Source organism: Xiphophorus couchianus, chromosome 23, assembly GCF_001444195.1.
Source record: "Xiphophorus couchianus chromosome 23, X_couchianus-1.0, whole genome shotgun sequence".
Lineage (NCBI taxonomy): Eukaryota > Metazoa > Chordata > Actinopteri > Cyprinodontiformes > Poeciliidae > Xiphophorus > Xiphophorus couchianus.
The window spans coordinates 14918775-15040670 of NC_040250.1; the positions used below are offsets into that span (position 1 = coordinate 14918775).

The 121896-nt window shown below is 37.2% G+C and overlaps 7 protein-coding genes and 1 long non-coding RNA gene across 9 annotated transcripts; 3 read left to right on the forward strand and 5 right to left on the reverse strand.

Annotated features, from left to right (window-relative positions):
* Positions 1-9231: 9231 nt before the first annotated feature.
* Positions 9232-16173, reverse strand: eef1g (eukaryotic translation elongation factor 1 gamma). The gene is made up of 10 exons (XM_028008668.1): positions 16074-16173; positions 15084-15242; positions 14748-14811; positions 14176-14318; positions 13920-14063; positions 13683-13812; positions 13221-13425; positions 12157-12329; positions 10911-11035; positions 9232-9582 (listed from the first exon to the last, which is right to left on the reverse strand). The coding sequence occupies exons 1-10, from the start codon at positions 16083-16085 to the stop codon at positions 9424-9426; spliced, it is 1314 nt and encodes a 437-aa protein (XP_027864469.1). The 5' UTR covers positions 16086-16173; the 3' UTR covers positions 9232-9423.
* A 153-nt stretch (positions 16174-16326) lies between these two features.
* polr2g (RNA polymerase II subunit G) lies at positions 16327-19970 on the reverse strand. Its single transcript, XM_028008670.1, has 8 exons — positions 19823-19970; positions 19558-19667; positions 18653-18812; positions 17797-17847; positions 17628-17693; positions 17370-17441; positions 16870-16903; positions 16327-16658 (listed from the first exon to the last, which is right to left on the reverse strand). Exons 1-8 carry the CDS (start codon positions 19832-19834, stop codon positions 16645-16647), a joined length of 519 nt encoding a protein of 172 aa, XP_027864471.1. The 5' UTR covers positions 19835-19970; the 3' UTR covers positions 16327-16644.
* Positions 19971-20097: 127 nt separating this feature from the next.
* Positions 20098-23525, forward strand: LOC114139049 (uncharacterized). Its single transcript, XM_028008669.1, has 5 exons — positions 20098-20360; positions 20429-20602; positions 20680-20779; positions 21674-21804; positions 22506-23525. Exons 1-5 carry the CDS (start codon positions 20307-20309, stop codon positions 22782-22784), a joined length of 738 nt encoding a protein of 245 aa, XP_027864470.1. The 5' UTR covers positions 20098-20306; the 3' UTR covers positions 22785-23525.
* Positions 23526-33081: 9556 nt separating this feature from the next.
* LOC114139682 (neuronal acetylcholine receptor subunit alpha-7-like) lies at positions 33082-66954 on the reverse strand. The gene is made up of 9 exons (XM_028009734.1): positions 66637-66954; positions 54193-54332; positions 53430-53474; positions 53079-53188; positions 41509-41756; positions 38143-38337; positions 37471-37557; positions 36385-36494; positions 33082-36295 (listed from the first exon to the last, which is right to left on the reverse strand). The coding sequence occupies exons 1-9, from the start codon at positions 66704-66706 to the stop codon at positions 35693-35695; spliced, it is 1608 nt and encodes a 535-aa protein (XP_027865535.1). The 5' UTR covers positions 66707-66954; the 3' UTR covers positions 33082-35692.
* On the forward strand, positions 60731-65708 carry LOC114139685 (uncharacterized). Its single transcript, XR_003594484.1, has 3 exons — positions 60731-60743; positions 64139-64145; positions 65497-65708. It is a non-coding gene; the product is annotated as an uncharacterized LOC114139685 (long non-coding RNA).
* Positions 66955-77855: 10901 nt separating the features above from the next.
* LOC114139684 (uncharacterized protein C3orf85) lies at positions 77856-81189 on the forward strand. The gene is made up of 5 exons (XM_028009737.1): positions 77856-78138; positions 78253-78288; positions 80263-80387; positions 80561-80646; positions 80868-81189. The coding sequence occupies exons 2-5, from the start codon at positions 78255-78257 to the stop codon at positions 80944-80946; spliced, it is 324 nt and encodes a 107-aa protein (XP_027865538.1). The 5' UTR covers positions 77856-78138; positions 78253-78254; the 3' UTR covers positions 80947-81189.
* Positions 81190-81987: 798 nt separating this feature from the next.
* On the reverse strand, positions 81988-89664 carry LOC114139683 (neuronal acetylcholine receptor subunit non-alpha-2-like). 2 transcript variants are annotated; one of them, XM_028009735.1, is made up of 6 exons: positions 89336-89664; positions 87970-88127; positions 84319-84363; positions 84087-84196; positions 82579-83494; positions 81988-82505 (listed from the first exon to the last, which is right to left on the reverse strand). In XM_028009735.1, exons 1-6 carry the CDS (start codon positions 89397-89399, stop codon positions 82338-82340), a joined length of 1461 nt encoding a protein of 486 aa, XP_027865536.1. In that variant the 5' UTR covers positions 89400-89664; the 3' UTR covers positions 81988-82337. The 2 variants fall into 2 exon arrangements, with proteins under 2 accessions (XP_027865536.1, XP_027865537.1); XM_028009736.1 differs by lacking the exons at positions 87970-88127; positions 89336-89664 and adding an exon at positions 85119-86058.
* Positions 89665-96842: 7178 nt separating this feature from the next.
* Positions 96843-120586, reverse strand: LOC114138646 (neuronal acetylcholine receptor subunit alpha-3-like). The gene is made up of 7 exons (XM_028008030.1): positions 120331-120586; positions 106581-106720; positions 106456-106500; positions 105725-105834; positions 105252-105459; positions 101995-102996; positions 96843-100913 (listed from the first exon to the last, which is right to left on the reverse strand). Exons 1-7 carry the CDS (start codon positions 120386-120388, stop codon positions 100788-100790), a joined length of 1689 nt encoding a protein of 562 aa, XP_027863831.1. The 5' UTR covers positions 120389-120586; the 3' UTR covers positions 96843-100787.
* Positions 120587-121896: the final 1310 nt, after the last annotated feature.

The following is a 121896-nucleotide window of genomic DNA, read 5'->3' on the forward strand; positions in this document are numbered from 1 at the left end:
GTGGTAATGTCTCATGATCACCACATTAAAAAAAAAAAAAAATCCTGAAACATTTTTAACATTTTATCCCACATCATTTACAAGACTTCACACAACTCATGTCTCTGATTTTGTCAGAGTCCAGCACTGGAAGCTAGTGAGTAAGCAGACCACAAGCTGGAACTTGTCAAAACAAAGTGGACCTAAAGTAACCACCCAGAGCAGAGGGTATCCATGGTGAGATTACAACTCCAAAGCAACCCCAGGCTGTTAATGACAGCATGCAGTACTCAAGATACACTATCTCGCAACACACGGGTCACACTGCCTCATATTTGCCATCCCCATAGTAACTCGAATTTGTTTATCTGTGGAATTCCCCAGAGAACACGCTCCCTCGCATACTCATACACATGTATACAGAGTATGCGTGAACATATGCTTATGATTCAGAGAGGCAGGCTGTTCCTTTGGTACTTGAAAGAATGTGAGCGAAAAAAACGGGAATGAGAGGCAGATTGCATTGTGGTTTCCCCTTCAACTTGTGAGTCAAGCACACGAGGAAGGAACAGAAAAAGAGACTATTCTGGGATGGCTGCTATAGTAACATAATAAGCAAGAGGGCATGAATGTTTCCATAGCAAAGGGTTGCGTGCGTATGGATAAATATCACATGCCTCAAAGCAGTTTATAATAATGTAAAGAACCCTGCTCTGCTTTGTAGAGTTTGTAACTGTTTCAGGAAAGGATGGTCTTCTCTTCTTACCGTGTTTTTATTCCCCCGTTATATCTGATCAGTCATTTTGTGTCAGCACATAGCGATGGATGCTGGAACACCTTGCACAGGTTAGATCTTGTCATCAATACCACACTGTGTAGTCAGACTACTTTACTTATGGTTTTGTTAGACAATCAGTATTGGATGTCATATAACAGTGTAATGATAACACATCATGTTTTAACTTGTGTTTTAGTAGCTTGTTTTGTCTTGCTCTCTTGCATGTAGTTTTTATTTTAATAATTAAAGATCAACACCATAATCAGATTTCTTTTTGGTTGCTAAACAACTGTGCTCCCAGGGACAATATTCCTGAGCTGCTATTCTCCATTTGTAATTTGCCCTGCAAACATCTAACAATAACTTAAGCTTTTTCCCATTTTGTCACGTTTCAACCACAAAAACGTTCTGTTTTGCTTTATTAAGATTTTGCGTGACAGACCAACACAAACTATAACATATTAATATCGTGGGAAGATATACTGTAGACGTATGGTTTTCAAATTGTTTAACAAAATACATGCATGTATGTATTAATGGATGTGTGAATGCATACATGTATGTAAACATACAGTATGTGACTCATTGAGATTAAAAAGCTCTTTCAGGAGAGACCTGACCAAAAATAAAAACCTCAAAAAGTGATGTGTGTTTGTATTTAACTTTTTCTTCTCAGACCCCTATATAAAACCTAGCACAATTAACTGTAGCCATTAACTGTATCAACTTAATTAGTAAATAGAGTCCATTAGTATGTGATTGGTGTGTGATTTAATTACAGGACAAATAGTTTTTCTGTGAAAGATTCAGAGACTTATTGGAAAATATTAGTGACCATCGTGAATAATACAAGCAATACATAATACAAGTCAGGGACAGGACTTGTATTACACGTTTAAACGTGTAAAACAGGGTTAGGTTGCAAAATAGCAGCTTACAAAGCAGTGTTCAATTTGTCATCTGAAAGAAAAGGAAGATTGTAAATCTAGTAAGAGAGAAATTGAAAGTTCAGGCAAGGACAGCATTAATCAGAGAAGCAGCCCAGAGATTCACGGTAACTCTGGAGGAGCTGCAAAAACCTAAGAACAGGTGGGAGAATCTTTTGAAAGCAAAACTGTTAGGTGTGGACTCTGGCTAAGGGGAAGAAGTTGCAAAAAGAAAACAGTTATTGAAAGTAAAATGTAAAAATGTTGCTTGCCAGTGTAGGAGACACAGCAAAGAAGATAATTTAACCAGATTCAGTCGAACACCTTGGTTTCTGTGGTAGAGCCTGATGAAAAGACCAATTGAGAATTTGTGTAAAGAATGTCGTATTTCTGCTCATAGACCCTCCTTACCCAATCTGAATGAGACTGTGCTATTTTGCAAAAAGAATACAGGCAAACCCAAAAGTAATTGCAGATGTCATTGTGGCTAGATAAATTAACAAAGCATCAATATGAAAGTTGAATAAAAGTACACACATAATTTTTCAATTAATGCTTTTCCTTCTCAATCACAGTAGTTTGAGTTAGTTTGTCTCAAAAAAACCAACCGGCATTTTTGTTGCAATTTGATAAAGTGTGAAAAAGTTTGAGGAGTATGAATACTTTTGCAAGGCACAGTTTAAATTTGACATGTTTTCCTTCAGGAAAAAATTCTACTGATCTGACAAGTAACAGATATAGATGTGTTTATGTTAGGGATTTCCTCACAGTCCATAGTTGTACTAAACTATTGATCAAAATGGGGGCGCTCATTCTTCTTGTGACCTTTCATCTGCTACACTTTGACTTAGGCAACTGTGTTCCTCAATTGCACATTCCAGTCATATTTAAAAATGTCTCAACACTGCCATTCTCTTGATGGGTGGGATGTAAAAGAGCAGCAAGTCAACACATGAAGTCAGGCTGGGGTACCTGTTTGCTCAGAAATGTCCTCCAGGTCTAAACTGCTTTTTCTCTGGAGCGATGCAGTGAGACATGGGTTTAAAGTCTAGCAGGGAAGGGAACCACCCCAGGTTTACCTGCGCTGCTTATGCTTTATAAAAAACAAAGGATTAACTTGTGTTGTAAAAGATATTTTAGATCAGACCACACCCAAACCACAACTGTGGACATTTAGGGATTCTTCGTTTAGTGTTTACCAATCCCACACTCGTGCATGCACATGTTGATGAATCATTTTTCTAATATATACGTTCACAGTTTTTCGGACAATCATCAACATTTCTTTTCTTTGGGTACGTCAGTGCATTTCTACAGTTTTGCTTTAGTTTGACAACATGCCCCACCTCTGGATTGTGGTAACATGAGCCAAATTCAACTCTGGGGTTTCAAGCCCAGCAGTGCAGGGGCTGTCTGTTTTCCCTCTGTGTTCCTCTCTTCCCTCATGTCACGCACCTTCCCCTCCACTCTTACAGTTGCAGTACTCTTCCAGCTGCAGGGAAATGGGAACTCTCAAGTAAATAACTTTTCAAGAAACAATTTTGATCGCAAAGACTGCCTCAGCTGATGCGCTTCACTTTTAGGTGTTATTGTAAAGCCGCTTGCTTTAAAGTTGCTTGTTGATAGTGCGCCATCCTCCTTTTCCCTGCCTTCTTCAGCTATTTCCCCTCTGTGGACTCACCTCTGACCTCCTTCATTCCATTCCAGTACCAAATTACTGTGCTATGTTTCTGAGCCATAGAAATATGAGCGCTCACACCCTTTAAATACACGGGAGGGAAGAAGCAGTCAAGGTCATTTTTCTTACAGTGCACGCAATGATGCGTTTGTACTGACATTAATGTAGCATTCAAGTGAATGGCTTTATCTAGAATTCAATAAACTATGTAAAGTTTACATTATAAACATCTGTTCTGCTTATGGTTGTATCCTAGACATACTTTATGGATTCCCATAAAGGCCTAGGTTGGGACTGTAAATGGGTTTCATGCTGTCTGATAGAGCAGGGGTAACCCAAGGTGCAGCCCAGGATACCCCTTCTTACAATAAAAATTGTAAGGTAAAACACAACGTACATCAATTTAGCTTTTAACAGAAACATTTTTTAATTTTTCTTTACTTTCATATTAAACACATCTATCCAGTGACATTTGCTCAGAAGTAGACTTTGGCACACCCAAATCTGCATTTCATTACTTTATTAAACTTTGCTAAAACAGCAAGCAAGAAAGAGTGACCTAAATCCTGTTCTTATTAGACTTTTTTATTGAGCCCAAAAAACTTTGCAAGCTGGATGTCTTTCTTTTAATGAGTCAAACGTGCAAGATGCTAAGTTTTGTATATTAGGCAATTTAATCAACCTTTTCCCATAAAAAACGGACTGTTTTATTTGTTTAATTAAAATATTGCTTACTTTGTTGTTGAGCAAGTAAAAAAAAACAACAGATTTTTTATTTCAATTATTTTTACTTTTTCAGCAAATTTCAACCAAAACACAGATAGTGTCTCATACTCTCCTTTGCGCCTACTTTTTAAAGAGCTCCGTCTCCAGTGGTTAATCTGCAATCCTGTCATTCCTATCAGGAAGATGCCCTGCGTTTTTGAAATAATTTAGCGTATGTTGAACTTTTGCAAAACATGTCAGAGTATGATTAAGCGGACTAGACTAGAACCGAGACTGGAAAACATAGTGGACTAACCCAGCTTGATATCCATGTTATAGCATTGAACTGTGCCTTCCAATCCCTTTCATGCCTCGTACATTTTCTCTTTTTACTGTTGCGACTCATACACTTCAGTAGATTACTGGGATTTTATAGACCAGCACAAAATTATGTTTAATTGATCATTTGAATACACAGAATTGCAACCCCCTTTGCTCAGACACCCTTAAATAAAATCTACTGCAACTTCTAATTGTCTTCAGACATCACCTAATAGTCAGTCTAGCTGTATCACTGTAAACATTTAAATCCAGCTTTTCTTTGAGGTTTGTTAGAGGAAACATAGGGAATAAACAGGACGGCCATAAAGACAAAAGGAACACATCAGACATGTAATGGGTAAAGCAGTGGAGAAGTTTAAAGCAGGTTTAAATGTTAAAACAATATTCTATCTTTGGGAATCCCATCAAGTACTGTTTAGTATGTCATCTGAAAATGGAAAGGGTATGGCACATCTGCAAATCTATCAAGACATTGCTGTCCACCTAAGTGAATAGGCCGGGTAGGGAGAGCATTAATTAGATAAGCAGCCAGAAGGCCTGTGGCAACTCTGGACAACCTGCAGAGGCCCACAGCTCAGTTTGTCAACAACGATTACCTGTGCATCTCAAAACTAGGTGAGAGGGAAAAACAAAGCCAGAAGAAATCCCCTTTGTTAATTACCACATGCCATGCAGGGTGAACAGCACAACAGAACCAAGATTGCACATTTTGGTCTACATGCAAAATGTGATTTATTGAGGAAAACAAATATTAGCTATGACCCAGAGCACACCACCCTACCAGTCAAAGATTTCGACTTCCAGCAAATGTGCAGTCAGTGCTACTAACAAATGACAACAGGTAGTCATGTGTTTGCCAAAGCTCAGACCAAAATGTCACTGGGAATCTATGGCACGACTCAAAATAATTTTCACACATTCAGTTTTATTTATCTCACTGTGATTGAGCAATTTTGCAAGACAGACCAGGCAAACATGTTCAAAGAGGCCTTCCACAAAAGACCTGCAGCTGTGCAGTGAAAGAAGGCTGTGAAGACTATTGACTCAGGGGGGCTGAATACAAAGGCTTGCTATACTTTTCAATTTATTTTTATTACTGTTTAAAAGTCATGTGCTTTTCTTTCCACCTCATATTATATATTACTTTGTTTTGGTGTATTGCTAAAAGGTCTCAATATGAGAAAAAGGAACATGAGAACTTTCTGGTTCTGTATTTGATGACTGGCTAGACAAGAGTCTAATTGGCACATTCAACTCTTCATACATGTTAAGTTACAAAATGTAGAACACCTTTTGTAGTTTTACCAAACTACAGGGTTCTTCTGGACTGTTAGATTTCATCATCTGACAACCCAGTATTTCACCTCCCTGTCCCATCGGCTTCCTCCCCCTTTTCCAGATGCGTTTTTTACTAGCAGATGCTCAGCACATGCATACCATGCCTAAAGCTCCTACTGAGGACCGACAACCACACAGGGTCCTTGTGTGGTAAAACAATACAGCCTCTCTCTGTGTTCAGCACTCCTCACTGCTTCAACTACTTTTAAGAGCCCCCCCTTCCCTCCACCGTCTCTCCCATCTCTCCCTTCTTCAAGAAAGAACGCAAAAAAGAAAAAAAAAAGTCCAGATCATAGTGGCAGGGTGTGCGGCTAGGAGAGAAACAAGCTCAGGGAAGGACGGCTGGCAGGAGTGGAAGAGAAAATGTTGCTGTTGGCAAAGGATTGTTTTATTGTTCTCGTGTTAGGCTTTCGTTCAGCCTTTTTACCTCCGAAGATCCTAAGTGCAAACAACCGCTGTAATCTCGAATGGACTTTATGTCTAGATTTAAAGCGAAGCTTTAAAGTACATTGTTTCAGCTTTCATCAATTTCAAATCTAATTCACAATAAAAATGTTTCATAACAAAGACCCACGAGCAGATGAAGGGTTACCCAGCTCCATTGTTGTAACTGCTGCAATACTCTGCTTCAAGACAAAGTTATTTGCTCAAGTTACAGCCCTGCTTCATTCTGATCCACAGGATGGGTGAGTCATGTGTTCAAGGACTTGGGCGCTTCACTGTTGTGGGAACATTTCCATTTTCTGATTTCCATGAAGCCACAGAACAAACTAAAATGGCCTCCCTGACTCAATATTGCAGAGGGAGATGGTTGCGCTGCTAAAATACGCTTAGTAAGTTGGAAAAAATGACATCTGACTCACTCGAAGATGAGAGTCCTCCCTTGGGCATCTGGGGTGTGTGTGTGTGTGTGTGTGTGTGGATAATGTGAATCAGGCTGAAAGCCCCCAAACCCACCCAAAGGTTTAAAAGCTTTGTAATTTAACGCATGATAGACTAAATTACTACTGGTTGTCTTCTGTTTCAAAGAACATTTCAAAACAGTCGTTGCAAATATCAAATGGCCTCTAAAGTGAAGTTCATTGTTTATCTTCTTCCAGGTGCTCCATTTTACCTGCGGCTATGTACGACAAACAAAGAGGCACCATACAGAAGTACACAGCAGGTGTGGGAACGGAAACCGGCACATTATCAAAACTTTTATTTGTTTCTTGGGTGTGTCTAATGAAGCCAAGTACTTTTCGTGACCAGTAATAACTGACTGACAACATTCATATGCATCTGGAAGCTTTACAAAAGATAAAAAACAACTTATGGTTTAAGTTTTGCATTCATGCTCTGAAACAAACTGTATTTATGGAAAACGAATTGGGCATGGTCTTACCCCCTTTAGAGGTAGTGCCTCTTCCTCTTATGAGGCCCCAGCTTGCAGAAGTAGGTTCTGAAACAATATATTTCAACATTTTAATAAGGGTGTGGTCAATGTTTTTTTGTTTTTTTTCATATTTGACTTTCAAATAAAAAAAACTTTCTAAAACAAGCTATTGAATTTACTTACCTACTTTTAAAGATACTGTAAAGTGGAACCTTTACTACAATGTCTCAGACGTCTTTGTTTAGGGCTACTAGACGCTTATTGACTAGAGATGGTTTTAATTTACTCCTACTTTTACTGTTACACCATGTACAAATGTCTTGTGCAAAAATAATTGTGGGCATCTGACTAAACTAGTGTAAAATTGTGGTCCCAGTAAGTCCTTAACTTGTTTATAACTTCTAAAACCTAATAAAGAACTGGTTTAAAGTAGAAGAATACGTGACCTCATTACAAACATTTTCTGTTGATCTCATTCGAACAGGTTCTAAATTTCAGCCTTTGTCTGCCCTCTAGAGGCGTGAAAAAAATTTACAGTACAAAAAGCAAAATTTTTAAAAAGGTCTGTTATACTTATTACAGATTTGATTTAAAATGGACCACAGTTGTGATTCTTTTGTTCTTAATTTAATTTTGTATGCGTTTGTGTGGCATCTTTGGGATACAGAAGTTTAAAAATAAACGTTTCATAAAGCCCTGAGGCTTTTTTGAGAAATACTGGAATGTGGTGTAATCAGACTTTTTCAACTCTACCTACATTTGGATAAGAATTGTCCAACACCACAAAAAAAAACAACAAAAAAACCCCACAAAGTGCTTAATTTTGCCAGAAACAAGCTAGAAGAACGCATAATGACTTCTTGCATCGCTGGGACAGTGAATACATTTTCTGTTCTTGCAAAGCATTATATCAGTGAGTAAAACATTACCAGACACCTAAATATCTGCTAAAAATAAAAACATAAAATGAGTTTCAAATGAAGCCATAATATGCAGGTTAAATGTTGACACACATTATGAATGACAACTAAATACAAACTGCTACAGCAATTTATTTCTGCTTAACTGTCAGCACAGGTGACCAACTCTATAGGTCATAACAAATTCAGTTTCTGAATTAATGAGTAAAAAAAAAATACCTTCCCACCCTAAGTTTCTTGGCACCATGATGCTTTTCTTTGAAGAAACTTTGCTGCTCCAAGTTCCTGATTCTGTAAATACCTTGAAGTGGCAAAATTATACATATATCTGCATTTTTGTAGACATGTCTTATTTCCTTTGCAAATTCATGCATGCAAGTTTACCACATAGTGCAAGAAGCAAGTTGACTCAAAGGGTCAATCAACATGAGTGAAAACCAGAGAGCAAGAATGGTTCAAGGAGGTGCCAGTTTATATTATTGTGTTTCTATGCATCAAGTTTTCCGTCACTGACAGGGGCCGAGTTTATCCCCTTTGTTCTTTTCTTTCCTGGATTTGTGTGTGTGGTTAACTGTGAAGCATATAAAGGATTATGTACAACTTCATTCCAGGGCTCTGCTTCTCTGATTTCCAGAGTCAGAGCCTTCAAACAAAGCCTTTTATAAGACAAAGATTGATCTTTCATTTCTTAAGTTTCTCTACCCTTTGTTAAAGAAGTTTTCCACGACAGGTTTATGTGGGCTCAACCTTGACTAACAGCAGTCAAGTAGGATTTAAGAAAAAATAAAAAAATGTTTGTCCTGTTAAGGAAAGATTGGTTAAAATACAGGCCTGAAGTATGCTCTGCACCCCAGAGCTAAAACTGCAAAAATGTTCAGATAATTACACAATAACTGCATTTTTTAAATCCCTCTTCATAGAGGCCAATACTCAATATAAATTGCCACAAACAAAAGCTAACGCAATAGTGTTACTGAAAAAGTTTTATCGTTTGGGCTTGAAAGCTCTAAATATTTCCTAATCAGTGAAGTAATATCCAATTATTTTTTTAACATGGGTAACAGATCACTGCACAGGTATGTTTATGGATTAATTAAACACTCCTCTGAAATGTATCAAAATGTAAACACCAAACCAAAAATCCAAATTTTAGTAGTGAAGTTGTAAATCACAGAAGTCAAATTCTCCACGACATTGAGGAAAATGCTTTATTTTGCAAGTCAAAACAACAGAAAAACCAGTTTGGGGGCCATTGAGAATTCACTCGTCTTCAAACACTGTCATTTTGCAGCAAAGTAAGCACATGTGGCTGAAAGTCCATTATTTTTAAGTGTTGAGAGCAGGAGCACAAAGTGCTTCAGTTCCACTGCCTCCATGTCCTTTTACTTGAAGATCTTGCCCTGGTTGAAAGCTTTACCCACATGCTTGAAATCTCCTTCCCAGGCAAAGTACTCCTTAACCATGGTCTTACACTCCTCACTTTCTGGATCCAACTTCCTCCAGTCGTATGATTCATAGTCAATTTGCCAGTCTGGACACAGCTAAGAGGAAAAGGAAAAAAAGTTAAAGTAGGAACTCTTGGGTTGTACAAGATAAGCCTTTCTGAAAAAAGAAAAGCAAAACCACTTTATATTCACGTATGAAACATTTAAAACAAAAACGGGTTTTTGCAGTCCAACACAATTGGTACACAGCATAGGCAAAAACTCTGCTGCGGTGGCACAAGAGACGCAATGATCAGGCTTTTAGCCAAACCATTAAAATTTGGACAGATTAAATTATTTTGAGCAAGACTATATTATGTTATACATTATAAATAAAAAAATCACGAAGGCTAGTACTGTTGAATCTTTGTGTAATAAAATTTGGTGCATCAATGAGTTTATTAGTGACAATAAGGAAGATGGCAAAGAATAATTAGGTATGAAGAGCAACGCTCTCAAAACTGTTGAAAGGGCTTTTAAACTAAAGTGATGACATTTTATTAACTAAAGTCCATTTCTAAACTGTTTAAAACTTTAAACTTCAGTCAAGCTGGTCCAGAAGCTGGCTAAGATAAAAGCATATCTACACTCAGGGGTCAAACAACCTTTACAATTCAAACCATTTCTACCCAGGATATAACCATTTCCATAATAGCACTTTTTAAAAAGCTAAAATTTCACTCCTATTGTTTGTAAAAAGAAATTTGACTTTTGGAAAGAATTAATTTCTTTTTAAATGGAAGATCCCGTATTGATAGAAAATGGCCTGCAATCAAATAAGGTCTTCTATCATTGATGTCAATTCTATGACGATTTAACACGAAAAACTCTCCTATTGATTAGAGGATGTGACCACAGCATGAACCAGCCTTTCACTCACTGATCAGAGTCGACTGGGATGAATATGGTCTTTATTTTATTTTCCCCTGTCAGATTAAGACTTGGTGCCATGACAGGACACTGCCTTGCCCATTGGCAGGGGAATTTTTAAAAAAAACTAAATGTGACATTTACAGGGAAGCACAGTAGAGAATAGGAGTATTTTATTACATTAAGTATGAGCTTATAACATGCCTTTGAGTGTTTATTCAAGTTACTTTTGAAAAGTCTGATTTCACCAAAGATCAGTGGTATTTCCTCTGTTCATAAGCTTCTGTGGTTACCAAGCATTTTTGTTTTGTTTTTCTGTTTACACGCATTTGGAAAATGTCCATTCCAAGCAGGCTCAACATTGCGTTACCAAGTTAAGCATTAAAACTAAAGAGCAACAAAAATCAGTAGCCAAGACGAGATTGATATGCTGAGATAAATTATAAAAAGTTAAGTTTTTGTTGAAACTCTAACTGAAGCATTAAGAAATGAAAGTTTATGTTTATTATACTTACAGTGAAGGCCAGTTCTTGGCCTCTGAAGACCCAGATGCCAGAGATACTGCTGTCGTCGTTGGTGCCGAACAAAATAACGCTGGCAAAGGCATTCTTTCTCAGTTTGTCCAGGCGTTGGAACATGCCTGGAAAAGCCAGAGAGGCATTTGTAACATGCAAGGTGTTTTATCACAACATTGTTTCCCAGTCTTTGCTACAAAGAGATGAAATCTGTCCATCTGCCTGATTAAAGACCATAAGGAACAAGACTGACTACTTGTCGGAAAATACAATCCAGTTAAACTTCTGCCAGCCTAGATTTGGTTACAACTAAAGCGTCTTTGTTAATCCCAATAGAACGCAGTGTAAGGTGTGGTTCGCTGTGACCACAGCATGAACCAGCCTTTCACTCACTGATCAGAGTAGACTGGGATGAATATGGTCTTTGCTTTATATTCCCCTGTCAGATTAAGACTTGATGCCATGACAGGGCACTGCCTTGCCCAATGACAGGGGTGGGGAAACTTTTAGCTCCCGTTACAGAAGTTTCTGTTCATTTCGCATCTGAATTCCTACAACTATTTATCCTTGTCCTGTTTGTTTCAGATATCTAGGCCATGCAAAATCTCAAAACCACCTCGGATGAACTGCACAATCTAACATTCCATCATGGGAATTTTCTTTATAAACTTTCTTCATAAAGCCATTATACTAAATTTCAGGTTTTCTTTATCATGGTTGATCACTGTAAAACAACCAATCTGGACGCATGTAGAAAGCTGCAGTCTAGAACTTGTTGCACAGCATGCTGAAGGTGGGGAATGGGCATTTTACATTTAAAAACTAAATGGGGAAAAAAAAACCTACATCACTTAGCTCCATGGTTTTTCAGCAACGTCTCAAAAAATTATATTGTACTTCTAATTCAATGACACCAGTAGAAAAAAAAACAATCCAGTGGTTTAACAGGACTTTGCTGCAAAGTGTTGACAGTCTTAACTATAGACATTTTTCAGAGTCCAACATTCTTCCACTTGATCGGCAAGTCAAACCATAACATGCAATGACATTCAGTCATTGCTAAAACTACATTTAAAAATTAAGGATATGAGAAAAACGTGAAATAAAATAAAATCCAATATCTATAACTTCTAGACTCTTACATTCACAGCAGTTATTTACAAAGTCAACAAAAGCGTTCTTCCAAACGAGATGGCAAACATTCAAAAACAATCCTTTGAAATGAGCCACTCCTGCTGAGTCTCACCTGTGATAAGATTGCAGCTCTTGAAGGTAAGTGTCAGCTCCTCGGGGTATTTGTACTGAGCATGCCAGATTGAGTAGCCCTCTCTGTCAAAGTTCTCCCAGAAGTGAGGAAGCGCTACCGTCATGGTGTCCTCGTTGGAATACTTCCTCTTGAATTCGTCCATGACAAATGCGCTGCAAGAAAGACGACAGAAATTAGGTGTGCTTTCAGTGAACACAGCTGGAGAAAATAATGTTTTTTTTTAATCAACAGTAGCAGAAAACAGTTCAGTCAGAACTAGAAAACACATTTAGGTATGAATGTATAAAAGCTGCTGTTTTCCCACTCCAAGATCTAAGCTTAAGTCAAGATGACTTCTCTGGGACGGTGGAACATTCTGAAACTAAACATTTTAAATCTACTGAAGACATTTTTATAGACTGGCTTTTAGTGCATGTTGACCTAAACATTTTTGGCTCAACAGCCTTAGTCACTTCAGCCATTTTATTGTCTTTTCTAAATCATCTTGTATTTTATTGCATCAGCAAGCACTATTCAAATAAACTTGCTTAACACAGAGGCTTTTGTTGTAAATGTATTCCGTAACTAAATACATTTATGTTTGACAGATATGGAAAATGTTTGCTGGCTGTAACAAACAACATAAGAGTATAAGTCCATAAGAGTAAACATGGGCTATTATTGTCTTGATTGTATATGTTTACAATCAAGTTGAAATTGAGATTCAAGGTCATTGTGACCACAGCATGAACCAGCCTTTCACTCACTGATCAGAGATGACTGGGATGAATATGGTCTTTACTTTATCTCCCCCTGTCAGATTAAGACTTGGTGCCATGGCAGGACACTGACTTGCCCAATGACAGGGGAGCAGGCATTTTCCCCATCTGGATTAATTACTCTTACTTCCATGAACCACTACAACTTCTTTCCAAAATCCTGACTTCACTTTATACGTTAAACACCGTGATTAAACCTTCAGTTTGCCAGCAAACATTCAGTTTGTCAGCTGTAACAAAATCCCCATTTTACGTGTCAACTGAGTCATTCCTCTGGATATCTACCTCTTTGGCAGGTGTGCGAAGGGGTCCTTGGCTTTGGGTTCGGCAGCCAAAACAGCATCACAGTCGTCCATTTCTTCTTCTGGAGCAGGCTTCTTCTCCTCCTTTTTCTTTTCTTTCTTCTCCTGGGGTTTGGCTGCCTCTTTTCCAGCCTTTTCTTTTTTGGCTGGGGTTTCTTTCTTGGGCTGCATCTCAGAAAACTTCTTGGCTAGAAGAAGAGAAAAATAGCTCCCAAGTCACATAAAAAAAAACAAAAAAAAAACAATTCTCTGGCTGAATGTAGATGAACCTTGAAATGTTTATGAAAGTATTCATGCATTTCCCAGAGTGCTTGTGTTTGCAGATGTGTTTGATTTACATGGAGCATAAATCAAAATCTCCAGACAGTTAAACAAATGATGAATTTAACAAATGATATCTCATTGCTTTTTCTTAGGATCCCCTCTTGTCTCTTTGCTAACTCACCATCAAACTGGGCCATCTTTTCACACAGCTTGACTTCTCCGAGAACAGCCTTGAACTGAGGCTGGTTGACGCAGGTGACAAACCAGCGGGTCACGTTGGGATAAGGCTGACGGAAGGACGGCTCCAACACCTGCAGAGCACATGTAAAATTAAATTGGATCAATCAGGGTAGTAAGAAATGGCAACGACCCTAGTGTGTACTTATGGAAATCCGTGACAGGCTTGTGTATAGCAAACCTGCTTGAAGAGCCAAACCATGGAGCAGGCCACAGTAATGTCCGCCAGGCTCACTCTCTCTCCCACGAGGAAAGTGCGAGTGGTCAGGTGTTGGTTCAGCACCGTGAGGATCTTCTTCACGTCCTCCTTGGCCTGCTCTGTGGCCTGAACACACGTACAAAACATTTACTGTGCATGATCACAAGGTTCTATACCTACTAGGTACCAACAAACAACTAGGTCACTTCTTTGACCAATTTAATGTTGAGCTGCGCACCTGCTTGTTGAACTGCATGATTCCTAGAGTGGGGAAGACCCATGCACTGGCTGGAGGGATGATCTCTGAATCAGCAAAGCTCACCCACTGCAGAACCTGGGCAGCAGCCTGAGGAGTGGCGCCACGCAGGGCATCATTGCTCACTGCAATGACACGGCAAAACAATCATGTTCAAATTAAAGAGGCTCATGAATTATTTTAAATATTACTTTGTCTATTCTGGTCTTTCAACACATGAGCTCCTTAATGTAGGGCTGGTAAAGCTTAAACATATACAATACACAACTTGATTTAGTGGCAAAGTAAAGCTTGGTGTGGAGTGATAAAAGACATGATCATAAAAAGTAAAAGTTGTGGTTAATAATATCTACAAATGGTCAATTTCATGTCTTCCCAATATTGTGGAGCCACGTTTGTTGTATTTCTTCCTTTACTCTACTTTAGCTGCTAAGTGAATACTGTTTCAAATTTTATTAATGCAAACTAGAAATACTTAAGAAATTCTTTTTGCAATGTTTCAGTGCAACATCATATAACAATATTTAAATCCAAGTTAAAAGCATGACACTTACAGTAGTGAGCAATGGCATTACTCTCAAACAGACAGAAGCCGTCATCACCCTGGAAGGCAGGTACCTAAAGACAGAGACAATTTATTTTTGAAAATTAAATGGTTTTTAACATGTTATACATCACAACTGTAGTCAAGATTATTACAGCTACATTGCCTTTATGGGGACAGCATGCCTCACCCAATTTCAATGATTTAATCAGCAAAAGTATGACCATGCAGTTAATGAAATGTCAAGAAGACATTGTGTGTGACATGTTTGAACACCAGAGGTCACGCCGACATAAAAGATGAAAAGGCATCAGCGAAATTCTTTCTACTAACCGGTTTTACTCACCTTGCCTAAAGGGAAGTTGTTGATGAAAGCAGGGGAACGGTTTGTCTGCCCAAAGGTGAAGGCAGGAGGGTTGCTGGCCACCTTGAGGCGAGCGCCACTGTACTGGGCAGCAATCTGGGCCTTGAATGCCCTCCAGTTGTCTGGGTATGTGTACAGAGTCTAAAAAAAGACCAGGATACAAGAACATTTATTTATACACAGAATTTAAAAGAAACATTTACAAAAGTAATCCATTAACATTTATTTCTCCTAGAAAACAATTTAGCTTTGTATCATTTTCATTGAAAGCAATATATGGTCGGGCTCTATTATGCTTTAACATTTAAAGTTCACTGATTAGAAGCTTTAGCAAAGAAGCTCAAATTGTCAACCAAAAACCAAGTGGTGAGCAGAAACCAAGCTGTTGGTGCCTTCACTCAATGAATGAAGGCATCCACTCTGTGAGCTCATCATTCATTTAAAGATGACAATGCAAAGAAACGCAGTTCAAATAGGAAACAGATTTTTAGGTGCTAAAATGAAAACCGGGAGTGAGTGTATTAAAAACTATAGATCAACTATCCATATTCAAGAGGCTTATAGCATAATTTAAACATTATCAACCTATACATTCCCCCATAAAAGCTAAACTCCCAGTTCACAAAATTCACGGGCCAAACATAGCACTGAATACAGCTTTTGTACCAAACTTAAAGTAATTATCTGGAAACCCACAAACGCGATTCAAATGATCTCGAGCAGTTAAGGTAACGTGGCACAACCCAGGGCCAGCACTTTCAGTGCTTCGTTGGGGTAGCAAAAGCTAGCCACATACAGAAAACTGTATTAAATTCTTTGGAAATAAAACACTCATCACCAAGCAAACAGCGGCGTAACGTTGTTATCTTAAAAACATGCGCTGTAAACGCGACGATGGCTCCGATTTTGGTCTGATTGTGACAGTGAATTTTAAAGCCAGCTCCATTGCTAACAGCTCTCCATCTTACTCACCCCTGCCGCCATCTTCAGGACGAGAGAAAGAAAGAACGCCGGCGCGCTCCACCCACGTATTTACGGACACGAGACGTGCGCGCCCCTGAAAATTCCGCGTTCACACATCGAGCCATGTCACAGCATTGATTGAAAATCCTATCTTTAAAGTTTGCCACGTTTACAAACGTTATCTTAACATGGGATACCTCCATCAAAATAGTTATTTTAAGAAGAGCTAATATAGTGAGATGCAGACAATTATACAAAGATATAAGAATGAATAAAATACTTTATTGCAGTCCACATACAAAAAAACAAAATAAAACAATTTCTACATGAACTAAAGTAATCGTTTCCTGTGGGCTACTCTAACATTAATTAACAAGATGTGTTCATCTTGACAGCAGTATCCGTTTGAGTTCTTACATGACTTATAATAAACAGCATATACAGAATGCAAAGAGAAAACAAAAAACTGATTAGGGTGCTTCAACAGCTGTCACCATACATACAAGAGTAAAAATAAATATATACAAAAGAAGATTGATGCAGAAAAATATCCATATGACACACCACTCTGAAGCTGTAATCAGCTCACAAGACCTGAGAAGGAAGAAAAAATGTTACCTTACTGTCTAAATGCAAAAAAAAAAACAATTTCAAGTACAGAACTTTTCTTAAAATAATGGTTTGAAAACCAAATTAGCTTGAAAAAAATCTACATATACAAAATAAGACATATGTTTAATTCAAATGCTTTTATTATGTGCACACTAATGAGCACACCGACAACTGGTCTGATCAAAACACTCACCCAGATAGTCATCCATGAGAGATCCAATTGCGAACTGAAAAACAAATGTAAAATGTAAAATAAGACTGAAGGAGGACCGCATGACATTTCTTGTTTGATTTTTCATAAATGCCAAAAAACTAAATATGTCTAATAATGCGTAATGACGGGGCGGCAGCTTGTTAAAATAAAACAGTTTAATTGGCTGTGCAGAATAACAACCAAGTCACTTTGGTAAGATAATGAGCTATATGCAAATTTCTGAACAGAGGCTGATCTAATATTTCCCTCATTCAACCTAAATAGGCCTTTAACAAACTTCTTGCACAGAATAATATTAACTATATGGATCACAACAAATTGACCTTGTACTACAGCAGCCAAACTTAGCTGTAAAAATTAAAAGTTAAAGAATACATGAATAAATTGTTAATACAAATGTTGCTTTATTACGAAATAAAAAGGTAACGTTCTCAAATCCAACCACAGTTTCATAAAAAAAAAAAAAAAAACACACTTACAATGTCATTCTTGTCAACCCTTGTGCCCACAATTTTCAGCCGGATCTCATCATCTTGCTGAATTACAATGTCCTTTGAAAAAAGAAATTACAGTAGCTGTGTCAAAGAACAAAACAACACCAGATATTTGAAAGCAGAATTATTTTTTTTCTACTTAATTTTATTACTTTTTATGTAATTGCTAAAAAAAACAAGAAAACTTTTTTTAAATAATGGCAGGGATTGAGAAAAAGCAATAAAATTTAAAAATATTCCCACCTCATCAACAGTCTTATAGCAAGGAGGATTAGAATTGGGGTCAAACTCCATTTCCGAAGGAATGGACTGCAAAAGAGAAATTTATATTACATACATCTACCAAACAATACAAACTCTAAATTAGCATGTAAAGCAATAAATTAAGTACAGCAGGTTAAAACTGACTTACATGGCGAGAGATGAAGCAAGACATGGGACCAATTTCTGTGAATAGCCCAACCTGCAATAAACAGTAACACTCATCATTTAAAGGAAGGCTAATAAGAGTAAACAACAAAAGTAGTGATGGAGAAGTAATAGTAACATCTGACATTGACTTAGAAGCTCATCTTACAGATAAAAATAATTACCAACCATTATTTTTATCTTAAATTAGCAAATAGAAAAAAGGTGGATTTAAAGATGCCACTGATATTTCAGTGGGAATCACTGTTTTGAGATACTTGGTACTGTTTAAGAGTTCAAAATGTGTCTACAAGCTACTACAGGAAACTTTTCTGTGGTTTCTGTGTGGTTGCAGCCAGACAAAAAAAGGGCATTTCCTTTTAAAATAGCTTTAATCTGTTGCTTCATATATGCACAGCATCTCAAGTTCAAATTTGTCCCAAGGATTTCAGTCAAAGGCGTGTGGGTTCCTAGAATAAAGAATAAACTATACATGTCCTGCCAAGCGTCACATGACTTCTAAATAGAGACAAATCTGACAAAAATATAAAGATCATGAATCACAAAATGTTCCAAAAATAAATTGTTACAGGTACAGAGTAATACATTCTCCACTTGGATAAAAGTCTAACATTAACAAATTAAATGTGTTATGGCTTTATGGTGATTAATTCTCTAACTATTATTTTTGTGCCATCTGGATGAGGTCGATCTTTTCGTTTTTCTGTTTTTTTTTCTTCTAGTTTTTGAACATTGACTCGCACATATTATAGTTTTGCCCAACTCCTACTGTATTATATTTATTTAATATTTTAACTAAAAACAATAAAATCGGGACATAAACCTACACTAAACCTCACCTTGTTAACCTGAGTGACCACAGCATCCACCACTTCTCCCTTGAATGGACGGAAGACAATGGCCTTGTACTTCACGGGATACAGAACGAAGCCTCTGCTTGGCTGGATTACACCAGCCCCGATGTTGTCAATAGTGGTGACTGCAATGACAAAGCCATACCTGGAAGACACAACGAGGAAAAAAAAACAAAACAGATGTACAGCTTGTAAATGTAATCACAACTTGTCAATATTATCAACATTATTTCTGTCAGCAACATAATACATCAATCGTCTATACCTGCTTATGTGTCTGCACTATGTAGTCAGAAACATTGTCTCTATGCTGTTTTACATTGAATAAATATTTTAAGAAAGATTTACACCCACATTTTGTTGAGTCATTTTGTGCCTGTGTATATGCAAACTTGCAGTTGATCAAAAAAATTTACATTAAACCTGTTTAATATCCAAATTGAGTTCCACTAATGACAATGACTGAACAATTTAATATTCATTCTTGTTTATTTCTAAATACATAAATACAATAATAATCTTTATTCACTTATCTTTCAGGAGATAGCACTTTTTATACATAATTCATACCATAAAGTGATTATATTTGTTTACATTTTATTTTGAGATAAGGAATAAGTGACCATAAAAAGTTCAAAATTTGTTGGTGAATTAGAAAATGTATCGACAGATTAACCATAATAAAACTCATTATAAGGAAAAATACGCTACTACTTAGTAAAATATCTAAATAAAAAGGTGGGAAAAAAAATCAAAAACAAATAAATATGTAATTTTGTTGTACATTAAAAAGACCAACACAAAGCCACACATGAATGCAGGATAATAGCCAGAGATACCTTAATAAAATTAGGCGGTTAAATGTTACGGACAGATCTGAATTCACTCACTTGCCAGTACATGTTCCCTCCACTTCAGTAAAAAGTTTCTGCTTCACAGTGTTCAGCAGGTTGGGTCCAAAATACCTCGGGTGTAGTAAGATTTCATGTTCCAAAGAAATCTGTAAGCACCAATACAAACGTGAGTCACGACCAGAAAAAAAAAGTTGAAGTTTGAGGATGCAAACCGTCATGGCCACGTTCGTAAAACGATGCAAAACAAAACACTAATAAACCAGTCCAACCTACATCCTAAGAATAACATAGACATACTTACATGGTAAAACATGTCTGTATTAATGTCTGCCTTAATACAGACAATACCTTTTATTGGCCGAACCGCTTCTCCTGAACAGTACTGAATGGAGCGGAAAATCTCCACAGTAAAGTCACTTCCGGGTCAATGACAAACGAGTCATGAGCGCCGCAGTAGTAATGTCAGTTCGGGCCATAGCCTGCCACCTGGGGGTGAGAAGGAATTAGTGCAAGAGGCGTTAAAAACAGCAGGCGTGACTCAGTGCTGTGCGTTGATTGGTTGGTCTGACTGGACTCGCAAGATCTGATATAGAAACGAAGCAAAAACAACGCATTTAGAAAAAAAAGGCATAGTTATTTTCACCGCCACAGATGTTCTGTATAACATTATCTTTAACCCACACTGAGACATAAGTTTAAGTCTAAGCTGGGATTCCTTTTAACCAAACTGAGTTTTTACCTAAAGGAAGTAATAACCCATCTAGTCATCTTTTCAGCTGACCGACATGGCTAAGAACATCTTCTCGAAGTTGCTTCGTGTTCCTACGTCCATGCAACTTGTAAGTAGTTGAATACATTTTTGACTCTTGAGTGGTTTTGTGTTGCTGAGCTGCCTCTCTCCACACAGGCGTGTCTCCGAACGGGAAGCTTGTTGCAGGAAAAGGCAGCTGCTGTTAAGGTTCCAGGCAGCAGACGGTCCAGCAGTAACTCTCCTCCGGACAAAATCAGCCGCTATCCTATTCCCTACAAGAAGGACTTACCTTATGATATAGTGGAGCTAATGGAAGAAGTGAAGTCGAAGGTAAATACAAGAAAGTAAAAGTTTTTGGTAGGCGTTTTACTTCCATTTGACTTTTTAACCTTTGACATTTTTTGCAGGGAGGCTTTTTACCCAATGTCTTCAAAGTACTTTCTCACAGGCCTGAAGAGTTCAGAGCTTTCTTCTCATACTACAATGAATTGATGAACAAGGAAACAGGTTGGTGTTTATTTTCTACATGAGGGGAAGTTATATTTCATTTGAATTCAACAAGTAACACTCACTTTTGCCTGCTAGGATTTTATGTTATAGATTTTTTTAAAAAGTAGAGCATAAATATGAAGTAAAAGGAAAAATTTAAGCGTGGCGTCAGTATGTGTTCGGCCCCTTTTAATCAGATACCACTAGATAAAACCCAGTGTATCCATATACTTTGTCAAGGTTCTGTAGGAAAGACGGAAGAAGTCAGAAAATGGGAATTAGTGAAAATTAAGGTTAGCTTGAGCAGCAATTTCCTGTTTTGTTTGTAATTTGCATATAAGCACTGGACTTCATAGCCATTTGAAAGCACAACTTGGAAATGGTGTCTTACTACATCATTCAATCCTGTTAGTTTTGGTCAGATCACAGAATGTTGTGCAAGAAACCAACACCATAATATCTTGCATAAAATGGGGAGGGAGTTAGAGTAATAGAATTAATGGCATCAATTCTTGTTTTTCTTGAAGTCTCTTCATTTTACGAGTTATATTGCTACTTGTAAGTCTTAGCTGGGGCTACAATGTGTTCACAGTAGTGAACACTGCAAAATCACATTTTGGGGACAAATATTTAAACCTTTAAAAGAAGAAGGATTTTGAAACTGTTGTTTTTCCTCAACAAAATTCCTGAAACTCTCCCTCAGGGGGACTTTTAGTGATATCCCCAAAAATACAATAACGCAACGCAAGGCAACTTGTCTAAACCTAAAGTTGGATGTCCATTAAGTTCACCTTTTCAGACACCCAGTATCTAAAATTAAATGTTTAACAGCTACTGTTTGTGCTGCATAGCTCCAGATAATGCCTGACTGTTTATTCACATACATTTTGTCCCTGTTTTTTCTTTTTCCAGGCAGGTTAACCAAGGCAGACCGTGAGCTAATCGTGGTTGCCACCAGCAGTCATAACAAATGTCTTTACTGTGTGGTGTCCCATAGTGCTCTGCACCGCATCTACTCGAAGAACCCTACTCTTTCTGATCAGGTATCATCATTTTTTGTGCTGTACTTTATGAAAGTACAGTCAGAGCAGTCAAAAGGCAGGTGTTAGTTTTGAATTCAACCACACCATTTGTCATTGTTTCTTGTAAAAAGATAAAAATCTCAGTTTTTTTTTTTTTTTGAATTTTCATAAAATATTTTGCTGGGATTGAACGAAACAAGGTTTTCTCCACCGATAATATATTTTCAGAAGAAAGATTTACAGGCTTAGAAGGTATAAAATTAAAAAACTGGGTCAGGAGTCAAGGACAAAAAGTGAAGGAAATGACTGAATTCTGCCAGTGACTCAAGAACTTAGCAGAGCTCTAAAAATATTGGTATACTTTGATTTCTTCCCATCTTGTCATGTCACAATAATAAACTTAATAGTATTTTATTAGAATTTTGGATAAATTAACAAAGTAGTAAGTAATTGTGATGCATGGTTTTCAAAGATTGGCTTAAACTAAAATCTGTGTAAATACACTCGATCCACATTTTTTAAATTCATAAAAAATGCAAGTCATTTATCTGTTTCTTTCCTCTTCACCATATATTGCGTTATGCTATGTTGGTCTAACATAGAAGTCCTAGTAAAATACTGTGAAGTTTCTCTTTGTTAGTTAAGAAGATCTGAAAAGTCTACATTAATTTTTAGTTTCGGAAAACACTTTTTTTTAAAAAAAGCTTTTTATCCCGTTTCAGGTAGTTGCTAATTACAAACTTGCGGAGCTCACACCTCGGGAGCATGCCATGCTGGACTTTGCGATGGCCGTGTGTCGCTGTGACACCATCACAGATGAGCACTTTCGGTCTTTGGAGGAAGTCGGCTTTGACCGCGAGGACGCCTGGGATATTGCGGCCATCGCTGCTTTCTTTGCCATGTCCAACCGACTCGCCCATCTTACAGACATGAGGCCCAACAAGGAGTTTTTTAACATGGCCCGTGTTCCCCGGGACAAGAACAAGGCAGAAGATAACTAGCGGAGAAGGAAAGTTGTGTTACATGCAGTCTTTTCTAAAGCAAAAGTTATGTGTGATGCAACACATTCATAATACAGCCAGAAATCTCTCAGATCTATTTTTGGTTTCTTGTCTCTCTTATGTTTTTTGTTCAGTGTTGTGTAAGGAGAGAAACTACCTAAAGTGAAGACAACATGAGAGAAGTTAAAGGAATGTTGACTTTCAATTGTCATTGATTGGATTTAAATCTTTAATGTCTGTAAAAAAAACTTTATCTGCAATGTGTTTTCATGAAATCACAGATATTTTCATAAGGAAGCTCCATGTTGGAACTACCTTAAGCACAAAAAGAAAGAGGGTAATCAGAAATATCCTGCATATGTGAATTTTATTTACCTCTAAAACCTTTCAGCACTAAGAAGACAAAGAAGCACAAATATAAGGTAATGTGTGATTCGTGTTTGTATTTTGTTGGGAGAGTTTTCACTTAAATTTAAATATTTTTCTGCTGTATGCTTGTAGTGGGTAGGTTCTTTATATTAGGAGTTTTACTTGCTTTATTTTCCTGTTAAGAGGTTCTGTTTGCACATGATTAGAATATCAGAATAAAAGATGGAGGTCTGTTGCCAATGAATTGTATCTCTTTATGTTTAAAGTCTGGGATGCAAAATGACTGAAAGCTCTGAAAATACTTTTATTGAATACACTGCCTGTTTTTTTTTTTTTAGTATTTGTCACCTGGTCAATAAAAGTACAAAAATGTTACTGTTGTTGACAAACTTCTTAGAGCCCTCTTTTGATTTGATTTGATTTTTAATGAACTGGAAACCATCCTTGATATGAAAAGATAGAAAATTAGCTTCAGCTCTTTGTACATGTAAAATGACAAAAACAAAAATGTTAAAAGTTTGTTTTTCTTCCCCACAGATTGCACAGCTACAATCCTGTTATGTAGTTTGTCACCTCCAGAGGGCAGTATATTCCTGCATATATTAGGATGTGCTGCTAAAATGTGAATATATTCATATATTTAAATAGGATAATTAATGAAACGCAGTGTAACATACCATTACAAAAAGATGAGAAAGCGCTTTCTGTCTTTTATTCCTGATCTTGGTTCTATGTTACATTTTGTTTTTCCCAAATCTTTAAAAATCAACACAGAATTTACCTCATCGCTGTGGTGAATGTTAGTTTGTGAATATGTAGGAACTAGATGTGATCTCTTGAGAATAACTGCAAACATTCCACAGGATCACACATTATAAATGTTTTCTAACCAATCTGAGTGTCATTCCGAGTTTAAAACGAGTCTAAATTATATGTTTTTCCACACAGACAGGATGATATATATCCCTGAAATTTATTTTAATATTTCACAAATAACTCTCTTCTTATACAGCTGTCCTGTACTTGTTGTTTTGATGTTTAAATGCATTACAGATGCATCAGTCACTCACAACCTCCACGTCTCCTCACACTGCAAAAACAAGACAACAGGCTCCTGGAGAGCAGCTGATGACCTGCAGCTGTTCTGCATCTCTCTCGTAACTCTGCATAGAATAGAATATGCAAATTACTTACATTAATAGACAAATCAATGTGGTTTTATATCCATGCTTACCTGAGAAGTGGAGGCAGGGGGGGGATGCAGTGTCGTTATTCTCCTCAGGGTATTAAAACAAGTCATGAAACATGAAACTAATGGTGCATGACAAAGAGCAGAAAGATAGAGCCAGAGCGAGAAATGATACCCCCGCTATAAAATCTAGTTTCCTTATCAGATGATTTCTAATTAGAGTGGCTGTGTTGGTCCATGTTTCAGGCATGAAGAAACCACAAAAAGTTATAGATTTAAATATAACATGGCAGACCTCTAGTCTCAGATTAGACAAGAAAGTAATAGAATAATATGTACAGTTACTGATTGTGTCAAAATGCTGATATAATTTTCTTTTAGACTTTCCTGTTACAATACATGAATCTTGTACAGTTATGCGACTTGACTACATCGATGGATCACGATTTGCACTTGCAGTGTCCCTTTTATTAGAAAAATCTTTAACATTTTATCAGAAGCACTTAAAAATATGTGATCTTTATGCACAGAGAGGAAGACAGATCGTGCCGCAGAGCATCTTCCTCAACGATACATCAGAGGAGACCCTCACAGCTTGGAGAGAGGTTTCCTGTGGGTGTTCATGAAAACATTTTTGCTTTCATTTAGCACAACTTTGAATCCTGTCAGACAAGTCATTTATATTTTACACAACCAGAGGAGACAGGAGGGATGTCCAAATAAAAAAAGTACTAAAATTTAATAAGAATAAACCAGAAGGGGGAAAGTCTTGTTCATGTTGCTAGAATTTTCTGGTGTCCTTGAAGGCAGAGATTCCTTGAAATTTAAAGTCCTCAACTGGTGCAAATCTGTGCTCCATATCTGCAAAGGTGCATGGGATTACTGGTGGAGTGTGTGCAGTGATAAGATATCATGTTAACAAAAATAATATTTATGCACAGCCTTGCTGCAGCAGGACGAAATTATGTTCATATCAAGGGAAACATGCAAAACAATGGCATTAAGTTGCCAAGAAGGTGACATGATTGCCTTTTATGCAGCTATTGTCTTACAGTGATATATTTACTAACAGTGTATATTTGTTCATTAATGTGGACAATCCCTGTTTTGAAATAAAATTAAACATATCTGTGAAAGTTGGTAGGGTATGAATATCAGCGAGGTACCATGTTATACTGGATTTATAAAAAAGGCACATATTTTCTGGCAGTGCATGAATTTTGAGCTGTGTATCCTTTTACTGTATTAAAATGACTTGTCAAAGGTAACAGCTTGGGTGTACTTTGTTTACATTAGATGACACGCAGCCAGACTGTGAATGTTCTGTTAAAGACAGTGATGGACTTCTAAGCTGATGAACCATAAGCCAAATATCAGTGGAAATGCGAGGAAAAAACATAAGCTCTTTAAGATGGAGTGATGTTCAGATAAATTGTAACAAAGTACAGTCAGTTTTGTAGTTTGTTTTATTGCACAACTGTGTGAGGTATGTGGTTTGTTAATAGCATCAGGGCGAAGACACATGTAATGAAGGAACTGATAAATGCATGAAACACAAGGAAAGACACACAGAAACCAGGGCTGTGCATCATGACAAACTGAGTTTCTTCTGGTGATTAGTTTTTACAATCTGGTCGTCCGACTCTGACTACATCAGCAACATAAATATCTGGATGATTGTCAAGTGTGACAATTTTCTTGAGCAAAAATATTTTGTCACCAACCAGGTGACTCCTCTACAGCTAGCATTCACAAACTCCTTATGGCTGTACCTCCCAGGGATAAGTTGAAATGTTTCAGATTAGACTGTTTCAAACTCATAATCCAAATGGACTTTTACTCAGATTACTTTGTGTTTGGGGATTATGCACCAGGCTTTGCCATGTGTCGACTGGGTGAAGAGAGATTGCTGCTCACAGTTTCCGTTTGTACAATTTGTATCTGTGTTTCATGATGGGAACTAAACTGCTGATTAGTGCAAACAGTTTGCGTTTGACCTGAAGCTTTTTCTTTGAGCACACCAAAAATGTGCCATCCTTCCCAGTTTTCTCAGCCTCCAGGCGTCGGAATATGGTTTAATCTGAGCGTTTTCTTTTAAATCTGCTTTCTGTGGAGTCGTCCTTGAAACTTGGCAAGATAGTCACTTGGCAGCTGAGCTCATTTGTTGGGGTGTGACTTGAATATGAACATAAATATTAGCTGTTATATTTTTGAAAGGGGATTCACATTGTCTCACATGTAAAACTTTCAAACTGCAGATGGAGCTGTGTAAAGAATTATCTGCACTGTCAGGACAGCCAGAAGGCGAACAGAAGGAGAAAAGATTGACAAATTGCGAGGATTATTTTAAACCTAAGCCAGCGCTGCGCTCTCTCATTTTGAGGTTCATTCTTACAGGCTGCTTCATTTTTAACCCAAAAAAATTAATCACGGCTTACTATAATAACAAAAGTGACATGAAATTAATAAGTTGATAGCTTTAATGCTCAGAGCACTTGTTTCTCAAATCGTACAGTAAAATTCGGCTTGCAACATCTCCATAACTTTGAACCAAGAGAGAATCACGACAATGGTTCATTGAATGCATAATATTCAGTGTCCTATATTGATGTCATTAGGCCAGCAGTACAGTAAAAACCTTTATCCATTACTTTATGATCACAAAATAGCAAAGTATATGTTAAAGATCTGATGTCGCAAGTTCACAATACCATATGGAGTCCCTTGACAAAATATTTGTCACCTTGATGTCTCAAAATCATCAAACGCATTTTAAGGTGAGAAAAGATAGGACAAAAAAACTGAAAAAGGAGTTTAGTAGATTTAATTTAATTAGTCACCCTGGGCAATATGTCATCACTGCAAGAGAGCTTGTTTCAAAGTTTAGATTAGATAAATCATTAGTGCACTAGAAGGTTAATTGAAGGTAATTATTCATGACAGTGATTATATTTTTTAAATAAGGAAGGGATGTTTTTGGGTCAGTAACAGTTTCATCCCAAAACTAGTCATTTTTATGATTGATGACTTTAAAAACAGGGCAATGATCAGTTTTATAATGATTGAACACAGCATTAATAGTTCAGACAGCCAGAATACAAAAACAGTATTTTCCTTTCTACCAAGCCACGTAGAAATGGTGGAAAATAACAAGCAGAATGTGCAGAATCAGCTTCTGGAGTTAATGTCCCAAAAATGGATATAAGAGACCGCACAAATGTTCAAACTGAACTGCTAGATGAATCACTTTGATCTACTTTATGCAGAAAATTCTGGAAAGATGTGATTTAAACTGCAGATTGAATCAAAGAGTTTAGCAACTGCTTTTTTAATTTACATGGATTTAAGGTTGAATTTTGCTTTGCATCAGGTCAGTTTAATTTACAAAAATATTTTTCATTTTTCACCAGTAGGTGTCATTACGTCAACCTACTTCTATCGTCCAAGTTCCTTTGTTACGCTTTGTGTCCTGTGTTTCTCTTTTATTTCACTCCGCTCTTCTTTTGGCTCAGACTTCTTTATTGTGGCTAATTTCCATTTGGCTCTTCCACAGTACCTGTTCCAGTTTATAGAAAGTAGAGCAAAGAGACTGATATGAAATCACTTTAACATGCAAACACAAACTGTTTTGGCCAAACTAAAAAAAAAAAAAAATCTAAACAACACGATTCATGCAAGAGTTTCTCTGTCACAACATACGAGGAATGAATGCTGCAAGTCATTGACTCAATGAAATCTGTTGGACGTCTTTAGGTCAAAAACTTTTTAACCAATTAGAATAACAAACTGAACTTGATCAGACTGAATTTCCTTTTTTTGTAAAGTTCCTCGAGGCAACATTTATTTTGAAAATGTGCTATATAGATAAACTGAACTTAACTGAATTAATTTGAACTGCTAACGTCATGATCTTGCTCTGATGCAGCATCTGTGAAATTATGATCTACACACATCAGTTGTTGTGAGGGCACGCTGGTAATTAAGCAGATGTGCACTGATATTACCAACTGGGGTAAAAACAAAAAGACTCACCCAAACATCTTTATGTACTTGCCAAACAGCTAACACATTGCTTAAGAGAGTTAAAAAAATAAAATAAAATAAAAATTTAGCAAAGAAAGTATGTACACTATAGGGGTAGATGACTTCACCACAGTGAGTAACTGGTTTAATCCAAGGTCACAGCCAGGAAATGCTGGTGTTTTTGTCCTTATTCCATCTGTATTGTTTTTTCAAATTTCTACTATTTTCCCTGAGAGATACTCTGCAGAACAATATTACTGGCTTCCAGTTCATGCTTGCTTAAATCTGAAAAACAAAAAACAAACCAAAGAAACATTTCGCTGCTACTGAGCGAAAGGTTTTTCGAGGTTATTATGGCTTAGAGACCATTATTTACTTCTTTTGTTAAGACTCAGTTACATAAAGGGAAATAAATATTTGATCCTCTGGTGATGCTTATTTAGTTTTCTCCTTTACAAAGAAAATATTAGATGTAAATTATTCATTGTAGCCTTTTATGTAGAGAAACAAGATATTCAGAAAATAATCCTTGACATGAACGTTAAAAACTGAGTCGCATGCCACTGTGGGAAACCAGAATTTGATCCTGAAGCATGGGAATCTCTGTTTGTAAAATCTCTATTTGCAGACACGGCACAAAGACATTTCTGTATTTGAGTTTGCCCAGGTTTTCCTACATCTCAGAAGGAATTTTGGCCCAGTCTTCTTGATAAAAACTCAACAAAGTTTTATATTTCCTGGTAATCATATTCCAAAGCTTCACCTCCCTTCACAGATTTCCTGCAGATCTGAAGTCTGGAGACGATATAATGTTACCCTCCTGTTATGTCCGTTTCTAGGGTACAGCAAAAATGTTCGTGGGTCAATTTGACCCGGGCAGTGTTTAATCATACAATAGTGTCAGAAACCAAAACATTTTTTTATCTGATTATTAACTCCAATAATAACAATTTCAATCAATATTTGTGCAATGATGTTTTATTATTTCTCAGAAATTAAGGATCAATGATGACAACCTACTCATTTACTCATTTGGACATTAAAAATGGAATTTATATTTTTAATGTCCACTGAAAAAAACCTAGACAAAAAAAAACTATAATTGATCTTTGGTAAATTTTTTTATATTACACTTTTTTTTTCAATGGGTGATCTTTATAATTGAACTTGAGACACACATACTGTTCAGGGTCAAATTGACCCGCTGATTAAAATCAAGATAAATGAGTCATGCAGAGAGTATTTATGTTTTCCCCACTTCTGCTGAGTGTCACTCAGTGTGGGTGGAGTTTGTCAATGGGAACAGAAAAGACTCCCGTCTAAAGTTGTATGAACACCTGCTTTCTCGCAGTTTCCTAGTGAAGTAAAGAGAGTAGTGAGAAAGTGGGCTTGTGTGTGTCGGCGTGTGCATGTAGGTGTGTGGTGTGTTGTGTTTGTGTGTGTGTGGTGAAATATGGTTCATAGCTGCAAGGAAACATACAGAATTGGACATTTTTAAATCTTTTTTTGCACTTTAACCTGACTGCCGGGTCAAATTGACCCAAACAGTATCTATGTAAAAAGTAGACCTAGGGGTTGGTGCAAATTAGTAAATGAATACATTTTCAATTTATATGTAGAATGCACCTATTAAAACAAATAGAAAAAGTTTCATTCAAAAAAAATAATTTCAACTATTTTTTTTTTTACAATTTTTAAACTTTAAAACGGGTCAATTTGACCTAGAACATAACAGGAGGGTTAATGCAATTTTACTTCATTAACTTGGTGGTAAATATTGATGTCTTTGTCTTGATGGAAGAAATGATTCTTGTCTGCGATTTTATGGCACATTTTCTTCTCTTGGTCTCTCAATGCAGTTAAGTCCTTCTTTGCCTCTAGCAGAAAACCAGCCCCAAAGAGTAATGTTTCTTTAATTCTTAAGTTTCACAATCAGCATTCCTCCTCCACCAAACATGGTGGGTGAAGACAAAGGGTTCAATTTTTCTCTCATCTGACCACAGCACTTTTCTCCAAGCGTCTCTGACTCATTTAGATGTCTAATAAAAAGCTGGCATGCCAGTGCTTTTGTCTTGCTCATGATATTGGAATGAAATAAATTATTCTAGGACAAGTATGCTTTCTATACACACACACACGCACGCAATTTAAAGAATTTGTACTAATCCAAATTCTGGTCTGTTCTGGTCACTGAAATACTTTTCGACTTATTGGTGTAAAAAGCTTATGATTTAAAAGAAAAAGTGACAAAAGGACAGAAAGTTGCTAACGTTTCTGTTTTCTTTTAGACCAGACAGGTGGCCAGAGCACCTTTCAGAGTTGTTTCTTCTCTCCATCCTCAGGGAATAGTCAGACTGCTGGACTGATTGGGGTTGGAATGAGAAAATGTGAAGTGGGAGCAAGAGAGGTTGTAATGACCTCAGGTGACATGCAGCATCTCTGTTTTGGGAATGCAATAAGATTTAGCTGCCAAATCCCTCCCTCCCACCAACAATAAGCACATGCAGTTTCGGTCTCCTATAGAATACCTGCCACTCACAAACATATACGAACGGAGAGCTTTATTTTTCTTTTGAAAATAACGCTGGGCCAGCAGTTCTGCAGACAGAGGTCAATGCTATTTTGAGCTTCATTTTGAACTTTTAAACAGATTTTTATACTTTCTTGCCTTTTCCTTGTTTTCTCCTGCCACGTCAGTCACCCACCTACGTGGTTTGCATATAAGCAGTATTCACCTACATCAATCATGAACCTTCACAAATAATATTTTAATCAGAATTGCTTGAAAAAAAGGTCATGTTTGTTTTGGCTTATAACTTTTTGATCCACAAGAAGGAATATTTCATCTGCGTGCTGAGCTCAGCAGTTTGCCAAATAAAATCTGGTGTCACTCAAAACCCTACTGTGCCTTGTTAATGTGTGAAAATGGCTATGTTGGCAGTGTAAAAGTACTTTTCATTAACCTTTAAACATAAGGCACTCTGACACTTAGATTTAAACTCAGTACTGTCTGGCTCCATTTCCTAATGAGATAGAACTGCAAAAACAAACACAGCCATGGCTTCATCGTCAGGTGAGATGTTTTCATTAATGGTCTCTTGGTTGGAAAATTTAAAGCAGCCTCACCTAGTAGCATGAGTTCTTGCTTCCTGCTGGGAGTTTTTAAATGAATACTACAATATGTCAAACTGGTGATACTCATGTGTACTTATTTGTTTTTGTCAGTGATTTATTCATCCACCACCAGCAAGTATTTTTAATGATGTACAGTGGAAAAAAATAAGTATTTGATACAATACTGGTTTTTCATGGTTCCCTACTAATAAAAAATGAAGAAGTCTGTAATACTTCTTATGGAGCCACTCCTAAGTTGCTCTGGAAGTGTTTCACATCATTTTCATGCCAGAAGCTCCACAACCCATCTTCAAAACTCTTACTGAGGAAAGAAGGTTGTGGCCTGTAACCCAAAATGTAGCGATGGCCCATCTATCCTCTCCTCAATATGGTGCAGTTGTTCTGTCCACTCTGCAGCAATGAGGTTCAGCAAGTTGTTACTCATAATGTGGCCAATGTTTGCATAATTGGATTTTAATGGACTTGAGAAGTTTCTGTGTCAACTCTTGCATTATTTCTTGGTATTTTGCATAATATAAATGCAAATCAACCCCTTGTAATTGTAAGTGTGCGGAAACATGTGCCTTTAATGTATTTCTCTGAATAAACAGTACCAAAGGTTAATTGTTTTTGATACTTGTTTATGCAAGACAGGGATTCTCCTCATTTGTTTTAGAGTATATATACAGTATGTGTGGCTGAGGTACTACTAATGCTGTGGTACGTTGTTTTTCATATTTCAAATGTGGAGACAGACTTTCTTTATTTGGGAAAAGAACAAAGTCCATAATTTAACTCGAGCAATTTGGACTATTTTTCTACACATTGTGTGATCAAAAACAAAAGCTGTTACTAAACAAAATATATTTATTAACAATTTATTTATTTTATGTAAAACAACTTCAAGCTATACCGAATATTGTATCTCTAACCTTTGCAGTTGATGTCTAGTTTTCAGTTGTATTTGAATTAGTTTCAAAATTGAAGATTAGTGTCATGAGGGAATGGGCTATGTTTAGAAGAACATGGTTGTGCTCCACAAAAAAATGTTGGCTTGTAAAAAAGTAATTTTTAAGACGTTGTATTGCCTGAAGTCTGGGTCTTTCTGATAGAGGCTCATCCACTGTTGTGAAGATGTTTTTCTTGGTTATGTAAGAAACAAATCAAACCATATTTCCTAGAACAAAACTGGAGAAAATGATGGCCTACATTAATGTTCTTTTGGTTTTTGTTTAGTTGTTTGGGCCTTCTTAACCTCTCCCTATCCTGAGCCACTATTTCACTTTCCTGACTGCAGAGTAGTTGTCAAATTTCTTCTTCTCTTCCAAATTCCCTTTTGTCAGTGATGAAACAATCCAGTTTCTTTCGGCTGTTGCAATCAGCATGTCTCTGAATATTGGCTAAAATTGTCTAATGTTACTAGCAAAGTTCATACCATTAATACTACTTTAAATACAATGATGACATGATTTTAATACTTGCAGTAGGGGAGCAATCCATCTATTGACTCTCTTTATGTATTAGTATTTATCATATTGTATATGTAGCACACATTCACCCAGAGCCTGTTATAGACAGAATAAATACCCTTTATTACCGCAGTGATGAATCCATGGTTAGAATGACAGAGATGAACAGAACAAGGATTGCAACCACAACTGAAACTACAGGGTGGAGATGGATGCAAGCACATTTACAAACTTCACTCATTTTTACTTTCTCAGCTGAATTTGCAAAACAGATAAATCATTGAAACTCCAGAAAGTTCTTTCTGTATGTACAATATGGTACAATATGAGAGTGGTTAGTTTTCTGTCTACTGTTAAGCCCTAAGCTATACTGTGTGTTGGATTTAATGTTCAAAAGTTAGATTGCTCTTCATGTCCAGAGACCATTTAAAAGGCTTGGTAAGTCATGTGTATCATAACGTTACAAATTAATCACACTCAGAGAAACATTGAAAGGGATAAATGCACACTGCTCTGCTAAGCAAAACAGTAGTTTTATAAAAATTACTCTGAAACCCTGAGAGCCACATTTATTGGCACCCTGTTAAAAATGTGTAAAAAACACATTAAAAAGACATATTTTTAATTCCTGTAGCCTAATCTCACATTGAATAAATGTAGAAAAATACAAGCTCTAATTTGTTTAAGAAATTGCCTACAATTGTCTACATCCATGATTGTCTAAAATCCAAAACCCTTTGAAATTAAATGTAAGTGACACATTTTTGTATTCACAAGTTACTTTTTCTGTTAATTTGAACTTCTAGGAACTTCTCATTATTAATCCATGACTTTTTGCCTCTCTTGATATGACATGACAGGCGGTCATTTCTTTTAGCCACTGTCCACGACGCTGGATAATGAGGCATATTTATGTTGCCTCCATGCACAATGAGTAGGATGATGAGGGAAGTAAAAAAATCCACAGCTCAGTGCTGCAGCAAAGAGATACATTTATGTTGTCAACCACACTGCAACCATCAAACCATATCTGCTGTATGTGCTAACAGATTGTTTGGGGTTCAGAAAAAGCTTTTTCTATACGACCAACACAAACATGAAGATGTAGGGATTGTTAAGCTAAGCTAGGGTTAAAATTAAGAAAAGTCCTGGGAACATTGCTTAGAACTCATAGTATCATAAAAGAAAAATTTATTTAAGGCTTTTTACACATAATAATTCACCATGGGTGCCAATAAATGTGAAGGCCCTGAATGCAACTCTCAATTATTTCTAATTGCAGAAATAAACCAAACAAAAAACTTTACTTAGGACTTTTACTTTAAAAGCCAAAAGAGTCCCATTAGATACCAGTATATTGTTTGTGTTTTAAATACCATTTTCCATTGGATATCTTTTAAAGCAAATTTATCAACCAAGTTGGATTAAGATCGTCATTATGCATCCTTTCAATAATTTAATTGTATTTATAGATGCTTTTTTTTCTGCACAGATATGATGATTTCTGTTTTGAACACAATATAAATATCATTCTGAAGTGAAATTATTAGATTCCACTACTTATTTATGAAAATGCATTATCACAGTTAGTTTCAGTGGTTAAATTAAAAACTTGCTGAATTGACTGATTTTATATTGTGCCTTTCAAGTCAAGACCACAAATGTATATAGAGTACAGACACATTCATCAATTCAAACTCACACATTTATACACCAATACATGGATCAGGAGGCAACTTAGGGTTAAGTACCTTGCCCTAGAGCACATCAACATTATGACAAGAGGAATCTGAAATCAAACATGCAACCTTTCGATTAAAAGATGACTGCTCTACCACTGAGCCACAGTCACACTAATGTGCTCACTTGTCATGATACATTACTTTGGGAAACAATTGTATAACTTTACTAGATTTAAGACAAATGTTTGTGCATCCTGTGTAACGGCTAAACATTTGTATTACTAATGAACATTGTCAGAGTGGTCTTATGATATAATATCTATGTTTTGGCATTGTCTGTTGAGGGAGCTAAGTCTGACGCAAAACCCAAAGTGGAAAAGTCTACAGCTATTTGATTGCCCAAATTAAAACAATACAACATTCACAGTGATCTGATTTGGGTAGTTTCCTTTGTTTCCACTCAATTTCTTTGGTCTTCTTTTCTATCCTGTTATAGCCTTGTAAAACTCTGCCCATCATTCTACACTGAATCCTCTGATATGGACAAATTGCTTTAAAGAGGGAGTAGGAATGCCAATTCATCTGATTAGCAAGGCAATATATCGATATATTGAAGATATAGCTTCAATATATTTGAAGCTACTCCCATCTTTCTGTAAGTTGTTGATATTAAAATCGAGAACGCAAAAATTGCTTAAAAATAATATTTCTATGTATCAACATTGCATTTAAGATTTACATAATTTGCAAACAGCTGAATTGTTTGTCTTAATCTTACATACATATTAAGTTTTTAATTACAGGCTTGTAATTAGTTTATATCTTCTCATAAGTTTAAGTGTTTACATTATTTAACAATTGCTTATTATGATATGATTTATTTACAAAGTTGCTGAAGAAAATATTTTTCTAATGAGACACTACAAGCCCATCTCAAAACAAATGGCTGCCAAGTAGGTGGGTCGGGGAATACACTTCTCCCTGTCTCTGATTTCCTTTCCAAATCTCTCTTTAAAGTCTGATTATTTACACCTCCTTCCTTCTCTGTCTTTCAGCAGCTGGTTATGTGAAGTCCTTGGAAACAGCCTCAATGAAGTTAGGAGCTGACATGAGGATGGTGAAAGTGCAAATGATGGAGAAGAGAGAGAAGGCCACCAGACACAGTCGGTCCACTACGGCAGCTGCAAACTTCCACTCACTGCAGATTGCCTCAGCTTTGTCCTGGTCCCGAAACCTCTGTGCAATGTACGACACCTCCTCCAAGATGCGCAAGATCTCAGGTGGGGGGATGCCAACTCCCATTCCAAGACTTCCAACACCACAAACTCCCCCTGGCGGCTCAGTCTCGTCACCCATAGATCCATGAGTGCGTCCGCCCAACGTGACTCCAGAGTCGCTGGAAGGTGGGCAGTGTGGACTCTCCATGGGATGGTAACTCCCAAAGTAGAGACTCATGGAACCATTGGAAGTGCCTGTTGTGCAGGGTGGGCATGATGCCTGTGACAGAGGCACTGTGAGGCTTGGCATTGTGCCCATCTCAATGGAGCTGGTGCTGGAGTGATGCTGGGAGGTATGGCGATACTTGTACTGTGGCCTCTTGCGCTCCTCACCAGGTTGTTTCATACGGAGGAACCAGGCACACCAGTTCAACAGAACCACACGAACCTGAGAAGAGACAGACTGTATCAGCATTTTTTATGTCATTGATATTCTAGTGCATGATTTAGCAGATATGGTTTGCTCCACTCACTCACCCACTTGGGCATCTTGCCCCCATGAGGGTCATGATGATGAAACTGCAGGACTATGACAGTCACCACCACAGACATTCCCACAATCATCATTGTGCTGGCAAAGTACTGAGCTGTTGGGTAGAAAAACAGTGCGACTAACTTTTACTGCAAACTGTATAGTAAAGTATTTCCCAATTCTGGCTCGCTCTTGTAACATACCACTCTGGAGAGTTCAGATACTTTATTCTTCAACACACGAGTTAAGTGTTACATTTTAAAAGAAGCTTTTGCAGATCTTGATACCAGACGGCTGAATAGATTTACTCCACTGAATTAATTACTGAATTTGGTGATGACGTTACAGTTCACCTTAAACAAAAATTAAGGTGAAATTTTACATTATAGATAAAAGATGTACATAACCCTAACCACAACATTGCCTGAATGCATTTGTCAGTCTAGACTTAAACATTTTACTGTAGAAAGTTGTGTATTTTCTGAGCCAGAACTGAAGTGCAGAGTTTCTTTTACCAGAACCCAAGGGCATTATGTACTTGGGCAGCAGTCCTGAATTAGAAGCAGACCTGTCCATAATAATTATTTAATCTAGGCTTAAATTTAAGTTTCAGGCCAACCTTTACTTTAGTAAACTAAATAAATGTTATGGAAAGGTCATGCTGTTTCCATTGTTGACAACAACAAATATTGAATGCATGAGGCACATTTCTTTTTTTACCCAAAAGGAGACTCCCATGATATATTAACTGGAAATTTGACATTTAACATATGATCAACTAAAGGATAGGTCTTCTCGAACATCCTGAGTCAGTCACACTGACTCTGCTTTTACATATTTGTTTTATGACTACAACTTCTTATTCTTACCTCTAGCTCATGCTTACAGTCAAATTCTTGCCACGTTGAAACAAAGTATAATGAAGAGGTGAATAGTTTAAAAACTTTGGACAGAACTACAGAAATATACCAAAAAATACCAAAGACAAAATTTTTCTCTTTTCCTTAAATTTTGCATGATTCTTTTCATTCTGTATTTACGCAGATATAAAAACGTTGTATGCACACGCGAATACATAAAATGAAACCCACCGATAAGCGGTACAGAGTCAGATGTGGCAGGCATAATCTCTGCTACCAGAAGCATGAAGACAGTGAGCGAAAGCAGCACAGTGATGCCTGTGTGACAAAGACAGAGACACAAGGGAAGAGAACAAGATCACAGCAGCTAAATATGTGATCGGGGTCACCGGTGTGTGAAAGTCTTCCTGTAATTACATATTAATGTAATCGATTTTCATGACAACAGTCATTTGTCAGTTTGTGGCTGCTTGATGTGCCCAAGGTTGCTTAAAAAACCCCAGAAACACTAACATTATGTTTATGCTGAAGGCTTTCAGAGAAATAATTTTACAGAGAAATGACCACCATTACTTATAATAACAATAATAATAATAATAATAATAATAATAATAATGATACTAGTAATTGTTATTGTAATTATAATAGAAGCTTTTATTATTATTATTTCTTATAATAATAATAATAATAATCTTTATGACTTTATGCTGGACATATGTTCACAATGTTTACACTGTGAACATATGCCTTTGCCTTTATCCAATCTTGGATAAAGGCAAAGCAACTTTATCCAAAGTTGCTTTGGATAAAAATGTCTGCCAAATGCACCAACATAAACATTAGCTGATATGTTCACTGCATCTAAAATATGGTTCATTTGTTATTCCAGTAGTCTCCTCTCACCCAGAGAAATCTTTTCTCCAGAATCTGCTGGCAACAGGAAGACCAGTAAAGCCAAACCAGAGATCAGCACACAGGGAATGAGCAGATTTAGTCCATAATAAAGAGTCCTGCGGCGCATGGTGACTGTGAAGGTCACATCAGGATAGGGCTCCTTACAGCACTCGTAATACAGCTCATTACGCTTGGCTGGCACACCTGTGGGAGAAGCACATCCACAGAGATATCGGTGTCTTTTACAGCTATAATAAAGTCATTTAGGTTAAAGATTTTGAAAATAAAAAGTTAATCTAAATGTGGTAGAAAGACCAGCAGAAACTTAGAAACGGAGATCTAAACTAAAATGCATAACTTGTCACTTTTGCAGAAGCCTAAGTAGGTAGTACCGTTATGTTTAATGTAATGTACCAGTTTAAATTGGTGGAAAAAAAATATAACAGACATATATGAAAGTGCAGCTAACCATTAACCTCAACATACATGACTTTGGTACATGCGATAAAACACGAGAGTTTGGATTAAATTAAAAAGCAGGCAGAGAGCATGTATTTTAGTAGGTCTAGTGTTATGGATTGAACCAATCTGAAGGTTCAAATGCCAATGATCCGCCTGCTATCCAGCATTTTCCACACTAGAAGTTAATCCTTTCTATTGATCTACACCTTAAGGTTATTATTGATACAGTAATGGATGTCTACCCAGAGATAATGTTATATTCCTATAAATAATGACCCTCCGTAATGACCTACAGCTCAAATTCTCACCTAATTGGATCATTTTTAAGGACACACTGAGATATTGGCTGGTGAAAGGAATCTTCTGAATTATTGCTGTCCTAATTGGTGAGCAAACAGTCTGAAACGAAATATTTTATGTTTACTCTCATCAGTGAAAGCAACTCAAGCTATGTATTAGCTAGATGCATCAGCAAAACCATGCTTTAGTGGGAAAGACTCAAAATTAGCTTTTCCAGTATCAGTGAGGTATTTAAAAAATTGAGCCAGAGAAAGAACAGAAGCTGTGCAATACTGGCTGCTCTGTGCATGAAACAGCTTATTCATCCATCCATCCATCCATTTTCTGTTCACCCTTGTCCCTAATGGGGTCGGGAGGGTTGCTGGTGCCCATCTCCAGCTACGTTCCGGGCGAGAGGCGGGGTACACCCCGGACAGGTCGCCAGTCTGTCGCAGGGCAACACAGAGACATACAGGACAAACAACCATGCACACACACACTCACACCTAGGGAGAATTTAGAGAAACCAATTGACCTGACAGTCATGTTTTTGGACTGTGGGAGGAAGCCGGAGTACCCGGAGAGAACCCACGCATGCACAGGGAGAACATGCAAACTCCATGCAGAAAGACCCCGGCCGGGAATCGAACCCAGGACCTTCTCGCTGCAAGGCAACAGTGCTACCAACTGCGCCACTGTGCAGCCTACAGCTTATTCAAATATAAATAAATAATGATCAATCACAGACAGGCATCCTTCAGACATCAGTATAGATACAAGTTAGTTATTTAAAAATTCAACATTTCTCCCAGTAAATCTGAGATTTTTCCTTTCAAATGTTGTATTCAGTGCAGCTCTAAGTTATTTTTGAATGGATCATGTAAAAAGAAATCTATTATTGGTAAACGTATTATTAAGTGTGCAGAAAAGTTTAAAACCCATAATCTGTCATGTAAAGGAGCTATGTAGGTGTTTCCTTTGCAAAAACACCTTTGTTCAATTTTACTGTAACAGTAAGTATTCAGTGAAGCACAATAGCGTTTAACCTGGCCATGTTACTAAATTCTTGTTTTATTATATGTAAACAATTAATTTTGAACCTAGTTAAATGTGCAGTTTACCCAGGAAGAATGAAAATTATGTTCTTATTTACAGTTCATAAAACTAAATCTGAACAAGCTTATATTCTATTATATCAATTTTGTCAAAATGAGAAACAAATATTTTTTTTACATTGACACTCTTTTTGCCCCTTTGGATAAAAAAACTGAAACTTTATATGTCAGTATAAGAATACAGGCTGTGCACTTGTGAAAAGAGAAGGAAGAAACTATATAATTTATGGTCAATATGGAAAACCCCTCCCTCAGATCACTGAGCTGAATCTTATTTCCTTGACCCTGAAAACTTTCAAGTGAAGAACTCTGAGTCTGTCAGTGATGTAAACTTTACCCTGTCCTTATTTCAACTTTGTATTAAAAAGTTATAGACAGAAAAAAAGAAGTGGCTGAACCATTTCATTTTTGATGGAAGAACTCTCTCACCTTCAGCGCAAACTCTTGAGATGGGCAGTGCAGAGCTCACATATGGTGTTGTTACATGCCTGCCTGAGTGTCACAAAATCCCATTGCATACCATCTGGCCCCGTCTGACACCCATTTCCTGCTAATTGTTACAACAGGGGGTCTTGACACAAGGACCATCTTCTGAATTGTCCAGGGTGGGAAAAAAAACATCATGGAAAAAAACCAAACAGTCCTAAACCCCCAGCACTAACACATTTTTGTGATGAATACTAGATATGTGTTATTTTGATTTTGAATAAAATAGCTCTCCACAGTCCACACTCTCCTAAGTGTGGGCTTAGATTTGGAAACTTTGAAAAGTGTCCAAATCTTCCAACTATTTCTCCTTCTTCATTGCATTATGTTGAATGATCTCCGCTTCCCTCGCCGCCTCTCTACATACTGAGAACGTGATGCAGTTTTTTCTCCTTTTAAGTATGTCCTGGTAGAAGTCTGTTGTTCTTCTTGAGCAGTGAGGCTATAGTAACGTGCTTCTTAATTTCGGAATTTCAACAAAGGATGTACCAAATGTGTTTTAGTTAAAAAATTTTAAAGATCCAGTTTTTTATGTTAAGTGACAAAATTATTCAATCAAATGCTATAAATTTTATTTTATATGTTACTTTTATTTCAGTAGGCAGTAGGTAAACACATTATGTAATCACACACAGATATCATATCTGTTAGCTATGATAATTTTCCACTTAGAACAACATTTATTGTTTTTATTTATATCAGACAAATAACAAAAAAACCACTTTTAATACAGAAATGTAAACCTGATCAAAAATATGATTAATATTTGAATAAAGGTTGTTGTTTTCAAAACATACTTTTAAGCTGAAGAACGATCCTCACTGGAATGCATATTCTAATTTACAGACTGTGGCTGTGCAGTGGGACTGATCTACATTTATTCTTTTTGAAGTCTTTCACGTAGCATTTTGATTGCTGTTGATTTTTATTTAATTACAAGGCTTTGACCTTTGTAAGAGTTTAGACAATTTTTAAAATTATATCTTCCCACTGCTCAGCTCCAGTGATGTAGCAAACATCGATGCCCACTTACCCACGAGGTCCCACTCTCCGTTGGGTATGTAAGTGGATGTGTCCACATCAAGCATCTGCAAGTCCAGTAGCCAGCCGTTGTGAGTCCATGAGCCGAACTTCAAGTCACACTTCTGCACGTCAAAGGGGAACCAACGCACATCGATGTAACAAGTGCTCTTCAAGATGCCCGGGGGAATGTACTGACAGTGACCAGAAGCATTCACCAGGACATTGGTGTGAAATGTGGCATCGAAGCGCTCATCCGCACTGGAAAGAGGACAGAAGGGACCTTTGTAAATTTCCTGTTAGCTTATGTTCAAGGTGAAGTTCAACATATTTATCCCTGCAAAAACAAGACATGCCAGTCATCCGTTATAAATAACAGATGTTTGTGCTTTGGAACAGATATTTGAAAACTCCAAAGTAATTTCTGTTCAAATTAAACAAAAATATCATTATTTGCTCAGTGAAATCCCCTGTAGTCAAATCAGCAAAACCAGATGCAGAAAAGTTCCCCAAACAGCTGCTGAAACAGTAAAGGTTTAAAACGGATCTGGTCTCATTTGCATAATTTTAAAACATGAGTCAAAATGAATTATTTACCAGAACATCTAAAGCGTCTAAATTGTATTGATCTTAAATTAGCAAGTAAACATTCTGGCATATGCAGTCACATTGGGAAAAAGCCTTCACGTACCCTCTGCTCTGGTACTCTGGTTAAACTCTAATTTAGCTTTAATGAGTTGTTCTGCTGCTGCTGGTGAGAGTTTGAACCCTGAAGAACCAAAGAAAAACTCTGAACTCCACAGTCCACAGACTAGAAAACACTTGCAAATATTTCTAAATTAATTCACATTTCTACTTTAAGACAATAATGTCACAAGGAAAAAAAGCAGTGCTGGAGTATTTTATTCCATATTAATAATTTTCATATATTTGGGTATACTACTATGCTGAAAATAAATATTCCAACTCACTGTTAATTCCCTATCAAGCAACTTTTAAAAATAGCATTATGAATAAAGAATGCTTTGAATGGGCAAAATAAAAAGGGCAAATGTCTATATTAAGACAGTAAAACTATAACGGTAAACAATATTATTCAAAATTAGTAACAATATTGATTTGGATACTATCATTAAAAACTGCTGCATATTTGCCAATGGCTGTATGAAGACATTCAAATCTGACACTATTTTCTTTTGTGTTTTAAAAGTCTAAACTCTGCTTCTCTTGTCATTCACATTGATTAGACGTATCTTTTTTTATCTGCAGTGACACCTTGTGTTCATAAAGAGACTGCAGTTAATGGGATTCTCATGCGGAAACAATATAAAATGTCAATTTCAGTTTCTCAGATGACTGACGAGAAACATTGAACTTTTACACAACATTTTAATTTTTGAGATTTTTTTATTTCCGTTCAAGACCCTTGGGTTTTGGCACAAAGTGCTTTTATGCAATGTACACATAACAGGTGTTAGAAATGCAAATGGACAAGTGATATCCCTGAGAGAGTGGGGAGCCACAAACCCCCCACAGACACAGTCACTGGAGAAAGAGCACTGTGAAAACCTCAGCGTGGAGCAAGAGGGAACCAGAAGCTGATCCACAGTGACAATGGTGGTAGTGATGGTATCCTGCACTGTGGGACATGAGTCACCAAACTCCTCTCTCACTCACTCAACACTTGCTGCTATCCACACACACAAGCACATGCACACACACATGGTAGGACGTCTGGAAAACCAGAAAGGTAAAATCATAACAGCCTTTTAAATTGAAAACACACTTTCCAACATTTCTGTGATCCAGTGCGGCTCAGATGGTTTTACAGAGACCATAAAGTGTCTTAATTCAGTATAAAGACTGAATTACATTACTGACCAGTTAATAATAATAATAATAATAATAATAATAATAATAATAATATTAATAGCTTTTTAAATGAGCTTTCTAAGCATATTTTATCATATATATAGGCGTGTATATTAGGGCTGTAATGATTCCCCGAATGATTCAAGTACTTTGATTATTAAATTTCTCGAGGAAAATTTATTTGCCTTCATTGATTTATGTTTTATATTTAGCGCACCTTGCTCCGGCAGGGGCAGCGCTCTCAGGTCCACCTGAGTTGTTGATGAAAGCTAAGTGTTAGCAGCATAACATCCAATTTTCAAGTTTGGCCAATGGGGATTTTATTGATTGATAATAATGTTTGGGTTTTTATCGTTTTTCGAGGGATCTATAAGAATGATGATGCTCCGGATATCTTTAAAAGTTGCCTCTTCTGTCATATTTCTTAATCATATAAGCCCTAAAATGGTGGGTTTTATTTCGCAGATGAATTGAAATAAATACGGTTTTGACACCTTTATTGAGACATATGAGTCGAACTTTTTACAGTCAGTGTCTGATGCAATTCCCCGCTTTTTCCTTTAACACCATAATAGCTTAACACATTACAAAACAGAGGCCCATTATGTAGAAAATGTTATATCACCCTTAACTGTCCAGTCTGTTAACATAGGAGAGGATGCATTATAATTTCTGAGCCTGCCAATATCTGCATGCTCTGTCTATTTCCCCCAAATATTGTCCTATTGGTATGAAACTTATACCAGAAGCTCAGAGAATACATGTGTTATGAAGAAAAGATCATTTCACCCTTAACTCTATTTCTCCATGTTAGAAGGGGATGCATTTTTGGCAAAGCACATTATTAGCCTGCCGATATCTGCATGCCCTGTTTATTTCCTCCAAATATTATCCTATTGATATGAAACTCATAGGGAATGCACATATTGGCAGGCTAATAATTTGCTTTGCCAAAAAATGCATCTCAGAGTTAACATGTTACATTGTTACAGGTTAATTTTATAAACTACAGAAAAGTAACTGTCAGGGATTCTCAAATATGACAAATTGGGCTGATGTTGATATCCAATAGTGACACTGCTGTTATGTTAGATTTATCAATATTTTATTTGATCAATTTTTAATCCGATTATTCAATTAATCGTAAGAATACTTGATAGAATACTCGATTACAAAAATATTTGTTTACAGAGTTTAAAAACGTTACACGTGGGGCAGATTACCAAACTAATTTATTTTACATAATTTCTATTATAGTAATACATACTAAAATAAACCTTCCTATTTAATGATGTATCTGTTTGAAAAAAAAAAATCTGTGACAGTTATTTTCTTATTAAGGTTATTTATCTTTTATGTTTTGAAAATGTTTAGTTTTTTAATTAAAAATGTCAAAAAGAGACAAAAAAAGAGGGTTTATTTCTCCCTGGAAGCTTTCAGCTTTTCATAGTTGAGAGCCCCTTGAGGTCAGTGCCTCCAATTCAAGGCTGCGGCGTTGTCAGAACCATCCATCCATACATGTTACGTCATAACCCAAAAACTAAACGGTCCTCTGGGAAACATGATGTCAGGCATTCTGTCTGACAGCCTTAAAGTGGCAAAGTTCACTAGCTGCAAGAACAAACTGCATAAACAATGAGCAAAATGTTTCCAACTTAAAGTAGGATATTTTTAATCCTGTAGATACAGATCCGTAGAGCTGAACGGTTTAGTTTTATCTTAGAATCACAGAGAAAGAACAGGAAGGGGGGAAAAAAATGATTAGTCAGGGTAAAGATCTGTAAAGGTAAATGACCCACTTTGTTCTTACAGAAATCCAGGAGTGCTCATGCTATGATTAAAACATGAGCATCAACTTGTGTATGTATCACAACTTCTTGTGTCTACTGCAAAGCTTTTAGATACATCCATCCATCCATGCAAACTTCATGCAGAAAAATCTGAGGGCAAGATTCAAACCCAGGATCTTCCTACATCAAGACGACAGAGCAACAACTGTGGTGACAACAGCCTGCTTATATAGTCAGGCATAAACTCAGTTCTTCTTTTTGGTGCTATAAAAAGCACATTCCTTACCAACAACAAGCGTTTTTGATAAAAGAAAACAAATTGAAACAGCTACCTAAAAATTTGTGAGCCTTATGCCAAACCTTTCTGTCACCTGAACAGAAATAATCTATATGCTCTACCAGAGCTTGAGGTCCTTCATGTGCCTCATCGATCTCCAGTCAAGTGAAACCATCGACCACTGACATTGAAAAAGGACATGAGCAGCTTGCATGACTGTTTTAGAAGCTTATACTGTACTTTGTATGCAAGTGTTTACTCCTGATTCACACAGGCATTCACAAACAACTGTCCAAGCATGGACTCCTGGACATCAGGAGCCAATGTGAAGTTCACCGTTAAATCTATTAAATGTAGTTGACAGATCTGCCAATAAAACCCAGAGTTACCTTTTTCTTGATTCATAACAGAATCTCAAAATAAAGGCTGTTCAAATCTGTATTATAATATCACATTTGCATCATTCAGTCGGGAAAGAAAAATGAAATATCTTCCATTCTACTTATCAAACTGAGTCATTCTGGCATCAAACACAGTAATTACTGAACTGGAACTTTCTGTTTGCTAATCATAAAGCAGAAAAGTGTCAGGAAGCGGTGTGGTGAAGGGTGGTGAGGCAGATGCAGCGGACCCAGGTATGATGAATATGAAGATTTAATGAGAAAACTTAATCCAAACAACGAGCAGCAGGCACATGGAAACACTGACGACACAGAAGCTAACATTGACGAGGACCCGACGAGGAACAAGGAACACAGGTGGAGTTAAATACACGGGAGGGTAATCACAGAGACGAGACACACCTGGGAACAATCAAGGGGAGGACAGGACAACGAAGAGACTTAACGACACAGAAAACTCTAAATAAACAAGGAAAAACACAGATCATGACAGTACCCCCCCCTCAAGGGCGGCTACCAGACGCCCAAGGAAAAAAAAACCAAAAAACCCAACAAGGGTGGGTGGAGGGGTGCCGGACGGCGGGCCAGAGTCCAAACTAACAAAAAACAACCCACCATCGTGGGCGGAAAAACAAGAAGGGCCAAGAGTCCATAAACAACAAAAAAAAAACTACCCACAGGGTGGGCGGAGGCAAAGGAGGCGGGAACCACTGAGGTGGTCCGGCGGTCGTCCGCGGCGGCGGGAACCACGGAGGCGGTCCGGCGGTCGTCCGCGGCGGCGGGAACCACGGAGGCGGTCCGGCGGTCGTCCGCGGCGGCGGGAACCACGGAGGCGGTCCGGCGGTCGCCCGCGGCGCTGGAGGCGGGAACCACAGAGGCGGTCCGGCGGTCGCCCGCGGCGCTGGAGGCGGGAACCACAGAGGCGGTCTAGCGGCCGTCGCCCACGGCGCCGGAGGTGGCAACGGGGAGTCCCGGGGGCCGCCCACAGACGGCGACGACGAGCCCCCCGAGGCAGGGTCTCTGGTGGAGCACAGGGGGTCTCAGTGGGAACACAGAAGGTCGGGGTCTCGGAGGGAACGCAGAAGGTCGGGGTCTCAGGAGGATCGTAGGGGGTCTGGGTCTCTGAAGGAACGCAGAGGGTCTGGGTCTCTGAAGGAACGCAGACTGTCTGGGTCTCTGAAGGAACGCAGACTGTCTGGGTCTCTGAAGGAACGCAGACTGTCTGGGTCTCTGAAGGAACGCAGACTGTCTGGGTCTCTGAAGGAACGCAGACTGTCTGGGTCTCTGAAGGAACGCAGACTGTCTGGGTCTCTGAAGGAACGCAGACTGTCTGGGTCTCTGAAGGAACGCAGAGGGTCGGGGTCTCTGAAGGAACGCAGGAGGTCGGGGTCTCGGGTGGAACGCTGGAGGTCGGGGTCTCGGGTGGAACGCTGGGGGTCTCGGAAGGAACGCTGGGGGTCTCGGAAGGAACGCTGGGGGTCTCGGAAGTCGGGGTCTCGGAAGAAACGCTGGGAGTCTCGGTAGGAACACTGGGAGTCTCGGTCTCGGGTGCGCCGGCTGGAACGCCGGCTGATTCGGCCTCGGGTGCGCCGGATGGAACGCCGGCTGATTCGGCCTCGGGTGCGCCGGATGGAACGCCGGCTGATTCGGCCTCGGGTGCGCCGGCTGGAACGCCGGCTGATTCGGCCTCGGGTGCGCCGGCTGGAACGCCGGCTGATTCGGCCTCGGGTGCGCCGGCTGGAACGCCGGCTGATTCGGCCTCGGGTGCGCCGGCTGGAACGCCGGCTGATTCGGCCTCGGGTGCGCCGGCTGGAACGCCGGCTGATTCGGCCTCGGGTGCGCCGGCTGGAACGCCGGCTGATACGGCCTCGGGTGCGCCGGCTGGAACGCCGGCTGATACGGCCTCGGGTGCGCCGGCTGGAACGCCGGCTGATACGGCCTCGGGTGCGCCGGCTGGAACGCCGGCTGATTCGGCCTCGGGTGCGCCGGCTGGAGTTGCTGGTCCCGGGTCTGGGCTGGCGGAGAGACTGTGCAGACTGGGAGGCAGAGGGTTACCTTTCAGCACGGCCGCTGCTGTCTGGAATTGCCACTCTGCCTCTTGTTGTAATTCCGCCAGTCCCAGATGCGGAAGCCGCGGGATCCACTGATCCAGCAGGAGGACCAGGCGTGTGGACGTATTCAGCCGCCGTCGGGCTGAATACGGACTTGCCAACACTGCCAAATAGTCCTCGATCGCTCTCCATAATCCTTCTGGGTCCATAACGAAAAGTAGCGTGCCTCACCGTTCAGTGTGGTCGGGTCCTACTGTCAGGAAGCGGTGTGGTGAAGGGTGGTGAGGCAGATGCAGCGGACCCAGGTATGATGAATATGAAGATTTAATGAGAAAACTTAATCCAAACAACGAGCAGCAGGCACATGGAAACACTGACGACACAGAAGCTAACATTGACGAGGACCCGACGAGGAACAAGGAACACAGGTGGAGTTAAATACACGGGAGGGTAATCACAGAGACGAGACACACCTGGGAACAATCAAGGGGAGGACAGGACAACGAAGAGACTTAACGACACAGAAAACTCTAAATAAACAAGGAAAAACACAGATCATGACAAAAAGATGCAAACATGGTGATTAGCAACATATTTTCCCCAGGCAGTATGTATAGACTTGTGGTGATTAGCCATATGATTTCTCCAGGCGGTACATGGACACAATGTGAATGGTAAATACATGACTCAACAAATGCATTGGAACCTTCCTTGCATTAAACATTATTGTGTTACTCATAATAACTCAGCTGTCACGTCAGGACAAAGTAGGCAAAAATGCATCAAAAACATTATTTCCGTCTCATTCTGCTTTTAACTAAAACAAAAGGCCTTTCTTGGGTCTTTATTGGGATTGATTCTGAAGTTGTACTAAATAAGCTAAAGTAAAATTCCTTTGTCTGGGGTTTCCCTAATTAAATTAAATTGTTTACTCTTTATAAATGCAGTACAATGTAAAGCATGAGTGCAAAAGTCCTGTCCTACCATTCTTCAATTTTTAGATGCATCCCTTCTCCAACAAACCTGAATCAAATGAACTGCTCGTTATCAGCATTCATTCTGTGCCTTGAGAAAATTTACATATTTGATTCAGGATTGTTGGAGCAGAGATGCATCTAAATGTTGTAAGATAGTAGCTCTTGAGAACTGGACTGGGGCACCCCTGATTTAAGGCATGTTAAAAAGCTTAAGGATTATTCACAAATACCCATGCCTTCAGAACTTTCCAGTCACAAGTTTGCATTTATGCAAACATAAATATTGTAATGCACTAGCTAGCAATAACACTTACATCAAAAATTCAGGCAAAGAACGTCTAGAGTATGACTACGTTTTCTGTAAGAAGAAAAGGAGGAAAGAAAAAATACTGTGCATCCAAACTATTTGGATAATTCTGAGTTGTTTTCAATTTAGTACCACTATCTACAGTTATGGTTCTGGAGTCTTTTCCATGTCAGTAACCTGACTGGTAAATAAAGGACCTGTTTTCAGGTTCACTGAAAGCTATTACACAAACAAACTTGATCACAGAGTTAATAGATCAGTTTTCAATCAATTTTCTGCAACAATTAGTTAAATATGTATAAGCACATTTTTAAAGAGCATCCTTAAAGTTCTACAATGCCATTTTACATAGACATTTGTTATCACTTTGACTGTATACAAAATGGACCAGGGTTAATTTGCAACTTTTTTGCGAGAAAATGCAAGAACTATTCTGATGTAACACAATATTTATTGAGAGGGAAATGCAAACATATTGTGAGGGAATACAAAAGAAAAAATCTCCCATGTCCCCTCTGGATAATGAAAACTATTAGCAGAAAATGACACACATGTAGAAAATGTTGTTTAGTTGTGGCTAATAGCTAAGAGAGCAACTGTAAATTCGATCTACTGGAACACATCAAAAAGATGGAAGAATTCCCACTCAGGGAAGCCATTTTTAATCTTTTTTCCCTTATAACAGTTTTGTGTATAGTAAATAGTTTTGCTAAATATGAGCAAAACAATTTTTTTGCTAATAGTAGTGAGAGCATAGTGTGTGTATGCTTTCACTAGTTCAAAATCATCATCACACATTGTAATCACTTTAAATGCACTTCCTGAATTGATTTCCAAACTGAGCTCTATGAACATCATTAATTTCAAATTAAAACCAGATCAATGAGTAAACTGATTGTGAGTTCCCATCTGAGCAGCATAACAACAATGAGTACATCTGTCTGTTGTTCAACACAGTCACACTCCTTGTTATTAGTTGCATTCACTGTGTAATGATGTGTGGTGTGTTATTACCTCCCATAATTGCATTATAGATCATTTGTATACAAGGAGCAGGTAATTAATTTGTTGCATGCAAAAAGCTACTTCCACATTTCTGTTTATGTTTATAATCAGATTTTAAGTATGAGAAGAGTTTATAGTGAGCTTTTGTCAACAGCCCATATAAATGCTGAAAACAAAAAATGTTAATTTTCTACTAATGGGAAGCTGTGACCTCGCTAACTTGACTGTAAACTAAATATCTGCCTATTACCTCAGTTCCAAGCAGCCATTTGGGCCAAGAGTTTTAGCCAAAACCAGTACCAGAACCTTCAGAGCCAAACTGAAACTGTGCCTGTGGGATGAGTTCATATTTTCCAAATGTGAAACGAAAAATGTCTGACAAATCCAAGACTGACTGAAGTAAAAGAACTATTTATCTGGACTGACTAACCAATATGCATTTTGGAAGCGACAGTTAAGGGGTTAAATCAATCAATAGTTTTAAAGGCGAGTCACGATGTCAGTAAGCTGCTTACAGGCATTACATAAACACATGGCAACCAGTTGTCCCTAGTCAACATTATGATTATCACCTTTCAAATCTAGACTCTTTCATGAGTATGTCTTTACATACTTACAGTATATAAAAATTTTACTTAATTAAACTCACTGCAATGATGATGAGCAACATAAAAAGAATATCTGCTTCCATTTACTGAGAAGGACAAATAGCACCTGAACATTTCCTGAAGTTTGATTTGTTCTTTTCACATATCTAAGAAGTTAGCAGAGTAACAACACAACAGAAGCCATCTGTCAAACAAGAAAGGTTGACCACAAGAGGAGAGCAACAGTAAAATACTGACACTTTGATAGGCTCAGTTAGATGAAACTATTTATAAAGGTCAGAAACAATAAAAAATGGTGGAAAACGCAGATTGAAAAGAGTGAATTATAGTGAAAGGGTGATTCATGAAAGAGAGAAGGAGAGAGACAAAAATAGATTGTGATGAAAAGAGAGATGGTGAAGGAGGATGGGCAGAGTGGGAAAGTGAAGGCTCATGGTGAAAGGCAGGGATGGGACAAGAGAGGGGTGTAAGCAGAGAGATTATGTAGGTAATCCTCATAGGTCTAAAAGCTTTGCTTTTAAATGTGGGTTAATACGCCCCAACCTTTGTGTTTTTTCATGTGATGTGCATGAAGAAGTGTGTTTGTTTGGGGGAGATGCAGACATGGAGAGACTAATCTAAGGGTTCTTTCATTCATTCAGCAACATCAATGAGGACCACCTGCAGTGAACTCTCTTTCAGCTTTAAATGGTTTCTTCAACTTGAATCATCTTTAGTCATACAATTTCCACTCAGCTAATGCCAAACGCTTCATTTTCTCCCAGGCATAAACTATGTGGGAAATACTATTAGCTATTTTGGAGGAAAATGACCTCACCTGACGAAAAGCACTAACATGATCAGAATCTCAAAGTGAAGGGAAAACGCAGCATCAGAATAAGTGTGTTTACCTCAGATAATACAGTATGAATCTATTCCTTCCTTCCTTCCTTCCTCTTTCCTTCCTTCCTTCCTTCCTCCCTCCATCTATAACTCCCTGATGATTCTAATGCAGTAAATGGATAGTTTTCATTATTCTGGTTTTAATATCTAGCAATAGTAATATTCACTACTAGCTTATTCAAAAGGAATGAAAATAAATAAATCATGCATAAAGAATAAAGAATATTTGTAATCTGTATTATCCAACCTGGCAAGAGGATCTTAAAATTTTTTCATTTAATTTATTTAATTCAATTTATTTAAATTATTGCTTGTTTTCGTTCTTATTGTCTTTCCCTTTTTAAGCTACATTAGACTAATTGTCTACATCACTAAAGCACTGTCCCATTTGCATGTAATTTACATAAATGTAAATTTTCTACAGGTTCTTAAACTTGTTTCTCAATGGGTTTGATACGATTATTTATGGCGTCAGATCTAAACTATTCACATAATGTTAATGTTTGCTTACCAAATACTTGCAGAAACCACCAAAGAAGAAATCTCACACAAATATTGCATCCAGAAAGTGATACTTTTCAAAGATATTGTGAAAAGTTAACATTTCAGTGTTTCTGGATTCTTATTGAATCCTAAGTAACTGCTTTGATCATAACTTTGGCCAATCCTCTGAATTTTATTAATTTGTTAAGTAATTTCTGCGACAATTAATTAGTCCTCAAGACAAGACACAGCATTAAACGGTGGACAACTTACAACTGACCTTATCAAATAATTCCTCTCCTACTTAAGAGCTGAACATCACAGATTTAATGAATAAACACCAAACAAACTTCACACGCCCTGAGTGTGTATAGGAAGAGGTCACAAGGTCATCATGACATGGCGCAGGACTTAACAACTCATTTCAGATACTAAAAGTAGGACATGTAAATGTAAATTAATCATAGTAAAAAGCTAACAGATCTTTTTGATATGAAGGCTCTCACAGTTTTTTGATAACTAATGTTTCTGCACCAAAGTGGTTCTTTATTATTCTATTTTTTGGGAGGCAATGGGGAACTCTATAACAATGAACATCTAGGTTTCACATATCTCACATTTTCAATGAGTTTTGCATTGTACTTCACAATTACAGCTGAGGTGTTTTGCCAACCAGAGGGTGATGAAAAGTGGAGGAAGTGCTCCTGACATCACACTTCATTGGCCTTTTCTAATTCATTACCAAGCAAACATAATAGTAAATAACTCTAATCACATTTTTGTACACTGAAACAAATAAATCTTGAAGAAAAAAGTTGCCAGTTTATTTGCTGTAGAGTACTGTCAAAATGCATCATTTGGAGTATTTTGTTTGGCATAAGAAAAAAAAAGAGAAAATATATACATGGGTCAAGAAAGGGTGGTCCTGACCTGTTGTAAAGAAGAATGTCAGGGGTCCAGATCTGGTCAGAAGGAAATCGCAGGTTCTGGACACCAGGGTAATTCTCTGGATTCCAGCTTAAGTAGACGTCTGTCCAGTACTGAGAAAAACAGAACAACTTTCACCAGAGGCAGAGAGGAAACAATATTATTAAACGTTTTTAAAGAATTAAAACATATTTGAATGAACACAGTTAGATTTCACTAACACAATCTTCATGACGTGACACTCTTCATACTAGCAACATGATCACACAAAGCTCTTCAAAATTATTGAGTCATAAAATGTAATTGAAGCACATTCAGATGTTGATAATGTGTCCCTAAGAAACTTTGACTCACCAGCTGGAGCCACGCATTGGTCATTAACACTTGGTTTTTCTCATCCTGGAGATGGGAATAAAAGCAAAAAAACAGAAAAGGAAAAGAAAATAGATGATGTGGTGTACAGCAAAAAAAATGCCATCAGTAAGTCAACATATAGTTTCTTCAGTTCTCTCAAAGACAAACTGTTGACATGGCTGCTCTGTTTCTGGGCATTGCAATGAGCATTGCTGATCCCAAGGGATCTAAGCAGTAATGATGAACTGGAGCAGTTATCTCCACAGTAGCTAAATAATAGAAAAGCAATATTCCAAGGATAACACAAGCTTCACACATGAAAAGCACGATGCTTATGTCACTTATGAATAGAGTTAAAAACATGCATCCATCCCTTTGGCACGTAAAAGCTTTACATTTTCACTGTTTTCAGCATTTTTGCAGGATACAACATCAGTCCTAGGAATGCAATGTTTTCCAGATTGTTGTGTTTTTAGTAGCCATTGCCTAAATGGATAGTTTAGTTCAGGCTATGAACTAAGTTAATAATTTACACAGGGTAGATACAGTATATCTCTCATATCTTTACTTTTCATATATCCAGATTCCTAGTGGCAACATCATGCTGTGGGGATGTTTTTCAGCAATTAAAAAATGATTTTTCAATAATAAAAATATTAAATTCCTAAAAATGTTCACTTCAGAGTCACATTACGAAGCTGATCTCTACTCTAAACTGGCCAAACATCGCTTCACATACACACACACAATCAGTTTTCCTCACCACGTCTATAATCTGCAGCAGCGTGAGGCCGAGCTCCACCAGGATAGGAGCTGAATCATTAACAACAGGTCTCTCTAATCGATTGTAGTTCACCAGCAGCTCCTTGTACAGCTTCCTCTGGTGTTCCCCCTGCAAGGAGCCTGCGGAAATAAAAGAAAAAAGAAGTGTGGTTGGAATTTTTGCATCCATTGCATTTTCAAAACAAACTAATCTATTTCAATAGAGCAACAAACAGCGTAATGACTACTGACTCTTCGGTTATGGACATTCCTTAATTAACTAATTTCTAAACCAATGACCCATACCCAGATCAACAATGGTTTAGACTGTGATTGTTTTTCTCAACTCTTCAGTGTTTTGGCTTGAATTCTGTCTCTGATTTCCTTAAAAAGCTCTCCTGCATAATTCTAATCCAGAAAAGTGATTTAATGGGTCTTTAACCTTTTATCCTTTGCTGTCATCTGCCTCCAGATGGATTATAAATTACTTGGTGAATTTTCAAACAAGCTGCCACTTACTCTACCTCATCACTTAATCTATAAAGACTGTGCCAGGATGGGTTTTGATGTTCTATTCCTGAACGTCCAAGGTTGGTTTGCAGGGACGAGGTCTGTATGTGTTGAGGCAGAAGTTTTGTTGAATAATGAATAAATAAACACATGCTGACATTTGCACTAATATCTGCTGACTGTAGCACCTACATGTGCACACAGAGTGGCAGTACTAAGAGTTAATATAATCTTACAATCTGTGGTGATCAGGATGATGTGTTTGTTGGCTTGCCTCTCATCACCCCAACAGATCCTTTTTTGCATAACTTTCCATATGTATTTAGCACCATGACAGACACACACACTCACACTGCTTTCTGTTATACAATGCAGTATGTGTCTGCACTCTTAATTAATTCAAGGCTCCCAGACAGTACTGGAAAAGTTTTTAATTTGTTTTTATTGTTTTCCAGTAACCAAAGCTGCATTTGACATTGCTTATGTGTGAAAATATGGTCTAACACGAGGTTGGGTGTAATGCACTATGTGTTTTGTTTTTTTCTTCAAAGAATAAGAAGCTTGTGATTCAGGAACTGGTTCTAATGTGCTGTTGCCAAAGGGCCACAAGTCTTTGAGTTCAGTCTTATGGCAAGAAAATTGACTTGCATAGCTTTGGCATTCCTATGCACTTTAATACCGCTTAAAAAAAACTTTTGGGTGTATAATGTGTAACTGATAGGCAGACAACATCGGCTCTTGATATTTAAATTACAGTGCTTCCTGCATACACACATCCAGTGAGGATTCTGTTCATAAATGGTGGGTGGGAGGAACCAGCCAATCAAAAATAAACAGGATATTATAGACAGATAACAAGTATGAATGGGAAATATGGGCAAAGAAATGAAAACATAGCAGTGAAGCTGTGGAGAAAAATGTGAAGAGACATGTGCCTTTGGTCTGCGTGGTGCTGATTGGTCCATTAAGATCGTAATGAGGAGAGTTATAGCAGAATAGAGCCTAAGGTCAGAGACAGAGGAGCCATGAAAGGCTGCTGAGCACAACAAAACATCTCTGGAAGCTCTTATGAAGCCACTAGGTGTACTGTGAAAGATGGATTAAGACAGTTCACGCAGAAAGATATTTTTGCAGCATTTTTCTTGGTCTGCCAGTAAACACGGTTGGGTTTATAATAATGGACAAGTCCTTAAGGCAGTTTCTCATTTTAATTCTGGAAAGACAAAACACAATTACAAGCTCTCAGCAGAAGGAGCAGTCATAAATTTGCCCATAAACGCAGAATAAGATGTTCAAAGACACATGTACACAAATTCTAATGTCGCCTCATCAACAGTTGCCATCCTGCCAACATCCCTCCTGCACCTCTGTTGTGTTTTATTACTGTGATATGTGAACTGGGGCAAGGAGAAAAAAACTAAACTAATAAAGTCAGTGGAGAAGAATTGAAAACTCAGTCTCTGGAGCTGCTTGTATCATAAAACTGTGTTCAATGGGAATTAATTAATTGGATAAATTCAACCACGACAGCAACTTTAATTCAAAAACAAAACGTGTGCACCGGAAACTCAGGATGAAGGAAAAGATCTTGGAGTATTATTTTTAATAAACACACTAATGAAGCAAATATAAGAAATTGGCCAAATCACACAGAAATCCATGAAGAAACAATCAGCCACAATACTTAAGTGTCATGAAGTATGGTGTAGAGGTGGTGAGGCAGACGCTGTAGACCCAGGATACGATAAATGAATGATTTTAATAATGAATGTCCATAATAACACAGTTCAACATGGTCCAAAACAACAACTGAGCGGAAACCAGGGCTCGACGCTGGTAGCAACCGTTACACAAATGGATGAGACAACCGACTGAGTACAAAGACGACAGACTGGAAGTCAAATGAGACGAGAACCCGACAAAGACACAGACACACAGGTGACACTAAATACACAGGAGGTAATCAGGGAACGAGAAACACCTGGGAGTAATCGAGGGGAAGACAGGACAACACAGGGACACAGGAAACTCAAAATAAACACAGAAAAACACGGAACATGACAAAAAGAGACAGAAGAACGGAAACATTTCTTATTCTGAGAATTTTTCATGCATTTTTTGTTTAATTGTATCTAACATAAAACATGAACACCCCCTCACATGCGTGTGTTTACCAAACCAATTAAGCCTAATAAAATGCAACAAGCTAAACTCAATAAAGATATCATTTTAACTACAAGGATTTACAGTGAAACATAATAGATCCAATGCATGCCAAAATCTGGTGCGTACTTTACCATTGATTTAAAATCATTCAGAAACCATGTTAAGATTCTTAATATATTAAGGCCATCTCAGGAAAAACAGTCTTTAAGTCAAATTGTTCCCACACGTTGAGCGTAGAGCCATGACTAACTACAGCACAGCTGCTCAGGCACACGTTGTAAATGTGCAGAAATGAGCTCTGGTGCTTTTATCTAAATTAAATCTGTCTATTTTAATAAAAAATCCATCCATCCATCCATTTTCTGTTCACCCTTGTCCCTAATGGGGTCGGGAGGGTTGCTGGTGCCCATCTCCAGCTACGTTCCGGGCGAGAGGCGGGGTATACCCTGGACAGGTCGCCAGTCTGTCGCAGGGCATAATAAAAAATCTACTTTTTAAAATTAAAAAAAGTCTTGAAAAGTTGTTTTTTTAAATGAAATATTAACATAGCAGAACCTTATTTTTTGCCTGATTGTTTTGGACCCATCACTGAAACATCTGGGTCAGACAAGTAATTTTAAACAGTTTAGTTTGCTCTTTGCTCAGCTAAATGAAAAATTTCAATAGTGGCTGCTGATATCAATATAGCTGTGAGAAGCCAAAGCTGTACCCAAGATTATAATTCAATTAACAGTCCAGTCCAGTGTTGGGGGCAAAGTAAAAAACAAGACTTAGAGTTCTTCTGTGTTTCTCCAGAGAAAACTAACAGAAACAAGTAATTCAGCTTCTCTGGTCAATTTTTTCTTAACAACTGAGGCTCCAAAAAGACCAAACAAGGGAAATGATCTCCATACATTTTTAATGAAAACTAGACAATGTTTCATATGATCTCTATATCATCTTTTATTGTGATAGCACTCTAACTTAAATAACAAAGTGCAACATGTGGAGATGTCAAAGTGCAACGCCTTCTTTCCATCCATCCATCCATCCATCCATTTTCTGTTCACCCTTGTCCCTAATGGGGTCGGGAGGGTTGCTGGTGCCTATCTCCAGCTACGTTCCGGGCGAGAGGCGGGGTACGCCCTGGACAGGTCGCCAGTCTGTCGCAGGGCAACGCCTTCTTTCCATAGTTTGTATTCTAAGGATAAGATCATCTGTCCAGCTGTGCTCCTCTCTTTTCATCTACAACTTTCTAAAACTTTCTAAAAGCTTTAAGACTCAAAATAAACAGCATAGAAGAGCACAGAAATAATTTATCTTTTAAAGACAATATGCATCATCTGTAAAAGAAGGGGGAGAAAATCTGGAAAATGTTGTGACTGACAGCCAAACTACAATTCCCTTCCTTTTTTGTTATTATTGAAATATTTTAATTAGTTGATGAAGTCACTTTGCTTAAACCTTGAGTGTAACTTTATCCCTGACCTGTTTTCATAATGCTGTTTGTTCTTTGTTGTTCTCTAATAAACCTGTATATATGATGAGATTCAAAGCAGGTGTACTCAATGACTAATTAGGAGACTTAAAATGACATTGGTTAGAATAAAGTCTTTTGAATTCATATGCACACAACACTTTTTAAAGTTTTATTTGTGAAAAATTTTGAAATCCGTGCATCCTTTTGCTTTCACTTCACCATTAGGGGCACCGTTAGAATGAGTAAGAAGGACCGACAGTTGTGTTCAAAGTGAGATACAGATGGCAGCAGCAACCTTTCAAGAGAAAAGGAATTAAATTCATATCATAAAACTTTGATCTATTACCATCTGAAGTAAGAATAAGCACATCAACGAGAAGACTGGTGGATGGATGGATTGAAAAAAATCCTTACCTGATTCAAAACTCTTGTTTATATGATTATACGAAACATATACTAAGGGATACTAATAATCTTTAGAATCTTTAAAGTGAAAATCAATTGTGGGTTATCCCCATCATTTCTCTGTTCTATTTCTGTCAAGCTTCCCATCTCTCACCATCAGTTTTTTATACTATCTTTATTGCCACTAACCCTCACTCGCCATGAACAGTAAATCCCTCTTTCTTCTTTTTATTTTTACAGCATCCCTCCCTCTATCTCAGTGTTTCTTATTGTCCTTGCACACACTTTTATGTCTGCTCTTCAAACTTTTGCCCTTATTAGCAATTGATGGGAGCATTCTACTGATGATTTACAGTATGGGGCAAAAATGATTACCAAAAATATCACAGCTAGAGCTTGTAGGAAAAAGTAAAAAGGTGTAAGACTATCAAAATATGGTCTCATGCTATTTGAAAGCCAAAACTACATTCTTTTAGGGCGGCATCTGCGTATGCACTGACTTCTATCAGGCACACTCACAAGAAAACAGATACTGAGATATCCGGCTTGGTGATTTGGGCCAATTTGAATATTCTTCACTGGGTCAGTGCATTCAGATGAGGCTTCTAAACATGCTCATCAGGCAGCCTGGGGGACTTTTTCCTCTCTTTTTCTCTCACACCACATCATAGATAAACACCCAAACAAACAAAAAAAATAGGAATGCTATTTTAGGGAGAGCACTAAATGACCATCAGGGTGTTTTTGTGAACCCTGAGGCACCCAGCTGTACCCATCCAGTCAGAGCTGCTTACCTACACAATTACAGGATGTTCTTTTCTTTCTTTCAGTACAGGTGATGCAGAACGTTCATTTGAGCAAAGTAATTTATTATATAAACCTAAATAAACCAATATTTTCCTTATGCTTTGTGTAAATTAAAAGATTGCCACCAGATTTCTAATGCGGATAAATGCTTAAAAAGCTGCCGAGCAGAAATAACGGAGTTGTTTTGATTACATAACATCAATATTTTCCATTCCTATTTGAGATATTCAGCAACTGCTAATCCATGTTTAACGAAACCATTAATGATATAGAGATTACATCTTTTTAAAGATCTTTTAAGTAGGTTGACTGGTTCTCATGCAAATCACAGTGATTGCTGCCTCTCTGGACTTGATATTTTCTTTAAAATTCACAATCAACAGTTGTTATTCAGTAACTCTTTAGTTAAACAATGTGGGATTTTTAGATGCATATGCATTGGTGTTTACTTGATAACATCTGCATCTGCTTCACAATAGCTCTTATAAAGCTGACAAAGAGGTTCAACAGGCTCTAAACTATGTTACATTTCATTTAGTTATTGCAGGATACAGGTGGTGAACAATGAATGGCTAAAAATATGGATATCCATGGTTTTGATTCCTATGGAAACCATATCAGTCTATATGCCACATGAAATTATGTCCAGGATTTACATGCATGCACCTCCTTTCCACACTACTGGGGTTAGGAAAATTTAACAGATGTCTTATTGTACTTTGAGTCACATGTCCAAGCTGAACACATGGTAAAAATTATGAAGCCTGCCATAACTCTCCAGCTGGTCAATGAGGAAGGCTGCTACATCTACAAGATCAGACTGATTTTTCTTTATACAATAATTGTACAATATAATTATCCTATTATAACATTATAGTGTTCAAAAAATTTTTTCCCGTGATAAACAAAAAGAAAAGCAGCAATGACTACACTGGTCACTATCAAAACTAAAACTAAATTTCCCGTGTTTATTCAATAATTTTTGCTTAGGCGATCCACCACTGCTTACATCTGCTTTAAAAAGAAATCTGTGCCATGGCAACAAGACATACAGCAACAGCAGTAACATGATTTTTTGTCATTTAGTGCATTGATGCATGTTTTCAAACGTGAAAGAAGCTTTTAGCTTAGCAATATTTGAACCACTTTGTATCCATTTGGGGGATGTTAGCACCACTGGACAACTAGAGACCTAAAGTGATTTTGTATGCCCTATGCATTGTTTACTGTAAGCAAATTGATTGACTCTAATAAATCATATCTACCATCAGAAGAACGGTAAATATAACAGTTACTTTGATTTTTTCAGGCCTCAAGCATTTTAATTGTCTCCATAATTCAACGAAAGCTATGAAATGGAAATAGGAAGGGATGAAACGGCGACCTAAGATGGAAAATAATCATGAATAATAATGATAATCTTTAGGACTTAACGTTTTTCTTAGCTACTTTGGTTTTGCATATTCGGTTTTTCCTTACTTTTGCTTTCTAATGTGTTTAGTCTAATTGTAATATTTGTCTTTTGTTTGTATTTTAGCCTTTTTGAGTTCTAGAAGAACCTAATGTGTCATGTATTATTATTCTTAGAGGAGTACACTTTAGTGTTATTTTCTCATTTGTAATCATTCTCTCTTAGCTCCTGTGCTGCCAAATACTCTGCAGCCAGGAATTACATGGTTACCGAGGCTCAAAATAAATTCACCTAAATTCAAAGGAAGAAACATAAACACAATACAGATGAAATGACTAAGGGCTTTGGAAAATTGGAGAACTGAATTGCTTTCAAGGAAACACATTTGCACTCTCATTCAGCTCAAAATCTAACGTGCTTTCAGAAGTCTTCCTTTTTAGGTATGACCTCGGAAAAGAACATTGGAGACCAGAGAGGAATTTCACATCTTTAAAAGTCGCTTGATGAATATCAGGAATAAATGCAAAAGTCAAATCTTTTATGCAGTTTGGAACGTGTAAGTATTCTGATCTCCAAACAATCTGAAACAGAGGAGTTATTGAGGGGAGACCCTGGTGCAGCATAAAAAGTCAACACTGACAGATGTTCCTCCCTGACAGCCTTTGTTGTTGATGCTCCAACAAATGCCATATGACAAGATATAACAAATATAAAAGTGGTATTGATGTGGGTATAGAAAACAGGGAAGAGTAGGTAACATGCAAACTGCAGATAGTGATGTAAAATGATAAATGCACATGTTGTCACCCGCTTTAAGATATTTGTAATTTTAAGTTACTAAATAACCAATCGAGATCCAGTTAGTGTACTAAAATGAATAAAAGGTCGTGCTTTTGTTTTTTTTAAAGATTTTAAAAATATGTTATTTTTTAGATGATTACAAAGGTAACGTTGACACTTTGCACCAAAGGTGTTTTTCAACCTTCAACCTAGACTTTGTCATTCATATATCCTTTACAGGTAATGATATATTCTTATTGGCTTTGTTGGCTACAACTTTATAGACACAACTCCAGCTCTGCACTATCCTCTAGCTGAATCAGTGAAGTACTGGGTAGTGCTGAGTGTCTTTCACATCTTTCACATCTGTGATACCGCCATGCAAATTTTGACTATACAGCTCAACGTTTAAAATGAAAGTCTGAGCCAGTGAACATACACTAGAAAGGGACACATTACATCCAATCTAATATACATTTAAAGATGCATATTTGGATAAAAGCTAATAAATGTGAGTTTAATTCTCAACTTTCCAAAACACAAAAGGCCAACGCCTTGGAAGGATTAAAGAAATGAAACTAAAGCTACAATATGTCATTATTTACTCTTTTCTATCTGTCCTTCAGATTGTAAAGCACCTTAATTATTGCTAACAGAAGTTTTAGCATTGAAATGTCAATGGGATTGGAGCAGACATATAAAATTTGTGGATGTGTGTAACTCTACAGTTTTTATGATAGCAGGAAACAAGTGTCTTACAAAAAGTAAAGAATCAAGAGAAAAGAAAAGTGTTTCCTTTTCATTTTAGCATTCTAGTTATCTGTTGTAGACAGATTAAGGTCTACAATAATTTAGAGGCCATGTTCTAGCACCTCATTATTTCAGTTCATTTGGAAGAGGGATGAGTTTGTTGGGGGAAAACAGCAACAGATGTTCAGATGGTAACCCAGGTGGTTCGCCCATTACCCAAACCGTTTTAAAAAATACAGCAAGAGACTCAGAAAGAAAAGCAGCCTTAAAGTTCTGGATGCCTGAAGCCGAGTTCAATGGACAAACTGAGTGGAACCACACAATCATAGTAGTGATGATTCAAAGTTTGGCTGTGCCATCAAATGTGATTTGAAATCTGGAATGTTTGGCATAGGTTTTGTTAACCTTGTGCACTTTAAAAAGCAAAATATTAGAGATGCACCAGTTAATCAGGAGACACAGTATATTCCCTGTTCATAAGCTATGATCTGTTATTGACAATCCATTGATTCTTACCACCATTTTTCTGAACACATCAGCCTTTTTTATGTCTTATATCTCTTTGAAATCAAATCAGAAACAGTCAGACCTCAGAAATCAGCATTATGTAAGTAAAAGCCTGATTGAGGCATCTAAAAGTTATAATACCTACACTAAAGCCTAACATACTTTAGCATATTTGCTGTCAGACAAATAGTTAGTGTACTTCTAACATGTTTGAAGATTAATATATGTAAAATTTTTATTTTATCTACTCTGTCCCTGCGGAGTAGACCAGGATGGAGCCCATCACCAGGCCATCACTGGGCAGCACAGAGACACAAAGAGCAGAGAACATGCACTCTGAGCTGAGGGCAGTTCAGTGACCTTCACCTTGGGTGTGTGAGTAAAATGCATATTTTGTGTACCAGAGTATAACTGGTTTAGCTTCATAATTGGAACCAGGTTACTTAAAAAATCTAAATACATTTTAAATTGATTAAAATAAAAATGCAACAAAATAATACAATAAAAATTACTGATCACTAAGATGGTTAGTTTTATAGATTATTATTTCTTTCATGAATATTTAAATCCAAATAAAGTTTCAAAATTGATTTACTAATTTACAATTAATATGAAAACGTTGACTGTAAACTGAGTCATGATCATACATTTCCCTTTTCTATGAGGCAATAAAAAAGTTTAAGTCTTCTCTAACACTCATAAACTAGGACAAAATAGTGTGTAATGGTTCTTAGAAATAAAAAAGATGTAAAGTCAGTAAAGACAAGAAAAAAAAATGATTGGATATATAGAGATGGATATATGACGTAATAAATAAAGATAGGTAAAGAAGATCACAGTGCTAGAAACAATAACGAACATTAATTTAGAATGAGAAAGTTTATCTGACTAACATGATTCAATGGGGCACACTGTATGTTACTCTGCTAGAAAATGTGTTTAACATGCATACACACATTGTTACCATTTTTGTTTAAATAATCTGAGAAGCAAAAGATAACTCTATCAACTTACAATTTCCAACACAAGTTCAGGGATAAGAATGGATCAGAAAATAGGCTTTTAATGGAGTTTGAGATAAATAAACTTCTATAGAAGAATTTATGTTTGTTTTAGAAATATCTAAAATGTCGATTTAATCCTAATCTAGAGATTTTTTGTGGGGCAGCTCTGAGCCTACGTAGACCACATCATCAGATTGATCATTATCTCCTGAAAGAGCTCAAAGGAATCTGTAAGGACATCATTCAAAAGTTTTATCACTGACATTAATTTAGAGAATGTCAAATATGAAACTCCCTAAACATGTCGGGCAACTGTGTAATCCTAATTTGTTGGAAAAATCACTTTTTTTCATTTACTTTAAAAAATATTCATTAAGATGAAATAAGATGAGATGGGAAAAATGTAGTCTTTTCTTTATAATTATTAAATATACATATATTTCTGATTTTTGGGGCTTCCAAATATTCATCCATCTATTTTCTTACATCTTTGTCCCTAGTTCCAGGTTTTGGGAGGGAGGAAGGATGATCAAAATCTTTCTTTTGGGAAATATAAGATAGGGCTTTGTTTTTGGTCATCAATGGTTTCTGCATTGCAGCTTCCCAATGGATGCTATTTCTGTCTATTCTCTTTCTTATTACTGAGTCATGAATAATGACCTTAACTCAGGAAGGCCTGTGGAGCTTAAGATGTTGTTATGGGTTCTTTCTGTGACCTTCTGGATGATTGGTTGATGCGCTTTTAGAGTCATTTTGGTAATTTGGCCATCCAGGGAAGATTTACTACTGTTTCATGTTCTCTTCTTTTCTGAATACTGCCTCTCACTCTGGTTTGCGTTAGTCATAAAATCTAAAAAAAAACAATGTTTCTGCAGCCCTTTCCAAATGGATCATTTTCAGTCTTTGACTTTATTTCTTAGCATCTCTTTAATTTCTTAAGATTGGTGCATAATGTGAACCATTTTTAGATGTTTTACTCTACTTGATGTTATGAGAAAGGTTCTATTTAAGCATTTGTTGCTTCTAGATGTCTGGCATTAAAGTGTGGAGTTATCACATTCCCCAAAAATGTGGCTAATGACAGCTGATTCTTAAGTTAACATAATTTAACATTTTACTTATTCACTTATGTTACGGTCACTGACCTCTAGGGGCTCTCTTTATGAGAGAGCTTCTTCTTTGTGTTTCAGTTCCACCTGGCCGCCACAGGTGTAATGTGTTGGAGCTCGTCAGCCACCCCATAAAGAGCTCCAAACCTGAGATGTCAGAGCCCTTTTTCCCTGGGCCTTGATCTGGTGTGATCATGTCGGTGAACTGACTTTGTTTGAGACTTTGGATAATTTTGCTGTGAGCATTTGTGTGAAGCTTCAAGTGGTTATAATTTTGTTTTTCTTCACCGTGGAAGCTGGTAGGGGTTCTCTGCCATTTTGTTTAACTGTTTTTCTCCTGTTTCTTGGTTAGCCAGGGAGTTCAGGTTTTGTACTTTATTTTCAGTTTCTCTTCTAGAAAGTGTTTTTATTTTATAATTAAAAGGGGGATGTTTTGTTTGTTGTTTTGGCCTTGGAGACCCTGAAGCTTAAAGCTTCCCTGTGCATGTTTATTGTGACTTAGTTTTTATGTTGAACTATCAATTAAACTATCTTTTTTTCGACTGAATCCAACTGCTCCAGATATTTTATTTTGTGTTACATCCAGTGCCAGTATTTACCCTTGGTGGTCTTGGGGGGGGGGTTGTAACAACTTAGAACAGGGTTAGTTTGGATAGCATTTTTTATTTACTTATCTGACAACTAAGCATGCTTTTGGTTCTTATAGCTTTGTCAGTTTTGTAAAGACGAACACATAACCCCCAATTTACAATATTTGTGAAACTTTAATGTCGATTAATATACTCACTTGAAAGTTACCTCCAGATATGCAACAGAAATGACAGGAAGGCCTGTTGTCATGGGTTTAAATGTGATCTGTATCTATTTATTTTGTACATTCCCTTCCCTCCATCTTCCTTCCCACAGATTGGCCACTGATTGGTTGTAACAAGGTGAGATATGAGCATTGGAAGGTGTGAGGACTGGTCAATATATAATTTTGTGAGTGCATCTCACACTCACACATTAAGTTTGCAGGTGGAAATTTAATAAACCTCTCTACTACAAAGTGGAAAGAAAACAGCCCAGATGTTGTGGATGAGGATGCTGCTGCTGTTGATGATGATGATGATGGAATGGAGCTGAATTACAAACCCATGCATGCACATCAATTTACACATGAATTAACCAAAGCCAAATGTGCAGAAGGTATATGTATGTAATCAGATGTGTGCACAGGGTTTGAAAATAACTACTTGTGATAATTATTTGCCCTTGTATAAATTAGTTAAGACCAAACTGATTCAAACTGTCCTTGTAGGGATTCAGAAAGCATGCAATAGAAAACTAAACCATATTTTTTTTAGTTAAGTTGATAACTCCTTAGTGAACGCATCACAACATAAAAAGAAGCTGCTAAAATATCAAATTCTTGTCAAACTTGTAGCTTCCCACAAGAATCATTCCAATTAATAAAACATTATCTTGGGTTTGAATTAAAACTCATACAACGCTATTTAACCTAAAATAATCCAAAGTGACTATAATTCAAACCTACCTTTAAAAAGCATGGCAGTACAAATATAAAATCCAACCGAACAGGGACCCCAAAACTTGTGGCACCGCATTCTGACGCTGTTCACTGAACTCCGCTGCCCGGCTGTGGGCTCTCCGTGTTGGATCCTCGAGGATGGCGCTGCGGTTCTCCGGTGGAATGAACGAGAGGCAGAAAAGAGACAAAGAGGAGGAGGAGGAATGAAGAGAGTGTGAGGAGGGGGGGAAAGGGCTGACAGACGGCAGAGTGGAGTTCAGAATGGCGCCGTCACGCAACACCAGGTACAGATTCACTCACACACAAGCTGGTTAGCAGTCTGTCTCTTTGCAATTGCGCTTTTGTGAAAAACACGCAGAACTTTGAAGTGAAGAGAGACAAATAGATTTACGTTACTCTTAGTGATTGCACTCACTTTTTTTACAGAGAAAAAAATATTTGAAGCTTTGCTTTGATTATTATAATTATTATTTTTGTAATTTTGGTTTACAATTAATGAAAGTTCAGTCTCATAAAACCATTCAAATAGATTTCTAAAATGAATTTATAAAGAAGATGACTGTTTCTGTTGTGTTTTGTCTAAAGATATTAATGGAAAGTTGAGTGGAGGGAAAAAGTGTGGTTGAGGACTACAAACCAAAACCCATTCAAGAGATGGAGATCTTTAAAGGCTTGGGCGGCAACTGGAAACAGTTCCCCTTTCAGATTGAAGTAAGTTTTATAATTCTTTTGGAAATCAAGGTCCCAGAAGCTGGAGAAAGTGTAGAAAGGCATTTTTAAATTAAAATTTTAAATCCATTCTTTGAACATGCCTATGTTTTCAAAATAAATCATTATCACATTTGGCAAAGCTACCTAGGATCCTGACCACCTAAAAACTTTAACTTAAATTGCTCCACATCTGCCAGACCATTTATTCTTTGATGGGGTAATTTTCTGTATTTCCTTTGCACCACCGATAATGTAAACTCTAAAAGATTAAGACATTTTACAGTTTTCTTTTGATTTTACACTATTGTTGCACTGAGAGGTGCCATGAAACATGTTAGACATAGAAACATATAAATTACCTTAATGGCCTTAAACATGTGGATTCTCTATGTAGTTCCAGCTGAAGAGAGCCCCCAACGTTTCCTTTCAGTTCCTTCTAAAGGTCTATATTGTGAACGTAACAAAGGAGCTCACTAGAAACAAGTACACAACCTCATACTCAGAATATTTAGATGTGCAACAGAATAAATTATTCACCTGCAGTACATCGGAAAATCTTTTTAAGGTCAGAAAGACAATGACAACTTACAGAGACATCTGAGCAAAGACTGGAACCTGTCACATTCTGTCTGGAATACAATGACACTCCAACAAAGAGAGTCTAGTGTTTTATCTGCACATTAAATTTAATGAAGGAACAGTTAAAACCTTTGTTTGTCATAAAATAGTAGCTATAAAATGTAAAATATTAGTCAAAGTTGTTCTCAGTGCACAATGGAACTCTGCATGCAATGGCTGCAGCTTTTCACTGATATTGTTTATGGTGTTCATGGACAGGATCTTAAGTTGAAGAGGGGAAGAGGATGGTGTCTTTTTGGGAAACTCATATTTTTTATAGATGATGTGGTTCTGTTGGCGTATTAAAAATCTGAAATTCAGCTCGCATTGGAGAAGTCAGCAACTGAGGAGCCCCTGGTTGAGAATCAGTTCATATAAGGTTGAGCTTATGTTTCTCAAGTAAAAAAACCCTCCATCTAGGTAGAGGTTTATCCTCTACCTAGATGGAGGATTTTTATTACTGATGGAGCAGCAAATGGATAGACAGAAAATAAGAGGCCTTCTGTGCAGCGTTACTCTGTGTTGGGTTGAAGGAGTTGAGCCAATATGTCTGTATTTATGTCTTATTCCTCCAATTTTTATAAGAAATTAACATAAGCAAAAGAACTTAAGCTCAGATGTGGATGAAATAGGCTGATTGAACTCAAACTTTATTCACTAAACTTTCTCATTAAAAAAAAACAACAAAGTCTAGCTGTAGCAGTTTGTGGTCATAAAGCTCCCAGGTGCCTCCTTATGAAGGTTTTCCACCAAGTGGAGACTCTGGAGACTCAGAACTTGCTGGAGTGAACACTGATGGGAAGAAATGTCTGGGTTGCCCTCCTAGAACTTTTACCTCTGCTTCTCTATCTCGAACAAGCTCAAGACGACGTATGGATGGACAGATGGATGGGTGTATGGACATTTTATATAGTCTAAATATTTCCTAGTGTTTACTTGTTCTTCACCAAGGTTTGTTTAAATTATGAGATATTTCAACCAAAAGGTGTTGTCCATCACATTTCTACTCTTTATTTGCTTTTTCCCCTTAAACAAAAACTGATCAGTAGAACATTTTAGTCATATTAAATGATATGTTGCATGTATTTTGTTTTGACTGAAGCATGTGGCATATATAAATATATATATATATATATATACCTATATATATTTAGAAAACAAATTAAATGACAATTTTCCTGTCAAAAACAAATCAAAGTGTGTTGAGTGAAAAGGTCAGAGTTGAAATCAGGTTGGTGCTGCCGACCTTTAACTGGTGGTGCTCAGCAGCCTGGAACCAGGAGAGAACAGATTGTGCAGCTCTCTGCAGTTTGTTTCTTGACTAATTGGCTTCATTGTGCTTCTTAATTAATCAAAACAACCTCCATTCTGCAATGAAAACAAATGTAGTTTACATAGTAACAGCATATGCTCAACACAGTCTGAAATAAGCCCAATTAAAACAGCAAAGGACCATTTCATGTACACTTAGCGTGTTGGTAAACAAATAGTATGTAATGAGTTTATTACGGTGAGGTACGAGTGCTGCAGCACTCAATGGCTTTACTGCAGAGACGTGCTATAATTATATTGGCACCACATACAGTACAGAATAATTATTTGCCGTTAAGAGTAAAACACTTACTTATAATAGTTACTCTTATTGTTATTTATTTAATCAAAAAAAGCTGAATGAACTAAAAGTGTGTGAAAGATTATTTTGACAGTTCATTTAAAAAAATAGCTCCTGTTGATTCGTATTAAAAAATAACGGAAAAGAAAAAAAGGAGAGAGAGAGAAGTCCATTCTCCATAAGTTCTGTGTAATGGGCAGAATTAGCGTCTCCAGTTCATAAAGCAAGCAGCTATCACCAGCCGACCCTGCTTGTCGCACAGCTGTCGACAGTTTTTCTATAATCGTGCCATGTGTCGCTTTGCAATTTCCCACTTCCTGGTGTTACAATGAGGTTCATCAACTGCATTTTTGTTGTACTTGTCTCCTTTTTGTGCCAAGCTGGCTCATAATCAAGTGACCTATTTATTCCAGTCCATAAATAATTTCAGATGAAAATAGGGCCCCACAGGCAGGGAGCAAGAATACTAACTATTCTTCCAAATGTTCTGTCTATTTGTCTCCATGTTGTTACTCTTCCCAGCAGAAAAAAGGAGTTTTATTTAAAATGATGTGTTGAGTCTGTGGTATCTAATTAATTCATATCCATTTTGTCTTACCTTACTTATTTATGATTGAGGAAACTGTATCGGAGGGCATGTATTTAACTAACTTCAATTTGTGCATAATTTCACTCCAGACTGTAGATCTCCTAGACACATAGTGAACATCTTCATATTTTCCAAAACATCTGTTGACTTAAAAAAAAAATCCAAAAGGAGTTTTTATACCTACCTCTATATTGAGTGGAAAGACAGAGACGTTTGGAGGCTAAAGTAGCAGCTGCGAGATGTTTGTAACAGCTCGGTCTCTTGTGCATTATTTAGTCATTTAATGCTTTGAGTTAAAAAATAAACAGCTACCTAAGGAGCCCAGAGTATTTGGCACCACATGTTGTCATTACACAAGTCCTCTATTCAATCCCAAACCACATCTGTCTCTCTTCCTCCATAACTAAGCAATCAACATTTTTTGGCTGTGTGAGTAAGTGATAGTAAATAGATGAAACAAATATGCACACATAACTACAGCAGGCAACGTCAACACTGAAAGTCATATATAACCTAGTCATGAATTAAACAAGAGACCTACCTGCAAGGCATTGCTGCAAAAAATTGCATTACCATGTTGTAAAACTTCAAAGGATTTAAAACATCTTACTCTTTTCAATTTAATTGCATTGACATATCTGCTTACTTTTATTTTCTCTTTGCTGTCAAAACTTGGGTTAAGCCTCTTTTTCTATGGGCACAATTTGTGCTTGAGACCCTGCCTGTCACTCTTTCTTTTAAGACACAATGTTCTGAAAAAACAAACTGTTTTGATTACATCTAAAGGCCAGCAAGGACATTTTGAAGTGATCAAGTGAAAGGAGCCCAAGTATAGAAAGGTCAAATCTTATCAAACACTCTTGCATAATAACAAGAACTTAACAAGAACTTATTACTTTTGTAGCTTCAAATAGGCATAGGCCGCAGGTCCTTTTTAATGTCCTGGATAGGATGGTCAATCCCTCGATTATATCAAGTCCTTTAGACTCTGTTGAACGTTGTGAGGCTTTCTCTATGTTCTTTATAGGAAAGATTGAAGCTCTTAGAGGCTTGAATAAGCTGGTAGACTTAGATTCCCTTGGAATGCCACAATGCCCAGCAACTCTAGAGCACTTTCAGCCAGTTTCCATGGATGAACTGAAGTTGGTTATAAACCATCTGCGGCCTTCAAATTATCCACTGGACTGTCTTCCTACTCGTCTGATAAAAGACATTTTTCTGATTTTTGGCAACTACATTCTTAAGGTGATAAATACCTCATTGCAGTCAGGTTGTGTACCATCTACTCTCAAACATGCTGTGGTCAAACCTCTTCTTAAAAAATCCAATCTAGACCCCAGTGACCTAGCAAACTTCAGGCCCATTTCTAAATTGCCTTTCTTATCTAAAATTCTTGAGAAATTAGTTTTTATTCAGCTTGAAATGTTTTTAAAAGACAATAATATAACTGAGAAGTTCCAGTCTGGGTTTAAAGTTGCTCATAGCACTGAATCTGCCTTGCTCCGAGTGTATAATGATCTCCTATTAACAGTTGATTCAGGCAACATTGCAGTTTTATTACTTCTAGATTTGAGCTCTGCATTTGATACTGTAGATCATCAAATTCTTTTACATAGATTAAAACACTGTGTTGGCCTGCGAGGCTCAGTATTCCAATGGTTCAAGTCTTATTTAGAAAACAGAACCTTTTCTGTTCATCTTGACCAATCCTGTTCTGGGGCCAGACCATTAAAGTATGGTGTTCCCCAAGGGTCAATTTTAGGGCCCATTTTGTTTATCTTGTATTTACTGCCTCTTGGTAAAATTTTCCAAAAATTTAATATTTCCTTTCATTGTTTTGCAGATGATATCCAGATTTATTTGCCCCTTAAATTGCAAAATGGTACAACTGATTCTCTTCAGCTGTTGCTAAACTGTTTAGCTGAAGTTAAATTATGGATGGAAAAAAACTTTCTTCACCTCAATGAAAGCAAAACTCAAGTTCTATTATTTGGTCAGAAACTTCAGACTACAAATCCAGATCAGATTCTTGGTTCTTTAGCTCGCTCTTATCAGACCTCTGCTAGGAATCTTGGTTTCACTTTTGACAGCTCTCTAAAGCTACATAAACAAGTTAGTTCTGTCGTTAAATCGAGTTTTTACCACCTTCGGCTTTTAGCAAAAGTTAAATCTTATTTCGGTTTTAAGGACTTTGAAAGACTTATCCATGCCTTCATAACAACTCGACTGGATTACTGCAACTCTTTATATAGAGGGATGGAAAAATCACAGATTCAGCGACTTCAAATGATCCATAACGCAGCAGCACGGCTTCTCACAGGAACCAGGAAGCATGACCACATAAGGCCAACTCTGGCATCTTTACACTGGCTGCCTGTCTTTTATCGAATAGATTTTAAGATTCTTTTGTTAACTTTTAAAGTTTTAAATGGGTTAGCCCCCCCTTATCTTCGGGACCTTTTAAATCTCCAGTCTGTGTCCAGAACGCTACGATCAAATAATCAGTTATTACTTACAGTTCCTCGAACTCGACTTAAGAGGAAAGGAGATCGAGCTTTTTCTGTTGCTGCTCCTGTTTTATGGAATAACTTACCTTTCCAGATTAGATCTGCCCACAGCCTGGACCATTTTAAATCGCTTCTTAAAACTCACTTTTACTCTCTGGCATTTAAATGATGTGTGTTCTGTTTTGTCATTTGTGTTGTTGTTTTTGTGTTGTTGTTTTGTACAGCACTTTGGTGCAGTCTTGTCTGCTGTAAGGTGCTATATAAATAAATTTGACATTGACATTGACAACCTTGGTCACAAGAGACTGCTGTTAGTTCCTCTGACCCCTTTTATTTTAGTTTTGAACTATTGTTCTTTTCTCTTTTTGTGGTTTATGTATTTCAAAATGTTATTTGTATTTCACTTGTATTTCCATACTTTGTGGTTTTCCTTAAAAGGTTGCTATGTAAATATTCATTGGCTGAGAGAGATCAAGCATATCAAATCAACATAAACATTTAAAAAAGCTATACAGAAATACATTTCTTTTTAAAACATTTACACTTATGCATTTCTTTAACCACGTTATCAGCTACATATACAAAGCCAATATTTTAGAGTGGAAGCTGCAAACCATGCGAGGTTCTCTGCAGTGACTCTGGATGCCTTATTTTAGAGTCACTGGAAGTCTTTACTCTTTGACTGCTCTGTATGTGACTTTATCCCCAGAGGAAGGAGTGGCAAACAAATCCTTTGTGTTAAAAAAAGTATTTCTGCTCAAAGCCAGATGAAGAATAAAAACATCTCACTCTCTGCAGTGTTTGCTTGGCCCCAAGCAAACTCATAACTGATGAGGCTCTACGGCCTCACTGCTTGTTTAAAGCACATGGTAATTAAAAAGAAAAATAGCACCAAGAACTGCCTTAGAGAGAATTCCCCCCTTGTTTGTGAGCACAGGTGGAGAGTTTTATGGGCGGTTTTGTCAGTTTTTATTTTTATGAATTGAAACAAATCTTGTCAGCAGTACAATATTCATAAGACAAAGCAACAATAAATGTGTTGAGAGTTGCAGTGCAAAGAATTCACAGCGCTTCACTTTTTCCAAAGATTTTGGTTAAAAATTGTCAGAAATTAATTCTTTAAAAATCTACGTATGAATACCTCATTTTGACAATGTGAAAAAATATTTTTGACAATATGTATTGAAATTAGAGAACCAAGAAATTACATTCACATAACTAATCACGGCCTTTGCTTTGTAACATGTTGATCCATCTTTGGCAGGAATTACAGAATCAGGTCTTTTTGAATACGATGCCCCAAGATTAGCACACCCATTTTTAGGCAGCTTTACCTTTCCAAGCAGTAAAAATGTTTCTGGGGTCTTCCCCAGATTTGTCTCAGAGGTCTAAAGATACTGTTATACTGTCTGGATGTAATGTAAAAACAGAGATGATGCAACTTTTTCCTCCAAGTTTTAGATAACCAGCTTATTAATTTTGTTGCAGTAAAGCAGGTCAAAGGCAGGATTAATAAAATATAAATAAAACATATGTATAAATAATGTATTAACCAATATGAAGCCCACATTCTATCAACTTGCTCAATTGAAGCAGAAAATGTGTGACATTGCTTGTTTGTTTGTTAAAGTGGTGAGAACAGATGTGAATGTGGGGGCAAAACTCACTGTTGATGCCCTTTATAAGTAAAGTATTCTGTTAATGTTCTTCTTTGTGTATGTTGTTTTTTAAACCATAAAAAAACAAGTAGATGCAATGATTGACAGTTGTATGTTTATGTCATGTTTGTGAGAATGTATGCAAGAAGTGCTGTAAAAGCAAACAGCAGAGGTTAGCCTATATGTTGGTTCTATTTTTATCTCTGAAAAATAGATGACAGAATAACTATTTTAAGCTTTCTGCATATTATTGTAAGATGATTTATTTTTTTATATATATAACAATTTCATTTGAAATGAGGACATTTCATTTAAAGAGGGGACATTTCATTTAAAGATAGTAAAAAAAAAAAGATGATTTTTGTTTTTACTATCAAAGACCCAATCACATCTCTCCATGTTTCTAAATTAAATATTTGTTTAAAAAACATACACTCCTCCCAGCAGGGTGCATATGTGTGCAGGTATTTGATAGAATGAGGTCAGAAGAGTTTGAGTTCTAGTTTGAGTTGCTACCTTTGATGTGTGAAAGACACCAACGTGTGTTTGTGCATTTCTCTGTGTCTGTTTGCATATAACATTTCATGAAACATGTACATATTTGACATTTTTTTGGCAGTAAAGTTGGAAAAACAAACATAAAAAAAACAAACGAAAATGGCTTTACTACTGTCAAATCCAAGTGAAGATTTCACAAGTGATGTACTGTAGTTCTCCTTCCTAGTGGAACCACATCAAATTAGTGCAACTTTATGGGTTAACTTTAGCAAACTGGTCTAACCAAATGAGAAAAAAGTCCTTTAGTTTAGTTTAGTTAGTTATGTATTCATTTTTTTTATATTCACAATATTTACATTGAAATATCTCTGACTTGAGTCCTTTTTTTTATTTTCTGTCCTATTTTAAAGTGTGGCTAATAGGTCTTATGTGTCACGTCATATTTATACCCGAGTCATAGGAAAACATTGATTATTATTAAGGAAATCTTCAGACACTTTGATTTATCTAATTTATAAATTGAGAAATGTTTCAGTTACTTTACCTCAGATGTTTAAGGCTTTTTTTTTTTACATGCATACAATTCAGGTTGTTGGGGTTTTGTATTTTTAGACCTTTTCATCCAGTTAATATCTGTACAAAGTAGATTTCATCCTATTCATTATGGCACTAGTCCCATCTTCCTGGAAATTATGCCTCATCTCAACAATAATATCACCCAAAAGCCTTAGACTGGCACATTGGTCTTCCAGAGACGGCGTCTCCTGTGTCCTCTCACTGCAAGTCTGCAAATTTGTTAGTCTGTGCAGGTACTGACTCTGTTTTTTTTAATGGAATGTCAGTGAAAGGTCAAATCTCTCACACATACTTTAAAATTAACTGTGGAAAAGGTCAGTGATGCCGTTACAGGTGAGGAAAGTGACACAGTCAGACAGTTTGGAAAACACAAGCAGATCTGCAGAAAGAGATCTGAGAGTTTAGTGACTGTGTGGGTGGAAGAACTGGGAATCTTCAAAGAACAACTCTGGTAAATATTACACCACCCCAGGTCATTATATGCACATTTAACCTTGCTTAGGTTCCTATTTAGCTTGATTTAATATTCAGTTTTGCTCTGTCCTCTGTTTACCACTATTACAAGTATGAATTAACTCTGATGGCAACTTCAGTTTTCCTGTGGCTGTGTTTGTGCAGCTGCAACAGTAATTTCAAAATGTTGCAAATATAACATGATGCAAATGATTCACATGAAATCTTTGGCTCGTTCTTTAAAGTCTTTGGAGCCTTATCTCAACAAGACGTATTGCTGAGATCTCCTGGGACTTACGTTGATATTTATTTTAAGTCTTGGCCTTTGATTTGAACTCAAATTTTACCTTCCCCCTTCATGCGTTAAGTCTACATTATGCAGTTTAACCTCATATTAAAATCATGCACACTTACTGTGATTTAGTGTAGTCAAATGGTGAACAAAAAACAGCATCAGCCACCAGTTCCAGGTTCTTCTGGTGAATTTTATTGTTTAGCATTTTTTTAGGCTCTGACATCAATCCTGAGTGTCTGAAATTTTCTGGTTTTATAGCAAATTGGCAGCACACCTGCACTTCATTAGACCATAAATTACTAGAGCAGGTCAAACCATTGACAAAATATAAACAGAGAAGCAGGAACAAGATTATTCATTTGATTTACAAACTTGTCTACACATCTACATGGTCTGCAAAATGAAACCTGTAAAACAGGACAACTCAAAAGGTTCCTTTAAAGAAAAACAAGCAATACAAAAAAAGAAAACCTTCCAGTGTTGTAGTCAGTGACATCATCCAGCCTTTTAAGCTGAAAATGCTGGGCCAGCCTCTCCCATAGACCTGCTCAGGCTGTAACATCTGAAATGGACAAAGTAAAAAAAAAAACAATAATAATTTACCATAAATGTACCTTGAAATAAAAGAAACATTCATATTCATCCAATGGTTCAGATGTTTTTGTCAGGGTTGGGTTTTCTCTGTGTGGATTTAAGTTTTTCTGTGTGTTTATTTTGGATTTCTGTGTCTCGAGTCTCCGTATTGTCCTGCCTACCCCTTGATTGTTCCCAGGTGTGTATCGTTCCCTGATTACCCTCTGTCTATTTAACCCCACCTGTGTTCCTCGTCTGGTTCTTGTCTAATCTGTAAGTCTATTTTATTCTGTCAGTTGTCTTCTTGTCGGTTTCCAGTTACTACCAGTGTGAGTTGTTGATTTTGCTCATCTGTGCTGTCTGGCTTGTTGAAGAGTTCACCATTAAATTATCATAGCCTTATCTGCAACCTGGGGCTACCTCATTTGCCTTACCACTTCATTCTGCAATTCATGACAGTTTTAGCTTTAACTAAAACATATACATAGATGTAAACTTCAACATAATGCTACCACAAACAAATCCTGGATAGTGAGTGAAGCAAATTTGCAACAGCAATGTTAAAATTAAAGCATTATGACCAACTGTAGGAAGATTAAAAGAGTTGGAAATAAGAATAGGGTCAAGTGGTAAACAAAAACTGAACCATTTTTTCAGACATACACAACGTTTTAGCAGATTATGTATCCTAAACATAATATTGTCATGGTGATACTTTGATAAATCTTACTTTGAAAGAAGTCAGGTGTGTTTTACTCCATCGTGTCGGTTCACTTTTATCTCTCCAAATGTAAAGCAAACTGGCCAAATCCCTACAAACAGTTTCTATCTGTCCTGTTTAGCTTGACAATCACCCCAACTAGTGGAGACATGAGTGAAGTGCACAAAAGAGACCAAAACTAAATGCGCATCTGAGCAGCACTGAACAGAAGTGCATAAAAGGAAGCTTCAGAAAGTTGAAAATGTTGACTGCTGTTTTTGGAGGAACTAACCAAATACACAATGGTGTCTGTACATGCACATTTTTGTGAGCTGTGAGCAGATTTTCTGCACAAATGCAAATAAAAAACCCACTTGATTAATGTATCCTTTTGTAGAAAGTGCTGAAAATGTGAGTTTGCTTTTGCTAACGCTTCCTCCAGCCAGCAATACCTTTCTGCTGGATCTCACAGCCTGACTTGTTCCTGTAAGTCTCCAAAGTGTTTATTTGTGTCTCTGCCTGCAAGGCCTGAGCGATCACTGGCAACATACGAGTGCTGACTTTGGGTGAGAGACTGTGGCTGATGCTTGAGTCCTTTCATTCCTCTCTCATTGCTGCTAAAAATCAGTGAAAGAAACTCCTGTTTCCTCCAACATGCTGACAGGCTCTTAGCTCAGAAAGCAGACATTCAGCTGCCAGCTTCATACTCAGCCTGCAGGTAAAATTCACTCTCTGCCACGTTCTAGACGGTTTGTTTATTTAGAAAGTCAGAAATATTTGTTGAATTTTGTTTATTTTTGTTCTGCTTTGATTTGTATTTAATATTTGTTAGTCATGAAGAATGTGATCCTGTTGGCGATTTTAAGTGGTAAGTGATTTTTTTTTCTTTGTTGATTTTATGTAATAAAGTTGCATAGAGCTTGAGCTTTAGAGCTCAAACTTCATTTCAACACACTCAAACTGTTATTAAGCAGTTCAGCTCTGAATGAATTTAGATCAATGCAACATTTAGTATTTCTACACCTTGAGCTTTTGCAAATTATGTTCAGCCACATTTAGTTTTTTTCTATTTTACCAGGAAACTCTCATTGAGATTAAAAATCTCTTTTGCGAGAGAATCCTGGTCATGACTGGCAGCAGCACGCAGAGATTTTATTGGAATTTTTTGTGTGTGGTTGACTAAAGTTCAGTAGTACATACTTGTAAAGTGGAAGAAATTTACAAATAATTATGAAAAGCATAACACTATGTGGATCCAAGTTTTGCTTCATTTGCAGCCGAAGCAAATGAAGCATAAAGAAAGATCTTTTTTGAACTCAGCAATATTTAGATGGAGTGCATCTGTTAACAGCAGTTTTCAAGTCTTGCCACCAATTAAGATTTAGCTCTGGTCCGTCATTGGACCATTCTAACACCTAGCTTTGCTTTTATTCAAACCACTCCATTGTAGATATTCTTATTGTGATCATTGTGCTGTGAATCTTCATTCAAGACTGAACTGTTTTGCAGCCTCTTGTATGTTTTCTTGCAAGATTCTTCCATATTTAGCATCATCTCTTTTCCTATTGAATCATTTTCCCTGTCCCTGATTTTTAAAGAAAACATCCTCAAAACATGTCAACATGTTTCACAATGGGAATGGTAGGTTCAGGGTAAACTCTCTGATTTCAGTGCTAGTTTCCCATCACATGCAGTGTCTTGCATGAAGGCCTGAAATGTTTGTTTTTGATCTCTCCATGAAATAAGCACCTTGTCTTAAGTGGATTTCTTATAGCTTTCTTACAGTGAAAGTTTTTCTTTTTACCAGCTTTACAAGTTGCACATCAAAGCTTTATAATGTTAGGTTTCCCTCACCTAAGCTGGGAATCTCTACAGCTCTCCCAGAGTTACCGTAAATCTTTGGCAGCATCTCTGATTAATGCTCAAATCATGGTACGCTTGCAGTTGTGCCATACTTTTAATTTTTTAAAGCTAAATTGAACTGTGCTTTGTGAGATATTGCAAGATTGAGAAGTTGTTTCATAACCTAACCCTGCTTTAAATTTCTCCACACATTAACAGCTGGGTTTTGCTGAAAGTTGATGATATAGGGATAGACAGTTTAATTAGGTGACCAGTAATGAATCATGCATTTTGTATGCCCTTTCTTTTGATTAAAATGCAAAAATTCAATTCTGTGTCAACATAATTTGTAGCTGCGCCGCCTTAAAGCATTAGGGTTACTCTTCCTATTCTCAGCAGCTGGGACCGATGCCTACTGAGCAAGGGGATGGATGACAACTCCCCATTATCTGCTCATGCATTAAAACAACAGGGCACAACTGCCAGCTATGTAAATATCTTTCAATCTGGTTCTCGCTCGCTTCCTTTCCTAATGCTGCACTGGCAACTGACCATATAGTCCATATCAAATATTGCCACAGATGGTGACTTCTTCTACTTTACTTGATTTTACTTGCAGGGATATTAAAGTAAAGGAGATGTCAACAAATGCAAGCCACGCTTTTATTTTTGATTATTTTCCATTTTTTATTTGTAAAATATTATTTTGAATTCATGTTTTGTTCTGATTCCACTACAAATTTATAAATGACTTTTTGTTTATCTGCTGCTTAAAATTCCCATTTCACATTCAAATTGAGATCAACACACATTTAACAATCTCTGCATTCTCTATGAAGCCTGGTTTAATGCTTGTTGCAGAACAACCTTGATTCTTTTAATGTTACAGAACAGATTCGTCAAAGAAAATCAAACATATTTCTTGTAATTTGCTGCTTTTTTATTGGTAATATATTTACCCTCTTTTATTTCAAGAGCAGTAATCTGCTGTTGTTTTCAGGGGTGTTCGCTGCTCCGTTTATTAATGAGGAGGTGGCTAAGAAGTTCATCAGATTGAAGAGACAGGCGGGATACTGGGATCCACACCACTCCCAGAACATGTGGGGTTTCACCATCCAGGAACAGGTAACTCTGCAGAGTCGATGGTACAAAATTCAGTCAAAGCAACTCGAAACATCTCCTGCTCAGTTAAAATTGGGATATTAAAACTGTACTTCTACTTGTACAGCAGTTTAGCCAGAGTTGTGGTTGTTTTTACAGTTGCAGTACAAACAAACTTAAATGCCTTTGGTCTTTAGGCCAACGAACACTGGACGGCAGTTCGAGACAGCGCTCAATACTACATGGACATGAGCCACCTGATGTTTGACCGCTCTGTGGCTGAGTGAGTCAACCTTCACAATTACATCTCTGCTACATTTTTATGGAAAACAATGAATGAAGTTCACAAGTTTTGTTGATAGTTTCAAGGATCATCTGAGAATATTTTATTTAGATCAGCTTTTTCAATTTGCAGCTTATAATAAAGTCAAAGTGATTGTTAACCATTTTTAAACGCTTCTTTAAATTCATTAATTTTCTTTCTTTAATCTGGGTGTGTTGCAGTGAAAATACCAGGCAGTTAATGGAGATGCTGCGAAATGCACAAGCTCACCTGGACAGCCAGACGGCCCGACACAGATAGACAACAAGATAGAGGAACTTCATGATGTGGACACATTATCACAACTTTTTAAAGGCAGGATTTTGATCCTACTGGGAGTTATAGATCGTAGTGCAGAGAGTGCTTTACAGTTTAGTTTGTAGAAGATCTATTTCTTACTTTTTTTAAACAGGAAATGAGTTTTACAACTTTTTCACTGAGATGTAGCCAAAATATCTAAAATGAATTTTACTTTTCATCTAATAAAACTTTGAGAGCAAACTACCCTGTCCTTGTTTATTTATTTTCCACAGTGTTCTAAAAAAAGATATTTACAAATTAAATACACACAAAACGGCAATGGAAATTAATGGCATTATAATTTAAAAAATGCCTTTATTACACATATCAATACAGAGTAACCTTTTTATTGTTTTCTTTAAATAAAGTCTTAAATGTAGTCTTTTTCTACATTGTTCTTGGTGTTTATATTTTGGTTTACCTGTTAAGTTTTTTAGAAAACATTTGTATGTTGTGTTCTGATTTACCACTGGGTGGCGATATCAGCATCAAAAATGTATTTTCTTCAGGAGTTGCCAATTATCATCTCTGATTTCTTTATTGCAGCGCCTAAGTTTATAGCCTTAGATTTTACTGCATGATTTATTGAAAAGAAATTAGATACAAATCTATCAAACAGAACAAAGGCCAAAAATGCCATTAAGTACAGCAACTAAAGACTCAGTTTATTTAAAGCTTTTAGTGGAATGCATTATGCAGCAAGTGGTAACTTTACTTATATATTAAATGAGCTTACTTTTAGAGAGCATAAAATACAGTTAAAACAAGAGTTTTAATTTTCCACTAAGATAAAACTCAAGGTTTTGGTAATGAACATATATGGTAGTTAAATTATTCTGCTAGAAACTAGGATAAACAAGAAGACATGTTTGGTGTTAATTGGCTTTCAGTGCCAAGAATTTAAGAATCTGATTTTCTGGGAATCTTAATTGGCTGTTTTCAACTTGATAAAGAGATGTTATGCAGGTTGTAAACGTAGAAAAACAAACATCCAAACAGAAATAATGTGAGCAAGTGATTTAAATGCATAAATCCAGCTTTTACACTATATGCATATCTTTTTTCTGTTTTGCTCTCTAGATTCCAGTTTATTAAATATCAGCATTCATTCAATCGTAAAGAGTGAGCGTGTGTGACCTACCGTTTGTGAAGAAATAAATGCACTAAACTGCCCTCAAAACAAAAACCCTCCCTCATCGCTTTGTGAAATGTTATTTTGTGCACTTGAAACGTATATAAATGTGGTCAGAGGATTTTATAGTTTTTGAACGTTTCTTCTTCTTGCACAGCTGTAACTTTTTATAAATTCTGGAGTGAAGACCTTCAGCTGCCACAGATAAAGATGGTGATGTTTATTGGTGTAGAGGCGGCTCCTCGGTTGCAGTTGGAGGAGGGATTTTCAGGAACATCTGCAAGGCTGGAGTGAAGATGAGGATGGTGCCCAGAATTGAGACAGTAAGAAAAGCCCAGAGGAAGATTCGGTCTAACACCTGGGCAACAAACTTCCAGTCTTGAACCACCTGTGAAAAGCAGAAATAAGACATAAAATAGGGGAAAAAACAATAGAGTGAAATTAGTGATATCTATACGCACCTCGCGAATGAAGTGCTCTTTACGGATGTGTCTGCTGATGTACCGCACAGAGTAGATGGCTTTCTCCAACATGGTGGCCCAGGCTTCTTCCTCCTTCCCATCAGAAGCTGCCTGTCCACATGCTCCGCTGCTCGTCTTCCAACCTCCCCTCCGACTTCCAGAGCGAGGCTTCAGTTCAGGACTTTCCGGAGCCAGTTCCGGGTAGTGGTACCGGTCCGTGTGTCCTCGCATGCAAAGCAGTCTGGGCAGTTTCTGCAGGAAAAGACTGCGAACCCATGGCGACATTGGGTGATAGGTGGCTGAGGAGCGGTGGTGCACATTGATGACGAAGACGGTGACGATAATCGAAAGGGTGACGAAGATCATGATGAAGAGCAAATATTCTCCGATGAGAGGGATTACCTTGGAGGAGGAGGGGATGATCTCCTCTATGACTAAAAGGAACACAGTGAGGGACACTAGGACAGAGGTGGAGAGTGACAGCTTCTCTCCTTCATCCGAGGGAAGGTAAAACACAAGGACAGTAAGAAAGGACAAACCCAAACAGGGAATGATGAGAAAGAGCGTGTAGAACAATGGCAATCTCTTCAGGATGAAGGAGTAGGTGATGAATGGGTAGGAATACAAGCCATCCTTCCTGTTTCCTTTGGCTCCAGTAGCACTGAGAATCTCCCACTCTCCGTTGTCGAAGAAGTCTTTCCGATCAACGTGGTTGTCCATCAGGACCAGGTCCACCATGTTGCCATCATAGGTCCACGACCCAAACTTCATGGAGCAGTTCTGCCGGTCAAAGGGGAAAAAAGTGACGTCCATGGTGCAGGCAGACTTGTAACTGGCGGGTGGCGTCCAGGTGATGGCACCGTTGTGCTTTACGATAGCTTTGGTCATCAGGGAGCCCTCAAAGCGTCCATCAGCGCTGAAGAAACGTAAAGTCAAAATCAGGAATGGTTTGTTTTTCCAACAAAATTACAGTACTTTGTGTTACTAATGTTAGTGGTTAAACCTCCATCATATTGTATTTTTCAACAGTGTAATAAATTAAAATAGAGAAGTGAAAACTGAATGCAATCATGGCTTGCTATTCAATGTCACAACAATGATTTTTACTGTGTGCCATCAAGCTTTTGTACATTTTAAATAAAATAAGCATCATATAAATATTTTTAGTGTAATTTTCATACTGATATGGAATCCAAGAATTAAACTCACAGGAGGTTTAAACTAAAACTTTTATTAACTTCTTGGAGCAGATATATGTGTTGCAGTACTGGTAATTGCTTAGTAATAAGAAGGAATGAGCTTTTATTTTTGTTGCATTACTTTTATACAACTCCTCTACGCCATATTTGGCTTTTCATCTTCACTAATCAATTACAATGTGATTTGCTGGTGGTTGCGTAAACTTGCTGTATCATTCAATTACCACCAGGTGGGGCTGAAGGGTAAAGACAGGGTGGCACAAATGGAGGAAACAGTTAGATGGAGTGAGGGATGTCAGTACGTCATACTTCTCATATAGGACAATGTCTGGGAGCCAGATATTTTCTGAGGGAACTCGGATGGAGGTGATTCCACCATATTTATCTGGATTCCACCGCAGCTTGTTATCAATCCACTCCTGTCGAGATAGACACAAAATACGTCATACGCTGGGAACCTTGCAGGACATTACACAACTCTGATAACTGATTGTTTATTTCAGGAGGGTAAATGATGGGTAAAATAATGACTGCATCTTACCTGAGTCAACCAAACGTTTGTTGTCATAAGCTGGTTTTTCTCATCCTAAAATGAAGAAGAAAAACGAGCAAAAAATCTAAATATCTATTCACCAGAAAAACAATAAAAATGATAAAAGGTGATAAAAAAATGATTAAAAAAGTAAGAGAGGGCTAGTGGAATAAGACACAACATATAAAAAGCCCATATATTTTAACTTCAATAAGGAAAAACAACAGTTAAGTAACACTGCAAGTGATTATTTTATTTGTTAATTTATGTGACACATTCAGATCATGTGCGAAATAATTTATTATATTTTACAGCTCTGAAGAAAATATAGGACATCTGCAGAGCTTGGAAAATTAGTCTAATTTCATATGTACATCTTATATTATTTTTAATAAATCTAAATAACATAATGGATTTTGCATTAATATACTGTAGTAAAACTGCCATAATGACTTGTATAAAACTCAATATCCTTTCAGTATATAGATTTGTGTCGGGTATTTGTGCATATTTAGGTAATTGATCTAGCTAAAAAAAAATTCTACATACTTATTTATGTACTTTGTTGTTGTCCCCTGTTTAGCTATTTTTGTTGCATAAAAGAAATAACTTCCTTTCTGGAAAAGAACCTAATTAACTAAAGTATATTAGCTGTGGACCAAACCAACCCAGTGCAAATAGTAAACAAAGGACATCAGGAAATGACATATCGGATGAAGCTTGTTTTCACATCAGCATAGGCAGGTTTAAAATGAAGGAGAAAGGTTGTGGAGGGATAAGTGTTGCATTTGAAGGAGATGTATCCAAACCTGCAGCAGATCATCCAGTCCAAGCCTCAGCTGTCAAAGTGGGTTGAATGTTTTGGTGATCACACAGACCAGATGTGAACCATAATCTAATACTGAGCCATGCAGCAGCCCAGGGAGACTCTGGGGACATAAACAGTGAAGCAAATCTGCTGTGTTTACTGTTGGCTCTCCTGCCATTTCTCTCTCCAAGCCTGGTTCAGCAGCAGAACAGCCTTGAGAGGTTTTATTCACTCATAGTTGTTTCCAGTGCAAAGCCCAAGAATAGTAAGCTATATTTAAAATGATTTAGATAAATATTTCAAGCAAAGAAGAGTGCTTCCTCCATCAGCATTCTCAGTTTTCTCTTCTGAAACACCTAAATCATCTCAACCTATTACAGATAGATGCTAAAATATTTAAAGAACACCACAGTAAGAGACTATGAAGTGCAACATTTATTTTAAAACCATGTAGAGCTTCAATGGTCTGTTTGAATTCAGTACCGCGGGTAGAGATATTGTTGAATCAAAAGGTAAAAAAATTCAATTACTGTTTTCATTTGTGCTTTAATTCATTTTACACATGTATTTTTGAATGTATTTTCTTGGCTAAGTAAGTATTTCTTATTAACATACAAGTGAGTAGAACTTACAGCTACCTGTGAAAAATATTCTCTTTATCAAAATCAACAATTTGTGGCCCACACAATGATAGTTTCTTAAAATAATTATAGTACTCGTTCACACATAAATATTTTGTTGCCATAAAACCTATTCTTAATTTTGACCATGAAAGATTATATACTTATGTACTCATTTACTGTACATTTATTGATAAATAACAGTGTCTCTAGAGTAAGTATTTCTGTTATTTAAAATTAGTAATTTCCTCCTTGCTTCAGTAATGTTGCACTGCTGGGCTGTAAAATTTAGTCTATTCTTTTAGCATTCTTTTTAAAAATACTTATAATAATTTGAAAACACTTTGAAAATAAAATTTTCATGTTTAATTTAATTTGACTTTGGTGGTAAGACAGAAGTGCAGGTGCATTAACACCAGACTATAGCCATGTTTGCTTGAATTAAGATCACTTTACATTTTTTCCATTACAAGTAATATTCTGTACCTGCAGTTTGTTTCAGTAGCGTGCGAAAATCTGGCATTATAGGAAAACTGTACTTTCTGTTTAATTCCTCAAATAATAACTTGACCACTTGGGGACATTCAGGGAATATAAACGTTTAATTTCTAGATTGTTGAAATTGTCAATATAAAAATGTGACACAACAGAAAAAGCAAGTATAAAGAAAAAGAATACTAACTCCATCCACAATTCTCATCCCAGTACACATGTACTATTCAACCCTAGTGAGTATTGAAGTTGATCCATAGCTCAATGACATGAAAAATCTTAATGGTTTACATATTGTCCATTTTCTTATGTTTAGACCCACTATTTTTAATATGAAGCCTAGGCGCAAATTCAAACTGGAAGAATCTTTTATCCCCACCGGGACCCGTTAATTGAAGCGACCTGCCCACAATCATTGACCTATCAACGCCGGACCAAGCCACGTCACGTCCAATCATCGACCAAGTCCCAGCTGATAAGGACCTTCATTCATGGTGTCCTTCGCTCTCCAGCCGAGCTCAACCCACCACCACCCCTTCTCCTCCATTCGCCCGGTCCTGAGGCCCGCACCCTTCTTCAACCTCCACCACCAGTGCCGGGCCCTGGGGGATGACGTTCCTAACAGCATCGGGGATGCTCATCTGAAGCCTATCGCTAACGCTGCGATAACCGTTATCCCCAGCCGGGGCCCGAGCGCCAAAGACTTTAAATTCTGTTTGTCAATAAACTCTTCTAATTGTCTTCTTATCTCCGTCTGAGTCTCTCCAGATTGAAATGGCAGTATGTATTGCAAGAAGTGAAAACAGTGTGACAGCAGCTTGAGGATTCAATTTAGCCTCAAAGACTCTTGAAACATATGGACGACAGGGTTTACTGTCCAGATTTCTGTTGCTTTAAGTGAATGTTATTTCTGCAGAAATAACTCAGTTTTTCCCCGGTTTTCCATAAATGTCTAAGTTTCATGATCTATTCTTGTAACACGATCAAAGATGTATTTTATTCAAATAACTAATTACTAAGGTTAGCTAAAATATCCAAACATATTGCCTTAAACTGTTATCAAGTCCAATCAACCAAATTAATCATTTACACAATACAGACTATAAGCAACACTCATAAAATAATCTTGGTTTTACAGTTCGTATTACAAAACTAGAATGCTTCTAAGTTTGTCGGAGAAAGGACCGATTAAACGATGGCTTTGTGCTGGAGTATCTAAGGTTTGTCTTGCAAAGGGTGAAAAATAATTTAGTTGAGACTTATAATTTAAGACACCAGATTAGACCTTTAAGAGGACTTTGCAGATATGGAGTTTGATATGTACTTAAAAAAATATTTATTTTGCTATTTTGTGAAAAAACCCTAACTTACATAGAGTAACTTTCAAACATTAAAAAAAAAGTTTATATTTATTAACAAGTTGATGTGATGCTTGTGTGAATATTTTTGCTTCAATTAAAACGACATTCCTGTGTGAAATTATCATATTTATTCCATGAAATTAAATTAAAGTATTGGCGTTAAATAATTTTCAATTCAGGTCATTTTTAAGTCAGTATTAGACACAAACCAATGTTTTTCTCTATTTCATATTCTTGAAGATTAATTTGGAAAACATGCAGTGTGTGAGAAACGTTCCTTTTTCCCACTTTAGATTAGACTGAGACAAAAATTAATGAGCCGCTTAAATGTAAGAGGATGCAAACAAACAATGTGTTCATGTAGTTGGAGTCATCTCACCACATCAACCAGCTGAGAGATCTTGAGTCCAAAGCGAACTTTGACGGTGTCGTTGGCTCGCTGGATGGGCCTGACCCAGCGCTGATATCCCTGGAAAAGGTTCTTAAGCAGAGCGTCCTCTGTCTCCGCCAAGGAGACAAACTTACTGGCAGAGGAAACTAAAACAAAGAAAATATTGATATGTTTTTTTAACTATCTTGAGAAAGGGGTTTTCACTATCTAACGAACCTCTGAACTTGAGAGGTGGATACATGTTGACACATTTTAAATGCTGAATCTTTGGAGAAATCCAAATTAACTTTGCCTCGTGATGCTTTCCCAATATGACACAGAAGAGCTTTTAACAAAATCTCCACAAATGTGAAGAACACGGAGCTGCAATGACATGTTTACAGATATGATTTCTCTAGAAATCTTTATGAATTGAAGTTCAAGGAAATTAGAGTAAGCATGTTTGGTAGAGTACATTAGGCAATTAGAACTGTGCATAATGTATGAGGATAATATAATTGTGTCCAGAAAATGGATAGTCAGCATATCGGTCAGTAATAGGAGGTCTCTGGAGGAACAGAATCTGTAATACTGATATGAGACAGTTCTAACATCCGACACTGGAGAAATCAGAGGGAGGTAAATGGAAATCCTAAGGAGACGACGGAGCATTTTCACCTTTCACTGGCTTACATCTAACTTTTGTCATCTGGTGGCACTTATGGGTAAATGTCTATGAGGTCTAAACTGTGCAGCATTTATTCCCTTGAGCACATGCTGCACATTCAAGGGCAGGAGGCACTGACACTGAAATTAGACTCTTGTGTTCTTGTTTAACTGATGAACAAACAACTTTAACAGAGGTCATCATATTGATGTGCAGCGCTCTTTTGAAGCAAACCACATGCAGGATGCAGTAAAGATGGGCAATACAAACTTTAACAAATCTTTCAAATACATACAATCTATTTTTTCTGCTGAAAGTACACATTTGTTATTTCTGTTGCAATTTTTATTCTTTAACACTTCTACTTCATAATCATCATTATATTTTTAGAACCAAATATGCAAAAACAACAAAAAAAAAACCCGATTCATTTCAGTGAATAAAGACCTGCGATTAAAGTTACATTTTCAACTTTCTGATAGCCTTGAAAACAACAAATGTTATAAGTAAACTGCTTTTTTGTTATACAATGTCTGTCATTTTAAAATTGTAACTCTCGTGTGAGATTGTGAAAACTTCGGTGCACCTATCTCGGAGGATCTTTGCCATGACGCTTAAAATAAATAAATACTATTTTCTTTTTACATGAGGCAATAACCTGGCTAAAACTGAAACATTCACAAATACTGACATAAAGAGTTTCCTCACCGGCACCATGGCACACAGGACACTCCGCCAGGAGAAGCAGGAGGAGGCGTACCACCAACTTCATTTTGTTTCCCAATCCCGCTTGTAGTCCTCTGTTGTTGCTATTATCCCGTTAAGCGGAGGACAATGACTCGCCGAGGTCCCCATCAGCAGCGTGCGTAAAATCACCGCGCTCCTGCAGTTATCCAGCGGGCAGAGGCCCGGCTCGATTGTGCGTTTGCCTGTTTATTGCAACTCCTATCGAGGCGTTATAGGAAGCGGCACAGCGGGAAGTCTCTCTGGATGGGGAGGAGGAAGAGGAAGAGGAGGAAAAAAGAGGGAGGAGGGCGAGTGGTGCAGAGATGTGGAGTTTTAAAATGTCCTCTAAACCGCGGGACTCCCTGCTTTTGTGGAATGCTGCATAGGTCTGGGGTATTTTTAGCCTTTTAAAAACATAAACAAAAATCTAACAAAAAATAATTTTCAGAAAGAGGTGTGTTAGTGTGTTCGGGAATCTGCATTTTTAAACGATGTTCGATTCGTACACGTTCACAAGTCAAAGCGTATAAAGGATATTTATAGCCTTTCTCTGACTTTTTTTTAAATGAAAACTTTAGCGACTAATGTGCTGTATTACAGTGATGACCTCAGCAAAAACAAATAGAGTCATAGGCCATGTTCACAACACATGCAACCTAATACTTTTGGCTTTTTCACACAGAAACATTTACAAAGTTATAATCTTACCAGAAATCAGTTCACATGCCTGTGTTGCGGCTCTTGATATGTCATTTACTTCAGTGCATCATTAACTGGGGGACGCCACAAGGAAAAACTGAAAACTGAACACTTCTGTATGGTGTGCAAAGTGAAAGTAATGTATGACAAGATAATAATACATCTCCTCAGCTACATCACTTGGAGTCTGATTTGCATATTATGATTTGGTATTAAATTAAAGGTGTATTTAATTTGTTTCAAGCATTGCTAAGTAGTCTAAGCCATTTTGGCTTCATATATTTTACTTGTCCCTAGTGAGGTCAGGAGGTGACAAGGGTGTAAAGAAAATGGATGGATGGATTTAGTTGAACTCATCAGATGTATAGATTGTTATGAACTAATGATTACTTCATGCATGATTTGGATATTCTTAAAGTCTTCATCCTACTTGTGAAACTATAACAAAGATGAAATGCAATTGTTAATTTCAGTTCTTTATTCAAATTAGAAACAATTCAGAATATAAAAATATCTAGATCAGTCAAGCACAAGAGATTCTTATTTATAAGTTAGTTAAAGTTTGTTTTTAATTTATTCTCTCTTCTTTGCCTGAGAGGTGGGCATGTCTTCGGGTGTGTGTGTGGCAGCAGAAGTAGGGGCTCGCTCGGGTTGCCAACCAAGAATTTCCTCTGTTAGCAAAGATCAACATTGTTATCCTACTGTTTTTTATTGTGGTGGTTTATTAACCTTACATTACACATAATTTTACTTTCTTCAGTGCCAACCTTTCTTCTAAGTACTGCAAAAGGTAGCCCTTGTATTATTTGTGGAAATTGTGCAACATTTGGAGAACCAGGCATACCAAAGTTTAGTCATTTAAGTTAAGTTAATATAGGCATACTGGCTGGTTTTTAATCAAGTGAATAAATCAACATTAGTAAAATATTAGGGACCATTTCAACTCCCAAAAGATAAAGCTAGAGAATGCTAACGTATCACTTACAGCTGAATTTTGCTTTTCTTGTGTTGCAGAGATACGTGTTGAATTGTGATTTTCAATTAGCAGTCCAGTACTCTCCACTTTTTAATTTATCTTGCTCCTTCTGTTAACCTCTGCTCTGCCTAGTCTTGCTTTCACAAAAATAATGTAGTTGGATCCTAATCATCAAGATCTAATAAGATTTTTCATCTGTTTTATCTGAAAATGAACTTGCTCCTAGACTTACTTTCTCAGAATACATTTTACTTCCTACTGTCTTTGGTTGAATATTAGGCATTCCTTATTTTAATTAGATTTCATAGATGTTAAAGTGCCATTATGGTGCCATTTGTCACTCGTCTTGTTGAACTACTGTCTGATTAATGTTACAGTTGGCAGGCTTTGCTTTGACTTGCTGGACATCGTTCTGAGGCCTTGTGCTGAGGCTGTGACAGGAGAGGGAATAAATCAAATGCAAGAACCTGTAATGATACCAAGCTATGTGTTCAGGTTTGATTAAGAATCTGCCGTCGAGTAGTAAAAGAAGCAATACGTTTTATAAAGAAAATCTTAATAAATAATTATTGTTTACAGGACCGTTTTACCGCAGTAAAAGTTACTTTTTGTCTGTGTTTTGTTTTCACAATGTCTCTTTTCTATACTGTTGTATAGTTGATAGGTATTTTCCTTTCGAACCTAAATAAAAGAAAGAACCACAGACAACGTATATGAATTTTACGTGGAGCTTTTGCAAAAGGGAAGGCTCTGCCAAACTTCTCCTCCGAGCAGTTTTACAGAGCGTTCTGATCTGCTCTCACAAGAGCTCCTGTTTTTATTGTCAAAGAAGAACAGGCAAGGGGGCAGTCAGAAAAACAACAGAGGTCGTAAAGCTTCTAACCCAAACATCTAACAACCCAGTTCCAGATGTGATATCTGATCAAAGGTTTGAGCCCGGTTCAAATCTCGGTCAGTACTGTCAATAAAACAAAATACTACTGCTCACAGGTAGTTACTAAATTAGGAGGTGCGTAAAGTTGAACCGACAGCAGTGACCTCCATACACACGTAAGGAAGAGAACACTTTAAACAGAAAATCACAATAATCTATAGGCTGAATGTGCACTAAAGTAAGAATAAAATGATAATACCAAAAAATCTCTAACAATACTTATATATCCATTGTGATTGTTTGCACCAATCCCATAATTTCTTTATTGTTTCTAGCCATTACTCCATTAGTACTTCAGTCTATGCTCTCCTTCATCTGCAGCACATTTAATTACTAATACTCACCAGTTCATTGCTCCAATGATCATCTCTCCAAACTATACTGTCTCGTTTATCCATTGCTTGCTGGATTTTTCTCATGTTATCATTATGTTCCAGTTCTCTTGAGCCCCTTTTTGTGTTACTTTGGTTCTCAGTTTATGAAAGTAAACTTCAAACTCAAATGATTTTGTGTACCCCTTGTCTGTGTTTGGGTCCTACACAAAAAAGAAAAAGTAAATAGAACATGTAATAAATAAATAAATAAATAAATAAAATCACACCAAGAAAGACTACGCAAAAATGATTCTAATAAACTTATAGCATGAAGGGCATAAAATGCCAGACAGAAGATATGTTTCAATGACAGTGATGAAATGAAATGGAAAAAGCAATATGTGTGAGGAAAAAAAGAGTTTCAAGTTAATTAAAATTATTAACTGTGTTTTCCATCTTAGATTTTGAAAAAGCTTTTTAAACCATTGGTGTGGCCAGCAACACATCTGATGAAGAAATGTGGGAAGTGATATCTTCACTGTGCGACACTTGCTGATTCTAGGCGGGTGCAGGTTGATAGAGCTGGATGAATTTACTTGTTTAGTTGGATCCCTGCATGTTTGGTATTTTCTAATAAAACTAATAAGCAAAATGCTGCAAGGCAGTTACACACACACACACTCTCCAGTTAATGAGAGCCCAAATTTCACATACATTAGACTGGAGCTGTGAAGTTTGAACATAGTGTGCTCATTTTGCAGCTGGGCGTCATTAAAAGGATATCTAGACAAAATCATCAGTATTTACTGAAAACCTCGGGCAGATAAAACAAAAGTGCCGCAGTATTGTTCTGACATTTATAAGGGTGAATGCTGACCTTTCCCTAATACGATTCACTAAAACACATGCATTCTGTTGATAACCAGGCACGGAAAACACATTTTCTTTTCTTTCCTAGTTTTTTTCTCCCGTATTCCTGTAAATAAAAGATGTAAATACAATTTCTTTTCTCACTCTCTCTTCCTCCGCAGAGCTCCTAGTTTCTCCTTCCCTTTGGGTGGGAATGACAGGGATAACAGGAGGCTGATTATCACAATGAAATTATCCTAATTTTCTGCTTCACTTGGAGCCGTGGGGCGGGCAGCTGCTGCCTCAGAGATCGTCCTGTCTGCCTCGTCCCTAATCATTCAAAAACATAAATTCTCGCTGACTGCAAACCTGCCAGTCCTTTTTAGTTAACTGTGGACAGATAGGTGTGGGTGTTTTAGTTGGTGTATACCATCTGCACAGCTATGTGGGAATCAAATCCTGCTTTTAGTGCGTCTTGTTTCCTTTTTATGCCTCTGTTTTGGGATGTTTTTGTTTTCTCAGCTTCCATTGCACCCATAATTAAAGGCTGCATAATTTCACAGAAACATTTAATTGATAAGAGGAAACAGCCATGTCTTCCCAGGCCTGGGGGTTTAATCTTAATCAGTTTGTTATTTCAAGGAGTTTTCTTTTTCTTTTTAAGAAAAGCTGCTGATAAGTGAGAGAGAAGTTTGCAGAGCAAAGGAAATTTAAATCTCACGCATACTTCAAAGCCAAACTCTGAGTCAGTAGTTTCACATGTGCCAATAAAATGATCCTAGATAAGCTTTTACACCAAAGAAATTCCCAAAAGAGATATAAGATGACTTAAGGAGATGTTTTTCAAATCTGATCCAAAAATCACCCATTCCTCAACAACGCTTCAGCACAGTTATTTTACACTTTAATTCGCCCATGTACCAGAGAATTACAGACTAATGCAAGAGCACATGAATTTTTAACTGCAAAATGGTAAGAAAGTGAGAATTTTCATAAATACTCACTGAACGATCACTGAGATTCAGTTTAAATCTGGATCTTCCAATCTTGACCTGGAAAAATCTAGCAGGAAAATGTTCCCTATTCTTCCTCCCCACCAGCACAGACTGATATTGACTTGAAACATGACACCTCAGTTCAGCTGCCTCAAACTGGTTTTCCTTCTGATTTTATCTGACTGATCTGATAAAAAAGATAATTGATGGAAAGTAATGCCCATAGGACATTGTAGCAGTATAGTGTCTCAGAAGAACAGTAATCATGTCTGCAACATATAAAACCCTAGAATGCTACTTCTCTACTTGCATATATGGGTATTTGAACTCATAACATTTGTGTCATATCACACAGGCATATTGTTGAGTCCATTTCTATTTCTGGAATAACAAGGATTTACACATAACACAAATCTTAAAATATTAGAGTAAATGATTTGAAGGAATTATCTAGGAAAGGTTATCTGAAATGAGGAAGATGTGACTGCATGTGTTATGACTAAAATAAAGCATTTTGTACTTGGATCTATGATAGTTTTAACATAGTTTTTGATTTGGGGAATTTGGCAATGTGTGGGTGTCTTCATTTTATTTTTATAACTTCCAAATACCTCAGTTGGTAAATGTTGGACTTTCTCAGCTCATGGTCTGAAGTAGACGAATCCTAATTACTCAGGTCATTCCTCACCTTCCATCATCAGGGTAATAATTACTGGGTTTAATCATGCTTAAATATGGAACGTCATCCAGACAGTTAAATGTTAATGTATTTATGCAATGCATAGAAGTAATGAAATCAGGATTTCCATGCTTTAGGGTCATTTACAATTTTATTACCATATCCCACTAGGAAATAGTTAGAGCTCTCAGGACCAATGTGACTTTTAAAATACCATGTACATCTTTCTGAAAATACTTTATTAACCAAAATTGATTAAGAAACAACAACAAATGCAGTGATAGTGTGTTTAAAAGAGAGATAAATACCCAAAACTAAGATGTAAATGTGTCATAAGTTCTTAATTCCAGCTGTAAAAGCAGGAATGAACCGAGGCACTTAAAGTACTTTGACTTGCAAAAGTATTCATATGTTTTTAATATTTTCACAAATTCTAATATGGTCTATAGAAATTTTATGTTATAGATAATCTTATGTTATAGAATAACACAAAGTAGAACTTATGTATAAATTGTAAGAAAAATGATACACTACTTCCAAGATTGTTTTTTTAAAATTAAAAATAAGAAAGCTAAGATGGGATTGATATACGTTTATCCCTTTAATCTGATACCACTAAATAAAATCCAATGTCACCACTAACTTTTCAGGTATGTTTCTCCACCTTCATGTTATTTAACATTAATATTTTCTAATAAACTTTTGAGATTTATTCTGACATTGGAAATGGGTGGATGCTGATAAGCTGAGGTGAATTTTCAAGGTATTTGGATGCGTTGGATTTTTAAGGGGTATCGGATGAAAGAGGGCTGCGCAGAAGCACACCCATATGTGGAACGTGAAAATGGAAATGAAAACACAACTTTTCTAATTAACCTGCCGAACCAGTCACCCCACGGTGTATAAATACTTTTACAAGACACTCTAGTTGGTGATCAGAAAAGAAAGTGACTTATTTGTTAATGTGTGCAAACAAGCTATGTTTGTACATTTATTGTCTCTTTCTGTGTATGTGTGTTTATTCAAGTCTGAAAAACATTAATTATATATATATATATATATATATATATATACAGTACAGACCAAAAGTTTGGACACACCTTCTAATTCAATGGGTTTTCTTTATTTTCATGACTATTTAGAAGGCAATAAATCCCACTTATTAACCTGACAGGGCACACCTATGAAGTGAAAACCATTTCAGGTGACTACCTCTTGAAGCTCATCAAGAAAATGCAGAGTGTGTGCAAAGCAGTAATCACAGCAAAAGGTTGCTGCTTTGAAGAAACTAGAATATAAGGGCTATTTTCAGTTGTTACACTTTTTTGTTTAGTGCATATTTCCACATGTGTTATTCATAGTTTTGATGCCTTCAGTGTGAATCTACAATGTCAATAGTCATGAAAATAAAGGAAACTCATTGAATTAAAAGGTGTGTCCAAACTTTTGGTCTGTACTGTATATATATATACGTATATAACTATCTGAACATGGAGCCTCTTTGGATACATATTCTAATTTATTGAATTTAAGTATTTTTTGAATAATAACTTTTAACTTTAAACTTAATACATTTTAAATTTAAATTCAAATTATTTGTTGTTACAATCTTTTAAACCACATGATGTGAAACTGAATAACTAAAACAAAAATTATAGATAATTTTTTGATACGGCTGACTACAGAAACCTACACATTTCCCTTTTGTTGTTGTTGATGAACATTTACTAGCAAATGTTTTGCTAGTAAATGTTCTCGTTGTTTTTGGGTGTTCCACAGTTTGTTGAAGTGACATTTCAGGTTTTTGGTCTGTTCTGTGCCTGCAGCTGTCATTTAAGGTGCTGAGATGATGAAAGTGCGTGATGCAGCAATTGCTGTCCGAGGTGCTGAATCCTTCACAGCTTCCTCCTAATAAAAGTGTGACTCGAGTGCTGCTTGCCTCTGCACTTTCACACGTCCTCTCACACCTTCCAGCAAAAAAAAGGAAGAAAGGGAGAGAAACCTCATTCTGAAAGACCCTCTCAAGCAGTTTTTCACAATAAAGCTGAGAAATCCAACTGATGTTTAATAATACATAAAAGCTTCAGCAGATACGATCTAAACATAAAAAACAACATTTTACCACCATTAAGTCCACTTCAGGTGGATTTTACATGACATTGTGAAAAGAAAATGTCTAAAGTAAACAACTTCAGTCACAACTATTTCTTTTGATTTACTTTGTATACTTTATGCAGAAAATTACTTTAAAGCCCCCAGGCATATTTGTCCATGCAGTCCTCTTTGTTGATTTGCATTAGAAAATGCACACATTCTTCTATGCATCTTTGCCTTGTGTGGATATTTACAATCATGGTATATACACAGTTGTGACATAAATACACTAACAAATGCAATAAAGGAATACTGAGAACAGGATATTTAAAGTGCCACAAGCCAGAGTTGTACCCAAATAGAAAAATTATGTTTACTTAAACTGTTACAGTAAGTTTTAGTTTTTTATCTGACTTTGCTTTTAAGCTGGACAGTTATTCTGACTGTCAATGCAATTTTAATCAGCTTCTATGTAAATAACAACTTCACTACAACATTACGATTTTATAAAGGTTCTTGACAGATATTCCAAGTTAATCTGAATTTCTATGAATAATTAGTAACACCAAAGTGAAAGTATGTAGGTTAGAGTTAACGTTTAGAGAAATCCACTGCAAAAATGAGGCCACATTAGGATCCAGTTCAATAAAACCAATAGTATAAAATGTATATTTTTAGTAATTAAACTTTGATTAATATATGTACCTAAAATAAAAGCTAAAACTTTTTATCAATTTCTTGACCAAGAAAACTCAAGAAGCTATTGTTATTGTTCCAGATCAATGGTTCTTCACCACATCTATAAATATTAACCAAGGATAAAATTAGAAACTTGCTCTCTATGGGTACGTGTGGACAGTGATCTAGTGCAAGTAGTAGCTAGTTTTGAGAAGTAGAATACCCTTTATCTGTGCGTGCATGTGTTTTGAAGGCTCCCATTGGAATGAATTATTTAGCTTCGAGTCTCCTTTGCTTATCCACGGTCCACTGACTGCAAGCATATACCATTCTGCACCCAGTGGCTGAAAAGAGCAGCCTAGCTCACCATCCACCTCTCTGCGGTGCAGTGACCCTGTCTCATCCTGTAATTCAACCACGAGTGTCTTTAACATGTGCACAGGTTAAAAAAAAACTTTCAAGTAAAGGGCAAGAAGTATGAGGAAAGAGACAGATATAAAGAGAAGCTGTACAGTAAGGAACTGTCCTCGGTCCAGGAAGGTCTGCCATCCGTGAGCTGGATTCCAACAGTCAAGAGCTAGCTGCAACGAATCATGTAAAATATTCATCCATGTGATGGTCTCAATAATGTATAATCCCTGAATTTACCACCCAGAGCTGAGCAGCACTCTGATATGACCTGACTGCCACCAAGCACTTGAAGTACAATGAATCAAAGATCTGCCTGCTTTTAAAATATGAAAGGAAAACCATTTCAAATTCAGATTAAGGGGCCCAAGCTGCCTTGAAGTTGCTGATTTCTGAGTCTTTCTTCCGTTCTGTTGCTGAAATCAAAGTAAAAAAGTTGTCATGAAGCAATAGGAAGGTTAATCATCAGAAGAGGGATAAAAGAGCATAGCAATGTCCCGCTTGTTTACTTTTTCACTCTCTATGTTATTAGTTTGAGAGGCATTGCAGTGACTAGAGCCTGTTAGTGTTCCACGCATCAAACAGCTACAGTCCAAATATAGATTGAAAAGCCAGTGGATCTTTAATTGACATCCTCAATCTGTCACAGGCAGCAGATGATGTGACTGTCAGGCTGAAGACTGAGACAGATTGGTTACTGTGTGTGTCTGTACCACAGCTCCCCCTTCATCTCCATATTCAGCCTCCATCCATCCCTTAATCTGACTTCAGTGAGACTCATGCTACCAGGCACACACAGGAACTCGCATGCTTTAGCTCTGTCACCATCTCAACCCGTTTGATTACTCTTACATCTTCCGGAGACACGTGCACCCTTTTTTTGTTCTCTCCAACAAACACATGTGCAGGAACACATATGTGCATGCTCATTGACTCAAGTAGGGATTAAACTGAACTGTTGGGCATGAGATGGGCTACTCAAAGCCACAGTGACTCTATTTTACTGAGATGTTGAGCTGTCGCTACTCTAAACATTGAACACATTCGTGTGTACATACCTGTGAGAGATCACAGCCACATTTAGTCTCACGAGTGACCTTTAAATGTCTGTAGTTGAAGAATAAAGCATCTTCTAGATGCACAATAATTCATTTGATTGTGTGTCTTTTATATGCCACAATTAACTTACCTCTTTTCTTTACCAGGGAGTTTTCTGGAAACACTTCCACAGAAGTTCCTACAATAATCATTTGAATATGCTAATTTACATTACATTCTGAAAATATGTTTGTTACTACAGATACATAATTTCAAACTCAATGAGTAAGTGTTTAAATATGTCACAATTTCTACATTGGTAAAACAAAGCAGACACTTCAGGCGCAGCGTGGTGCGCGAGTTACAGTGCAACCCATGTATCAAGGCCTTATTCCTCAACACGACCGTCACAGATTCGATGACCTTTGCCCTATGTTCTTTCTTTCTACCCGCTTTACTGTCTCACATATGTCAAAGGCCACAAGAGCCTAAAAACAAAAAAAACTTTAAAAATAAAAAGACAAAGAGATTCTAGTTTGGAAATTCAGAAGAAAATTTTCATGAGGGAGTCCAGCTTGCAGGTACTGAGATCAAATATGTTATAAAGAAAACTTCTATGAATCAAAAACACCTTGCAACCATCTGCAGAAGAAGATTGAAAACTATAATATTTCATATTAAGTTGGTCGTATGTTTCTTTCTGTCTGAAGATATTTTGGGCATAGACCTGGAAAAAAAAGCACCACAGCAGATTCACAAAACAAAAGATTCAGCAGCTTTACAAGCTGTACATGCTATTTGAATATAACAAAAAAGATAGAAAAAACAGGAAATACAATAATGAAAGCCAAAAACATAAAATGTTACTGATTATAATAATTTGTATTAAACATTTTTACTGTTTCAAGTCATTTTACAGGTTTAATTGTACATTTTGTGGTTAAAAGTGCCTCCATAAATTGCAAACTCCTGTCCTGAATTCATTTCCTGTGCATATAAATATACTGGAAAACATGTCATCGTTGAAGGCTAAAGGCCAGCATGCACTATGCTTTTGTTTTTCTCTACAAGGAAAACATAGATAAACAGGGCATTATCTTCTACCAGAAAACATATCTATGTCATTATCATATCTAGAAGAGAGCATTTTGTGCTATAATTCCCAACTCAGTGTCATCATTGGACCAGATTGTGTCCAATCCAGATTGTGACTAAACTGGCCTACAACAACTAACTACTGCAAAGTAATTCAGAAGAAGTAATTTTCTTCTTCGTCTTTTTGCCGAAATGTGTTACCAAAGAGTTCTTGGAAACTGATATCTAAGCTGCTGCTCCAAGGAGTGACAGTGGAAAGATGCCTCCAGCGGGAGCTCAAAGTAAAACACTGGAGAGGTAAAGAATAAACAGAAGGGAGATGACGAGAAAACCAGGCTTCAGAAAATATGTGATACTGGGAAGGAGACAAGATACCAGCATTGCTATAGAATTGAACTGGCAGCTGAAACGACAAATAGATGAGGAATAAAGAGATGTGTTTCAGTCTAGGGAAATCTACAGAAGAGAGCTAAATAGGATGGTTGATGATGGCACCCTAGACACAGAGAGAGGAAGTGACAAAAGCCTAAAAAAGGGAACAACAATGGTCTTGTGCTTGATTTGACACTGCTAAATGCAGTGTATTTTCTAGAGTAACTCAAGTAAGGGGTAAAGAAATTGTCAGTAAGACAAGTAAAGCGGGGGGTGGGGGGAAAGAGAGGCAAGACAAGTTCTTCATTTTAGGAAGCTTATAAGTGGCTGGAGGAAAAGTCCCAGAGTTCCCAGCACACACACTGTCACAAAAACCCACAGGAAAATCCTGTCGATGACCATGGCAACGTACTTCCAGTCATCCTCCACCTGAAGAGAGAACAGAAAGGACATTATGCAATGTGTGGAAACTAGAATCTTAAAGCAGGTGCAGTCAAGAAAAAAGTTTACTTCCAAAAAACATGTGAGGTAAATTCAAAAAACTACCTCAAGGTTAATAAAAGGCTTACGGAGAAAGTGTTGGCAACAGAAAATATCAAATACAAAAAATATTTGTGGAATATCTTTACTTTTTAGGTTGTTTGTTAGTTGGAAAGCGTTTTAGAGCCAAGCACATTTTCCTGGTGCTATATCTGGTCTTTCAGGTGTGCAAAATAAGATTATGATTATCCAGTGACCATAATGCTATTATGCATTTTGAAGAAGCAGTTTAACTATTCTCCAAGCCTCAAAGAAAGATGCGCGTTGCTGAGGAAGGATGGAGACAACGTAACAAAGATATCAGGACTATCCAGAATGTGAGGACGACTTGCACAAAACCCTGCTTCTGGGACAAACAAGCAGCTTTAAAGTCCAAATATAGCAGAGGGAAAATGCTTTCTACAGTGTTTACAAAGAAAAGTATCATTTTACTAACCACGCAGAAGTAACACACACTTTTGTATGAACAGGCATTTGCTGTCCAAACTGTGAGAACAAAACTTTGTCTCTTAAATGTGAAGATTCTTGGTCCCAAAACAATATAAAAAAGATTAAGGACATTAAATCAGTGCATTTGTGAATTCATATACTGCAAGCTTCAATGATAACAGTTCAGTTTATTGGATAACAATATAGCAAAAGGAGAGATTTTATTAATTTGTGATAGATGTGATAGATTAGGTGATTAGTTTTTTTCTTTTCAGTGCTGAAAGTTCAACACTTGTTTTTTCTATCTACACTTGTTTTCTTACATAAAATCTGTGCAGCATCACTTTAAAGCATCAACTTTCAGTCATCGCCCAGAGGCCTGTTCCCACTCCACACAACTTAACAGGCAGCCACTGCATACTAATTTTACGGCATTATTAGGTCTTCTCCACAGAGAAATTTTGAATCTAATTTGGATTAGAAACTTAATACTAATATAAATAATCAACACACATGCCGAACTAAATGCTTGCTTATGTACCTCCTTGGCTTTGTTGCGTGTCCTCATGTTCTCTGCGATGTATTTCACGCTCTCAATGGCCTGCTTGATCTCCGGCGACACCACAGAAAAAGCAACGACAGCACTGACAGGCGACGAGGCGTTCAAAGGCCTTGGCGCCTTTGGTGGCTCTGACTCTGGAGGCCCCTGAGCCGGGTTTGCCTGGGGAGGAGGTGGAGGAACCATCGGTGGAGGAACAGGAGTTGGCACCTCCTTGCCTCTGTAGGGACACCTCCTAGTCATGTCGCGGTTAAGGTCACGGGTCACGTCGCCATACTCCACACAGTTCATGGAGCCACCAGCTGAAGACGTCCCACCTGCCCCTGAGCCACTATCCAGCGGTGGGCATGCCACGCCTCCAGTTATGCCTCCAACACTTCCAGAGCTGCTTCCTCCTCCTATGCTGGTCTTTCTCTTTTTAATACCTCCGCCGGTGACTCCTCCTCCTGTCGCTCCTGTAATTCTGGCAGGTGATGAGCAGCCCTGGTCAATCGGCCGTCTCATCAGCATCACTCTGGGCAGCACCCCGAGGAACACCATCCTCACCCACTCCGGCATCGTGTGAGTCATTGGAGTACGGTAGTGCACATTCAGCACAAAGACAGTAATGACAATACTCAGAGTTACAAAAATCATGGTAAAGAGAAGATACTCTCCAATCAGCGGGATGACGAGCGACGTGGAGGGGATGGTTTCAGTGATGACCAGCAGGAACACAGTGAGGGAGAGCAGGACGGAGATGCACAGGGTGACCTTCTCCCCGCAGTCTGATGGGAGATAGAAAACCAACACCGTGAGGAAGGAGATGAGGAGGCAAGGGATAATGAGGTTTATTGTGTAGAAAAGAGGCAGGCGACGGATGTAGAAGGAGTAGGTGATGTCTGGGTAGATTTCTTCACAGCAGTTATACTTAATGTCATGTTTGTATCCAGGTGCATCAATAATCTCCCACTCCCCACTTTCCCAGAAGTCTTTCAGGTTCACCTGGAAAATATACATTTAAAAAGAAGCTCTACATTAGAAATGTGGCAATATTTAACAATTCAAGGGCATTTTTGTCTTACATATGTGTCAGAAATAAACAAATATTGATACAATAGAAATTGTCATGTCAAATCTGCTGAATAACAACAAAATCTCTCCATGTGTCAACACAAAATCAAACTCAATCGGTTCCAATAGAAAATAAATTTTCTCTATTATTGATCTTAATAATAGAGAAATCATTAACATCTTTATAAGGTAGACACTTATTATTTTATAAGGTAGACACTTATTATTTTCTAACAGTGTGAAAGCTGAATTGTACAACAATATTATTTCATGTTTGTACAATTTAATATTATGTAATAGATTGCAAAATCAATATTTTAAAGAATGTTTTTGGTAGAATGTGATAAATATGTATATTATGTACAACATGAGATGCTTCTGTAATAACATGAAAAGTATATTGTTAAAGCAACAGAAGTTATATGTTATAACCTGGTATAGCTCTATTTTTCACTTACGTGGGTGGGATTTTTCCATTTATACAATCACATGAGCTACATTTTTAATGCTAGTAGAAAAATATTGACTAAAAAGTATGTATAAAAACATAATACAATATACACTGCTCAAAAAAATAAAGGGAACACTCAAATAACACATCCTAGATCTGAATGAAAGAAATATTCTCATTGAATACTTTGTTCTGTACAAAGTTGAATGTGCTGACAATAACATCACACAAAAATCATCAATGGAAATCAAATTTATTAACCAATGGAGGCCTGGATTTGGAGCCACACACAAAATTAAAGTGAAATAACACTACATGCTGATCCAACTTTAATGTAATGTCCTTAAAACAAGTCAAAATGAGGCTCAGTATTGTGTGTGGCCTCCACGTGCCTGTATGACCTCCCTACAACGCCTGGGCATGCTCCTGATGAGGTGGCGGATGGTCTCCTGAGGGATCTCCTCCCAGACCTGGACTAAAGCATCCGCCAACTCCTGGACAGTCTGTGGTGCAACGTGACGTTGGTGGATGGAGCGAGACATGATGTCCCAGATGTGCTCAATCGGATTCAGGTCTGGGGAACGGGCTGGCCAGTCCATAGCTTCAATGCCTTCATCTTGCAGGAACTGCTGACACACTCCAGCCACATGAGGTCTAGCATTGTCCTGCATTAGGAGGAACCCAGGGCCAACCGCACCAGCATATGGTCTCACAAGGGGTCTGAGGATCTCATCTCGGTACCTAATGGCAGTCAGGCTACCTCTGGTGAGCACATGGAGGGCTGTGCGGCCCTCCAAAGAAATGCCACCCCACACCATTACTGACCCACTGCCAAACCGGTCATGCTGAAGGATGTTGCAGGCAGCAGACCGCTCTCCACGGCGTCTCCAGACTCTGTCACGTCTGTCACATGTGCTCAGTGTGAACCTGCTTTCATCTGTGAAGAGCACAAGGCGCCAGTGGCGAATTTGCCAATCCTGGTGTTCTCTGGCAAATGCCAAGCGTCCTGCACGGTGTTGGGCTGTGAGCACAACCCCCATCTGTGGACGTCGGGCCCTCATACCATCCTCATGGAGTCGGTTTCTAACCGTTTGTGCAGACACATGCACATTTGTGGCCTGCTGGAGGTCATTTTGCAGGGCTCTGGCAGTGCTCCTCCTGTTCCTTCTTGCACAAAGGCGGAGGTAGCGGTCCTGCTGCTGGGTTGTTGCCCTCCTACGGCCTCCTCCACGTCTCCTGGTGTACTAGCCTGTCTCCTGGTAGCGCCTCCAGCCTCTGGACACTACGCTGACAGACACAGCAAACCTTCTTGCCACAGCTCGCATTGATGTGCCATCCTGGATGAGCTGCACTACCTGAGCCACTTGTGTGGGTTGTGGAGTCCGTCTCATGCTACCACGAGTGTGAAAGCACCACCAACATTCAAAACTGACCAAAACATCAGCCAGACAGCATAGGTACTGAGAAGTGGTCTGTGGTCCCAACTGCAGAACCACTCCTTTATTGAGTGTGTCTTGCTAATTGCCAATAATTTCCACCTGTTGTCTATTCCATTTGCACAACAGCAGGTGAAATTGATTGTCAATCAGTGTTGCTTCCTAAGTGGACAGTTTGATTTCACAGAAGTTTGATTTACTTGGAGTTATATTGTGTTGTTTAAGTGTTCCCTTTATTTTTTTGAGCAGTGTATATACTGTATATAGCCAAGATTTTTTTTTCTTCTTTAATTTCTGACCTTTGAGCCAATGAGCACCAAGTCGATCTTTGCTTTGTCATAGGTCCAGGACCCAAACTTCATCGAGCAGTTCTGGTAGTCAAAGGGGAAGTAAGTGATGTCCATTGGGCAGGAGGATTTGAATATAGCTGGGGGGACCCAAGTGATGGTGCCGTCAAACTTCAGCAAAGCTTTGGTCTTGTCCTCTACAAGGAAGTCACCAACAGCACTGTGGGAGAACATTTCTAATGTTATGACATTTACTCTAAACGTCAGGGGATTTTGAGCCAACAACTCACATTGTAGCAAACATAAGTAAGAAAAAATACCATCCAGTCTCAAACAAAAAATGTGTAATACTTAGCCTCTGTTTTTATTCTGATGTTTTTTATTGGTCTGTATTTAAGACTTATTTAACATTTTCATAGCAGAATTTCAAACAGACATGATTTAACAAAAAGTATTCCTCCTATCATCTGTTTATCAAAACATACTTGTTGTATAAGACAATATCCGGTCTCCAGATTTTGTTGGATGGAACTCGTATGTACTCGATGCCATCGAATTCAACAGGGGTCCATCTCAGTTTATAGTCGTTCCAAACCTGAAGGATAGTAAAACAGAAACACTTGACATTAGGGCTGTATAAGTTTTTCTATTTTACAATATTTATCGATATTTTATTTCCTCAGAACATATCGATTTTTCCTACTTTGAGTTTTATGTCGAATACACATGAATTAAATGACAGCTATCACACATGACATTTTTTACCCAGCTGCACATGTACATTAAAAATGACTTATAATGAAACAACCTGTTACAATTAATTAAATAATGAAATGAAATAGATAAATTGCATTATATAATATGTGAATAAGACAAAAAAGGTTCCTTTTCTCCATAACCAAATACACAAAGTCACACAATTAACATTTAAACAAAGCAAACGTATAACAAAAACAACATTTATTACACCAGTATTAGACCATCAGTTCAATTAATCAATCCAAATCTATGGAACAGCCACAAAATGTCACCAAAATCACTCTGTCCCTCTAAAATCTTTCAGAAAATCTTAAAAATGTATCGAATTGTATTGTGAGCAGAACACCACATATCGCATTGTATCGTGAGATTAGTGTATCGCTACAGCCCTACTTGACATGCTGATGAAACTCAAACAGCACAACGCATAGCGAATAAAAAACACAGCAGCACTTACATGTCTCAGCCACAGGTTAGTTTCCATAATTTGATTCACCTCATCCTATAGAAAGAATATAAATGCTGAACAAATAATTTATGATAGATAAAAGAGCCGATGGATGGATGATTCTGTGTTCTCACCACTTTAACAAGCTGTGATATGGACACTTCAAACTCCACCGTAACTGGATCAGACACATTCTCCACAGGTCGGATGAACTGGTTGTATCTTCGGAACAACCTTCGGAATAATCTGTCCTCTGCCTTGGATGAGAAGCAGCCTGGAAAAAACAGAGGGAGACAACGTTGAAAAAATTAATAGAAGATTAGCAAAAATGGCAAAAAAAAAACTGCCACTTTACATTGACTGAGTTAAACTGGGGCTTTGTGGAGCTGTCTATGATTATCAGTGCAAGTAAATTAAACTTGACACTAATACTGCAGAAAGGTCACCCCTCCAAACAGATTTATTTTCAGAGTCTGCAAACAGAAAGTTATTATAGGGAGTCAAAGATTAATGTTTTTCTCACATCAAGGCTATATGTCCCAATATGAGACAGTAACAAACAAGCAGAAGCTGATGAAAATTTTATACAAATATGGTGGTTGATGATGTTTAAGTCCTTATAAAATCTCTATATTTCTTTGTCTTCTAATGTTATTTTAAGAGTTAAATAAAAACAAATACAACAGAAACACAGGATTGTTTATCAAAAACTAAAATAGTCGTCTCTGTCAGAGACAGTGAAATGTCAACCATATTGACAGTCTCTCCTCGTAAAACTCTGACTAAAAGTTAACAAAACTTCCTTACAGAAAATCTTTACCATAATCTTAATGTATTTTTAATGATAAGTTCAGGGCATGGGCCAGGACCAACTAAAGAAGGAGTGCAATGAAATCCAAATATTTAGCTGTAATGTATAAGGTGAAACAAACCTTTCCATTAAATCAGACTAGTATTGGTTATAGGATAAATAAAATTCTTCTTGTTTCCTTTAAACTTTACTTTATCACTTTTTTCATCATCATTTGAAAATTCAGAAGCAAAAGCTTACCTACACTAAGACTAACAGGCCTTTAAACAACTTGGCAAAGTCATGATGAGGATGTCTGTTTCAATGCCAAAAGAAAGCAAAAAGACCTATAGAGAGTGTTTTTACAATGAAATGACCTGAAAGGCCAGTCAGGAAGGAAAAAGCCAAAAACAACATAAAAAAAACAACAGATTACAGCAAACAAATACATCCAGGAACAAAGACTGTGATTTTTAAAGACATTTCCTGTGTTCTGTTAAAATTATATATTTTTTTATCCATCATGACCAAGGAATAACACCGGTGCAAACTGATGATGCCATCATAAGGGAAACAATGTGATATGAGAAATACTGAAGAAACATCTCAATAAAAGCCAGGAAGGTGAGGCTTAGGGTCAAATGGCTCCTCCAATGGGCAATGACCCTTACTGTTCCACCAAATTATTTTCAAAGTAGATAAATAACCAAAAAGTAGTTTTGATGAGTCCATTTAAAAAACGTGATTTCAGTTAGATAGAACTTTTGGTCCAAGCTTAAAAGTTGTGCCAAGAAACCTGACTCAGAAGCTTGCAGAAGAGTAGCAAAAATGTTTGAATGAATCTGTAGTTTAATAGGTAATTCCCAAAAATCTACTAAATATATGCAAAACTACTATTCTCACATTTAGAAAATTTTAAAAATGGTAACCCGAACTGACCTAAAAATGAAATGTTTAATCTGATTTAATGTCCGAGAGTGAGAATGGAAACAATTGTCTTTTCACCCCATGTATGCAAATATCTTTTTTCAAATGTACTGTATGTAATAATATCATTGGAAAGTCAGAGCATAAGTTGAGCTCCATGAAGTCTTCAGCAGCCTTTTCTTACTCAGTCAAATCAGATCGATTCCAGTTTATTCCTATAGCATAATACCCATACTTTCTCAAGACATTTTAATAACAAGTGATAAAACATGAAATGAGAAGGAGATGGTAAAGAGGCCAGTGCAGGTGGGGAATGTTTCTTCTCTTAGCAGCCAAGGTGCTGAGCTTGCTGCTTTTGGTAAATAAAGGTTATAAAGAGTCTGTGTGAAAAACACAACATTCTACAAGAGAGATTCCTTGTTTGTTACTCAAAATTTCTCAACAAAACCACTGAAAATACCTTATCTTTACTTCATCTTCCTCTTGAAACAGTCAGTCAGTAAAATCTGTTATGATTTACTATACTGCAGTAATGACAATAGACTGGGACATACACTCTAACCATTCGTGTCCAAACTGCAGCTGTTTCAGTTTATTTTAGGAGAAACTGAACAGCTTGTACGCTATAACAAATAGATCCTTTTATTTGCAGTAGCTACTTGTGCATTAGAACATATTGACCATGTTAGGACTTATGATAATTTATGAAATTCAAATGATAGGTTAATAATGACTTTATTTAAAATCTGACAAAAACCTAAGCAAGTATAAAAATTGAGCTCAATTAACGTAGTTCTTATTTTAAGCTTTGCCAAGCAGTCTCTTCTACTGTTATGTGTTTGCATTTAAAACCGTGGCAGAAAAAGGTCTGTTCTCTCTCTTTTCTTGCAGGATGTTGACAGAACATTTCGCTGCTGAGCTGCCCATCTCTATCAGTAGAGGATTTCAATCAACGCAGGAAAAACAGCCTCTGCAGAGGTGTGTAAGGTAGACTGAGCCGAAGATCAGATTGTGAAAAACTGCCACACATAATGCTTGTGGTGGCACACAGACGTCTGTCTGAGCAGAAAATGTCGCCTCACTTGGGACAGCATGCAGTCACGCCACTGGAGAAAAGTTATAAACACTGGAGACAGGTCTGCTAAGGCTTCTCTGACCTCCAACTTTTACTTTAAGATAATCTGATCTAATTACCTTTTATAATATGTTCATTACTCCTTGGGCATGTTCTCTAAACTCAACACTGAATACCAGCTGTTTACCTTTTTTGTGTCTTTGAACAACACAATCGCTGATGCGTGTAAGAAACAAACATGTTGAATATCTAAACCTAAATTTCACATCACAGCTTTCAAGTCAAGTAGAGATGTGCATATTATTGAAGGCTTTCACAACATGAAACCATCAAAAAACAGGCTCTTTATTCGCTGCGTGAATCAGTTAAGAGATTAACTTTTTTAAATAAAAAAGATAAGGAGGACAAATTTGATTTGCAGAGATATAAACAGTCACCAAAGGAGATTTTTATACAACTAAATAAAACATAAATATATCATTGAGTCCATTTATGCTCCACAAATCAAAAAAAGCTTAATTTTAATATTCTCATTTACCTATTATGCTTTTTTCTGCACAATTTTATATTGTGCATCATGTTTCATACTAATATACTGAAAGTTCTTCAGCTTGTACTATTAGTTTTTTAAGAAAGTATTAGCTATAATTAAAAATAAAAGTCTTAAATGTCAACTAAGTAAAGGTGTAGCCAGATTTTTTTAACATCAATACAATTGCAGTTAAGATCTTTCGTCATGAATAGTATAAAATATAACAAAAACAGTTACAGCTTATTGGTTGGTGTCTTATTCCCAGCAGTGTTGGGTTTATTATTCTTCTCATATGGCTGATGTTTACCAAAGCATTCTCAGATAAAACTGGGTTGTCTGAAGAAGTTCACTTTAATCAAATCTGTACAATGTTAGAGGAACCTTTGTATTGAAATAAATGTAATATCCGCTGTTCATACAGTAAAGTCGTAAGCATGTCTAATGAGAGTATCGTGATGAACATCTTCCAGACATCCTGAATCAGTTCAACTGTTCATGTTCTCAAAAACTGACTGACTTGCCGGAGCAGGAAAAGTCCATTAAGAGATGAGCTTGTGTAAATCTGCAGGGATCTAGCTGGGTCTGATAACAACAACACTGCAGCTCTGATGTTACAACAAGCCTCAGCTCACCTCAGGGGGGGCAGTTTCATTATGATGTCTGAGCAAACCAAACAATAAGATCACATGACTGCAGGCAATATGCAGTCCAACATAAAGGACGAAAGTAGAACCCAATGGTTCTGCATCAAACAGCAGAATTTGCAGTAGCTGTTTGATATCACTAATTTAACAAGCAAATTTTATCTGGTGTAAAATTTGATTTGATTTTTATTCAACAAAGGAGTTTGTTTGTGATAAGTAATGAGACAGGCATTTTTTAAAGGGCTAATAAAACAATGTAAAAGGAGCATCAGTTTTGAAAATAAGTGTATCTATTTAAGTGATTTTTCCTTCTCAAAAATCTAAAATAACTTCTGACCTGGTTTTTGAATGCATCCATGATGATTTATCTTGGTGATGAACTCCAAGTCTTTGAAGTTGAAAGGGCATCACCCTAATTTTAGCATTTTCAAAGCACTTAAAAAATAAGAATTCAATGCACAAGTTTGAAGTTATGGTGGATCTTCCTTTAGTCACACCCAAGATTACATTTATCAAACAAGCGTCAGATATAATTCTGGCAGAATCTTCACTTTTCTTGGCCGAGTTTGTAAAGCTTGTGTAGCTGGAGCCATATTTTTAATCATAAAATGTAACTTTTCAGAAACCCTTCAGAAATAAGTTACGGTACTTCAAAAGCCTGGGCATGGCGTGGTGGCATAGCGGTTAGCGCGACCCGTATTTGGAGGCCTTGAGTCCTCGACAATAAAAATTGTTTGAACAAAGGGAACTAAAACCACTAACATCTCATTACTGTGCTGCTGTAAAGTCTATAAGTTTCCTCAGGTCACTGACTGAGGCGAGCTGCTCCTTAAAACCTTAATAAAATGACGTTTCTCTGGAGACACTTGTGTAATTTCAGCTCTTGGTACCTTAAAAACTGCCCACTGCTTGCTGATTTGCTGCTGCGCCAGAACCTTGGTAAAGCCTGTAATTGGCTGAGGGAAATCCAGGGCAATTATAATCAGTCAATTAATTGGACCTTTTGTTCTTTGTTGCGTAGAAAAAGTTAAATAAATCCTCTCTTGGAACAGTAACTCCCCTAATTCCCTGTACTTGTTTTTTTTTTTTTCATGGACAATCTTAAGTATTCTAGGCTTAAGAGTGTTAAATATAACCTCTTCTCTCCTTTACCCTTCAGATGATCGTGTGTAACCTCTCCTGCTTGCAACATTTCCATGATATGTAAAGTAAGGCGTAAGTGTGTGCAGTGGGTAATTCAAAACCAAGCATTTGAAACCTGCTCATGCATGAATAAATACATGCGTAGTCTAAGAGTCCTCTAAGTAATCAAAGAATAAGCTAAACTAATGAGAAAATAAGGCAGAGTCCTTTTTACCCTGCTACTCTAAGCATTTAGCATGTGGAGAAAAGAGAATTTTCAAAAATGCAGACAGAGCATCTTCATAGCGATGCAACAATGCTTATAACATGATTATTTTTTGATATGTTCAACAAAAAGTGTATAGAATCGTAACTGAGCATGAGATCAAATTCAGTGAACCACAGTACCAGATAAATAAAAACAATTAATTTCACAAGTAAACAACATTAGCAAGGCAGAAAACGCTGCAATGTTGTATAAATAATCAGTGTTTTGAATTTAGACTTACCATACTTGAAAATACTTGGCTTGTGCTATTTTATAGTGTGAAATATTTTATAACATCAGTTGAGTCTTTTAAAACGGTAAGAGATTGAAATTTAATATGTCTGTCACAATAATTTTAATATGTAAATTGTTCTATTATTCTTTGGCACCTCAGGTGTCATGAAGAGTGTTAGTTGTTTCTTACATAGTTTAAACTGAAGCTGTCTGATGTTAGTTAGCTCACTGTAGGTATTGTAGGTGATGTTACACTGAAACACAAAATTACATTTTATGCTGACACTTTATGACTTTCACAATATTCTGTCGGTGATTAGTGTGCTACGTTATTAATTTATTAATTTTGCAGGAGGCAGACTGTCAAACATTTCTTTGTCATAATCATCCTTATCTTCACTTTTAACAGCTCAGATTTCAACACTTTATCATTTTGATCAGAACTGTTTTTGTTTCTGTTGATGAAAATCACATGAAATTAGCCTGAGTCACATTTCAAATGACAAAACCTTCTGAGTTTTTCTTGTTTTCCTTCCCCGTCTTTATGATGTCAAATTGAAAAGTCTTGGTTCTGGCACGGATGGAGCCAAACCAAACAATCAAGCATTTATCTTTAAGGAAAAGCAACACTGATTGAGACTTAGCAAGACAAACCGTGAGTGTGTTAGTTTCTCTTGTGGCTTCAGGAGGAGCGAGCTGCAGAAAGGCCCACGGCCTGTGGGAGACTCTTTGATCAGACATGCGCTTAACAGGATGAGCCTGGGAGCCTGTGGTGGACAGTCTGAAGGAACTAATTACCCTCCAAAAATACACCACTGACAGAGAGTGAGAGTAAATGGAGAGGAGATACAAAGAGAGAGGGAGGCAGTGGCATGAGGAGATAGGAGGAGAAAATTGACAGCAGAAACATGCAGAGAACAGCCAGATAGCATGGGTCTCCTCTCCAGGGGATTTGATGGCCTGACTTTGACATGCTCAGTGACGCAAAAGAGGGTCCACAGTGATTACTGCATTAGCCATGACCATGCAAATGAGCGCGAGCTGCAGTACGAAACTCTTAATATAGGAGAGCTTGATGAATATGTGGCCAAGTGAATTGTATGATTGTGAGCACAGCTGCCTTTTAATGCCATTATTCCTGCAATTCAACTGTTCATCCTGTGGACTGATTTTAAAAGGAAAAAATATATATATATATTTTTCTTTAATTTATTTTAAAACATCTTTATTGACATTTTTGCAGATATTTTTCTCAGCCTGTGTTGTTTTTAACATAAAAGATTAGATAGTAACTCTGTGAACTGATCCAGTCAATTTAAACTCTGAAAAAAATAACATAATTATCCTTTTTTTAAAATTACTGTTTTTCAGACAATGGCTGTAATTTGAGTTTAAAATGTGCTTTCCTAGCACTGATTCTCAAGTTTGTAATTGTTTTATTTTTCTGGAAGGACAAGAAGAAGAAATCAGCACTGTCATTTATAAAGACTGACAGCTCATCTGTTTTGCAAATAAAAGAAAGGGTAGACATATTGTAAAATTCAACTGTGCATGTTAACCTTAAAACTTTGAGACATTATGAAGCGGGTAAGCCAAATTAAGTAGATTTTTTCAGTAACGTACCGGAAGCCTGTTTCAAATATTTAACCCTCAGCTACAGAGCCACAGAAATACCAGCGGGGAATCAGTACATCTCATATGTGTCTTCGAGAGACGATGGATCGGGCTTATCCATCACGTCTGTCAGTCACACTGACTGAATCAGGACTCAGGGAAGATGTTGAGAACATGTGTCTCAAAGTCACAGAAAATACAAAAGTTTGCTCCTGTTTTTAGATCTTCAGGGATGAAGATGTCTTTGTTGTATAATCCTTTCAATGTCTCTGGAATTCTTTCTTTTCCTATTTTTTCCACTTTGCTGTACACATGTCGAGAGTCTCCTCCTGAATAGAACACCATACACCCACAAACTTTAATTTGCTTTGAGTTTTGAATTTAATATCCATGAATTCTTAAATGATACTCCTTCAAAATCCAGTTCATCTGCCTCCAAATTGCTTAATTGTTAAATAGACTCTCACCTGTGCATTTTGCAAAGAAGAATAGGCTAAATATGCAGTCAGTCTATGTGCAAAGCCAGTGGATCTTTAGCTCAGAATATTGTAGTGATTTATTCATTTTAGTCTTTTGCTGTTTTTTATGATAGTTATTATGTTTCATCACAGAGACAAAAATATCACAGGGTTCATATGCAGATTCAGGATTTTGTGATCTTGTTTCACTTGATTGCATCAAATTTATTTATTTATTTTACTTTTCCCAGTGCTTGGAAGCCTTAGATCTTTTGAGTCAAAGAAAAGAAAAAGATCATCCATAGATCTGTTGTTCTTCAACTTTATGTTACTCATTACCATTTCTGCTCCCTTTTAACATTTCAATCATTTTCCATCAGTTGCTTCATTTATCAATCTGCCAACCACTTCTAAGAGTGAGACATTTGGTTTCTTGAGAGCAGAATGTAATTATGATCTTATCACAAGAGGACAAGCTTTGTTACACCAAGATTAAATAACACAAATTACCACATTATCTTAGAAAATGTACTTACAATATCAGGCTAATAAGATAATTAGCTTGTGATCTTGAGATATGAGAATTTAAACATCGCTATTCTCTGAACTCAACAGGAGTTCTCACAACCATCATAAGAACAATATAATATATATATATATATATGTGTGTGTGGGGGGGAGTGTGTGTGTTAGTGTTAAGTGTTTAGTTGCAAATGCAAACTTCACACAGGTGAAGATATTTTTGAACCAAATATTTATGTGAATACTGAGAAAACTGAAGACAGTTTAGACAAAACTCCTTTAAAAAATTTGATCTATATCTTTCTGAATTAAAGATTAAAGAGTACATAGAATTTGTCAGGTTAGTCAAGTCAGGAAAAGACTGAAGATGCAAAAGGATGAGAGTTTCACCATTTTTGGTTTTTTAACCAAGAGCTGAAATTTAAACAATGATTTTCTGCAGGAATAAATTCACTGACAGCAAGATTGATATGCAAAGAAAGTAACTGTTTTTAACCGGCTATTTAAGGAACAGAAGTTGAAAAGTTTGGCCTCTCTTCCATCTAAGGCATCTCATTTAGAAAAAAAACCCTCTTTCTTTACTGCCATACTGCCATCCTGAAATGTACCCCATGCAATTCCCAGCATAAAAGAGCAGGGTGTCCCAGGGGATTTTGACAGTCTTGAAAAAGATGTGAGTTTGGGTCTTTAAATCTGAGGACACCATGATGTTTAAGCATAGGAAGGTGGAAAAAATCGTTTTCCTGTGATGGCTACACACCATGTGTGCACCAGCGTTTGGTTGCAATAATCACATGACAATCGTGTTAAGAGGATCCTCAAGCTGCCTCACAGCTACACACTAGCATACACACACACATACACGCAGGTTGCCTGTCAGGCTTTAATGCAACTATATTGCTTCTGGGAGCGAAACCAGAGAGCTTTTCTGTAGTGCACAGCAAAGCTCAGATGAGCATTTAAGTCTTTGGAGCCAATATAGCAGGTGATAGTGGGACGTGAGTAGACAACCCTATACAAGAATGCTTTGATAAGCGTTACAGAGCTAACAAAACTATACGTCTGATTCTTGAACTGCAACCAAGGCAGCAGATACAAAGCATTCACTTCTAATGAGTTGTGTTTTTTTTTAATTATCAGCAACCTGTAGCTCCTGCTCTCTGGGGCCCAGCTAGTTCGGAGGAGGCAGATCTTCTTTGCACTGTTAACATGCAGCCACAGCCTATTAAAATGCACAGTGAAGTGAGATAAGGGGTCAAGCACAAACTACAATGCGGATTAGATGAGGAAAAATGCAGGCGTGGCTGAACATCTCCCTCAGCTATTTTGTGCTGGAGATGATGCAGGCGAAAAGCTGCAGGGAAATGCATTATGTAGTCTATCTCTAATCACTCCCTTTCAGACCTGAAGGAACCCATCCTGTCCTAGAATATGCAGATGCACACCGCCAATCTATCCCATGGGCTGAAACTTTGTTTTGAATGTCATATTTTCAACAAACACCTCCGTATTTAATGAGTCTCTTAGTCCCTTCCTCTGAGCTACTTCAGTCAGATTCTATTTTTAAATAAAATACCCCCAATCCCATGAACCGCGGATCAGCATCTCCTCTGTTTTGAGGACAAATCACCAGATCCTGGATAGAATGAGACAATACCTTTTGAAGCCCACAAATCACATCCCCACTGGGAGTGAATGTGTATACAGTATGTATGTCAGTGGATATTTTGAAGTAAGTCCTCTGAATGTACAGTTGCTATTGAAAATGACACAATAGAGGTTTATGAGTAAAAGGACAAAGCAACAACACAATACACTATTTGTTTCTTTTTTTTCCATTAAAGTGCCAAATTAAAAACTTCTACTGAGAAAAACTATATTTAATCTCTGCTGAGCAAAATCTGTTCTCCTCAGAGAACACTGACATGGTCACACTTTCAAGGCATTGCTTTCTTCTGAGATTCTCTAAGTTCAAGGACAAAGCTGCAGCAAATCTGTAATGCTAAGGAGAATGACAGAAGAGTATGAAAGAGGAAGTCGGGAGAGTTTGTCCCACAGATTTTGTAGAGGAAACCAATCCTCCCTTCAACTACATCTCTGTGTCAGGTTACAGGATGTGAGAAGACACTGACTTTCACACAGCAGACATGGCATGATCACATAGAAGCACTTAATGCTGCTCCCAATGGGAGATCTGCAGGAACCACATCTGGAACAGACTTGCAGCCGCATGCAGGGCTTTGAAGCTAAAAGATTACACTGACATTGACACTCAGTACATCATGTGTGAAACTGAAAAAAATAACACATCTGTCCCGTTCTGAAAATCCACAATCAGCCCATATGATCTGTGGAGTTGTTGTCATGTATATAGCAAACAGAATAGCATAAAGTAAAACATGATATGTACAAAGTAAGAACTCAGCCTGCAGCCTAAAGTTTCTCTAATTTGTGCATCAAAGGCAGTTAATAATTTTTCAGGAAACACCAGCTAATTTATTGATGGTTTATTCTCACATCCTACATAAAATTACTCTTGACATTTTCATATAGGGCCTTTCATTTGGCTTGGCAATGCAATGTCCTTTTTTCTGCCAAGGTTAAAAAGTCCTATAAAAAAGTAATCAGAAAATGCAGTACCATAATCTCACACTCAAATGTTTGAAAAAATCCAACCATTATTTCATTACCTTTATTCAAGATAAATCATAAATTAAGAAATTATTATTTTTATTTACTAAATTGCAACATTTTGCACTAATTGTTCTCACTCCTAACAATTCCTGTGAAATCAATGTAAAAGAAGAATCTTTAATTTTATCTTTAGTTACCTTTTCAAAATTATGAAAGCAATTCCTATTAAGTTATCATTTGTAGTTTTCTAGCAAAATAAAACTACATTTCTATTTAATGCCCATGCTGTGTTCATAATGTCCTTCACTTTTAGAAAGTTCCCAGGACAACAGAACCACATCATTACAGCCGTACCACCATACTCATCATTTGGTGCTTTTATGTATGGTTTTCTTTGCTCCAAGCGTTTGCCAAATGAATTGCTTGTACTAAAAATGTTAGTCTTGGTCTTGTTTCACTAAAGAAAAGTTCAAGTTGAACGAAACCCAACAAGTTTATGTTTGTGATAGTAGAATGTTTTGTTTCTCCTTTTGGGGAGACTCTGATGAAACATGTTGGAATGTAACATCTGATTAGCGTTATAGAGTCTTTGTGACTCTAAAACATTATTTTGTTCTGACATCTGGATATTATTTCTTATTTCCCTTGACAACTCACTGAGTGTCTAGGAAAATATGATCAAGTATAGGTGAGAAATTGTTTTCTTGTAACCAATACAAAAGAAACAACATACAGTTCTGTGAAATATTTGCTGTTTACAGATTTCTTCAGGTTTTATCTTTTCGGTAGTACCTAAATGTTTCTAATCAAGCATATTAGAAAAAAAACACATGTCAAATGAGTGAAAACGACCTATGAAAACCAACATTGCCCTATGTAAGAAATGTAAAAATATGTGATACAGCTGTTGAAGGATGAAAGCAGGGAAGCTGAGGAAGAGAAACTAATTAAGACAAAGGGAGCTGAACTAAGGCTAAAAAGGAACTACAAATCAAGAGCAAAATAATAACACACATCTAAGAGAAATAAATACAAATGTACAAAGACCAAAACACAAGAAGAAACTAAAGGAATTAACTAAAATGGCCATCTTTCCAACATTGAAACAATAACTGAATAAGGAAAGACTTATCAAACATAAACAAAAAACAAGAAAATGATCAAAACACAAAAGAAAACCTAAACTCAGGTAAGGATCAGGACACCATTGAGTTTTTGCAAAAATTGCAAATGAGTGTTTTATCTCTTTGGAAAACTTGACCCAGTTGTTCTTTCAGAATTTTCAGTCATTTTAATTGAGCATTGCTGTAGAGTATTAAAAATAAACAGCCTGTTTAAAGTCATTCATAAAGTCATAAATTATATTAATATGTTTTAAGCCAGCGTGAATGTTTTCTCTGAGAAGTTTTGACATGCTGGCCTCTCCTGGGAAGGCTCTCCATATTTTTTCTCCATTTGTGTGAAGATTCTCACTGTGGTCTGTTGGTGTCTTAATGCTTTGAAAATGGCTTTGTAACCCCTTCCTGACAGACAAGTCAAGGCATCTGCCTTCATTTGTTTGCATGTTCTATTGTCGTGTTCGACAATAAATGTGTTCGGAGCAAACCGAACACATCCAGAATGAGGTTGTGGTGACGTTTAAAACAGGAGTAAAACAACACATTGTGTGTACATCTTATAAAGATGTGAATGTCTCTTTTTCAGTCAGCAGCAATTGAAGAAGTTCAATCATTGCTTTGCTTTGGGGTACCTGCAGGGACACAGAGTCCATGTGAAAAAAATCTTCAAACAGAACAGCTATGAATCATGTAATAATAAAAAGAGTAATAATAAATTTTGTTAGAAAAAGAATCACATGATGCTATTTTTTCCAGCAGGGTCAAGGAAGCTTATAAGAGTTGAGGGAAATATTGATGTAATATAAGGCAGTCTAGGAATAAAACATATTGGAGGTTTAAGAAGACCTGAGTCTGAGATGGAAACTCACCTTCCAGCAGAACAAAAACCCTAAACAAAAAGCCAGAGCAACAATAGAACAGTTATAGTCACAAATAATGGTATATCAAAATGGCCCAGTCAAAGTTCAGTCCTACCAAATGGGAAGACTTGAAAAATTATGTCTATAAACCCTTTTCATGCAATGTGTCTGATCTTTTTTTAACCAAAGGAAAAGCTGGTTAAAACATACTGTATCTTGCAGCTGTAAATGTTGCAAAAGGTGATTTTAAAAAGTATCGACTAAAAAGACCTGAATGTTCATCCACACTGTATTTTATGTGCAACACAATTTTGTTCATTTATCAAATGAAACACAATGAGGTTAGTGTTTAAAAATGTGTCCAGAGGACATGAATAGTTTTGTAAGGCATGTCCCTATAAAACTGCTATAAAGACTAGCCTCCAGCAGGACAGATATTAAGATATAAAACAGTCATCATTTTGGACATGGACGTTTGTCTTATGTGAAAGCAATAAATGTTTAAGTAACAATATATTCGTCATCTTGATGTTCACCTCTTTTGGTAGACTACTCCCAGTTCCAGTTTCATTTTAGACCTTATGTATGAGCTTTCAAGAGCTCTTAGAGAAACACCACATAAACAAACCTGGAGCTGCCAGATTTCATGATTTTATTTAAAAATACAAAATAATACCTGCATGCTTTCTAACTGGGACAGAACATCTTATATTAAAATGAGAACCTGTCCTCGTTGTGTTGCTTCTGCGCTCCTGAACTCCCAGGGGAATTTCAGGGTGACTTACTTGCTTCAGAGCTATTTGTCATCGTCAGAATGCCTCCATGTAGAAATGCAGTACAACTTGGCTCATGAGCTGAAGTTAACTTTTGCCAAAAAAGAAAACATTCCAACTTATTTATCCATGTATGCTTATTCAGAGTAAAATAAAAACATTCATTTTTTGCGTAAGAGCGCAGAAGAGTTAACTTGTTACGTTTTTTACAAAGTAAGATTTAAAAAAAATTAGGTGAGTATGTAATAAAAGTGAGATAAACAGCAATACTAGTTTGCGTCTCGATCGGATAAGGAGCGCAGTCTCTTCTTACCTTGCGCTGCGAGGAGCACCAACAGCAGGAAGGCTGGTAGTTTGCCGAAGAAATTCATCGAAACATCTGAGCCTGGCGATGCCTTAATTGGATAGAATTAGTTCTCGGACAGCGGGTTTCAGTCCATTTACCAGCAGCGGTCTGTGAAGCCTGAAGATTCCGCTTTTGCGTTCCTTTACGCGTAGAGGATGGTGCGCTGCGCCGACATGGACAACTTCTCCTCGTCCCGCCTTCCCTCCACCGTCCCCAGCTCCTGCTCACAGCACACCCTCCCTCTCACCCTGTGGGTAAACTTGGCGACCTGACTCACAGCGAGTCAGAGACGAGGAAATAATGAAATTATTTTTCATATATACAGCTTAAGGCTCGTCTCGAGGGCTGTCCTAAAGGCAATGATTATACTGCATTTGTGTGTTCAATGCACAACAGATGTGCTTTTTACATAAGAATTTCAAAAAGGAAAAGAAAATATTAATAATGACTGAAAGTATTACAATGACTGAATACCTGCACAACGAAATGATCCCGTGTTTTCACCATCGAGCTGCGTTTGGCCCATTTAGTCACTTGATTGATTTTGTAGGCACAACAATGCTGAGGCGGCATAAAGCATTAGCTGCTCCATAACAGAATGTAAGAGGGCTGCAGAGTCTGCCCATTTCATATAATGGAAAGCTATTGATGTGCATCATGAAATAGCAGTGAAAATATTGAGGCAAGTCCAGATTAAATACTGGCGATGAAGGGAAGCTGACAGTGCAATGGACAGAAGTAAACATCAGGACTCTTAATCTACATGTACAATGTGCTTTTATGTTTTGGTAGAAAAATCAGCATCATCCTATAGTTTTTCCCATTGAACTTCTTCACATTTTTTGACAGCAAACCTATGTGTTTAATTTTTTACATGTAGACTAACCCAAATATTGGAAGGAAAATGATGGTGTTTTTGCAAATAAACATTTGATTTTGATTTATTCTCTTTGCCCTAAATAAAATGTAGGAAACTGAGAGATTTTAGGAGGAACACAATTAGTAAAGAACGTCATGTCGGACGGTCACAGGTCGGACCATCTGTCTGCATCATGATGTGGCGAGGTTTTTCTTCAGCATCGACGGCGAAGCTGGTTTTAGTTGACTGGACGACGGAAGGAAAGAATTGAAGATTGATGTTTACAGAAGCTCAGATGTTTAACGCTGATAAAGATTCATAAGATCAGCAGTTGTAACTGTAGTGAAAGGTGGTTCAGATGGGAAGAACACAAAATTATGATACAATTACCACATTTTCAGAATGAAATTGGCCTGAAAAGATTTGTACAACTTTGCCTTTGTCTATAACATAAAATCTCAATAAATGATATTCATGGTCTCATTACATTGCAAAGCACTGCTTAGGACACATTTAATCAGTCAGTGAAACCCTCAATTAATTTACTACACTTGATTTTGTTTTTTGTTTTCACAGAAAACAGAAACTTATATGTTTGTGCGATGAACAAGTCCATTGCCTGTACAAAGCAGTGTGAATCAGTTCAATTGATTAGCAACTCTGACAAAAAGTGT

Coding starts and splice junctions, on each gene's coding strand:
- polr2g (XM_028008670.1), bottom strand. Junction 17,694..17,796: donor CTTGCTTCATCTCTCGCCAT/GTAAGTCAGTTT, acceptor TCTCTTTTGCAG/TCCATTCCTTCGGAAATGGA. Junction 16,904..17,369: donor GGGTTGACAAGAATGACATT/GTAAGTGTGTTT, acceptor TTTGTTTTTCAG/TTCGCAATTGGATCTCTCAT.
- LOC114139682 (XM_028009734.1), bottom strand. CDS start 66,706: ATGCGGTGCCACAAGTTTTGGGGTCCCTGTTCGGTTGGATTTTATATT. Junction 54,333..66,636: donor TACTGCCATGCTTTTTAAAG/GTAGGTTTGAAT, acceptor TTATTTCCGCAG/GCTCCTTGCAGGGGGAACAC. Junction 36,296..36,384: donor GGGGCAAGATGCCCAAGTGG/GTGAGTGAGTGG, acceptor GTCTCTTCTCAG/GTTCGTGTGGTTCTGTTGAA.
- LOC114139684 (XM_028009737.1), top strand. CDS start 78,255: ATGAAGAATGTGATCCTGTTGGCGATTTTAAGTG. Junction 78,289..80,262: donor CCTGTTGGCGATTTTAAGTG/GTAAGTGATTTT, acceptor TGTTGTTTTCAG/GGGTGTTCGCTGCTCCGTTT. Junction 80,647..80,867: donor TTTGACCGCTCTGTGGCTGA/GTGAGTCAACCT, acceptor GGTGTGTTGCAG/TGAAAATACCAGGCAGTTAA.
- LOC114139049 (XM_028008669.1), top strand. CDS start 20,307: ATGGCTAAGAACATCTTCTCGAAGTTGCTTCGTGTTCCTACGTCCATG. Junction 20,361..20,428: donor TTCCTACGTCCATGCAACTT/GTAAGTAGTTGA, acceptor CTCTCCACACAG/GCGTGTCTCCGAACGGGAAG. Junction 20,603..20,679: donor TGGAAGAAGTGAAGTCGAAG/GTAAATACAAGA, acceptor CATTTTTTGCAG/GGAGGCTTTTTACCCAATGT.
- LOC114139683 (XM_028009735.1), bottom strand. CDS start 89,399: ATGAAGTTGGTGGTACGCCTCCTCCTGCTTCTCCTGGCGGAGTGTCCT. Junction 84,364..87,969: donor TCTCTCAGCTGGTTGATGTG/GTGAGATGACTC, acceptor TCTTCATTTTAG/GATGAGAAAAACCAGCTTAT. Junction 84,197..84,318: donor CAAACGTTTGGTTGACTCAG/GTAAGATGCAGT, acceptor CTATCTCGACAG/GAGTGGATTGATAACAAGCT.
- LOC114138646 (XM_028008030.1), bottom strand. CDS start 120,388: ATGAATTTCTTCGGCAAACTACCAGCCTTCCTGCTGTTGGTGCTCCTC. Junction 106,501..106,580: donor TATCACAGCTTGTTAAAGTG/GTGAGAACACAG, acceptor TTCTTTCTATAG/GATGAGGTGAATCAAATTAT. Junction 105,835..106,455: donor CTAACCTGTGGCTGAGACAT/GTAAGTGCTGCT, acceptor ACTATCCTTCAG/GTTTGGAACGACTATAAACT.
- eef1g (XM_028008668.1), bottom strand. Junction 14,812..15,083: donor ACAACTTCCCTTTAGGCAAG/GTGAGTAAAACC, acceptor CTCTGTCTTTAG/GTACCTGCCTTCCAGGGTGA. Junction 12,330..13,220: donor TTCGCACACCTGCCAAAGAG/GTAGATATCCAG, acceptor TCTTTCTTGCAG/CGCATTTGTCATGGACGAAT.